This window comes from Martes martes, assembly GCF_963455335.1.
Source record: "Martes martes genome assembly, chromosome: 13".
Taxonomy (NCBI): domain Eukaryota; kingdom Metazoa; phylum Chordata; class Mammalia; order Carnivora; family Mustelidae; genus Martes; species Martes martes.
In genome coordinates this window covers 47,412,441-47,550,729 of record NC_137901.1, presented here as the reverse complement: position 1 = coordinate 47,550,729, position 138,289 = coordinate 47,412,441, and the positions used below count along the sequence as shown (strand labels likewise).

The window sequence follows — 138,289 nt, the reverse complement described above, 5'->3', positions numbered from 1 at the left end:
GAGCAGTGGCCTCTCCCTCCAGCCTCTGCCTCTGGCTGCCTCCATAAGATCAGAGCCTGAGGCTGCCTTGCCCCCCTTGCCATCTGCTGGAGAACATTTGAGCCCCACGGGTTTGTTACCTGTTAATCGGTCCATTGATAGGGAAAGTCCTTCAAAGAAAGGGGGTGGTGAGGGGGTGGCCTGAGTTCCTCTGGGTGGGAGGGAATCTCTGAGGACCGTGTGGTTAAGGATGGCACTGGCCAGGTTACAGCAGGGCCAGGCAGGAGAGTGCTGGCGGCCTGGGAGGGGAGAAAATGAAGACTATAAATCCTGAGTCACAAGTGAACACCGACATAGAAGACAGCTTCCAGAAGTGCAACGTTGAGGCACAACTGAGGTGAAAAGCTATAAAAGAAGAAAACAATTGGTGACAGGAATGGTCTTCTGCCTGCCAAAGGAGCTCCCAGCAGGATGTGAGGCCTTGCTTAGAGACCCCACCCCATAAAAGACCACTCAGACTTCCGAATAGATACTCCAGAGAGTCCGCAGACACAGGGCTGGCCACGGCATGGAGACACACCCAGCGAGTATGGTGCTGGCCTCGGCCATTCCTCACCACCATCCCGCTGTTCCGAGTGTGGTCGGAGCGACACTGGGGGCTTGCTATGAATGCAGGATCTGCATCCTAACATTGCATGAAGATTTGTGTACATCAACATCTTAGAGGCACTGTTCCTCTGAATAAGCACAAGAAATAAAGTTTTTGGCTAAAAAAAAATAAGCACCCAGAGTTGTCTAAAATAGAAATGCAGAGACCCTAGATGGTTTTTAATACAAAAAACCCCCCAAGAAACAAACAAACCGCCAGTCTCTCGCTGGAAGGTAGTTTTGACATCTGATTACATAGCCCCGCCACTAACAATTTCTGGACGCACATGGCCAGAAAGTTTTAAACCAGACAGAGCTACAGCTCACAGATTATTATAAATCTGAGCTGGCCCACGGGACATGGCCTCGTCCAGGGTTGACTAGGGATGCTGTTCAGAAGAGGCCTGCATCCCAGGCGTCGGGCCCGGGGTGGAGAATTGCAATAGTGGGGGGTCAGGGCTGTACACTCATGACCTCGGAGACCTCATGGATGAGCAGACCTCCCATTTTGTGTTTTCACTGGGGTCCAACTACTATTTTTAAATAGGTCTTACCTTGGGTTCTGTGGGTGACAACAGGGACCCCAAGGGCCTGTCCCTGAGGGAGGGGCTTCCAGAGCTTGAGGAGGGACCACTGGGGGTGGGTAGAAGGCACCTTTCCCAGGTACCATGATGCTGATCTCCAGAGGGAGCTCTAAAGGCAGAAGCTCGAAAGGGAAGCACCAGGGCAGACCAGATTCCCCAGATGGTCCTGGCGAGGAGGAGTCCAAGGCAGCTGGCTGGTAATTGGTGCTCGTGAGTCAGCCTGGCATGCGGATGACAAGGCAGGCCAAGTTAGAGCCATCTTTTGGTCCTAGAAGTGAAGACCAAAAAGATTGGCAGGTTGAAATCAGGGACGCCTTCCCAGGGCAGCCGGACGGCTTGATGAGAAGCCAGAGACATGAACTGTGATAGGCGGATAAGCCCTTGGACGTTGCTGGCTGGAGGGGCAGAGCGGGGATGATGTCACACGTGCCAAGTAGATACCACTCGCCACACCTGTGCAAGGCACGCCAAGCCCATGTCCTTATGTAACCCTTAAACCGTCAAATTACGGATTACGCTCTCATTTCACAGCAGAAGAAACAGGCTCTGAGAAGGTACTTTCCCAAGAGCTCGTAGTTACGAAGTGGGAAAGGCAGGATTCAAATCCAGGTCTGATTCCAAAGCCCAACCAGCCCTCTTGCCTCACTCTGGGTCACCACAGAGAAGCTAAGAAGCTAGGAACACGGAAGGCCAGAACTAGGCTGACCTCAGCTGTCCCCCTTGACTTGCTGTCCTGGATGGTCCCTCAGGTTCGCTGGGGCCCTCTCCCCACCCACACAGCAGCCACCGGCCCTTTCCAGGCAGGAGGGGGAAGGGACCTGGAGCTGTAAGGTTCAGAGCTTGGTCCTCTGGGATATGCGCAACCGTCACAGCAGTTGTAAGACACACCTCCCGGCCCTGGGAGAACATCGGCTTTTTGGAAGGCATGCTCCTGCCACAGGTAAGCTAAGGGGCTTTTGCAATTAAGTGAAAGATCACGTGGGAAACACACCAGCGTTGGTGGCCACCAATATCAACCCACCAGCTTCTCATCGCTCATGTATGGGTTTTCCACTGTGTTAGGAGGGTCACAAATTCCCTGTTATTCACGACTCGGCATGTTCCCTGGCTGCTGGCCCTCCATCAATATGCGACCAGCAAACACACTTTCCACTACGACGAGGCCAAGTACACGTCCGACAGGCAGTTGGCTGGCAGGAAGGGCCAGATCGCAGAGGAGTCCAGAGAAGGGCTTAGGGCATAGGAGCTGCTTGAGACTTCATGCCTCAGCCCCCTAATGTCACTTGAAGAACACAGGCCTTGTCAGGTGGGCCCAGAGACACTTTCACGGTCATTAACTACTACTCTCGACCTCTAAACTCAGGAGGGCAGGAACAGTCTGCACCCCCATATCCACAAGCACTCAGCAGCATATGGGGTGCACAGAATTCACAGATAAATGTGGGTCAAGTCTAATAAGCCATCATCACAGAGCAAACACCCCATCGGGCAAACGATCCATCAGGTCTCCGCTCGGGTCTTGCTCAGCTCTGACCCCACGGACCGCACCACCCCAGCTCCCTTACCCTCCAGCTGCCGCTTCGGCTCTGCCAAGGGTGAATAAGAGCAGGAAGACAAGGATGTCCAGCTCTGTGGTGCCACAGCTCAACCCCCGCCCCCCACCCAAGGGACCCTGAGGGCTCTTGGCCTCCTGGGTCCCTTAACCTGTCCACATGTCCAGAAATTATTTCCTCACCGAACTCAGCTTTAATTGCCCCCCCCCATTGCAAGTGCGAACCCCAGCCGGCTCCCCCAGCTGGCAGATGAGAACACAGGGTTTCATCAAGCTTGAGCAAGTGGGAAAACAAGCATTCTAGATTTCCAGATCATTCTGGAAACACTGGAAATTGTCCCATAAAACCATCAAGAATGAGTGAGAACAGTCAAGAAGATCACACACCATTAAAAAAAAAAAAAAGTGAATCTGACCCTAAAAACAGCCCTCCTCAAGGTGCTGGTGGTAATACCACATGGGCATTCCTTTGGAACGGTAAAGTTCTTGGTCATTCCCCACTGAGGAGCTTTGAACGATCCTAAAAGTTGACAAAAAAAAAAAAAAAAAAATTCCAGTGGGTCCTCGGGGGAGCCTGTTGGCATCTGCCAGAACCACTAGCTTTAAATCAATTTTTTTTTTTAAATCCTGTGTTCCAGGCCTTCCAGTCCCTAGTCCTACAGGGGTGCAGTGGGGTGAGTTGGGGAGCACTCTGTCCACCTCCCAAACGTACTCCTCGGGCCTGATGGGACATTGCTGCTGTTCAGGCCACAAGGGACTCCAGCCCAGGCAGGACACCCTAAGTTTTTAGAGTACAACTCCAGGAGCCCCAAGGGGCCAGGCAGTTGGTGAGAAGCTATGGCCCCGAGCCCTAGGACAGCTGGGATGATGAGCAGCGGGGGCTACATGGCTGACGATGAAGCAGCAGCCCCCATGTTCTCAGGGCTGAGGGGGTGCCTCAGCCATCTCACTCTGGAGGGGAGACACAGACCACAGCCCTGTGGGGGTGGTCTGAGCCGCAGCGCCCAGCCTGGGCACCTGCTCGCCTACCCAAGGCCTGCGGCTAAGCCCCCTCCTCCTGCCAGCCAGGCCAGACGGGTCCTCCGCTGGGACCACAGGCTCCCCCTGCCTCCACACACTCAGATACATGCACATAGACACATGGACAAAGTCACACTCACAGATATGGTTACACACACACACACACACACACACACGCAGCATTTGCTGTCATTTTCTCATGACCCAGAAACCCTCCACTGGCACAAGGCCACGTGAGGCAGGTGCCAGTGGCAGGGGAGGGGGTGGGGGGGGCACCGAGTCTGCCATCCTGTCTGCCCCACCTGGGTCACAGGGCACAGTCACACCTGCTGTCGGCCAGGAGCGAGCCCTGAGGGTGCCACCTTTCCAGCGGGAGGCAGTGGTATTGCACTTACTCACGTACCCACCCCCCAGGGACTCTCACCGCAGGGAGGCGACACTCCCTCCCATCCCCATGGCTGGTTACGCAGGGCTGCAGCTTGGAGACCCAATGATGGCCGCAGGGAGGAGGCAGCTCCTGCACCTGTGGGCCCGCGAATGGCCCTGGAGGCCTCGCTGCTGCCTTTACCCCAAAGGACCCCCAAGTAGTGACTGCAGGATCCCGGGGAGACCATGAGACCCTCCTGTCGGCTTCCCCCACACCCCCACCACCACGAGAGGGGAGTCCCACAGCTCCGGCCGAACTCACCTGGACCGGGGTCCTCACAGGGGTCACCCTGCCAGGCGGCTTCTCTCCCCCTACCGCCTCCCTCCCAGAGATTTCCCAGGTGCAGGACCAGGAAGCTTCGAGCAGCCAGTGTGGGCCCCGCTGCCCGGCCTGCCAGCCTGGACCCCTACTGAGCCCAGGCAACAGCCCCTGCTCTGGGGAAGGGCATTGTGACAAACAGCCTAGAGAGTGGGGACCTCCACCACCCAGCCCCCCAGCTGCATCCGCACAGAGCCTGACAAGTCAGAAAAGGGTGCACGCACCGCCAGCCCTCAGCCCCGAGTCTGCAGGAGAGCCCAGGTGCAAACACTGTGGGGCCGCACCTGAAGAACCCCGGTCCCACCTAGGGAACGGCTCGGCAGCCAGTGCTCCCGGCAGGAGGAGGGGCTGCGTTCTCAGACTTCGCTTTCTCCCCTATTCCTCCCTCTCTGCACAGCCCCCCACTGCCCAGCAGAACGCCCCAGGACACACCGAATGTCACAGGTGAACCCCAGCACAGCCCCAGCCCCCCAACCCTGCAACAACAGACACTCAGTTTCTCACAGTTCCGGAGGCCGGAAGCCCCCCTGGGGTCTCTCCTGCTGCCTCCTCTTCCGTTCCTTTGCGCATCCCTGAGCTCTCTCTGTGGGTGTGAATCCCCTCTTGTAAGGACTGCAGATGGATGCGTTCTCTCCCACGTGAGCCTCGTTGACCCTCCCTGCCTCTTTAAAGGCCCCGTCTCCAAACAGGGTCGCTTTCCAACCCCTGAGGGTTAGGGCTTCCACACAGGACTTTAGGGGGCACACAGTCCAGCCCATAACCCTCAGAGTGGACATGACATGCCCCCAAGCCAAGGCGGTTCACACGTCCACTCAGTTTCTACACACACATCAGATCCAAATCCAAACAGGCTCCGTGGAGGGCAGCTTTCCTGCCCTCTACCCAGCCCTGCTGCCAGCAACCAGGTGGGTCTCCTGAGGTCCTAGATTGTTCTGTGTTCCTTTTACCCCAGCTCACCTCCAGCCCCTAATCTTCTGTTCTCAGGAAGGGTTTGCTTTCTGGGCAGCCCATATACTGAAAAGACGGGCAGGGCAGAAACAGAAGGAGGGAGGAAGGGAGGAAGGGAAGGAAGGAGGAAAGGCGTTGCTTTCCTCTTCCCTTTGTCACAACCCCTCCAGGCTGTCCCACCCCCTGCAGTCAACCCACAGCCTGCATTTCCTCCTTCCTGTCTAGCTGCACCTCTGCTTCACATCTGGGATCTCCTGCCCCATCCGAGCCTCCAAACTGGTCCTTGGCTGCCTGCCTCCTGTCCTGGGCTGGCAAAGGGCCTCCTGCTTCCAGACCTGTCACAGGGCCCCCCTCTCCCTTTCCAGACACAGCCCCTGAACACAGAGAACCTCCCTAAGCACACTGAGCATCCCACAGTGTCAATTTCACCGAAACCTCTGGCCATCCCAAGTTTGGGAAGTCCCTTTAATTCCCAATCGCCCTTCGGCGATGGGGGTTTTCTGGAGCTATCTGGTCACTGGAGTCCCTGAGGTCTCACTTTTGAGAGAGCTTTTTCGCTCTGCAGGATTCCCAGTGCCCACGTGCCACAGCAACTTCGTCTCCCCGAGTGATCTAAAAACCATCCCGAAAGAGACAACTCAAGCTTTTTATTTTTGCAGAATAATCAAAACGACTCTCAGGAAGTCTCCACTCCGGTTCTAAATCAAAGCATGAGCCCCAGCTGCTGAGAACTGAATAGGAATCAGACACGAACGGAGAGGCAGAGGAGGAGGAGAACTGGGTATTTATTATGTAGACTTTCCCAAACTGAAACCGTTCTCTCAATTCCAATTAAGACAAGATCTAGACTTTTGCTGAGCCCAGTTACTCTTAAGGACACATTTTCTGCAGGAAAACTAGAGATCTGATGCGTGCTCGTCACAGTACGGTGTTCTAGTAGGACCAGATGGCTCAGAATCACCCGGCATGCCTTTTAGAAATGAAAAAGCCTGGGAATTCTGGACTCTCCGAGACTGAGACGCAGGAACCCATATTTGCGACAAGTTCCCCAGTGGTTTTTCTACATTCAGAAGTTTGAGAGTCGTAGCTGTGAGTGTGCAGGGTTGTCGCAAGTAACAGGTGAGGCCAGGCTAATGCTGGCAGGGCTGCTCGAGAGGCAACACGCATGGGAGCTTGCAAAAAAAAAAACAGATGCTGAGTCGCTAGGTCTTGGAGGGCACTCAAGATTCTAGGGAGCTGGTGTTGCTGGGCCACCAGTCACATTTCTAGTGTTCTTAGTAGCAAGGCTCTGGAAAGCATGTTTCCCTCCCTTTGTGCATGAGCACACACATGCATATATCACAGTAACAACACAGCTCTTTCACATGGCTTCTCTCCCCTAGTGAAATATAATGAGGCTATTGTTTCAGTAAAGATTCTAAACCTTATTTACACAACCACCGCCCTCACAAGCCGTCGCTTGGGTTGCAGCACCCAAGAGTGGTTCAAAGAAAGTCTCTGATGTCAGAGGGGCGAGTTCACACGGCAGGTGCTCTCTGTCCCTCCCCAGCGAGTGAGCCTGCCAGTGCAGGGACCTTCCCAAGCTTCAGACCTCAGCTGTGAAATGGGGTTGGCACCGCCTTTTTCTCTCTGGAGGTGGTGAGGGGCCCAGCAGACAATGAACGTAAAGTCTATAGGTGGAACTGGACCCGCAGTTGCTCTCACTCATGGGCCGGTAGCAGTAGGTCCTGGGAGAAGGCACGTGGGGGATTCCTCCTCTGGGTCTGGCAGTGAGGGCCAAGTCATATGCAGGATAAGAAATCAGTCTCAAGGGGCGCCTGGGTGGCTCAGTGGGTTAAGCCTCTGCCTTCGGCTCGGGTCATGATCCCAGGGTCCTGGGATTGAGGCCCGCATTGGGCTCTCTGCTCAGCAGGAAACCTGCCTCCCCCTCTCTCTCAGCCTGCCTCTCTGCCTACTTGTGATTTCTGGCAAATAAATAAATAAAATCTTAAGAAAAAAAAGAAATCGGTCTCCTGAAGACACCCCTTCACTTCCACTTTGACCTGAAACACTATTGTTTACTGAGCCATCAACTGTTCCAGTCGCTTTGGGCAGCAGATGCCTTCTGGCATTTTCAAGAATTAAAATCCAGATTTGTCTTAGTCTGCTTCAGCTGCTATAACAAAAACACCACAGACTGGACAGCTTAAACAACAGATGTGGCTTTCTCAGTTCTGGAGGCAGGGAAGTCCCAGATCAAGGCGCGTGCAGAGCTGGTGACTGGTGAGGGCCCTCTTTTCTGGTGTGCAGATGGCTGCCTTCTCATGGTACCTTCACATGGCAGAGGGCAAAGAGAGGGGCAAGTTCTCTCGTGGGCTTTTGTTTTTGTTTTTTTGAAAGAGAGAGAGACTGTGCAGGTGAGGGGAAGGTGGGAAGGGGCAAAGGAAGAGGGAGAACCTCAAGCAGGCTCCACTCTCAGGGCTCAGCATAGAGCCCGACATAGGACTCGATCTCATGACACTGAGACCATGACCTGAGCTGAAATCAAGAGTTGGATGCTTAACTGACTGAACCACCCAGGCGCCTCTCTTTTGTTTCTTCTTAAATGTTATTTATTTATTTGACAGACAGAGATCACAAGCAGGCAGAGAGGCAGGCAGAGAGAGAGGAAGGGAAGCAGTCTCCCTGCTGAGCAGAGAGCCCGATGCGGGGCTCGATCCCAGGACCCTGGGATCATGACCTGAGCCGAAGGCAGAGGCTTTAACCCACTGAGCCACCCAGGCACACCTCTTGTGTTTCTTCTTATAAGGACACTAATCCCCTCATGGGGGCTCCACGTTCATGACCCAGTTAGCCTCAAAGGCTCCAACTCCAACATTGTATTGCTGATTTAGGGTTTCAATATATGAATTTTGGGGGGACACAGCAATCTTGTCCATAGCAAGCCTTAAAGAGAGAAAATGAGTAATTCCAGAAGATTTGTTCTAGTGATGCTCTGAGGTCTATTAGTGTCCTTGGAGCAATTGTGTGACATCTGTCCTGACTTGCCCCTGGCCTCCCTTCTGCCTCCATTCTGACTGGCTGCCCTTGCCGTGGAGGTGACAGGTCCCCACAGAGAAACCCCTGCATGGAAGATACCTATTCTTCACCTGTCTCTTACCCCTTCCCCAAACCAGGACAGGGATAACTGTCTATCACTGCTCTGGCTCATTCCTGGCATGGGTTCCAAACAGACATTCCCCCAAAATGGCGACAAGAATCAATCCACACATTCCTTTGGCCAGGCACTGTGCTAGGTGCTGAGGCACAATAGTGAGGTATAGTTACTACAGACATGGTGACTATCTTGGTGAAGCTCACAGGCTATAGAGAAGACAGACAGTCAAATGGCTGCATAACTTTGACAAGTCCTACAGTGGAAGGGTTCATGATGTGTTAATTGGAATCTAGTTGAGTGCTCTGACTCAGTCGAGGAAATTAGAGAAGAAGCAATGCTTGATCCAAGATAGGAAAAATGAATAGCAGTAAAATGAGCAAGATGAGAGGAAGAGATTTTCTAGGAGGAGAGCACATGCAAAGCCCCATCATCAGGAGGGAGTGTGGTGTGTGGTTCTGGATGAGACCAGAGAGATAGATAGGGTCAGTGTATTAGTCAGGGTTCTCCAGAGGAACAGAACCAAGAGGAAGGAAAGAAGGGAGGATGGATGGATGGATGGATGGATAGATAGGCTTATATGACTGCGGAGGCTGAGATGTCCCCAGATCTGCAGTCAGCAAGCAGGAGACCCAGGAGAGTTAATGGTGTGTTCCCAGTCCAAGCCCAAAAACCTGAGAGCCAGGAGAGCCAAAGGTGTAAACTCCAGTCTGAAAGCCACCAGGCTCAAGACCCAAGAAGAATGGATCTTTCCATTTGAGTCTGTCCTAGCTCAGACTACCAGGCAGGAGGATTTCCCTCTTACTCAGCCTTTTTGTTCAATTCAGCTCTTCAATTGATTGGATGAGATCCAGCATCATTAGAAAGGGCAATCTGCCTTAGTCTACCAATTCAAATGAAACACCCTCACAGACACACCTAGAGCAACACCTGGCCAAATGTCTGGGCATCTTATGGCCCAGTCAACTTGACACATCAAATGAACCTTCAAAACCCGACTATGAAGGGCCTTATTGGCCATGAGAAATTTATCTTTATCCTCTGGACAATAGAACATCTTTAACTCATTTAAATAGGACGATGACATAAGCGGATTTGAGATTTGGAAACTGAATTCAGGCAGGAGTCTCAGGAGAAGGTCAACAAGAAATAAGCACGGGCAAGGACAAACCAGTCAGGAGGCTTCTGCTGTGATGAGGACATGGGGCATCAGCTTGGGGAGTGGGTGGTGATGGAGACAGAGAGAAGTGGTAGGCCCCGGAGATATTTAGGACCTGGCAATGGATATGGGAGGAGAGGAAGAAGAAGAGGTCATGCTCAAACCCAAGTTTCTAGCCTGCAAGGAGGGCAGTGTCTACACTAAGGTAAGAAACACCCAAAGAGGTCAAAGAGTGTGAGGGAAGAGGGTGAGTTCAGACTTCCATCTTGTGACAGAAACCCTTCAGTAGGATGGAGTTTTCACCAAAATGTGGGACTATGTTTCTTCTTGGAACCAGGTGTGGCCAAGTATATTGGTTTTCTGTGGCTGCTGTAACAAAGTACCACAAAGTGAATGACTTGACAGACATTTATTCTCTCATAGTTCTGGAGGCTGGAAGTCCAAAATGGAGGTGGTGGCTGGGTCAGGTCTTTCCAGAGGCTCTGAGAGAAAATCTGTTCCACAGCTTTCTCTCAGCTTCTGATGGTTGCAGGCAATCTTGGATGTGGCTTGATTTATAGGTGGATCATTCCAATCTCTGCCCCTGTCTTCAAGAACATTCTCTCCTGTGTCTTACAGTCTTCACTGGGTCACCTTCCTTCTGTATATATCTGCATGCCCAACTTTCTACCATCTTGTAAGGGTCATGTGATTAGGACCCATCCTAAGTCAGTGTGATCTCATTGGAACTGGATTACATCTACAAAGACTCTATTTCCAAATAAGGTCACATTCACAGGTACTTCTCATTAGGATTTGAACATACCTATTTGGGGGATGGTAGGCAACAATCCAACCCATAATACCATGTGACTGATGTTGTCTGTTTGCTTTGTCAATGGAACACAAGTTGAAGCAATATCATTTCCCAGGCCAAAGCTTTTAAAACTCAGGTGTAGCTTTTACACTCCCCTTTTCTCTCCTGAAGGAACTTAGGACACGCCACCCCAATATGGGCCACTTTGGTGTACTGGTTATTTTGAGCTGAAGGCACTAGAAGAACAGCAAATGCAGTGGAGGGCTTTTTCTGCACTCTCCTTACCTGCCTAAAGTCGGATCCTCCAAAAGGAGCTAGAGGTCGGTTGCCATAGACTCCCTTCCTGGGGAGTTTCATCAATGAGGAAGATTGACTCTCACCGCAGGAGAGGAGACTGGAAGCCAGCGTCACAGCCCGACAAATTTGTCACACACTGTCTGTCCCTCCTCGTCCTTCCTAAAAATCATTTCCTCTTTCCCGGGTTGTCTTTACCTCCCCTCCCCTTCCCCTATCAGACAGTATATAAGCTCTCAATTCTCACCATCTTGGCGGGGGGGCGGTATTCACTTTGTTTTTTCCCGTGATGCCCCCAGGCATGTAATAGTAAAAAATGAATGCATTTGTATCCTTTTCTCCTATTAATCTGCCTGTTGTCATTTTGTTTCCTAGACCCAGCTATTAAATCTAGGAGGGCAGAGGGAAAGCATTTCCCTCCCTTACACTACCCTCTGGATAAAGGCAGAGGACTCTGAGGCTACAGCAGGTGGCGGAGCCAGCCGATGGGAGGAACCGGGACCTTTGATTCATCGTGTGGGAGAAATAAGCCGCAGACCAGGAACTCTGCTCTGGACCGGCATATCGGAGAAGAGTCAGCTTTTACGATGCTGAACCCCTGAGATTCCGGGTTTGTCTGTCCCAGTGCTAACTTCACGTCTACGGAAATCTTGGCTCGCAAAGGCTTGGAGACGGGCAGAGGAGATGCCAGGTAGACGTGGAGCTCCAAAGGTGGGTGGGGCTGGAGCGGGGGCAATGGGAATGCCTGGGATCGCCACAGGAGCAGGCCCAGAGGGAGGAGGGAAGCCCCAGGCCCAGGCTTTGTGGGACTCCCATGTTTAATACCTGGGCAGACTAGAATGAGTCTGCCAAGAAGAGAAAGAGTGGTGAGAGAGAGGGAGCCGGACTCCCGGGGCGCGTGGTCTCACAGGCACCGAGGAGCAGGAGACCCCGGCCCTGAGAGGCCGTGTGTGATGAGGCTTGCAAAATACCAACCAGTTAGAAGACACGATGGCTGCTGAGGATGGGCACTGCTGTAGAAGGTGCCTGAGGTCAGGAGGGAGGGAGGAGGTGTGAGAAGGAGGGGAGAAGATGGCATCGGCAAGCAGAGAAAATTCTTGAAGGGTTGAGTCATGGAAGGAAGGAGCAAGAGCTGAAGCTCGAGGCTGAGAACCAAGACCTTCTAGCCCACAGTCAGGCCGGAGGCAGAGAAGGGAAACCCCCACTGACTGCCCAGTTGGCCGGTGGCTATTCCACTCTCTCCATTAGCCTTTCTTGGCTCTTTTGGGATTGTCCTCCCAAGCAAATACTGTGATTGTTCACTACAGAAACTTCCCCAAAGACCCTTCACCTCTTCAGAGAAAAGCATTTACTGCTTGTGCCTGAAGATGTTGTGAATACCTCCCCTGCTGTCCCTGTGGTATCGTGCTTGTGACCCAGTCCGAGATCCCCACATGCAAAGACTCACCTCAAAGCAAACTTCCAATTCCTGACGCATCCCGAGCTTGTCTTCCCAGCTCTGAAAACCATGCTTCACCGTGCTCCCGATGGCCGGTGGCATCAAGAGGCAGTAGCTCTGGCTTTTCGGCAGCCATGTTGGTGGTTCTGGGGAGCCAGCTCCTGACAACGGGATGAAGAAAGAAGCCAAGTTCGGCGTTTTCTTGTTTCTGTTTTGTTGTTGTTAAGGAAGACTTGAGGGTGTTTAAAGCCAGTTGAAAGAGAGGAGTCAAATAACCAAGTCAAATAACCAATAACCAAATAACCAAGGGATGTGGTCAGGTTCCTGAGGCGGCAGGAGGAGCTAGAATCAAAAGTGAACAGAGAAGGAGGGATGAATGCTACGCTGGAGAGGAGGCAGCCCTCAGCTGTAGAAGGAGGGGAGAGAGCTGCCAGTGCGAGCTGGTTTCTGTGGAAGAGATGGGAGGGTGAAGTTCTCATCTGACAGCTTCTATTTCCCCTTCAGTAAGAGCTGAGGCCCATCTACCTGGGAGAGGGGAGGCCAGACATGGAGAAAGGGTTTGGAGAGAGTGAAAGCATTTGAACCGTCGTGGAGATCCAGGAAAGTGAACCAACCTGAGAAAGGACCAGTTGCTTGAGTACAGAGTGCCATTTGAGACTGGTGCTTATGGGCATCTGGAGAACGTAATGTGTCCTGTCCTGTGACCCCTGAATGGGGACTTCCGGGGTGCCTGCGTGTTCCACGTGCACCTGGATATGCAAGTGCTAAGAGATGTCAAAGTCACTTTCTGGGGACACCTGGGTGGCTCAGTGGTTAAGCCTCTGCCTTCAGCTCGGGTCATGATCTCAGGGTTCTAGGATCGAGTCCCACATCGGGCTCTCTGCTCAGCAGGGAGCCTGCTTCCCCTGTCTCTCTGTCTACTTGTGATCTCTCTCTCTCTCTGTCAAATAAATAAATAAAATCTTTAAAAAAAAAAAGTCACTTTCCATTATTGCCACATTCCATTTATTCCCATCTCCTGCCACCTAAAGCCAACCACTGTGGAGAGCCATCGTGGATAAGGATAATAATAATAATAATAATAGGGGCGCCTGGGTGGCTCAGTGGTTAAAGCCGCTGCCTTCGGCTCAGGTCATGATCCCAGCGTCCTGGGATCGAGCCCCGCATCGGGCTCTCTGCTCAGCAGGGAGCCTGCTTCCTCCCTTCTCTCTCTGCCTGCCTCTCTGCCTACTTGTGATCTGTCTGTCAAATAAATAAATAAAATCTTTAAAAAAAAAAAAAAATAATAATAATAATAATAATAGTAGTAGTTACTGCTTATCATGTACTGGGTACTGTGCTGAGCACCCTGTGTACATACATACATACATATATATGGTATGTGTACCTAGACATATGTACATAGACATATGGTGAATAAACACACACATTCCATATATATATATATATATATATATGTATATATATATATACATATATACACACACATACCTTTTCCCTATTTAATTATTTCAACAAACCTATGAAGGATTACTGTCTATTTTATTTTTTAAAAAATATTTTATTTTTTAAAATATATTATTTATTTATTTGAGAGAGAGAGTGTGAGCATGAGCAGGAGGAGCAGAGGGAGAGGGGGAAGCAGACTCCCCACTGAGCAGGGAGCCCGATGTGGGGCTCAATCCCAGGACCCTGGGATCATGACCTGAGCCAAAGGCAGACGCTTAACCAACTGAGCCACCCAGGTGCCCCTATTGTCCATTTTAAAGACAGGAGGACAGGGGCTCAGGGGGTTCCCCGGCTCCTGCCCAGGATCACGTCCGCACGCTCTGCAGACCTCAACGCTGGCGGCAATCGACTTGCCTGACCCGGGGTCCAGGGGAAGATCATGGAGAAAAGGCATGTAGGGGATTCTTGATAATGAAGAATCCACTTTGCCATAGGATAAAAATAAATTCCATGCCTAGGACAGGGTGGAATTTTCTGTCTGGTGCCCAGTCTGTGGGCAAAGTTGATCAAAGACAACCTGAGAGCCTCCGGGGGAATCACACACAATAACAGGCTGACTGTCCTTCCCCTTCCCTGCCACTTCCCCTTTTCCCTCCCCAATTCCCCTGCCCCCTTGGGTATCCACAGTCTCTCAAGGCAACCTCCCCACCTCAAGTGCCACCAGTGTCCTGCCCACTGGCCCCCGGGTGCTGTCCCTAACTTGCCAAAGACCAGAACAGTGCTAAGTTCTCAAAAAAGGGAGAGAAAAAGACCCCCTCTCCCTGTCAGTTTCACCTTTGATCCCACTGCTGATGGCCCCCAGAGTCTTCTGGAAAATACTTCCTTTGACTTATGTCTGGAGCAGCCCTCACCTCTCGGGCTTGAAAAACATGAGTCCCTGAGGCGTGTGTGTGTGTGTGTATGTGTGAACAAGCGTGCGTGCGTGTGTGTGAGCATGTGTACGGTGGGGGTTGGCCTGCAGCGCTGGGGTGGGGGGCTTAGCAAGATTCTACATTTCCCTCATCATCCTATTTACCTCCTCCACCTGTGCAAACAGTCTGCCTGCAGACTTCGGTCTCCACCGGATTGGTCTGGCCCCTTAGGATCGGTCTGATCCCAACTTGCCTCAAGCCAGGGGCCTCTGCTCTTAAAGCAGTACTTATCTGTTAAGCTTTTGACCTAAAACTGGGTGGGGCACCTTGGGGCCACTCCAGGAATATGGACCTTGTCCTCTGGGGCTTGGTGAGACAAACCTGAGGCCCATAGTGCCCCCAGTGCACCTCGGCTTCCCCATCCCACTGGAGTGGGAGCAAACCTGCAGCTCAGAGTGCGTAGGGAGACCGGCTGGACTCACGAGGTGGAAAGGAAAATGCAGGGGGGGGGTGTCCTCATGGCCCCTATTCAGGAGCTTGGTCAGGAGGAGGGATTTGTTTTGTTTTGTGGGGAGATCTGATGAGGACAGGGACACCCATACCCCAAGGTCACGGTCATGCAGCCCAACCTTACAGGGGGCCATCGGAGGGGGAAATGGGTATTAAAGAAAGTGCAGATCCCTGATGGGATGCTTTTCAGAGGTCTAAAAACAAAACTTTTGGTGTTGATGGGTTCCTAGCTGGCTCAGCCAGAAGACTATCACTCTTAATCCTGGGGTCGGGAGTTCGAGCCCCACAGTGGGTGTAGAGATTACTTAAATGAATAAATGATAAAAACGTAAAGAAATGGCATATTCCTGGTGGGCTGCTTTTCAGATGTCTAACAACAGAAGCCTTGCTTTTACAATAAAGAGCTGAGAGACACAAACGAACAGATTTATGACCCCACTTCCATGAGGTATGGAGCATAGGCGAATTCATGCCACAGGAAGTAGAACCGAGGTTCCCGGGGGGTTGGGGGAGAGAAGGAATCGGGAGTTACTGTCTAATGGGAATGGAATTTCCGTCTGGGGTGATGAAAAGTTCCAGGAATGGCAGTGATCATCGTACGACACTGTGAATCCCCGAAACAGACACTGAAAAACAGTCAAAAGGGTACATTTATGTTGGACATATTTAACCACAATTTTTTTAAAGAGCTTATTTATTCATTTGACAGAGAAAGAGAGATCACAAGTAGGCAGAGAGGTAGGCAGAGAGAGAGAGGCGGGGGGAAGCAGGCTCCCCGCTGAGCAGAGAGCCCGATGTGGGGCTCGATCCCAGGACTCTAAGAATCATGAACTGAGCTGAAGGCAGAGGCCCAACCCACTGAGCCACCCAGGCGCCCACCACAATTTTTAAAGATACGAAAATAAAGAAATGGCTGAGGAGGCAAGAGACGCTGTGTGGGAGAACAGTAGACCAGGGTGGGGCCCAGACGAGGGAGGAGAATATTCCAGAAGGGACTCCAGCGTGCAGTGTGTTCTGTGCCGACATTTCAGAGTTCTTCAGCCTGTTATTCATAGCTCGGTCCCCCCTCCCTCACTCGAAGTGATGTGGAACACAGGACTTGGTTTTCCCCATTGTCCCCCAGTGGGCACAGACCGAGGCCACCCCAGCTCCAGCCAGTCCCTCCCTGCCCCCAAGGCTCTGTCCTACCCAGCCTCTGGGTTGTTGCCCGGTGACTGCAGGACACACACAGTCAGCAGCAGCCCCGTCCCCCCTCCCCTCCCCGGGTGTGGCAGCTGAAGAGAGAGAGCCGTCCCTCTGTAATGCCAGGGGAACCGTACAATAGGGCTCAGGGCGGCAGCTCTTTCCAAACATCCTTCTGCTCTGCCTCTCTTACCTTTTCCTTCTCCACTGTACCCATCGCCACCCGTGGTGACCACAATATCGCTGCAAATCAAACCCCCAATCGCAGCGGTATCAACTAACAGACATTCACGATTTCTCGTGCCCCTCGGGGTCAATTGGACAGTTCTGCTTGCCTGAGCCAGGCTCAGCGGATCTCCACCGGGCTCTTTTAGGGTGTCCACAGTCGGCTGGTCTTGGATGGCCCGGGCAGGGAGGACTTAGCCCTGCTCCACGCGGTCTCTCATCTTCCAGCAAGCAAGTCCGGGCTTGTTCTCAGGGTGGAAGCTGTCAAAGGAAACGCCCTGGACAGAGTTAAACAGGCAAGGAAAACTACTCAAGACCATTGCAAGAGATGTCAAGACCATTGTAACAGGGGACAGAGAGGGCGCTCAACTGGGAATCCAACAGAGAGCTGGGGACGTGTAGCCAGCGGGCAAGGGAAGGGAGCCCGTGGATGGAAAAATACCAGGACTCAGTTTGGTAAGGGGGAGGGGGGAGGGCTGTTTGCTAAACTGGCTGGGCAGGAATCTTGCTGAACTGAACTCTGCAGCCAAGGAAAGGGCCTGGTGGAGAAGAGGGCTCAGAGAGAGTCTGAGAGAGCAAGTAGAAGAGTATAAGTCTTCTTAAGGCCTTAGCTCAAAACTGGTGGTGTCACTTCCACTGCCTTTAAAAGCCCAGCAAGTCACAGGGCTGGCTCGGGTGCAGGCAGTGGTGAAACGGCTCCATCGCATGGCAGATGGGCATGAGGAACGGTGAACACTGGCGCCATCTTTGCCGCTAATTCCCTACTCTTCTCATGGGAAGACCCTTTTCACTCACCAAGACCCTTGGGCAGAACGTATAGCACCCAACGCTTCCTATTCTGACTTAGCTGGTAAGCTGGCTGAGCCTGAAGGCTTACCACGCCAGAATTGGAATGGAAGCAACCCAGGGACGCATGTACTAATAAGGTTCTCAAGACCCAAAGACAGCCAAGGGAATAAGGTGGGAACCTCATGAACAGAATGTGTGTAAATCGGAGACTTGATCTTAGGGAAAAGTAAACTCTGGTTGTCAGAAGATAAGTGGAGCCTCACACAGGGGCTAGAACAAGATTTTTTCTAGGAAATCATAATACTGATAATGGCCTCCCTTTCCTGGGCATCCAACGTGTGCTAGGCATTGTGCTAAATGCTACACGTTTAATTGTGCTTTGCTTTTTGAAACAGCCCTGGTATTATACCCTCCATTTTTATTGTTACACAAATTGAGACTGAGAGTCCAAGACCACAGAGTTGGCAAGTGTAGAGGATTTAAAGTCCATTCGGGCCAACACACCCAGAACACCTTCTGTGGGCAGACTCTGTGGGAGGCACTGAGGAAACAGTGATAAGCAGACGTGGACCTGTCTTCAAGGAGCTTACAACCTAGAGGGCAGGGCAGAGAACAGAGAGGTCATTTTTATGCTGCGAGGCAACTGTGTGTATGAAGAGATGAGAGGAGAGGCATTCACTCACTCCTGTATGTCTCACGCCCCAGTATCACCACATGCCTTTCCCGCACCACCCCACGGCTCCTTGGAGACTCTTCACGCTAGGGTTGCCTTTGGCAGCTAGTCACAGAGACTAGAATTAACAAAGGAGGACTTAAGTATTTTCTCCCACTTGACACAGTTGGAGGTGGTCAGCCCATGGGTGCCATGTTGGCTCCACTGTCTTGTCAGAAACCCAGCTCCTCCCAGCATCGGCTCCACTGTCCTTTGAACACAGCTTCCAACCTGAAGGTTGGAGAGACCCAAGATACATGCTAGAACCCCAGCTATCATGACCTCAGCCTAAGAAAAAACCTGGAAGAAGGCAGGAGGTCCACCTCTCGGAGCTCTTTGAAGGAACTGTCCCCAAGGGCCACCCACCAAATTCTGCTTACATATCCTAGGCCCGAACCCAAATAAGCAGCATGGGCTACACGGGGGGTGGAGGGTGGGGAGGGGGTGCATCTGTTAGCTGTATACACAGCCTCTCAAGTAAACTGCTCGCTGTTAACTGCTGTTACTAAGTGTCATGGGATGAACTGTGGCCCCCACATAAAGGCACGTTGGAGTCCTCACCCCCGGAACCTCAGAATGTGATCGTACTTGGAGACAGGGTCTCTGCAGAGCTAATCAAGTTACAGTGAGGTGGTTAGGGTGGGTCCTAATACAGCCTGTCTGGTGTTCTTATAAACAGAGGGAATTAGGACACAGACACATGCCTAGCGGGGAGACCATGTGAGGAGACACGGGGACAAGAGGCAGCCCAGAACGGACCGCTGCCTCTCAGCCGTCAGAAGGAGCCAAGCCCTCCAAAACCTCCATCTCTGACTCCCAGCCTCCTGTACCGTGAGGCAAGACATTTCCATTGTTTGAGCCACTCGGTCTGTGGTCTTGTTACCGCAGGCCCAGCAAACAAATACACTGAGGAAGAAGAGATGTAGGCTGGGGAAGCAATTAGACGTCTCCACACGGACTGCAGGGGCAGCAGCTGAGAGCTCCAGTGCTCCCCTGGGGGAGGCGGACCTCGGTGAGCTTGAGCAGGGGTGACAGACAGGGGTGGGGGTGCCGCAGAGGTAGAACCATCCCCAGCACAGGCCAACGGCTTTCCTAGCCCCTCCGTCCCCCAGGTCTGTTGCCCTCACCTGTGGTGAGGTTCCAAACAGGCCTCCATGGGGCCTCCGCCAAGGCTGTGGCTGGGAACCTGGAGACGGCCGCTCCCCATGATGCTCTCCATTCTCTACCTCAAGATCCGTGTCCTCACGTCACGTGCGTATGAATGGGCTGTGCCGGAGCACAAACTCCCCCAATGGCCATGTTTGTTTTTCCCTTTTGCCCAGGACAGAATGCTTGACTTAGAACAGACATGATAAACCATTGACAGAAACACAAACAGAAAGCACATGTTTGACTCAGTTGTACCATGAAGACCCTGTGAGAGGACTGACTGGAAGACGAAAGCTTCAAGGGCTGCCACCTGAGAGTGGTGACCAGTCCTCCTCTCCCCTGTCCAACTTCAGTGCATGCAGGAGACCCGGCCCCTGTATTCCCCAAAGCGCAGCCAACCCGGCCTGTTTTGCGATAACAGACTTGACTGAAGGCCTGGGGACCAAATGGGGCATCGCTGAGAAATAAACGGAGACCAGAGCTCTGGAAGAGTGTCGACCACGCCCCCTCCTGCTGCCTCTCTCCTGAGCTCCCTCACCCGCCTCCAGGTGCTGGGGGTCCCTTATTCCTACCCCTACACCCCAAGTTTTTCCACCGTCCGTGTTCAGGACTCCCACCCCGGGCAGAGATGTGGCTGTTAAGGAAAGCAGCCTTCGAAAGAATTTTATGAACTACTTAAAAACCCGAGTCTAACACAGAAGGCCACGTGCTGCATGATCTCCGTTCATATGAGATCTCCGGAACCCACAACCTATAGATGTAGAAGGTACATTGCCCAGGAGCAGCGGAGGGAGGAATGAATGGCCATGAGTGCGGGGTTTCTTCTTGGGGTGATGAAAATGCTCTCAAATTAGATAGTGGTGATGGTTGCGGAGTCCGGTAAACATACTAAAACCCACTGAATCGTACACTTTAAAAGGATACATTGTAGGGCATGTGAATTACATCTCAGTAAAGCTACATTTTTTAAACACAGCTGTGTCTGGGGGTCTTCTTGTAGGCTCAGGACCTCTGTGAGAACACGGAATGGATATAGGGACCCTTGAAGGACATGGGTTTGAACTGATCAGGTCCATTTACACACGGATTTTTTTCAAAAAATATACCTAAAGTACTATCAATGCATATTCTCTTCCTTATCATCTCAATAGAATTTTCTTTTCTCTAGTTTAAATTATAAGAATACAGTATATAACACATATACAAAATACATATAATCAACTGATTAGGTTATTAGTAAGGCTTCTGGTCAACAGTTGGCTCCTAGAAATTAAGTTTTCGGGAAGTCAGAAGGTCCGTTGATTTTCAGCTGTGCAGGGGGTCAGCACCCTTCTCCCCTGCTTTGTACCAGGGTCACTGTATTTGCTTTCTGTCTCTGATCACACAGAAAGTTCCATGGAGCTAATCCTGCTAGAACAAGGGCAAATCGGCCTTGGGGACAACCTCGCACACCTCGGTGGCAGGCAGGATCCGCCCACGGCCTCACCTATGTGAGGAGCCAGACACCCCCCACCCCCACCCCGATTCAGCAATGGAGCACCTGGAAGCATCTGTGACCAAGACCAATCCCCGGCATTCAAGGCGGGTGTGAAGAATGAAGGAGCCCTCGAGGACAAAGTGAAAGAATGATTGACATCACTTGCCAGGGCACAGAGAGAGCCTGGACAGACCCTGGGATTCTCCCTCTGACTTAGCGCCCTCGTCCCGAAGCACCTGGTAACTTCCAGGGGCCTCACAGACGCCCTGGTCCTGGGAACCGGGTCTGGATTAAGTCCCCGGGCTTCCAAGGCTCCACTGCTCTCCCTGAGGCTCCCTCGGAATGACGGTGTGAAGACAAATGGGCACAAGGGCCTGGCCTTGCCAGCCCTGCGGGCCCTTTCACACCGCAGGCAGGAAATAAATGACTCAAATGTTCCTTTTGGCTCAGGCAGTTGTTGAAATGGGATTCCACACTCAGCTGCCAAGGGCGGGGAGCTTGGGGGGTGAAGGGGGCGCGGTTCCTTCAGACCCCTCCCCAGTGGATCCTGGAGGGAACCACACAAAGCTTTATACACCAGTTTGTTTTACTAAGGGCAGGCCACCAAAAGTCAGCTCCTTGCCGGAGCAAAGAACCTCCATTTCACCAGGAGCTCGGGGTGTCTGCTGCCTCTGAAAGGTTCCAGAACAGAGGGAGCCTTGTGCAGGCTCCGGAATGGGCTCGGCCTTCCTGGTGGTTTGCGGCCCCATTCAGAGGACCCAGGGGCTGCCGGCAGGTGGCCAGCATCAGGGCCGGGGGTGGGGGGTGATGCTGGGTGGCAGTGCCTGGTCATGAACAGCATCCACCCTGCGGCCACCACTCCCCTGGTTTGCTCAGAACCCAGCCATCTGGGGAGGCGGCAGAGGGGGGGTGGGCAATGCCCATGGACAAGCCATAGCATGGGGAGGGGCCAGGGAGCCGGCCCTGAAACATTCTGGGCTGCGAAGCAGGGAGCCTGGGGGAGGCTTCCTGTCCTGTCAGAGTCTCCGAGGCCCCATCTGGAGGTAGGACCTTCAGAGCTGTAAGTGGTTGATGATACAATGAGCTGGGACCACCTGCAGCCAGTATAGAGGGACCAGGGTTCTCCGGCTCTCTCAAAAGCCTGAGCTCTCCCACCCCAGCACTCTGATCACAGCCAGGCTGACCCGACTCCCTCCCCAGGCCCTACCTGACTTGGGCTTTGCCACTGGCCGCCCCTCCCAGCCCATGGTCAGACTTCCCCCCTCCGACTCTGCTCCCTCTGTCCTTGGTCCCCAGGTCCGCTGTCCCCTGGCATGGGAAGGGCCCGCCAGCGGGGCCTCACGCCCCCTCTAACCAGCATCAGGGCCTCAGGGCCTCAGGGGAGTTACTCACCTTTTCTGTGTCTGCCTTCTCCTCCGCAAATGAGACCACTGGCAATCCCTCCTCCAGAGGCTCCTGGTGAGAGAGGGGACATGCCGCACAGGGGGCACACTTGGAGCAGCACTGCAGGGCAGGGTCAACTTCAGCACCAGGCCATGCAGCACACCAGCCCCTGGGGCATCGTGCTCAAGTGTGCGTGAGATCCCACCCATTTTAGAAGAGAAATTCCTTACTTTTCAGGAGATGCTCAGAAGAGTCTGAGTTTCCCCTCTGGGCTTTATTTTCTTAAAAGCCCTTAACTCTCTGAAATTCTGTTATTTACTCATTTGTCTTCTGTCTCCATCACGACTAGGAAGCAAGCTTCAGGAAGGCCAAACAGATCATGACATGGTATGTTTTAAATGAATGAGTGAGTGAAGGAGGTACGTTAACCCAGAGCACGGATCTGCCGGGTAGCAGGGCTATGGCAAGCTGGGACGGGCAGCTGGGGCCCTGCTCCCTGGGGCTGGAGGTCAGCTAGAGCAGGGACTGCTTCCCCTGGAGCAATGGTCTTTTCTGGGGAGGAGCTCAGAGCACTCAGATTGGAGCCACCTAAGAGGATCAGCATTCTAAGACCTCTGCTCTATTATCTAGGGCTGTGTGACAGACTTTCTGGAAAAGTACTGGCTTAAAACAATTTCACCCTATCTCCTAATTTGGTGGTCGGGAATTCACGCAGGTGCATCTGGGATGGGTGATTCTTCTGCTCCACGTGGCATCCCCTGAGGTCAATTGATAGCAGTCAGCTGGCAGATGGGCTGGTCTGGGGGGTGCAAGCCAGCTTCCCCTCACAGTCTGGTGGCCTGGTGGGGTTTTAAGAAGGGGGTGCTCAGCAGAGCCTGTCTACTGGAGCGCCTGCACCTGGTCTCTGCAGCACGGAAGCCTCGGGGGGCCAGACTTGTGCATGTCAGCCCAGGGCTCCCAGAGACTGTTCTAGAAGACTAAGGCAGATGCTGCAAGACTGCTTTTGACTTGGCCTTGGAAGCATCACTTCCACCACTTGCAGCAAGCAAGTCACAGAGCCAGCTCAGGTCTGAGAGAAAGGGCCGGAAACCACACAGGGGAGTGAATACCCTCGGGTGGGGGTGCAGACGTTCGTTCCTTCAGGGGAACAAGCCAGCACAGCCTCCCTCTGGGTGGGGCAGAGGGACAGAACCTGAAGCCAGGGCAGGGCCAGGAGAAGCTCAAGAGCCTCACTCCGTTGACTGGCCTTCCCCGGAACGAGAATCAAAGACCACAGACTCTCAACGAGTCCCAACGCCTTGAGCTTCCAGGGGGTTCCATATCCTATGTCAGTCCTTTCCCCAAGCCAACCTGTCAAGAAAGATACCATGTTCTAAGCGTTCCTAACCCCCTACTGCATTCATACGTGCTTACGTTTTCAGCCAGATCTGTAGCTGTACCCCCTTTTGTGGGCCTGCAGACCGAGTGCACTGCCACCCAGGCTCCTTCAACCTTCAGACCCCACAGCCACCAAAACATGCCAGCCCCCGAGAAACCGAGCCTGAGCATCCAACCGTGGCTGCTCATTCTGGAAACGGCGAGAGCTACAGTTCAGGTGGGAGGAGCGCCATTCCCGAAGGGCTATTGGTCGCTCCAACCCCACGCAGGGCGGATTTCAGACGCCACCCGAGGGAGGAGGCTGGTGGGATGGATGGGGACACTGGGAAGGCAGCTGGGACACGGGCCACAGACCCCACCTTTTGGCAAAGATGTGGTCTCCAGGGAGAAAGCCACGAGTGACCTCACTGATGTCAGACAAGCACATGGAAGCACTTAAGTGCAGAATGGACAACTCGCTGTAAAATGTGAGGGGCGTCCTTTCTACTTCGCAATATTAGTCTCTGCGGAGAAGGTGGACAGACTTCATCAGAGAGACCTCGGTTTAAGCTCTTGCTGGGTGGCCCTGGAAAAGTTACTGAACCTCTCTGAATCTCCTTGGTAAAACGGGGGAGAATGCTGCCTGCCCCACCATTGGTAAAACGAAATGACATGACACGTAGGAAGTGCCCAGCACACAGCAGCATTTGACAAGCATTTAATAACTCAGTGTCTTAGACATTGTGATGGGGTCAGTAACCCCAGCAGCTACTGCCAACACCCATCTCCTCAGCCACTTCCCTGGCTCAGGGTAGGTGAGCTGTTTCTTTTCTTTTCTTTTCTTTTTTTTTTTTTTTTAAGATTTTTTATTTATTGGACACAGAGAGAGAAATCACAAGTGGGCAGAGCAGCAGGCAGAGAGAGAGGGGGAAGCAGGCTCCCTGCTTAGCAGAGAGCCCGATGTGGGGCTCGATCCCAGGACCCTGAGATCATGACCTGAGCCTAAGGCAGAGGCTTAACCCACTGAGCCACCCAGGTGCCCCAGGTGAGCCATTTCAGATGAGTGCCGGCCAACAGAAATGTCACAGGAGCCAAACCTATAGACTGCAATTTTCTAGTGGGCCCATTAAAAAGGGTAAGAAGAAAGGAGAGATTCATTTTGATATTGCTTTATTTAATGTAACATAACAACATATTTCAATCCATAACCAGCATAAAAATTATTACAAAAATTTTACTTCCTTGTTTTATACTAAATCTTTGAAATCCACGTACATTTACACTGATTTATACCACATCTGAATTTGGACGCTTACCATTTCAGCGCTCAATGGTCACATGCGGCTATGCTGAGTCACCCTGCTGGACAGCACAACCTTCGCAAAAGGAGCTGGGTCAGCCTCCCTAGTCAAGAGCTAAGTAGCCTAGACGTTGGTAGAAGTCTGGGCCTGTGTTTAAGACGAAAGGACTTTCCCCACCCTGCCAGTCCCTACTCCCCAGGATAACAACTCTTTTTGCAATACTCTCCAGCTGAGTTTGAAGGGAAGAGAAGAAAGGCAAATTGCCATAAATACAAATGGTTTATTTTTCTTTCTATCCACAGCAAATTCGTAACCATACACAATCACACAGAACCTTGCCTCTCTTGATGGAAAGCACACTCTTTATTTGTACAAATGAAAAAAAGCAAGCACCTTGGCTTTGACTTGGGGCCAGCAAGGTCAGAGATCATGAGGACCCAGACAGGACATGGTGAAACAGATCATTTTTGATAGAAATGTTACCTGGGGATTCCCCTCTCAGACAGGAGCCCAGAGAGGGGCCCAGAGAGCCACAGATAATGAGAGCTCAAGAGGCTGCTGTAACCTGGGCTGGCCCCCAGGTCTACAGACAGACCTCTGGGCTCACCGGCATTCAGAGCTGAGCATGTGAACTTGGGCATAAAACACAGAAGTTAAGGCCTGGGGAGAGAAAAAGCCCTAGAAAAGATGGAAGCCCTAGAAAAAATGTCTACTGAAGAAACACCTTATCTGCTGCCTCCTGCTAATGTCAAGGTAAGAAAAGACCTGAGATTTTAAAACAATGAAACCGGACCGCTTTCTTACACTACACACAAAAATAAATCAAAACAGATTAAAGACCTAAATGTGAGACCTGAAACCATACAAATCCTAGAAGAGAGCACAGGCGGTCATCATTCTGACATCAGCTGAAGCAACATTGTTCTAGCTACGTCTCCTGAGGCAAGGGAATGAAAAACAAAAATAAACTAGTGGGACCACATCAAAACAGAAAGCTTTGCACAGCAACCATCAACAAAACAGAAAGACAACCTAGTGAACAGGAGAAGATATTTGCAAACGATATAGTCAATAGGGGTTAATATCCAAAATATATAAAGAGCTTACACAGCTCAACACCAAAAAAACAATCTGTTTAAAACAAACAATGGGCAGAGGACCTGAACAGACATTTCTCCAAAGACCTACAGATGGCCGACAGACATGAAAAGGGGCTCAACATCACTCATCATTGGGGAAATGCAAGTCAAAACCACAGTAAGATCTCACCTCACACCTGTCAGAATGGTTAAAACCAGGAAGACAAGAAACAACAGGTGTTGGCAAGGATGTGGAGAAATGGGAACTCTCGTGCACTGTTGGTGGGAACGCAAACTGGTGCAGCCACTGCGGAAAACAGTATGGAGGTTTCTCAAAAAGTTAAAAATAGAAATACCCTATGATCCAGAAATTCCACCATTGGGTATTTACCCAGGGAAAATGAAAACACTAACTTGAAAAGACATACACACCCCTATGGTTACTGCAGCATCGTTTACAACAGCCCAGACATGGAAGCAGCCTAAGTGTCCACTGATAGACTTACGGGTAGAGCAAATGTGGAAAACACAGACACACAGACACAGACACACACACACACACAGGAATATTAAACAGCCATAAAAAAGGGATGAGATCATGCCATGTGAGACAACGTGGATAGACCTAGAAGATATTACAGTAAGTGACATAAGTCAGAGAGGGACAAATACTATATGACTCCACTTATAAACAGAATCTTAAAAAATGAATAAACAAACAAAAAGTAGAATAAAAAATATAAATACAGAGAACAAACTGATGATTGCCAGAGAGGTTGGGGGTACAGGGTTTGGCAAAACAGGTGAAGGGGGGAAATAGCTCTGTTCCAGTTATGGAACGAGTGAGGCACAGGAATAAAAAGCACAGCATGGGGGACACAGTCAATAGTAAATAGTGATGTCTGGGGACAGAAGGTACACTTGTGGTGAGCAGGGTATACTGTATAAACTTGTCAAATCACTACGTCATACACTTGAAATCAATACAACATGTGTCAACTCTACTCCAACTAAAAAATTAAAAAATAAAAATAAAAAATAAAAACAGTGGGACCCTGGGGGCACCTGGGTGGCCCAGTGGGTTAAGCCTCTGCCTTCAGCTCAGGTCGTGATCTCAGGGTCCTGGGATGGAGCCCTGCATCGGGCTCTCTTCTCAGTGGGGAGCCTGCTTCTCCCTTTGCTACTTTCTCCTGCTCATGCTCCCTCTCTCTATCTCTCTTAAATAAATAAACAAAATCTTAAAAAAAAAAAAAAAGAAAAAAAGAATGGGTCTCCTGGAAACCAGAATTGGGCCTATTAACTGAGCACAATTCTTTCCAGACTTAGGAATCTCCATTTGCCTGAATGGCACTTGGAAAGACAGGCTCGTGATGACAATTGGTCAGATGCTACTTTCCACAAAAGGAGAAGGACTCAGTCGTATGGAGAGAGTTTTGTGGGGGCAAAAGAACAAGGGCAATTCTAAAGTCGGTTTTCTGCTTAATCCTCAGCCTCTATAAGGTTTAACTTGATGAAGAACTAAAAGCCAACTGAAACGGTCTCTGTGTCAAGGTCACTCTGAACATCTTTACCTTAAATGACACGCAGAGACCAGGAAAAAACCAGAAAAGAGATTTAAGGTACCCAAGTTCCAAAGAATACGAATTCATTCCCAGTTGTTTCATTTTCCATTTACTTTTTCAACAAGCCGGAGAGAATGTGCGGGAAGAATGGCCCCCGACTGAGCTAACGTCATTCTTCACAGAGCCGAGAACGGACAGGCTCACTTCCCAGATGCTGAAGACGATTCTCCATCGATGACGCGCCTGTCCACCACCGCAAGCCTGGCTTCCTGCCTGGGGAAGGCTCATGGCGACTCCACTACCTTCTACATCTCCAAGTGACCAAAACCAACACTCGGCAGAATAGCTAAGGGATCTGGTCCCCGTCATGAGCAGAAAGAATGAGTGAGACACTATTCTCCTAACCCTTCAGTGTGGGTTCAGGATCAAGTTACCATTTCATGCATATTCCTTCCTTTTGACTCCCAGAGAGGCAAGGTTTAGGATTTTAATCCAATTTTTAATCTGGCCTGAAAAATATACTTCAGCGTTCAATGATCTGAAATCTCCTCTGAGCAATCAGGGAATTAAATGGATTAAAAGCTTTAAGGAAGAGGATTATAAATGTGTGTGCCTGTGTGTACACGTATGTTCTAGGTTTGTTTCACTGTCTGGGGAGTATCGGGAGTTATAAACCCTATTCTCTCTGTTGATCATGGAGGAGAGAGTGAACCTAATACAGGCCAAAGAAAGTGTGTACAGAATTCAACACAACATACGGTCACCAAAAAACTTCAGCACTCAATCCAGAGTAATAGTGTCCTTGCTGGTATCTCACTTGGCTCAGAACTCCCGGTCGACCCTCATCGCGACTCCTGCCCCCGAGTGGAAACCCTCCTGGGGAATTCCGTTTGGGCTCGTAAGCGGATGAGGGCAGGCTCCAGGCAAGCCCATGAGAGCAAGGGAAGGACGTCCCCAGAAGAGTCTCCAAAGACGTAAAAATACAAAACAAAAAGTGCCATGGAATACCTTGAGCCCACCATCAAGTAGTCAAAGCAGTGTTTGGTGACAAGTGTTTGACAAGGAGTCCTGTGCATCAGTCCAAGGAAGCAGAGCCGGCCCCGTACGGGGGGACTCCCGGATCTGGGTCTGCCCCACTGGGCCATGCGGTCCGCAGGGCTCAAGGGAGCCTCTCAAAGCAGGAAGACACAACACAGTCCCTTCTCTGCAGCAGCCCACGGACCCCCAGACAGAGTTCTCCTTGATGCAGTGAGATGTGGCGGCCTCACTGTCCCTGCTTTCTTGCCTCGGACACACTCCACAGGGAGTTCCGATGCCTGGGGGCTGAGTACTCCAGCTGGCAGCCTTCGAGTTGACTCTTCGTGCCCTTAGGAGCCCTTCCGCTCGGAGAAAACCAGCAAGGCCTCTCCAAGGCCCCCGAGCAGGAGGCTGCAAGAGATGGCAAGAGGTTAGCTTCCCCGTCCTCTGAGCCTGGAGGCTGGGGGCCCATGGAGCTGCCTGGCGCCCACCTGTAGCACAGCAAGGGATCCCTCCCTTGCTTGGGGACTCTCACGTCCCCCGTCCAGCCTGCCCAGCCGCTGGGTTGACCCTGTAACTGCCCGCGTGTCCCAAGTAAACGTCAGCCGGGAGGCAGGAGGGGCGTGGGCTGCAAGGTGGGGTTTGCTCCTTCCCTCACCTCCCTGCCCCCGCGCGCGGGAAGGAGGTGGTAGGTCTTGCTCATCCTGACCCGGGGGGGTGACTGTGCTCCGGCAAACGCTCTGCCCCAGACACAGCACGGCGAGGACACCTCTCGCAGCCGCCGAGGGCTTTCAGCAGACAGGGGTTGACGACAGGACACCACGCAGGTATCCCTAGCCTTGTCACGATTGAGGGCACCGTCTTTGAACCCTGTTATTCCACGGAGGCTAGCAGAACATTTAGAGAGGAAAACACTAAAGTCGAGTCATGACTTTCCCATCAGCGCAGAAAGAAATACGGTCGCCGATCCTAAAACGGAAAGGTAGTGGGAAAACTGTGGACGGGGGAGGCCTGGAGGTCTGTACAGTCTCTATTTTCAGCTTCTCCGTAGACAATCTGCTGTCTCTCTGAACCCCCAAATTCTTCCCACAAAGCACTTCCGGGCACTGGGCTGGGCCATCCCTGCAGGATTATGACGGGAGGTCCATGGTGACGAAATGCCCTTGATCAGAGGTGCCAACACGTGCTTCCTGCCTTGTCCCACCTCCCCCACGTACCCGCCCACCACACATGCACATTTCGGCGACAGCGTCTTTTACGTTTCTGACGTACACCTGGGATGCCAACTCTGTGAAACACACAGGCTGTGCACACCACATTCCCAGGGAGAAATGTCACCCCTGTGAGTGACTCTGACATAAAGATAACTTGTCCCGTGTGCCCCACGTAGCACAGGAATGAACTAAGTGTGAGGCCACTGAAACAACCAACCGAGTCCCAACCGTGGCTCGGGCATTGCTTAGCTAGGTGACGCAGTGCCTGCTTGTCAGCTTTCGTCTTGTCTGTGCCACGGGAGCTGCTCACATGCAGCCGTCTGTCTGAGGCTGAGAGGGACATGCAAGAAGCCATCAGCCCCCACACTTGGCCTCTAACAAACGAGCAATAGAATATTACCGTACTGACTGGTTGACAGCCCGCCCAGAGCGGCAATGCCTTCCTCACTGGCCTCAGAGCTGGCTTGCCGACTCTGCTCCAAGACTTCACACGAGGGGCACGTCCCCCTGGTTGAGCAGCTCTGGCCATGGGATTCCAGTCAGCATGGACGGGCGTCTTATCATGGAAGGCCCCTGGGCATATGGTTTCTCCCTCCAGAGGGAAGCCCTTCCTCAGACTGACCCAACAGCTGCTTCTTACAACCTCACCTGTGAATCCAAGTTCTGCTTTCCAGAGCCACAGAGAACAAATCCTTTACCCTCGTTGACCCTAGAGAGCAGGGAGAATCCCCAAACCACCATCCTCTCCTCTCCCTGTGACAAAAGGGCTCCCGGTGAGAGCAGAGGCGCCCGCCAAGCAGCCGGTCACTGGGGGAGGGGACCGGGAGGGTGTCCCACCAGCCAGGGGAACAGCTGGGATGGAAAGGTCAGGGGCGTGAGGGGGAGGCGTGCCTGAGATCTGAAGCTCCGAGTTGGAATGAACTTTCTTTTTTGTACAGAAATATTATAAATAATGACAAGAAGCCCATAAATTCTGTTGGATACACATTTAACTCGTAATAACGTAACTGAAGGTTGTGTCTACGTTGTAAGTGAAGCAAATGTCTGAGGACCTTCCTAGATTTATACTCGTCGTTTACAGGATTGTTTCTGTGAGAAACTGAGGTCCAGCTTCCGAAAGACGGTATGTGGAAACAGGACGCATGTGTGCTGGTCCCTGGCCTAGTGCCAGGACGCGTGAGGGCCCCCGCCTCTTCTCTTGGATGAAGGGGAAGCCATTCTTCTGGTACAGAGGGCTCAGCCCTGAAGACCAGGCTGCTCCTTTTATGCGGATCTACTGTTCCTTTCAACATTCCTTAAGGAACACACACACACACACACACACACACACACACAGAGTCTTCTTAAACCCCCGGGGGCAAGTGCAAAGTCACGGTGACCTGGTACAAAGCCTGCACAGGCCTTTGGGCGGGGGAGGGGCTTATTTCTGCAACATAACCAGGGCCCCAGTCATTTCTACAGCTTCCAGTAATCCTCCTTAGTCACCAGGGAGAAGAATAGGCCACGGGCTGGCTCACTGCCCCTTCTCCCCCACAGCCTTAGAACAATGCCAAGCGTAATAACCTTGCATCTCAACCGTTGGGCTTAGCTACTGCCTGAAACACCAAAGCAGCTTAGAGAAGGCTCAGCAAGGAAACAAACCTTGGTTCCGTGTACTGGTAAGAGAGCCAGGGAGGTGAGCTTTGATGTTGTTTTCTAAACAGCAGGGGAAGCTGACACGGGGTGCAGGAATCTTAATAGCATTACAACCATTTAAGTCAGAGCCTCACTGAACTGTTTGCAAATCATGTAATCCCCATCATTCCTGAAGTGAACACACTTCATGCAACTAAGGCATACACACCAGACTGGACAGCGCGCCCGGCCAGAAATACTTAGCACCAGCTTCTCTTCCGAGGGGGGGGGGGGCGGATTTTCAGTTCCTCCCCAGTCTTTCTCTGTCCTCCCACCCGAAGAGGCCCCGGCTCCGTTTTACACTCATTACTGTGCTTATTCAAGCACTTACTGACCCCATGAGATGGGGGCCCCAGAGACTGTACCCTTTTCCAGCTGGAGCTCCCGTATTTTCCCAATGAAGGACGATGAATTCCTATCCTTGCTCCCCCTTCTATATTCCAAACGACTTTGGCTTTCTCTCTCTTCCTCACCAAAAGGTATCTGCCTAAGGTACCATTCCCTTGGAGACTTGCTGAAGGACAGTTCATAATCTGACCAATTACTCTGTGTTGAGAGGTAATGAGTGATAGTTACTTAGAAGGCCCTGCTTAGCATTTTGGAGTTTTTAACTCAAGTGGAAAACTGATAAATTTCAGTCACTGTGGGGGCACCTGGGTGGCTCAGTGGGTTGAAGCCTCTGCCTTCCACTCAGGTCATGATCCCAGGGTCCTGGGATCGAGCTCCGTGTCGGGCTCTCTGTTCAGCAGGGAGCCTGCTTTCCTCTCTCTCTCTCTGCCTGCCTCTCTGCCTGCTTGCGATCCCTGTCAAATGAATAAATAAAATCTTTAAAAAAAAATTTCAGTCACTGTGATCTTAGCTGCATTCTGGGGTGTGTTGGGGGGAGTACTTCCTTCACCCCTAAATTCACTCTCTCCATAAAGAGGCTTGGGCAGTCTCTGCACAGTGTCCTAAACTGAAAGGCATAAGACATCATTATTCAAAGACGGTATGAGAACACTTTCTAAAGCCTGCTGATGTTAGCGCGGCTTGTGCTAAGATCGAGCATGATGCTAATCCGTGATCAATGGCGGGCTCCGTGAATGACTGGCAAAGGCGAGAAGTGATCGCAGAGTCCTCAGGACAAAGAGGTTGTGTTTGGTTATTTGTTTTCTCTTTGTGTACCTAAACTCTAAGAGAGTGTCTCCTAGTCTAAAAAGAATTCAAAGAAGGGGCACCCGTAACTATTTCTACTCAACAGGGACACTGCTCACAGTTTAGAATTTTTTCTTTCGTATGTGTTCGATCCCCTCTGTTGAAATTTTGGACATATACACCATATACTATAAAACTCCATTAATTAAAAGTGAATAATAAAATATTAATCTGGATATTTAAATGCATGGCTTGCAATAGATTGTTTTTGTCATTAAAAACCAGATACTTTTCTGGACAAGAGCAGTTGCTTTTAAGAAAAGACTTTAAAAGTTGACCAGCATTGGTACTTCGGTTTATAATTTTTCTTTCGTACAGTAGTTGGAAGGCTGGCCACTCATTTATTCAGCTCTTGCAATGAGGCAGAGAGGCGCACAGGTGCCTGGCTACGGTTCCCTGCTGGAGGAGCTCACAGCCGCAGCCAGATGGGGCGTGCACACCCAGCTCTCACTCAGCACGGTGGAGCTGACCGGGCTGTGCGCAGAGAGTGTGGGAGGGGCTGCCGAGGACCTGACATAAGCCGACCAAGTCTCTAATTTATGAGATCAGCAGGTTTCTAAGATCTTGCTGAAATTCTGAATGGCATTTTCTCCACTAATCACCACAAACCTTTAGATCCATGATTCCAACTGGGGCAATTTTGCTCCCAAGGGGACACTGGGCGATGCCTGCAGAAACTGCTTGGCATCCCGTGGGAGTGGGGCTCAGGTTCACAGCCAAAACCCTACAAGGCACAAGACAACCCCCTATAGTGAATTATTTGACCCAAAATGTCAACAGTGCTGAGGTGAAAAACCCTACTTTATTTTATTTTAAAGATTTTTATATCTTTATTTGAGAGAGAGAGAGGGAGTGCGAGCACTAGCAGGGTGAGGAGCAGAAAGAGAAGCAGGCTCCCCACTGGGCAGGGAACCCGATGTGGGGCTCGAACCCAGGACCCTGGGATCATGACCTGAGCCGAAAGCAGACACTTAACGACTAAGCCCCCCAGGCGCCCTGAAAAACCCTACTTTAGATGATGAGCTGCTCTGTGCAGCTAAGCTGCTGCTGCCCCCCAGAAGGTAGATAATGACACATTGTGCACTCATTCCCTGGATGGTGACCTCGCTGGGGCCCCAGACCATGTCAGTAGCCTCGGAGCCCACCAAGCATTTTTTTGTGAAATGAATGAATATACGAGCAAATGGAGGTCAGGATGTAGCTGACACAGGGTCCCCAGGTCTCAGCCAGCCTAGGTGGGGGAGGCTGTGCTGACTTGCAGAGTCCATGCCCACAGAAGGGGACAGTCTCTACCTATTCCAGCAATGGGTGCCATGTGGAAGTACATGCCCAACGTAGTTGCTGGTCCCCATTTTCAGAAGAATCTGGAAATGCGGACCCTTATGGGGAAGTCACCTGATTTCTCACCTTGACTGATTTAAAAATTTGCAAACCAAAAAACAAGAAACGATGATACAGGCAAACACAGCGGGTCCCAACAAAACAGTTCTGCAGTCCCTGCTCTTTGGGACTTCTGATCAGCCTAAGCTCCCACAAGCCAGAGGGCAGCCCTGCCCAGGGCCCCAGCTCTGAGAGCTGGTCAGCCGGTCTCGGCGTGAGCATGCCGCTGTATGGCCAGCACAGACCAGCTCTGTACGAAAGACAGGAAGACAGGAAGTCTGAAATACGGTCTGACACTCCTCTTCTGGTGGTTCACTTTGTGGTTGGAAAATTCTTGGAGGGTGAAAACACACCATCCTTAAACACAAGAGTTCTCAAAAATCAGGAAATTCCAAAGTCAAGGTTCCTTTTGCAATAATCGCACATGCTGTTTCCTTGATTTGGGTACACACAGCCTTTCTTTCCGTTTTGTTCAGGGCATCCCATAAAGCTCACAGGATGTGAAAGAGCCTGGAGGCTTGGCCCCTTCCAGACTGCTGCTGTGATGCTCAGCCTGAGCATTTCCTCCCGGCTGGAGAGCCACCTCTCTCCGCTAGTTCTCACCCTCAGTTCCACACCTGGGTTTTTAAAGTTCATTCTGAAATTCTGTACAAAACAGAGTTGTTGGAGGCTCACTTGTGAGAAAGAAAACTGCCATCAAGAATCTAGAATTCCACCATGAAGGTGAAGATACAGACATTTGGGGAACAGTCTCAAGGGTATCTTGGCAGCTGGGTTTCTGGACATCCTGCCTACTGCGGGGCTCATGCCTTCCTGGAAGGACAGGTGTAGGGGAAGAAGGAGGGAGCAGAGGTTTAGCTTCCTGCCCCAGCTCTGGTTCCAAATCACTAACTCGCACCATGGGCCCCTCCTGTCTCTCTAGCCTTCTCTGTCTTCCTGGGGCCGGAGGGCCCAAATCTTCTTCCTCCCACAGCCTCCCACAGCCTCTCTGTTCTGCATAAGGTCCTACTCAAGCCAGTTCCATAGCCCTCCTGATGCCTATCCTCTCCTTCCTGCAGCCTTCACATTTGCTGTGCCTTCAGACCATGACTATCTAATCCCACAAATTATCTTTATGATTTCCCTGCCCCTTCCCCTCTTCGAGGGCTGAATGATGTCTTATTTTGCATGCAGCAGTCACTCAATAAATATTTTCAGCTAACTGACAGAATTATAGTTTATAGTATTAAAAAATCCAAGACAGTGAGATCCTTGTCCTATGATCATTTCCCTGGACATTCTTAGTTCACCATGTCAGCCCTTGAATAAGAAATAGAGCTGTCTTGTCCTGGGTAATGCTCCTTCTGTGTTGCTGTCAAATTATCTAGAAGCTCTTCATGGATGGTCATACTGGTGACAAGAGGATCATATAGGCTAGTTTCTTTAACACCTCCCTTATGACCACTTCTACCTAGATACTACCTACACTGCTGGTAAGTCCTTGGCATTTGCTAAGTCAGTCCTAAGGAGGTACACAAAGGTTATGGGACCCTGGACACACACAAGTCTGGTTTTGAATCCTTGTCAATCATAGCAGCTGTAAAATCTTGGAAAAATCACATAATATATATAAAGTTAGTGGATCACCAGTAGTGTTTATGCTTGTGTGGCTGAGTGGCCGAAAGGTCTGCGGGTGAAGCTCTGTTTCTTGATTCTGGATGCTGGTTCGGGATAATCAGTTTGTGAAAATTCCTCAAGTTGCATGTTCATGACATGGGTACTCCTCGGAGTGTGTATTTACAGGTCAATAAAATATAGACCTCGAACGCCCTTTCTTCAACATTGGAGAGAAAAAAAATTAATATCCTGATGAAACCCCAATAATGGGGTGCCTGAGTGGCTCAGTTGGTTAAGCGACTGTGTTCAGCTTGGGTCATGATCCTGGAGTCCCGGGATCGAGTCCCTCATCAGGCTCCCGGCTCCACGGGGAGTCTGCTTCTCCCCTCCCATGCTCTCTCTCACTGTCCCTCTCTCAAATAAATAAATAAAATCTTTAAAAAAGAAAGAAAGAAAGAAAGAAAGAAACCCAAACAATGAATTTGCTTTTCCTTTCTCTGTGCAGAAGACTTACCATCCCACTGTCGCACTGGTCAGGATCATATCAAACAGCAATACCGACAAGCCAGCTGTGAGGACCTGCGGGAATAATTTCAACGAAAGGCCATCAGAGCAGCAGGACTTGGGTAACCTTCTCCAGAGTCCTTGTTTCCAAGCTGAGTTCATGTTGGTTCAGATCCCAGACATCACCCGTTTCTACTTCACGTCTTTTCCCCCACACACTTGCTAGGTCACTGTATTTAGGGCTCCCTCTGAGCTAAGTGTTTGGTGGAGAAAATGCTAAGTCCTAGTCTATTTGGGAGGTGAGAATCTTCAAAGAAACATTTAACTTCCCAGCTCTTCAAAATGGAGGCACCCAGCCAACATCTCACCCATCTCTCTGCAGGGCAGGGGGTATAGTAAGAATATGCATTTCCATCTTGTCTCAGTGTACGGAAATAATGCCCACGTCCAGTTGTGCTCATCTGTCTGTTTCCACATCCTCCAGATAAGAACTTAGCCATCACCCTGCCTTTGCCCACAGCACCATCTCTCCCCTGTCCCAATGCCCCCATCTTTCTGGCCCATGATACAAGTTCTAAGAAACCAAGTGCTTCCTGGGGAGGAAAAATTAAATCATTAATTTGTTATTTGAAGGGACACCTGGCTGGCTCAGTTGGAGGAGTGTGTGACTCTTGATCTTGGGGTCATGAGTTCGAGTTCTGCATTGGGTGCAGAGAGTACTAAAAAAAAAAAAAAAAAAAACTTAAAAAAATTATTTGCAAATACCTAGAAGCCAAAAGAGAGAGTAGAGGTTACCCCCACATCTCTCAAAGCTGGAAATGACAGAAAAGTCTCTTAGGAATGGCAGTAATGGGACTCCCGCTCCCACAGTATCACTGAACAGTTGGCACAGAGAGTATGTGTGAACCAAAGACCCAACTCTAAGGTTACCACTTGGAATGCCTGCTCAGGAAAAGATGTTTTTTCCCCCAGAATTCTGTATTTTGAAGTGCAAGATGGCTTTCATTAGGAAGGTGAGCCCAAGGACCTGCTTTCTTGCAATGAGAAGCAGAAGCAGGTTGTCAGGGCGCCTGGGTGGCTCAGTCAGGTAAGCGTCTGCCTTCGGCTCAGGTCATGATCTCGGGGTCCTGGGATTAAGCCCCACTGCAGGCTCCTTGCTCAGCAGGGAACCTGCTTCTCCCCCTCCTTCTGCTGCTCCCCCTGCTCATGTGCTTGCTCACTCGCTCTCTCTCGAATAAATAAATAAAATCTTAAAAAAAAAAGAAGCAGGTTGTCGTGGGATGTGTCCCTCAGGCCAGACACCCTGAGAAATGTGAAAAGCCATCATGCTGTCCTAGAGGCCTCTTCTGGTCTCCAAACTGGGAACCAGGCAGCAAGCTGGTGGCCCTAAGGAAGGAGTATGGTTACATGAGTCTCATCCTCATTCACCTACCATCTCAAGAAGAAGTCTGGAAATTTAAACCAAGAACCTTTGGTACAGAAACTCTGAGAGGTTTTAGAACCTGTGTAATTTACCCACTTGAGGTCCCTCTCCGTTTGCTTCTTTTATTGATTTTCAGCAAAAACCCTGACAACGAAACAGACCCGTGTTGGCTTCAGGAACAAAAATGAAGTGGCGACCAGGTCAGCGAGACAGCCGCAAAGCAGAACCCGAAGAACAAGGGGAAAAAGGTTGGTCAAATTGCTGGGGGGAGGGGGACAGGTATGTTCAACAGCAGGGTGAACGGCAGCTGTTCTCCTACCCTCCCTTTGTTTCACTTAACATTATGCTTAGGACCTTTGCACCTCTGGTCCTAACTGAAGGGCGCCTAAAATTTTATTAGCTTGCCATGCAACTGTCTGGTTTTGGAAACAAGGTTATAACGACCACATAAATTAGTGCGCCGGCTTCCCTGCTTAGTTTCCTATAAAGGATGAAGGTGATCTTGACTTCGGATGTTAACTCTGACTTGAACACCTTGGACTTGGGCCTTCTAGTTGCGGCTGGCCTACAGTGGCCGCCGTCCTAACCAAATCTTCTCTTTCTCCCTGATTCAAGCTTGTCATTTTCCCTTTTTCCAAAAATGTGTTTCGTCTAGATTTTCCAACATTTTGCTATTTGGAAAAAAACACTATTTTTTCTCTTTTGTGCTTTTATTACCTTCCCTTTTAATCTTACTTTTACTGCCCTTTTCTCTTTCTTTTTTTTTCCCCCTTCCTTAGTCTTGACCAAAGCTCAGCTTGTTAATCCCACTTCACTTTTGCCACTTCTTGGATATTTCCTGGGACGGAGCCAATGGGATTTCTTAGAACCGCTGAAATAGGCTCCATCCTACTGACGGATGGCTGTGATGTTGGCAGCTTGGCGTTAACAGAACACCTCCCTACATTTGTAAAGGGTCCAAATGGCCTTTCCTCATTCTTCACCATTATCTTCAGGCCTCCGCCCCTTCCCACCAGCTCTTCACGGTCTTCTCCCATGGGCTCCGTCCCTTATTCTCGGAGTGTGTCTCTCACACGGCTTCCCGTCTGGCGTGCCAGGCCACCACCTCCCACAGGGCCTGGAGTCCTCACAGCCTGGGACCGCGCCCCCCTTCCTCCGCGTACCTCTCTAGCTCGGGAGGAATCCCATCTGCCGGGAGACAGACAACCAGCCTGCTTATTCCCATTCACTGCACCTTTTGCCAAGAAAAACACATCTTAAAACTTCCAAACCGGCTCTTACTTGAAATTCAGATTGGTTGGGTAGCCACACCAGAGCCTCTGCCATGGGCTGCTTCCTGGAAATGTTTGTTCAGTCTCCTGTCTTTCTCCCGGGGCACTTTTTCAGACTTCTCTAAGGTTTCATCTCTCAAGGAGCACATTTTCGGCTGGCTGAGACACCCACTAAAATGTCACAAACAGGTGTGTCTTATTTCTGTGACGACTGTACGGTGAAGTTGTCTACACTACGGAGCTACGGCAAAAGTTCGATGGACCCCTCTGAGATCTCTTCAGAAGAACCACTGGTTTCTGAGCCTTCTCTACTTTCTTTTGTTTCCACTGCCAGCCCTAGCAGTTACTATGGAAGGCATTTTCTCTGTCTCTCTCTCTCTCTCTCTCTCTCTCTCTCTCTCTCACACACACACACACACACACACACACACAGACTCACCAAAGTTCTACCACTTCACAAAAGTCACTGCTGAAGACGGGATGAGTAGCGGCCAATGACGCCTGACGGAGAAGCAGACACTGGGCAGTGGGCCAGCCCGACTTGCCCACTAAGTGACTTGCACCCACACACCAACCTCACCAGGTGTGAGGTTCAAATTCATGCCTCAGCAAAGAGGAAGAACACTCAAAATTCAGAATGATAACACCTGTTCGTGTCAAGGGTCTGGTCCACTTCCAGTTCCACTGTGGAACAAACAGAAGCCAGGAGTAGCTGAGGGGGCATGGATGGGTATCAAGTGTCCTACATGTGGTCACTTAGGGGCAGGACCTGAGAAGTGGAAGGGACTCCCCAAGATCACAGATGGGGGCCTGGGACCCTCACAGCAGTGAGGAGTAGAACCAAAGCTTTGTCTCCCAGGTCAGCCTTCCCTCACAGCCAGAAATTCAGGAAAAGGCCCCCACCAGCTCCATAAAGGTTTCGCTTTTTTTTTTTTTTTTTAAGACTTTGTCTTTCAAGTAATTGCTACACCCAACGTGGGGCTCAAACTTACAACCCTGAGATCAAGAGTCGCATGTTCTACTGACTGAGCCAGCCAGGCACCCCTCCATATGGCTTCTTTTGGGGGAAAAAAATCCACCAAAAGCAGGGATTCAAACAGATATTTGCAAACCCGTGTTCATAGCAGCATTATTCACATTAGCCCAAATCTGGAAGCAACCCAAGTATCCATCAATGGATGAATGGAGAAGCAAAATGTGTTGCATACATAATTACTCAGCCTTTGCAAGGAAGGCAAATCGGACCCATGTTGCAACACGGATGAACCTGAAAGACATGACAGTGGGTGAAATAAACCAGATACAGAAAGACAAATAGTGTAGGATTCTACTTTCATCAGGTACCTAGAGTCATCACATTCGTAGAGACAGAAAGTAGAATGGAAGTTGCCAGGGCTTGTGGGGAATTGGGAGTGGGGAGTCAGTGTGAACAGGGACAGAGTTTCAGCGTCAGATGATGAAAAAGTTCTGGTGACAAATATTAATAAATGCGTAAACTTTTTTTTAAAAAGCCGTTAAAATGGCTAAAATGTGCTCAAGAAATCGACTTCGAGTTCCTCTTGGAACTTGCCCTTCAAGAGACTTCAGTAGCAGCCCTGAGTAGCAACTGTTGTTCTTGCTTTCGGAAAGCATGTTTAAAAATACAAATTTTTCCCCCAGAAGAAAGAGTCCTGCGGTCTGAGGAATGTCTCCATCGCACACACAGATCTGAACAACAAACACCAGGACCAGCCTCGGGCTGAGGGAGGCCAACAACAGCAGAGCTCGATACGTCGTGCCGGGCAGCGGGCCTTTGAACTTCCTGGCTTTGTCAGCGGATGTCACAACCTCCGTGTTATTGAAGCAGATTTTGGTATTTAAAGCAGATCAGGCTTGTTTTTTAAACATTCATTCCGATCCTAAGACACATTTTCTGTTTGTCTGAGGGAAAGAGAAAGGGGACTGGTGGGTGGTGGGAACCAGACAGTCGTGCATTGGCGGGGGGTGGGGGTTTGCGGGGGGCGGGGGGGACGGTTGGAGAGTTGGGCTTGTTGTTTGTTACCGCTTTGTTGTTATTGTTGAGACACAGATGCCTGAAGAAGAAAGGGACTGACTACAGCACAGAGAAAAGACCCTGCACTGTCGCTATCTCAGCGACAGCCCATGTCCCTCACTTAAACGCACTGCAGTGTCTCTAACGCGGTTTCATACCATCACATTTGCTCAGCAAAGTCCCTCTGCCTGAAACTTCACACAAGTGGCCTCCCCTTACCATTCCTGCTCACTTTGTGAAAATCCCTTTTGAAAAAACTCGTACAGCTTTAAAATTTATTTATTTATCTATTTGTTTATTTATTTATTTATTTATTTTAGAGAGAGGGAGAGCACGCGCAAATGTGAGGGGGACAAGTTTCGAGGGAGAGGGAGAGAGAATCCTCAGGCAGACTCCCACTGAGTATGGAGCTGACACGGGGCTCGATCCCAGGACCCCGAGATCCTGATCTGAGATCAAGAGTCAGATGCTTAACTGACTGAGCCACCCAGGTGCCCCTAGAAAACTTTTATGAACCTGAGCCTGCCACCCCAGCCACACATCTGGGTGGATCAGGCACCTCTTCCAGAGGCAGTGCCAAACTACGGAAATGTGTGATCTCCCCAAGCAAGACGTCTACCGTCCCTCTTTGTATGTTCAGGATCTACCAACAGAGACCCACATGCAGTCAGTGGCTGATACGCTTTCTAGAACCACACTACTCATTGGAGCTGGCAAGTCACATTCTTGTTTCTTCTTAAACCCCTTTCCATATGTTAGGGGCAGTTGGAAGCCAGACTGGAGAACAACAGAGACCCTCTCTGCTCATCTCCTCCTTCCCTCCGCAGGGAGGATTCACAATTGGCTCACTCTGAGTTTCAAGTTTCAAGTCCAAAAATGTTTCAAGTCCAAAATGTGAGGAAAGATTCTGATTATCTCCTGGACCAACTGACCATGCTGCGAGGGGCAGGGGAGAGGGGGGAGGGGGCAGTGGCCAGAGTAATGGAAGAATGTGGACGTTCATCCTTGAACTTCATGGTTGGAATGAAGGAAGAGGCACATTTCCCTGGCGGAAGGAGGGAATGTGCTGGGCAGACAGAAGAACAGATGTCTTGCGTGCCTGTGCCATCAATACCACCATCAATATCGGGCCCCACCGCAGACCTATGGGACAACATCTACATTTGAACAGACAGCCAGGTGACTGCTTTCATATTCACAGGTGAGGAGCTCTGCTCTACCCCTCCAACTCTAGCACTATCTCAAGAACTACTCTGTCCAGCTGATATGGGAGGGATTGGCGGGTCCCATCCCCAAGGAAGGGCTGGCTGCAACTCCTTCCCAGGCCACAGAACAGGAGGCATATGTCAGAGTGTCTTGGAGTCGGTCTGTGTTGTAGACTCACCTATGGATGTTACTAATAGGCCTTTTTAGGGTAAAGAGTAAAACAATAAAAATTTATACACCGAAAGCAGATTATCTCTTTTTCACCCAGGACCCGAGGAACTATTCCAAGTCCACCAGACACAAACCACAGCTAAGGCTGAGAACTCTATTTGGCAATTTAAAAACATTCCATTTAACCCTTACCATCAATCCTCTGATTTCTTATCATGATCAGTGTAATTATTAGTGATAGACAACTCCAGCTAAATTCTGGGCATGGCTATTCATAGTTTGGTATGTCCTCGTTCAAGGACACAATGAGTCCTCACTCTGGCAGGTATCAGGAGACCAGCGTTTCCCCTAAGCACCACGGGACAGAGAACATAGATGAGGGACAATAGGAGATGAAGGGTATGTGAAGGAAGGATGAATTTTAAACCTAGAAAAACTCTGGTGACTTTGAACAAACTCCTACATTTTATAGAGGAAGAGCGGAGTTAGGAAAGATGCGACATGACCATCTAGTTTGGCGAAGGGAAGGGAAGAAAGTGACCACAATTTAAAGAGGACCAAAAATGTGCCAGACGTCCGCTCTGTAGTGTTACATGTATGAGCTCATGTGCTCCCCCAACATCCCTGCACAGGAGGGTGCTTGGTCCCATTTTACAGGTGAAAACACTGAAGCTCCTAGAAGTTACTTTGCTCAAAGCACATAGTCACAAAAGGGAAGAGCTGCGACTAACATCCTGGTCTCCCGCCTGTGCCAACCCTCACAGTCCACCCCAGTGGTAGCTAGTACCTCCGCGGTAGTTCTGCTGAACCCCAGGCGTGAACCTGACTCAGCAGCTCTCAACCCCCCCAGCTACACATCAGAGTCTCCTCTCAAAACACACAAAAGACAAAAACTAAAGTCCTGCCCAGTGTCAATCAAATGGAATATCTTGGGCACCTGACTGGCTCTGTCCGTTAAACATCTGCCTTTGGCTCAGATGATGATCTCGGGGTCCTGGGATCGAGCCCCACGCCGGGCTCCTGCTCAGCAGGGAGTCTGCTTCTCCCTCTCTCCCTCCACCACCCACCCGGCTCGTGCATGCTCTCTCTCTGAAATAAATAAGCAAAATCTGAAAAAACAGATCCCCTTGGGGTGCCTGGGTGGCTCAGTGGGTTAAAACCTCTGCCTTCAGCTCACGTTATGATCCCAGAGTTCTGGGATCAAGCCCCACCATCGGGCTCTCTGCTCAGCAGGGAGCCTGCTTCCTCCTCTCTCTGCCTGCCTCTCTGCCTACTTGTGATCTCTGTCCGTCAACTAAATAAATAAAATCTTAAAAAAAAAAAAAGATCCCCTAGAAATTTCACAGGAAGGTATGGTTGAATCCCCGGTCATTGACATATCATTAGGTTGAGTAAAAGTATCCACAAAACTGCCACCATTCACAGAACCGCTCTGTAACACTGATGAACAGGCCAGAACCTGATAACCAAGACATCATCACCCGGTCACCATTATCACCATCATCACTGTAACGATCATTTATTGCACCATTTTACATTCCCACCAGCAGATTGTGGGGATTCCCATTTCTTTGCAAGCTTGATCTTTTTTTGGGGGGGGGCAGCAGTAGCCAACTTTTATTTCATTTTTAAAAAGATTATTTATTTATTTATTTATTTGAGAGAAAGAGCAATGTGTGCATGTGAGCGAGTGAGTGGGCAGAGGGCAGGGGCAGAGGGAGAGAGAGAGAATCTCAAGGAGACTCCATGCTGAGTGGGAGCCTGACGTGAGGCTTGATCCCACAACCCATGAGATCATGACTTGAGTTGAAATCACGAGTCCAATCACATGCTTGATCTTATTTGTCTTTTTTTTTTTTAAGATTTTATTCGTTTATTTGACAGAGATCACAAGTATGCAGAGAGGCAGGCAGAGAGAGAGGAGGAAGCAGGCTCCCCGCTGAGCAGAGAGACCGATGCAGGGCTCGATCTCAGGACCCTGAGATCATGACCTGAGCTGAAGGCAGAGGCTTAACCCACTGAGCCACCCAGGCGCCCCTGTCTTTTTTTTTTTTAATAGCCATCCTAGTGGGTGTGAAGTGGTATCTCCTTGTGGTTTTATTTGCATTTCCCTGGGGGCTATTGATATTCGGTATCTTTCCATGGGGCTTATTCTGTGTCTTCTCTGAAGAATTGTCTATTGGGATCTTTTGCCCCCTTTTAAATTGAGTGATCTGTCTCTTTACTGTTGATTGATAAGAGTTCTTTCTATATTCTAGATACAAGCCCCTTATCAGATATGTAATTTACCATAGGTTGTTTTTCTTTTTTTTTTTTTTTAAGATTTTATTTATTTAGTTGACAGACAGAGATCTCAGGCTCGATCTCAGGACCCTCGGATCATGACCTGAGCCAAAGGTAGAGGCTTTAACCCACTGAGCCACCCAGGCACCCCTGTGGTTTCCTTCTTATAGACTCTTTTTATTTATTTTACCTTAAAATATTTATATTTTACTTTAGAACATGGTCTATCCGGGGCACCTGGGTGGCTCAGTGGGTTAAGCCTCTGCCTTCGGCTCAGGTCATGATCCCAGGGTCCTGGGATCGAGCCCCACATCGGGCTCTCTGCTCAGCAGGGAGCCTGCTTCTCCCTTCCTATCTGCCTGCCTCTCTGCCTACTTGTGATTTCTCTCTCTGTCAAATAAAAAAATAAATAATCTTAAAAAAAAAAAAAAAAGAACATGGTCTATCCAAATTATGTACTACTTTCCTTGATTCATAATGAGTTTCAAATGTGATTTTATGGGGCACCTGGGTGTTTTAGTTGGTAAATCATGCAACTTTTTTTTTAAGATTTTATTTATTTATTTGAGAGAGGGAGGCAGGGAGGGAGAAGCAGATTCCCTGCTGAACAGAGACCCTGACTTGGGGCTCGATCCCAGAACCCCAAGATCAGGACCCAAGCAGAACGCAGATGCTTAACTCTCTGAGCCACCCAGGTGCCCCAAGCATGCCACTCTCGATCTCAGGGTCGTTGAGTGCAGGCCCCATGCTGGGCACAGAGATTACTTAAAAATAAATAAATAAATGCGATTTTAGAAAAGTTTTGGAGATCAAATAAGCACATACATTTAGTAAGGGTCTAGAAAACTCCACACAGTAAATCCCCAAATACACTCAGTAATTTTGAACAGCTTGGTGATCAGTTCTTTAACAGGAATAGAGGAACAGGACTACTGAGATTACCTCGTCTCTCCTGTAAATTTTGGCACTTTAAAGATGTTATTCCATTGTCTGTTGGCATTCCTAGCATCAGGGGAAATGTCACTTATTTTAAGGTAATGTCTTTTTTCTCCGGTTGATTTTAAGATTTTCCCTTCACCTCTGGTTTTCAACAGTTTGCTTAGGATATGCCTAAGTATGGTTTTTCTTGTATTTTTTGTTTGGGGTTCGGTGAGCTTCTTGAGGCTGTGATTGATATCTTTCGGCAGTTATGGAAACTTCTCAGCCATTACCCCTTCAAATACTGTGTCTGCTCGATCTCTCTCTTCTAGAACTCCAGTGACACATACTTTGGATTTTTTTGACAATTTCCATGTCTCTCATGCTTTCTTCTGTTCTCTCCATTTTTTAAAAAAAGATTTTATTTATTTATTTGACAGAGAGCGAGATCACAAGTAGGAAGAGCAGCAAGCAAAGAGAGAGTGGGAAGCAGGCTCCCTGCTGAGCAGACAGCCTGATGCAGGGCTCAATCCCAAATCCCTGAAATAATGATCTGAGCCCAAGGCAGAAGCTTAACCCACTGGGCCACCCAGGTACCCTATTCTCTCCTTTCTTTCCCTCCTTTTATGCCTCACTAATCCTGCTACACTGTGTCCTGTCTGCTCTTCTTGGGCCAGCCAGATCCTTAGCCCCCACCCCAAATCAGCAAGTTCCTCCCACCCCCAACCACCTTGAAGAAAAGAACTTGTTTTACTTAGTATACCTAGGAAGGGTCCTTCCTTCTCTGGAAATTATTTATGTGGTTCTCATTGCTTTCACCAGTCTCTGATTTGTTTTTCTTTTTTAAAGTAGGCTCCACACCCGGCATGGAACTCAACACAGGACTTAAACTCATGACCCTGAGATCAAGACCTGAGCTGAGATCAAGAGTCAGACGCTTAACTGACTAAGCCACCTAGGCACCCCTCTGATTTCTTTAAAAATACAATTCTTGCAACTTATGTGCTTTTCCCCCTAATTGTTTCAGTTGAATGTTGGCCTGTCACAACGTACAACACTGTACTGTGAAGTAAAAGGTTTCCATTTATTATATAGATAATTACAGATTATTATATCGATTATAAAACTGAGATCCAGAGAAAGGTTAAGCTACTGTTTTCAAACCAGGTTTGGCTAACCACTATTTCCCTAGAACCTCCTTAGATGTCATGGTAAGGCAAGGTGGGGGTGCTTTACTTGATTTGTTCATCTTCCCAATCAGTGCCAATCTTATGAACTCAACATTATAATTTTAATTACCTTTTTTCTTTTATCATAGTCTAGGAATATGTATATTATATATATGTAATATATATTATATAATATGTATTTTATAAATATACATAAAATATATATTATATATGTATATATATAAATATTTTACCAGCCTGGGGCAACAGGACTTTCTCAAAGACATAATCTCTTTCTCTTTCTCTCAGTTTCAGGTATGATGCAACTGATGGGGATTGATAAGGCAGCTGGTGGTGAGAGCAACATTCAGGTTCTTCCTCATGATTCCCTCTGCCCATGGGAGAGGAAACTCATCTGCCTCTTGGCCTTTCACTGTCATCCAAGTTCACTCTGATGGAAAGACTTCCTCAGCTTGCTGTATGTTTACCAAGGCTCATTATACTAGTTAATGGGATTCTAGTGCTTTACAAACAAAACCTAAATGGTTTCTCTCTTCCCCTGAATCCACATAGGAAAGTTCCCTGGAGTCTCTGTCTCCACCTGTTGGGGATGGGAATGGAGGATGGGGAGGAAGCCATGATTCCTAGCAGGCGCAGAACGCCTTAGGTCTCTCAACTTTTCCGACATTTCAACTCTCTTGACATTTTCAGCTCAACTTTGTTTCCCACTTGCCTACTATTCCTTGTCGCTGTATTCTCTTAGTCTACACCCAAGAAGGGAAGAGGAGTGGGTAGTAGGGCTTAAGTATCAAAACTCTGAACCTTCCAACACATGCTGTGTACTGAAAAGACCTGTGTGTCTTGTCACACCGTCTAACACTGGTCCTTTACTTATAACTTCAAAAATCTGTGGCCCCTTGGACATTTTTTCTCTTGGAGTTGCAACTTCCTGGCACAGTTGTGCAGGTGTTAGCTTCTGGGTGGCTGGGTGTCAGGCTTTTCTCTTCAGTGTTCACATTTCTCCAGCAGCCATGTTGACATGGACACTGATAAGGTGTTGCCCGGTACCTCTGGAGGACTTCTTCCTTTTCTCTCTCTCTGTGGGCATTCCACTTCCGCTCATCCTAAAATACCCGATCTGTCTGATTTTCTATCATATACTTTGTTTTTTAAGGAAAGAAGCTATAAATATGCCAAGTACTGCTTCTTTGCCAAGCAGTATTAAAGAGCAAAATACTGTTGTCATCCTTAGAACATCCAGTTGTTGAGATAAACAGGGAATTTGGGATTATCCTAACTTTCTCTCAAACTCCATTCAAAGACCGCCTGCTGTGAAGCCAATAGAGTCTTCATTCTGGTACTGTTTCTCAACTTTCTCCATTCCATTGTATTCAGTAAATGTCCTCATCTACTGACAGGCTTACTTTTAAAAATGATTGGTTTCTGCCGAAGTGATTTTAAAAATTTTGTCCTGCTGCCTGAAAAGTTCTGAGTCTCCCAAGCTAAACAGGGCTCTGTGCTTCTGGAAAGGAAGGGCATGTGGCTAAGGTGTTTAATTTTCTGAGTTGTTTTGATTCACTCAAAGGATAGATCTAATCTCTGCAGTTTATTTTTAGAAATGAAATAAATTTCAGCTCAAAGGAGCTTTTAAATAAAAGCACCATAATTATATTTACTCCAAGGCCTGAAGATTTTTTTTCATCTCCTTTTTTTCTTTTTTAACTTTTTAAAAGACCTTTAATGCACTGGTGTTTTAACGAATTCCCATATTTGAGCATTGTCTCTAGGTCTAAGCTTTTTTCAGAAGAAAAACAAAGAAATGCATCCATAATATTTTAAGGTCACCCACCCAAATTTTCCAAGAAACCTGGGTACTTATTTATTTCAAAGGAGTCAATCCTGCTTCCAAATGAAGAAAGAAAAAGAACTGGATGTCTACCATGTCCAGTTGCCATTGTTTTGCTGTTACCACTTAATCTAATGAGTTTTTATTCATGGCTGTCCCCTTCACTGGTTAGGCAGAGTAAGACACTCATGACTTATTAAGTTATGGCTGTGTTTAGCTCACGTGCCTGAGCCTGGCCATTTCATCTCCTTTCGATAGAAGTTCAATTCATGCCATTGTTATCCTGAGTAATAATGGAGGGAAAAGAATAGCTTTGCCGAAAGATAATACATCCAGACCTCCTTGCAGTGTTCAAGGAAACATACTGCTCATTTGGTAAAAACCCCTTTGCTGCTTTAAACCTGCCTCTTTCCTTAATCCCAACAATTTCTGGAGAAATAACAGGTGGGAAAAGTGAGGCCATGACATCACGGGCTGTGCCTTCTCCAGGTCTGGTCACAGTGGGTTCTGCATGATCTGGGGGTGAGAACTCCTGAGCAAGCTTGCGCGAGCTTCACCCCGACCGCTCAATTCTACTTGAGGTGTTTACACAAACCACGAAGGCTTTCAGCTCTTGCTCTACAGTTCGGTGCACTCTGCAAAATGTCAGTGAGCTCTTCTGCTGTGGACACCCCCGTGCCCCTCCCACCCCCCCACCTCCGCCCCCAGTTCATATGTTGAAGCCCTAACGTCCAATGTGATGGTATATGGAGATGGCACCTTTGGAAGGCAACTGGGGTTAGATGGGGTCATGGGAGGGGGGGGGTCCTCACGATGGGCTTAGTGACCTTGTAAGAAGAGACCAAAGAGCGCGCGCGCTCTCTCTCTCTCTCTCTGCCATGTGAACAGCTAGAAGGCAGCCATCTGCCACCCAAGGAGAGAGCTCCCTCCAGACACCAGCCCTGCCGGCAGCTTCCCCACGGACTTGCAGCCTCCAGAACTGAGAGGAATAAATGTCTGTTGCTCCAGCCGCCCAGTCTGTGGTATTTTGTAATGGCAGCACAAGCTGAGACATTATTCCTTGCTCTTTTGGAGAGTTTTTAAAAAGTGAAAGTTAAAAAAAACAACAACAACGACTAACTGTTTCAGAAGAAGCTTTTAGCAAATTAGAAGTGAAAAGGGAAAAAGGGCTTTGAGCTATGGCTAGAATGAAGCAGAGGCCAAATGACGCGCACCTCGCACCTCACCAGGCACCAGAGAGGAGAACACGTCAGGCCAGCACCTGCCCTCACGGCGCCCTGTGCAGGCTCACTGCTTCGAGAGGCCACCAAGCAAGTCATTTCCATGGAACGTGTTACGTGCTGAGATTACAGGTATACTCCGGTTATTATGAGAATAAGCTCTCCATCGAGATGATGCCCATGTTAATCTTGAACAAATAAGAATTACCCAGTGAGGAAGCTGGGGAAGGGATTTCTAGGTACAAGGAACAATACCAACAAGTCAGCAAAGTCGAAGCCACTGGGTCTCAACTGGGGAGCACCATGTGCGAGGTGAGTGGCAGCCACCGTTAAAGCTGAGAGAAAACTGGGAGACGGAATACAAATAATAGCTGGGAACCCCTTTTTCCTAGCAAGATACTGAGAAAAGTCCCATAAGGATTCTATCTCTTAAGGATGGTGGGCAGCTGGTTCCAGGATGACTGGGCACATGGTGTGATCAGACGCCAGAGGTGGGCCTGCCCTCGGATTCACAAGAGCCCAGGCCAATCTCGTGAGCATCCGCTCTCATGCCCGTGTCTGTGGGAGAGCCGGGCCAGCAGCGTCCTGGGGGTCCTGGGGGTTCCAGACTCCCTGATGGACCTCAGGCGGGCCAGTTCCCCTCTCTGGATTTGAGCTTTCCCCTCCATAAGAAACAAAGAAATCATCTACAAAGTATTTCTCAGGGATTAAATTTTAGTCTCTCACTTAAAAAAATTTTTTTAAAGGGGATGGGAGATTTTATTCATTCCCTGACTTATTCCAGTGAGAATTTTCAAGAAGCTTAAAAGACAGTGGTTACAGACAAAACATAGGGATTACAAGGAGATGAGAGGAAGTGTACACGTGTGTATCTGCCTTCGTTTCCCTCGGGTACTTGCCCGGAGTGGGACCTCGTTTAGCTGTAGTGTTTTCTAAGCCAGAAATGCTATTCTTTGTCCTCACCAACACTCAGTATTGTCAGTCTCTACAATTTTGGCAGCTCTGGTGCGTGTGTAGTTCCACATCAGATTTGATACCACTTCTGTCTCAATGCCCCATTCCCTTACCACTAACCTAGTCCAGGCTGAAAGCCGCCATTTCCCTCTTGAACACCCAGTGAACAATCTTTATTTCATGCCATGGCTGATATCTTTCTTTCTTTCTCTTTTCTTTTCTTTTTTTCTTTCTTCTTTATATTTTTTAATCAACATCTGTGTAGAACTTCCGTGGTAACTTAGATTCTCTGAATTCTTTGAAAAACTGAAAAAAGCACTTTGAAACCTAGGGTGTCACGTGGATCTGGTCATTTTAGATCTCTCTTGACACTAGAATAGCAAAATGGAACAAACTGGAAGTGAAAGCTCTCAACCATATCAGCAGCTCTGAAATTGTAGCTGAACCCAAAATGCAAACAACACATCCAACAGTTCTCCATCTGCGAAGGAAAAGCTCATTCTTTTCAAGTAATACTATACTAGCCAATGTAAAATACTCAACACTCATTATTTCATACAATCCCTGCAACATCTACATGATTCCCATTTTACAGAGAAGAAAACTGATACATATGGAGGTGAAATAATCTTTCCAAGGTGACATTGCTAGAGGGGAATTCTGATCCATAGCTGGGCTACCTGTCTGTCCTCTCTACTGTCTCCTCACTCTATAAATCTCTGCTGAATGTAACATGTTCCAACGGAGCAACTTGAAAAAAATTGTCAGGAAAAACAAAAACCCCCTAAGAAGCATGAGTATGGAAACCCAGGTAGGCCTTACATAATCCGTAGAGCGAACAGTCAACAGCCCGACTACAAGTTGAGGAAAAGAAGAATAACCATTACTGACCTCAGAAGATACACCAGGACTTACGGAGATCCGAGTGTTCACATAGCTGTAGCTCAACTCCAATACCGGGTGAGGGGGGCAGGAAATACTTTCATGAAGAAGTATTTACTGATCACAGACTATGGCCTCAGCTGTGGGGGATACAAGAAGACACCTAGTCCCGCAGTTCCCTGGAGTGAAATCCTTTTCTAATTTCTCGAGCATTCGAGCCATCCGTGAAAGCTAAAACAGAGGGGCGTCTGGGTGGCTCAGTCGGTAAGGTGTCTGCCTTCGGCTTGGGTCATGATCTCAGGGTCCTGGGATTGAGCCCCGCATCAGGCTCCCTGCTCAGCGGGGAGTCTGCTTCTCTCTCTCCCACTCCCCCTGCTCATGCTCTGGCTCGTTCTCTCTCTCTCTCTCTCAAATAAATAAAATCTTAAAAAAAAAAAAAAGACAAAACTGATAAAGCCTACTCCAGTGAAAGGTGACACAGAATAACTGCCAACCCCCTCCCTCCCAAATCCTAACCTTTTAAGGGCATACAGAGAGACGAGGCTCTGAATGTCACAAACACTTGGCAATTTGGGACAGTAGTGTCAACGATGCTCACAGTACAATTTGTAAGGTGAGGGTTTGTAAGAACGCAGGGCCCAGTGTCATGAGAACACTCTTACTCTCACCTGAAGAAAAATATTTGTTTTCCCAGGTGAAAATCCTTTGGGGGTGGTGGGAGAGAGGGCAGTGCAGGGATAACAACCAGTGATTGGATCCTTGCAACCAAAGTGCTCTAACTCCAAGAAGACAAATCGAACAAACTGTGAAAAAAAGAGTAAAACTGTGTTTCTTATTTTGAGGGGATGGGGTAATCACCGTGCAGAAGACGAACTAGAGATCTGAAAACAGTGGCCCCTAATTTCATTTTCACTAAAAAAGGTAAGAGGCACTTTCCCAGTGACCAAATCCTTTACAGTATAACACCTGCGTCCGGGAACATGTTGACCCTTGAGCATCACTCAGGCCTGTTTATCAGGAGCTGGGCACTCCAGCAGGTGTTGGGACTATAACCTTGAGTAAGATGTCCCTGCCTCCCCTGGGCTTGCAGGCTGACACCCAGATGGCTGGCTGGGAAGGACAGACCGGATTATTATGATTTTTCTAATCAGCCTGATCCTTGCCCGTCTTTTTTCTTCTCCTGACATGGAGGTGAGAGAAAGTGGAGGGTATCTTATTTATCAACTCCTGACCAATCACCTACCACGTTCTGGGCCAAACATGGCACGTGCCTGGAAAATTGTGCAGGAAACACACAAAGCCCCAACAAGAGAATAATGAATGGCCTGAGGTGAGGCAGGAAAGAAACAAGATAGAACCTTTCTTGGAGACAGGGGTGGCTGGGGGGCTGCACCGGGAGCCTGTCCTCTAGTCCCCAGAAGTCACATGATGAGATGACAGCCGTGAGGTGTCACCAGGGAGATCCTGTTCTCCTCACCAGCTCCCCCCATCAACACCCCTCAGAAAGGTGCAGAAACGATAAAATGAACACACACAGTCTAACGTTCCTTGTGTTTATAAGGTACCAGGAGATTTCTTTGTTGACTGAAAAGAAACGTTCCTTGCCGTGTATTTCACTGGCTGGCTAGCTCTTCTAGAGTCGTCAAAACACACACAACCTGCTTGTACTTAGCTGCCTGGCCTGGCCGTACAGTTGGACACACTTGCTTGCATTGTAAGCAAAACATCACTAAATGTCTTTCACATCCACGGTTCATTCCTTTCCATCATGTGTCAAAACTCAGCGTCCCCATAATGAACGTCTGTTCCTTGGGATTTCCCAAGATCAGTTTCATTTGATCAGCTCTGACTATGGCCGCTCATTCTCCCACAACACAGGCCACTCACTTCTGCTCCCCGCCTGCCCTCTGGTTTGTTCTGGGCAAGGACCGGGTCTGGGGAGCTCTTTGCGGATGACCCTGGGCTTGGCCACACCTTGTGGAACCTGGTTTTAGTGATACAGAGAGAGGGTCTCTGGAGGGAAACAACAAAGACATATGTGCACCACAAGAGCATTACTGGGGGCGATGGGAGGTACTTGAGAGATACTTGGAGATTTCCATCATTCTCTATGTCTGATGGGGGTGCACAGACCTGCAAAGATGTGTACAAGATCAGCATACCGAGGCATTCGCTCAGCACTCATTTTCGCGTTTACTATCTTACAGTGAACTAAGCACACATCAGTGTATCCTCCGACAGGCGCCTTGTCAATGTCCCCAGCTAACTGGCCTTTGTGTTGCAAAAATCACTTTAATTTTAGTTATTTTAAATGACATGTAAGCCTTGGAGCCAGGAAATTTATAGAAATTCAGGGTATTTCCTTAGTAAATGAACTGCTGCAAATTCATTCAGGTCAAAAGTTGTGAAAGCCAGCATTGTTATCATATTTTTGCAGCAGAGAACATTGTGGTGGTCAATGGCACTAAAAATAGCCCAGAAAAGAATTAGGAGTGCTTAATTGGAAACAAGAAAAGAACAAACTTATCCAAAATAGCAAAATGTCCGTTAGCATCACTCCCTCCCATATGAATTATTTTGACAATGGGAAATGGAATTTAATTTTTTTTCTTTAATCCACAACTGTATTTCCCCTCCCCTGTGCCCTCTGGGAAAACCTTATTCATAAACGAAGAATTCCCAGATAACTAACTTCTTCGCTGACTATTTCCATACAGCTCAACAATAATAAGGCAGCTCCCGAACTTGCCACTTCAAGTTCCTGTCGCTTCGACAGTGATGTCATGGAAAGACATCCACAAGCTGTTTTTGTTGCCCGGCTAGAGACTGTAAAGGAAATCAGGCGCTGCCCCTAGGTTTTAATTTTCCATGAGAAGTTATTCTCATTGCCATAGCGGCTTAAACTGTGGAAAAGAAAAAGGATTTAATTAGGTCATAGCCGTAATTAGACTTTTGAGCGCACTCTTTCCACATACAAGTCACTTTAGAGCAGAGCTTCATTGGGTTTAATCGTTTATTTTTCATCGGACCATTCCTGAGGCGTTACGGTGCTGAATAACCACCGAAGGAGGACACAAGGAATACCGACAGCCACACGGAGAGTGAACCCTCCGCATGAGCTTTCCAAGGTTATGGGAAGACGGGGAGTCTTAGACTGAGAAGAGAGAAGAAATTCCAATGGTGAACTGAGGGGGTCATGGGGGAGCCTCCTCTCTCCCCGATTCCCTTTCCCCAAGCACAAGTGGGAGAAGACAGTGATGGGCTCTCCACGCCCAACAGACAGTGAGGATGACAAGAATGATGAGGATAATAAAGGCAAGGAAGTAACTGTGCCTACTTTGGCAGCATATACACTAAAATTAGAACAATACTGAGAAAATTAGCATGCCCCCCCCAAGGATGTCATGCAAATTCATGAGGCACTCCTTACTTGGCTGTAACTATGTGAGGTGGTGGATGTTCACTGAACTTAATAAAATGATCGTTTCACAATATATATAAATATCAAATCATTATGCGGTGAGCCTTAAGCTAATTCAATGTTATATGTCAATTATATCTCAATAAAACTGGGGTGGGGGGGGAGTAACTAGCAACAGAGTAGGAAGGAGAAGGAGGAAGAGAATTAACATCCTCTTCAGCACAGGCGACCTAGTGAGAGCAAAACGCGATGGGCAGAGTAACTCTACTCCCAGGACTTTCTCACAGTCTGTTCTGTATGTGTGTGTGTGGGTGTGTGGGGGTGCGTGTGTATACACATGCATACGGGACATAGAACCTAAGAAGTCTTGATTCCTGAACCTGAAAGATGTATTCACTTGTTACCTCCTCAGAAGTTCAAGACAGGATTCAGAGCAAGCCTTGAAACTTCTGTACAAACATATCTAAAAACTTAAAGTGAAGAGTAAAAAAAATTATGCTACTTAGAAGACATAAAATTTTCATGATTTCATTTTAAAAGACACTAAGGTGCTCCTTCTTCTTCAAAAAAAAAAAAAAAATTATACCAGAAACAGCAAGAGTTTCATCAACAGTCTTAGAGACGTTTTAAAATTCTAAACATCGAACCCTAACAGTATCTGTTGACAACGCTTTTACAAATTCATCCTCTATGTAAAACAGGCTTAATTTTATCTATTAAACTGACATAGCCAAGACTCCTTGGTTCAATATCTTGATCAAGAGAAATGCCGACATGTCATTGAAGAAAGAAAGACATTAGGCCGTGCTCCCAAGATCTGGCAAAACAGCCAGAAAGATAGGCAGTCAAGGGGCACCTGGGTGGCTCTGCTGGTTAAGTGTCTGCCTTCGGCTCGGGTCATGATCCCAGGGTCCTGGAATCGAGTTCCGCATCAGGCTCTCTGCTCAGTGGGTAGTCTGCTGCTCCCTCTCTCTCTGCTTCTCCCCCTGCTTGTGCTCTCTAATACTCTCTCTCAAATAAATAAAATCTTAAAAAAGAAAAAAAAAGATAGGCAGTCGGAAAACTTCTTACCCACTTAAAGAGACCTTTGCAAGGCTAAATCAACTGGAGACTGAAACTCACCAGCAGAATCTTCTCACCTCTTTTAAGAGCAGCTCCGATGTGGGAAACACAGTTCAGGATGGTGGTCGTGTTACTACACAAGGAGGTGTTGTTTCAGAGACAGCTGTGAAGGCTCCCTGGCAATCCCACTGTATAATTAAGGCGCCATCAGTGAACAGCCAGCAGGGTGGTCTCCATGGAAACCAACAAACACACATTTTCACAGGCCTAGCAACTGTTCTGAATCAATGACTCTTTATATAGGTTTAAAAACATTGTGAATGGTGCATCAATTGCTTCTTTTGTTAGACAATGTCTGATTAAACATGTGTGAGAGACCCTGTGGTCCTGCCCGCTGAATCCCCAGTAGCGTCTACAGTGGGCTGCCCACAGCTAAATTCACTTACCTAGAACTGCGGAATACAAACGACAGACTCAGGCTCCAGAAATCACTGGTTAAGTTGGGGGAAGAATTAAACTAGTAGTTGACAGTGCCAGGGAGGACCTGCCTATGGCCGGCACTCACTCTTTTAGGGCTGTGTCAATATTATTCAGTCCTCTCAGTACAGCACACGTTATTATTACATGTGCTTACAGATGAGAAAATGAAGCACTCGTCTAGAAGGTGGCGGACCTGTGCCTCAAAGCTACGTAAAAATGAAGTCTTGGTCCAGGTTCATATCACTCTATGTAATAATGCTCTGTGGTTGCAAAGCACATTGTCACTCCCCAGCTACCTTCACATACATTACCTCATATATTCTGCTTTTATCTCGAAATGCTGAGTCTAGTTCTAGAATTTTCTAACTTTGCAATATATTCTTCCTTGATCTTTGTCTGCCTGCCCCATTCTGTGCCCACTACACACTCTAGGCTTGAAGACTTACATGGGACCATGTCTAGGAAGGTTTCCCCATCCCTACCCGGCCTGGGAAAGAAGCATCTTCCTAAGCAGCAATGGGAAAGGAAACCCCATTGTATAAGCATGGATTTTGACTCAAAACTCTAAATAAAAATGGGGACAAACATTCCAATTAACCATCAGTAGCATTTACACATCATCTTCCATGAGAGAAGGCAGACTTTGCGATGGGGATGGAAGGTCTGATTGCTAAGTGGTTTCCTACTTTATTTCGAATGGGTTCTATTAAGGACTAGTAAATGCTTTATTAAGTAGGCATGGATAATCAATGATCTGGCTCCTGGCACATCATCATTATATATAACCGTACAACTGAATACACATGTCATCAGCATTTAGTCTTAAATATCAGATACACCAACACTGTCAGAACTCACTTGAGTCATAGCATTTCTGACCAACTTGACAAAGCCGAACAGTGAGTGCTCTTTCCTTGTTCCCCTGAAGTCCCCGTCCCCCACCACAAGTCTCTTGGGAAAGCCTCATTCCCATCTATCACAGCCCTTCTAACTGAGGCTCCGGGAAAAGGCTGTTTTCTCTGAAGCTAGTCCCCATCCCCGCTTCTATCTCCCACTGAAGCCTGTTCTCCCAACTTCCAATCATTCTTCAGCAATTCAGAAATTCTCCGAAGTCCTTGTTTCCCCAGAAAATAAGTTATTTTCACAAGATCTGGCTATCCCCCGGACCACCACCCGTCACAAGCTCCTTCCTGTGTCTTGTGTATTCCTGGATACTTATGATCCATCTTCCACCCCCTCTCACCCTGCCCTTCTACTAAAGGCTAGCAATGTCCTTGGTCTAGTCTTTTCTCAATCAGGATCTTTCTGATTTCTTGGTGGTGTTTTGTTTTACTCCTTTTACTCCTTTAAACTCCTTTAAACTCTTCCTGAGACTTCCCCCACATGGAACTTTGGGGGCTCCCCTTGACTATCACTTCTCTCTCCTGCACATTATTGATCTCTGGCATTGAAGTGTCTCCCTAGCAAAGTCCTAGCCCTTTGCTCTGCTCCCCCAAACCCTCTCACTCCCTCAGTGAGCTCAGCTACTTCTTCAAGCTCCTGATGCCAACTCCATTGCTCTAGGTGAAGCTCAAACAGACACAGGAAGCCCTGAGTTTTCCCCTGCATTTCACCTGTTTCCAATGCAAAACAGCTCCACTTAGATGTTTTCTTTCCATACACATCTAAAACATATTTCACCAGCTTTCCTCCCCAACGACGCCCCCCCCCCATTTCTGTCTGTGATGCCATGGATTTCTCATGTCCTGAGCCACAAACTTTGGAGCCGTTTGTAATCTTCCCTAGACCCAGACAATTGTCACACACCCCACACTGCTTTAACAGATCTGAGTCTTTGTTATCTAATTCCTTAACCACATCACACAACACTTATAGGATAGATTAAATAATTACAATTTATTTTGCTTCAGACGATCAGTCATCAGTCAAGTTGACCTTTCACCTTTATTGCCATCACTCACCACCTAGATTCGCCTCCCTTCTAAATGCTTGGAACTCATTTCCAATGTGATTTCCCTTTAGTCGTTCTCATTGAGAAATTCACAGTAGTCTCTGGGGCCTGGCTTTTAGGGCTCCCTAATCCGTCTCTTCTAGGCCCAATTCCCCCTCACACCTCTACACCTTCCTCCTCCTCTGGTCAAATGTATTTCCTCGCAGTTCCCCTCCTGCACATCCCACCTCGGGGCCCTGGCCACTCGACCTGGAGGGCCATCCCTCCATCTTCCCTTCTCCCAGGCAAGATGGGCTTATGGGGGCCCGTTTGATCTCTCCACTGCGTCAGTCTACACATGGCTTCCCTTTTCCCAGCTCCTGAAGTCATATCACCCTGTCAGCAATGTCCTCTAATAGTCTCACCCTTGTCACTCTTACCTCCTCCTCTGGATCATAAGATGCCTTTGGCAAGCACTACACATACACTAATGTACTTCTTCTACCCCAGGCTCCAAGGGTTTCTGTAATCAATGTTGACTGGTAGAATCATGTCCAGAAAGAAGGCCAAAGAGAGACCATGCACTTTGATATGAGGTACTCTTCATACCACCCAGAGGGAGATGGCTGGCTCGGTCAGTAGCACATGCAATTCTCAATCAAGTATCACCTGAGTTCAAGTTTGATGTTGAGTGCAGAGATTAATTTAAAAAAATTTAAAAAGTTTTCCATTTAGGGGCACCTGGCTGGCTCTGTCCATGGAGCATGTGACTCTTAATCTCAGGGTTGTGGATTTGAGCCCCATGTTAGGTGTAGAGATTGCTTAAAAATAAAATCTTAAAAAACAATACCACCTAAACTCTTAAGAATCTAGTGTACCTTAAAATCCCATGGAATTAACAGCTGTTTTAGGCAGGCAGTAAATCATGACACAGTGTCAGGGAAGGGACCAGGGGAGCAAGCAAGGCACCTAGGATGCAACAGGTAAGGAGGTATGGGTTATTCTCGGATGCTGACCCCACACTGCATGGCCCTGAGCGAGGGCTGCCCTCATCCCAGCCCTTGCACATGAAAGCTGGGACTCTATCAATCAGAAAACCAAACCAATTCAAGAGACACATCCTAGGCAAGCTATAGAAAAATCTTTCCCAGGGCCATTTGGAGAACAGACTAAGTAAGACTGGGCTTGCTGGTCTACCACTGACTCAGGACAAAATGGCAGCAGCAACTATGGCATTAGCTTAAAGGAAAAAAGCAGTCTTATGGAGGCAGCTTTGAACTGGGGAGTAAACACTGATTCTAAGGACCCTAGAGGGCCAGAGCTGCTATCTGGGAATGCCTCTCCTCTTCTGGCTCATCCTCAACATAAACTCACACTGGCCTCAATCGCTTCTTCCCAATGGTTGCTGACAACACCAGCCAGCTTGAAGTTAACAAGGGTGAGACAAGGCACTATTTGATCAAGAAAAAATTCTCACACAAGAACCCATTAGCATACCACACCTTCCTTACATATGTAAACATTTCATTGCTTTCCTCTTAAATTCACTTTTTCTTATACCAATGGCTCACAAGTGGGAAGGGATTCCAAGATTTTATGAAGATGAAGTTAGATTTCACACACCCAAATTTATCAAACTGAAGGGAGGAATATAAAAAGTTGCTAAATATTCTGTTATTTTTAGCTTTTTAGAATGTTTCTTAAATTCACAGATTTAAAAAAAAAACCAATAATAACAGTGGTAACAATATAAAGTGACTCAAGGGGCACTTTTTTCCCATGCTGAGCTTTCTCAGATTCAAAGAAGATACTAAGATAAGGACTGGAGAGAAGCATGGATGCCTTGGAAGTGATGGAAGTTCATGTGACAACTCCCAGGAAAATACCAGAGAATGGATCCATCTGGAGCAAAGAAGAAGGTACCCTTCTGAATGACCTCTCTTTCTGAATATCTTCGAGTTTTTCCACAGAATCCAAATTCTCCTCTGGGGCCAATGGAACATCCTTCTGAGTCACTTTCCGAATATGCTGGCACTCAGTAGAGTCACAACGACGTCATGGGGAAATGTATTGCTAAGTACAATTATGTTGTATTTCAAATGTCAGCATATTTTGATGTGTAGGTGGCCCAAGGAAGCGGTAAATATTCTGCCACTGAGGATAACAGAGCTTATTTTCAAACAGAAAAGAAAAAGGAGAAGGAGGGGAGGGAGAAAAAGAGAGAGAGTGTTGATACACTGGGGCTGGAAAAGACCTTGGTGGCTCATCTAATCCAATCTTCCACATTTAAGGAGGATTAGCATCAAACCACAGCAGCCAATTAAAAATCTTTCCACTTTTGAATCAACTACAGAGATGGAAATTATAAACCGCCTTCCGAGTGTAAGAGGAAAAGAAAAAATAAAATAAATAAAAAGGAGGCTCATGAAAGTAGTGGCCAAACAGGCAAAGCCATACACATAGGAGAAATATCCTCCCTACTCCTAAAAGACAAGATTTAAGCCCTATTCTTTGAGCACTTTGTAGCTTTGAGGGATGGTTCACATGCCATAAAATTCACCCACTGTAAACGTAAAATTCAATGATCTTTAATGAACACATTAAAGAAATTAATTTAAATGATGGTGCAACCATCACCACAACCCAGTTTTACAACCTTTCCATTACCTAAAAAAAACTTCCTTGAGCCTATTTTAGTCAATCTCTGCTCCAAGAAACCATCACTATGGTCTCTCTCTACATTTGCCTTTTTTGGAAATTTCACAGAACTGGTATCATACTATATGTATTTTTTTGCGACCTGCTTCTTTCACTGGCCATAACGTTCTTGAGATTCATCCGTGGCATATGAATGTATTAACAGCCCATTCCTCTTTATCACCAAATAGTATCCCATCACATGTATGCAGCAAATCCTCGGCACACATTCCCCAGCTGATGGACACTAAGATTGTGTCCAGTTTTGAGCTACTATGAACAACGCTACTCCGAGTGTTTGTGTTAAAGTCTCTTTGTTTTCATTTCTCTTGGGTAGATTTCTAGGAACAGAACTGCTGAGTTGTAGAGTTGGTTTATATTTAACATTGTAAGAAACTAGCAAGATGGTTTTCTAAAGTGGCTATACCATTTTACATCCTGACCAGTAATTTGTGAGGGTCCCAGTTTCCCCACATCCTTGTCAGCACTGGATGTCATCTATATTTTTTTATTATAGTCATCCGAGTGAGTGTGTCGTGGTATCTTGTCACGGTTTTAATCTGCATTTTCCTGATGACTAATGACACTGAGTTCCTTTTCATGGACTTGATGAACCGTTCATATATCTTCTTTGGTGAAATGTCTACTCACATCTTTTTTCCTTTTTTTTTTTTTAAATTAAAGCTCTTTTTTAGATTCCAATTAGTTACCGTAGAGTGTAATGTTAGTGTCAGGTATATAATATAGTGACTCAGCACTTCTGTACATCACCTGGTGCTTATCATAACACGTTCACTCCTTAATCCCCACCACCTAGTTCACCCAATCCCCTCTCACCTCACCCCTAGCAACCATCAGTTTGTTCTCTATAGGTAAGAGTCTGTTCCTTTGTTTGCCTTTCTCTTTATTTTCCCATTTTCTCATTTGTTTTCTTAAATTTCACGTACGTGTGAAATCATAAAGATTTCATAGATAATAATAATCATAGATAAATCATATTGTATCTGTCTTCCTCTTCAGCATCATACTCTCCAGCTCCAACCACATTGTTGCAAGTGGCAAGATATCATTTTTTATGCCTGAGTAATATCCCATTATATACATATATATATATATGTATGCAGATACATATATATATATATGTAGTCACCTCTTTTAACCATTTTTTTGTTTTTTATTTTTTAAAAAAGATTTATTTATTTGAGAGAGAGAGAAAGAGAGTGTGCAAGGAAGACGGGCAGTAGGAGAAAGGGAGTGAGTCTTAAGCAGACTCCAAGATGAGCGGGGAGCCTGATGAGGGGCTCGATCTCGTGACCCTGAGATCACAACCTGAGCCAAAACCAAGAATTGGACATCTAACCAAATGTGCCACCCAGGTGCCCCTGATCATTTTTTAAATTGGGTTTTATGTAGTCTCATTAAAGTGTAAGAATTCTTTAGACATTCCAGAAACAAGTCCTTAATCAGATATATAATTTATAAATCTTTTCTCCTAGGCTATGTCTTTTCATTTTCTTAACAGTGTCTTTTGACCATTAATTTGATTGCAAAATATTTTAATTTAAAAGAAGTCTAACTTATCCATTACTTTGCGGCTTATGCTTTTGGTGTCTTACCTAAGAACTCTTGGCTTAAACCAAGGTCAGTTAGATTTCTTCCTGTGTTTTCTTCTAAGAGTTTTCTAGTTTTAGTGCCTACATTTAGGTTCACGATCCATGGCTGAGTTGATGACGTGAGATGAGGGTCTAAGTACTTTTTTTTGGCATATAGATATTTGATTGTTCCAGCACCATTTGTTGTAAAGAAAATCCTTTCCCTGTTCAATTGCCTTGGCACCTATATTGAAAGTCAACAGACCGTAAATGCCTCTCCTTATGCCAATACCATAATGTCTGGATGATTCTAGCTTTACAGTGAGCTTTCCACCCCAACTTTTTCTTTTTCAAAACTGTTTTGGCCATTGCATCTCCAAATACACTTTAGGATCAGTTTGTGAATTCATGAAAAAGTGATTGCTGGGATTTTGACAGGGATTACATTGAATCTATTGATTGACTTGGGAAGAATTTCCATCTTACCAACATTGAGTCTCTCCATTTATTGAGATCTTCTTACATTTCTCTTAGATTTTACAGTTTTCAGTCTTGAACTTCTTTGTTAAGTCCCTACGTATTATTTGTAATGCTTTTATGAATGGACTTGTTTTCCTAATTTCATTTTTATGAACATGACTGTTCATCACTAATACATAAAACTACAATTGATTTTTGTACATTGATCTTGTATTCTGAGACCTTGATAAATTCTTTATTAGTTCAATTAATGTTTTTCTAGATTTCTTAGGATTTTCTAAATATAGGAGAATGTCATCTGTGAATATAATTTAATTTCTTTCTTTCTAACCTGGATGTCCCCCCCACCCCCTTTTTTTGGTCTTATTGCACTGCTTAATAGAAGTGGTGAGCACAAACATTCTTGTGCTGTTCCCAATCTTAGAGGGAAAGTCTTTCACCATTTGCTGTAATGTTAACTATAGGTTTTTCACACGTGCCTTTCATCAGGTTAAGAAGATTCCCTTCTATTACTAGTGTGTTCAAAGTTTTTATCATGAATGGACGTAGGGTTTTATTAAGTGATTTTTCTGCATCTATTGACGTGGCTGCATTTTTTAATCCTTATTCTATAAATATAATATATTATATTAATTTTCATTTGTTAAACCAACTTTGTATTCCTGATAAGTATCACTTGATCATGGTATAAAATTCTTTTTATATGTTGCCATATTTGGTTTGTTACTATTTTGCTCAAGATCTGTGTTCATGAAGAATATTGGTCTATAGTTTTCTTATTATTTTCTTTTGTCTGGCTTTAGTACCCAGGTAACTCACCTTATAGAATAAATTGGGTGATATTCTCTTTCCTCTGCTTTCTAAAAGAATTTGTAAAGAAAAAATATTTCATTTAAAAATATTTGATAGAATTCATCAGTAAAGCCTATTGGGTCTGAGCTTTTCTTTGTGGAAAGATTTTTAATTACTACTTACATTTATTTACTTGTTGGAGGAGTTTATTTGGATTTTCTATTTATTCTTGAGTCAATTTTCCTAGTTTGTACCTTTCTGGGAATTTGTCCATTTCTCTAAATTGTCTGATTTGCTGGCATAATATGAATGAAGAAAGTTACTCATAATAAATAATAAATAATAAATAATCAATTTTGTTGCTGTTTTCAGGGAACCAACACTGATCTTCCTTGTTTTTCTGTTTTGTATTTCATTAATTTCTACTTTTTAATTTTTTTTAAAGATTTTATTTATTTATTTGACAGAGATCACAAGTAGGCAGAGAGGCAGGCAGAGAGAGAGGAGGAAGCAGGCTCTCTGCTGAGCAGAGAACCCAATGAGGGGCTCGATCCCAGGACCTCGGGATCATGACCTGAGCTGAAGGCAGAGGCTTTAACCCAATGAGCCACCTGGGCACCCCTTTAATTTTTTTTTTTTAAGATTTTTATTTGTTTATTTGACACAGAGAGAGAGCTCACAAATAGGCAGAAAGGCAGGCAGAGAGAGGGGGAAGCAGGCTCCCTGCTGAGCAGAGAGCCCAATGTAGGGCTCGATCCCAGGACCCTGAGATCATGACCTGAGCCGAAGGCAGAGGCTTAACCCACTGAGCCACCCAGGTGTCCCTAATTTCTACTTTAAACTTTAACATATCCTTCCTACTGCTTGCTATGGGTTTAATTTGCTCTTTTTCTAGTTTCTTAAGGTAGAAGCTCAGATTACAATTTGAGACTTTTCTTTTTTCTGATAGGGGTGTTTAAAGCTATGAATTTCCCTCTGAGTACTACTTTATAATTGTAGCCCATAAATTTTGACATATTGTGTGGTTTTATTTTCATTTGGTTCAAAATACTTTTATTTTCTCTTATGACGTCATCTTTGCCCCATGAGCTATTTAGAGGTATGTTATTTAATTTCCAAATAAATGGGGTATTTTCCTAGATTTTTATTCTGTTGTAAATTTCTGATATAATTCTACTGTGGCCAAAGAACATAGTCTACATGATTTCAATCTTTTTAAATTTACTGAGGCTTGTTCTGTGACCCAGCATAACATCTATCCCAAAGAAAGTGTCACATGTGTTTGAGAAGAATGTGTTCTCTGCAGTCAATGGGTAGAGTAGCATATGTTCGTTATGACAAGCTGGTTGACAGTATTGTTCAAGTCATCTGTAGCTTCTATATCCTTGCTTTTCTACCAACTTTGAGAGTGCAGGATTGGCATCTCTATTATTGTTGAATAATTTATTTCTCCTTTCTATTTTGTCACTTTTTGCTTCATATATGTGGGTGTTCATATATGCTGTTGTTAGGTGCATACATTTATAACCATCATTTCTTTCTAGTGTACCAATGTTTTTATCATTAATAAATGTCTTTGTTTTTCCTTAGTAATATTTCTTATCATAAAGTCTATTTTGTCTGATTTTAATATAGTCACTCCAGCTAGCTTGCTAATAAGCTACTGTTTGCATGGTTACGTTTTCTATCCTTTTACTTTTATCCTATTTATGTCTTTGAATCTAAGGTGTGTCCTTTGCAGACAGCATACAGGTGCATCTTGCTTTTCTATCAAGTCTGACAATCTTTGCTTTTTGAGTGGGATATTTAGTCTGTTCACATTTAATATAACTACTGATACAGCAGCTAGCAATAAATCTCTTAGTCTTTACCTGGGAATGTCTTTATTTCTCATTCATATTTGAAGGACAGTTTTGCTGTATGTAGAATTCCTGGTTGACAGATTTTTCTTTCAGCGTGTTGGATATGTTATCCTATTGCCTTCGGATTTCCATAGTTTTTGATAAGTCATCCACTGATCATATTTTTTTTTCTACATCAGTTTTCTCTTCCTCTGGAACTCTCATAACACATATGTTGATATGCTTGATGTTGTCTCACAGGTCTCTGGGCCTCTGTTCGTAATTCTTAAATTATTAAAAAATCTTTGCTCTTTAGATTGAATAATTTATTTTGCTCCACCTTCCAGTTCATGTATTTTTCCTTCTGCCATTTAAATCTGTTATTGAGGGTGCCTGGGTGGCTCAGCTGGTTAAGCAACTGCCTTCAGCTTAGGTCATGATCCCAGAGTCCCAGGATGGAGTCCCCATCAGGCTCCCAGCTCCGCAGGGAGTCTGCTTCTCCCTCTGACCTTCTCCTGTCTCATGTTCACTGTCTCTCTCAAATAAATAAATAAAATCTTTAAAAATATATATATTTAAAAAATAAATAAATCTGTTATCTCCAGGGACTTTTCCATTTCATTTCATTTCAGTTATTGTATTTCTCAACTCCAGAACTTCTATTTGGGTCTTTTTTTTTTTTTTAATCATCTCTAGCTCTTTATTGAGAGCCTGTATTCATTGAGTCTTTCTTTTAATTCTTCAAACATGGTTTTCTTTAGATCTCTAAGTGTAAATATCTGCTTTGCAGTCTTTTTCTGCTAAGTCCTACATCGGAGGACACTTAGACATAGTTCCTATTAACTGCTTTTTTCCTGTGTATGGATCATGCTTTCTTGTTTCTTTGAATGCCCCTAACTTTTTTTGTTTTTGAATATTGGACATTTTAGATATTACAGGAGAGCAACTTTGGATTCTGACTTTTCTCAGTGCATTGTCATTGGTATTATTATTTTGCTTGTTTAGTAATTTCCCTGGACTAAGTCTATGAAATTAGTCTCCCATACAAGGTAGAGTTGCTAATGTCCTTTACTCAGTTTTTTTTTTCTTCTTTTTATTTTTACGCTTTTTCTGGCTTTCTAGAAGTCATCCCCGTGTCTGCATAGCTTAGTGTTCTAGCAAAGGCTAGTCGGAGGTTTTGTTCAAACACTTTCAGCCAGAAAGGCTTCTTCTCTCTGCTTCTGTGTGTGGGCTGGGGAGCACATTCAAACTTCAGGATGAAGTTTTTCATGTCTGCCCCAGCTTTTGCTGGCTCTCTCCCATCTCCTGCGTGTGCATGCAGGCTTTGCTGGCCAGGGACATGTGGGTGTTTTGGGCACACTCCATCTCTGCTGCTCGTGCACACAGACTACGGTCAATCTGGGACACATGGAGAGCTATCAAGCCCCTGCTGGTTGTCTCACCTTTCCCATGTACCTATTTAGTCCTCAGCTAGACCACTGGTCCATTGCTTGCCCCCAAGAGGACTGGAAACTCAAGATGGTGGAGTTACTGGCTCTTCTTACTGAGTTACTACGGACAATGGCGGCTTTAACTAAAAATACGCCAAATAGAGTATTCTGGAAGCAGCAGCAAGACTGCTGGTTTTCACAGCCTGCCCCATCTGGTTGAAATATCACAGTGACAGAGCTGGGGAGGAGCGAATGGGAGCGACCTGAGAGAAGACCGCCACAGGCTCATGTTGTTCCTACCCAAAGTTTTGCAGTTTTCATGAACAAATGCTTGCTTTCTCAGTTTGTTGTATGCCTTTCATCAATTTTTAGAGAGCTGAAATGGATATTTTTGACAATCTTTTTCCAGCTGTCCAGTTACTTTTGGAGAGGAGGATTTGTCAACCTCCTCATTCTGTCATGCTGGAAGTCAGTCTCTCAACCACTCTTTACATTTTACTGTAATTAGAATTATTACTGCAGCTAAAAAGCAGATCTATGGAGGTGAAAATATTACTGTGAAATGTTGTTTTTGAAGAAAAATGTTTGGTTTTGTTTCCTGAGGGGGAAAAAAAAATCAACCAACAAACATAGAGATGACTAAAGGTATGACCTTAAATGATTATTTCATTAGGTTAAATTAAGAAATCTCCTTTCTCGGGACACCTGGGTGGCTCAGTCAGTTAAGCATCTGCCTTTGGCTCAGGTCATGATCCCATGGTCCTGAGGTGGAGTTCTGCATCAGGCTCCCTGCTCAGCAGGGAGCCTGCTTCTCTCTTACCCTCTGCCTGCTGCTCCCCTGGCTTGTGTGTTCTCTCTCTCTCTCTCTCTGACAAATAAATAAATAAAAAATTTTTTTAAAAAAAGAAGAAATCTCATTTCTCAGAAGGAGCATGTAGGGCTTTGCAACTTGACTCCTTCACAGACACGAGAGAAATGAAATGCTCCGCTAGAAAAAAGTTAGTCCCAAAGCAGTTCAGTCACGATTGAGCATCCCACAGGTGCTTTTTCTGCTCCTTATTTTCCCACCTCTCTATCTTATGTCTCAGCCATAATCATCAGATATGCAGCGGACGTTCTTATAATAGTCTGTTGTCCAAAGGCTTTATCAAAATCCTCCTACCTGGCCATTTGTCTGTTTTCCTTTCTCTACCACCCCTGACAGACTGAGACCTATCAGGCAAACCACATGGGCTCTGGACACCCTCACGGCCCCGAGGAAGGAAGAGAAGACCTGCCTCACATCTCCAGGAATCCAGTTTTGTAAGAATTGGAGAAGCCTTAGAGATTTCTGGGGGCAAAACCTCTCATGTTCAGATGGGGGAAATTAAGGCTCAGGGAAGATAAGGGGATTATCCCTTCCAGGTGTGCAATAAAGATTATGCTGATATAATAGGCAGAGGACCTCGGAAATTGTCATCAGAATGACTGAAGGTTCAGGCTCAGGGCCCATGACTGGAAGTGACTTCACGAAGATCACACGTGATGTCACACATGCTCCAAGAACACTGGACATCAAGGCTCCTGAGATCAATTCCCCCCCCCTTCCCTCTTTCTTACCTTAGCAAAGAAAATCCAGGCTGCACACTGCCCTGGGGCCATAAGGCTTTTCAGTTTCACTGTGCTGAGCATGAGAAAGAATCCTAACAATCCACTGGAAGGAGAAAATATTCTTTTGTTAGTGAGACTTGTCTTCCTGTAGCCAACAGCTATTTTCTCTTACATTTTACCAGTCAGTTTCTAATTACTACAGAACCCGTATTTCATCTGGGTTTTCTAGTGATCTCTGCATTTAAAAACCCAGGAAGCTCTAATTTTTTAAGGAGCTATGATAAGAGAGTTCCACTGGGTAGTGGGCAGTGGGGGAGGGAGGGAGAGAATACAGAAACTTGGGAAGTCTCTGACTAAATCATGAAAGAAAAAAAGTGTGGCGGACGATACCTCCTGCTCCCTTCCATATTATTTCTGGAGCATAGTGCTTGCCAAGGTAGAGCTTCAACTTTTTTCAAGCAAAACAAACTGCCAGAAAAAGACTTCCAAAGCGAAACTCACCATATGGGGACAGAGGGTCTGGACCGACTCCTGGGTTCAAGGTAAGAATCTGAAGGGGAGGGCTGGCTCCAGGAGCAAATGTCCCCCAAACCAGGCTAAGCTATGTAGATGTAATCCTTTGGGAATGATGCCTAAGCCCACGTGTGTGACCTGAGAGACCATGCCCCATGGGGAGTTCTAGAGATCGGGAGCAGCAAGGCATTGGCACAGCAGTGGACCAGGAAGTGCTGGAACCACTTCTGAATGCATCACTGTGTGGTCAAGGACAAAGCGAAGGGTACTCTAACAGAATGGTCACTCTTCCTTGCATTTTGGAGGAAGAGAGTGCAATTGGGGAAGAGAGTGCAACAGAGAGATGCCATGATAGAGGTTGACTTCCTGTAAATATATGCACGCGGGGGCTTGAGTGTGACTTACTAGAAATCGGAAAGCAAGATATATGACTGCAGTTGTACCCCAAACCACAGAGGCAGGTCCTATTAGCTATAGCTCATTTATACCTCAGGGTCTCAAACGCCACCCTGTTATCTCACGTTTATTATAGACACAGCTGTGGGGCCCCACTCAGGTCATAAGCTCTGAGAGGGCAGGCCCCAATCTTGGGCTTCTTTGTGTTTTCCCCAACAGAGCCAAACATGGTGCCTTGGCCACAGATGTTTGACATGGTGCCTAGGACACAGATGTTTGACAGGTGTACTCAGAAGCAGGCTGGATGGAATTAAACACCTGTAAGATCAAATTTCATGGAAACGTGTGCCTTCTCTTCATTACATTAGATTAGTTCACAGCCACATTCCTGGGGCAGGACCAAGGGCAGGGATGAGGGCTCCCTTGTATATATTTCAGCCTGTTGGGCCCTGATGACCTGCAAAGTTGGTTCAGATTTGTGTCTACCATCATGGGAGGCTGGGCAGCTATGTGTGAAGATGGTTGGTCATTCACACCTGAAAGGCAAGGTCTAGTGGGTAAGCAGCAGGCTAAAAACGAAGTGACCTGGGCTGTGCCCACTGACCCTCATGACCTCGACTCATCCCTCGTTTGTCCCTTTTTTCTTGCCTCAGGTTCTGTGTTGAAGCAGGAATAAGCAAAGTGGTCCTCATCCTATCTGAAGGAAATCAGACTTTTCAGAACAGAAAACCTCCCTAGCCCCAAATCTCATTTTATTAACAAGCAAACGGAGGCCCACGCACTATCAGCATCCAGGTTTCCTGGCTCTTTCAAAGGTTCTCCACGGTGAGAAGGTTCAAACTTCACCGTGAAGATCCGTTCTTGACCCAAAGACAGAGAGCGATGCTGAAGGTGCCCACGGCCACTGTGAGGTTGGCAGTGGAAAATAAGGCGGCCAGCGCTCCAGGGCTCCTCCTGCTGGCGTCACCCCTGCCCCAAGGAAGGAAACAACTGCAGGAAAAGGGACGTGGAATCTTGCCAGAGGAAGGGCAAGATTCCACGTTCCTTTTCCCCTTAGCACAGACTCTGCTAGAACAGAGCCACTTCCGTGCCCAACACGCTTGGGAAAGTATCCACGACTCCTTCCCATCCCTTGACTGGTAGGTCTGTGAATCATTTCCAAATTACTCACGGGTCCCTCTCTGTCTCTTTCCACACTCAGCTCTTCTACACCTCACCACAGAGGCCGACCTTAAAAGCAATGGGAGGATCCCAGAAGTAAAAGATTGTGGGCTCCCCGTTAATGTGTCTCTGGGTCATGGCTACCACCATCCCCCCAGGCCTCCATGACTCCTTCTGAGTTCCTCTAGGGCCTCTGAAGGTGACAACACTTAGTCTGAGATATGGAAGTGGATGAATCATGAGATGACAGGAAAACGGATACACACTGCAACCGGGTGGGAGTGGGGAGAACATAATAGTTTCATATCAATTCAAGCAATGATTCCCAAATCTTTTAAGTAAAACCCTGATTGTTCATGCTGGGTTGTAAGAAAGATGCAGATTAAGAGGGGCAGAAATGGGGCCAGACTATCACCCCACAAAGCCAGCATCGACGGGCTAGGAACCGTGTTGCTGTTTCAACGAACCGCATGGCGGTTGCCCTCCCCTCCACACTGTGTTTGCTGGTGCTGCCAGAAGACCGGACCCAGAGAGAAACAAGTCCACGGACATGGGAGCAGCACGAACACTCACGCCACCTGATCCCAGCTAACAGGCAGCTGACAAGGTCTGACCAAACTGATAGGAACTGGGAAGATGCATTCTGTCAGTATTTTCCTGAAAGTTAGCTGAGGATGACAAATAAGTCATTCTGAGGCTCAAAGGCAAAAGCGAACTGTACAATATTGATTTTTGTTGTTGTTGTTCTAACACACCCCTATCAGAAACAGGACGTAGCCGCACACCAGCTCCTGGTCTCTGTAAGGAATCACTGCCTCACAAGGTACAACCTTTTACGAGTGAAGTGGTCCAGCTTAGCCATCGCTCATGCTCTGTGGACACTTGAGCTAATTATAGTCAAGCGGAGCAGGACAGTAACGGCCATCATCTCCCAGGCCAGGCAAGGTGCTCAGGGCTTACTCGCCTTATTTAGTATATACGACCACCTGGAGTGATACTATCTTTCCACCCTACAGATGAGGAAACTCAGCCAAGGCTTGGGAGAATGAGGACAGCTCGCCCAAAGAGCAAACACACCAGCCAGCAGCAAGGCTGGCATCCAACCCAACACTGGGCTTCCCACCCTAGCAGGACCCACACCGCGTGGCCATCCAGCCTTTCCATTTCTCAGCAGAAGAAAGTCAAGCAATGTGGGACTCATGGCAAGAAAGTAGGGAGAGGGCGGGTCTGCACTCCATCTATACGTACCCATCGCACTGGGATGGCCACGTAGTAAGGGTCACTTTGTCGTCTAGATGTCTCCTAGTCACTGGCTTCCAAAACCTGTTTCTCAGGGTCTTAGGATTCAGTCAAGGTTTTGGGGAGGCTGCCCTTTAGGGACAAGGCAAGGGCCACGGAGGAAGCTGAGCAGGTGTAATTCTGGCCCCAAATTCTCCCTTGAACTGAATCTGATGTATCATTTTATACACTGAAGTGCTGTTTAGGAATGGCTTGTGGAGAGAAAAACAGTGCAGGGTTCTCAGCTCTTCTGCAAGTTTGGAAAGCATTGCTTTGGGCAAGGAACTTCCACAGGACACAGGTCCTCCAGGCCCCAGTCCGGCCCTGAGCACCTAAGGACGTTGATGACAACTCGTGGATGACCGAGGGGGCTGCTTCCTGCCTGGCCACTGCTCTCTTCTGCCCCTCATCTGGATAACTGGCTGTGACCCTGGACTTGATGAAGATACCAGTAGTACAGCTCCAGACAAATTAATAGGGCCGGGGGTTATGCGTTAAGCTTACCTGGCACAGCAGCTGCCATGGAATCTGTAGGAATACAGGAACGGAAAGTCCGGGACGCTGAAGAGGTCACCTGAGGGTCACAGCAAGGGTGAGACAATGGCCCCCACACACCCTGCCCCCAGTTGCCCCGGGACACACAGGTGAGGTCTTTAGCACAGCAGCCATCGGAGTACTGAGCCGCCCGGCACTGAATTCCCTCTGCCATTCCCAGTGTTTCTGTGTTAATGGCTTAAATCGTCTTAAAATAAGAGCGTGATGATCCTAACACCCGTTTAGCATGAGTCTGCCCTGCGTGGGCCTGTATGCTAAAAGCTCTACGTATGACATCTCTTTCAGTCCTTGCAATAATTCTCTGGTGTTCCAGGCTCCCCATTCAGTTGGTGGTCTGAGAAGTTAAGGATGTGTCTAGGACTTCACAACTCTTGAACTGGGAAGCCAGAAGGTGCACCCAGTCACTCCAAACCCTAGTCTTTCCTCATCACCTGGTGGCCATCCCTGCCCAAGGCAGAGTGTAGGACGAAAAGAATCTTTTAAAAAAAAAACCAAAAAACATTGTTCTATTCTTTTCTGCCTATGTCTAAAAAAAGATTGGGAATGCATGCCTCTGACATCTTTTTCTCATTCTGTGCTTAATTACTGCACAGACGGCGGAGGGGCCAGACCAACCGTGCTTACTCATTCGGGTTTAAGGTCCAAAGGGTACATTTATTTCTAGTGAAGTAAGTTCATTCTTTTAGTTCCACTTGGTGCGAGAGGAAATAATCACACATATTGGCCGCTTCCCTCTCTGGAATGTGAACTTGGTCACAAACAAGAAGTCAGGAGATTAAAAAAGCAGAGAGCCTTCCAAAAATGTCCAGAGAAAAGGAATCAAGCCTTTCCACAGCAGAGAGCCTCATCCTCCCGAATCTGGAGTTTCTGAGACTCGGGAGGAGCCAAACCTTCAGACCCCCGGGCCTCGGTCTGTCGCTCAGATCTGGATGGAGCAGAGCAAGAAAGGCGATCTTCCTAAGGACACAGTGCGTTAGGTGCTCAGTCTAACAACTTAGAGACAGGCATTCATTCATTGCTGCACTTAAATCAAGAGTTTCAGAACAGGACACAAGGGGCTGCTACACTTCCTTGGAGACCAAACCGATTTCAAATAATTCAATCACCGCTTGGGAAGGAAAGTCCTGAATTCCGTTTCCCTAGAGGGTTGTTTTTGTTTTTGTTTTTGTTTTATCACGACTACGGTTTTGTTTTGTTTTGTTTTATTTTGTTTGTACATATGTGTGTGTGCTTAATGACAAAGGGGAGGGTCTCCTGGGATCTGGTTTTCGTGCAGCCCAACAAGAGGTTCAGAGCACTCGCTTTCTTCCTGCCACAACTCCCCTGAAGGCTTCCACGGTCCCCGTGGCCGGCGCTGGTGGAGGGGCTTTGCAAATGACATCATCAGGCTCAGGGCGTGAAGAGCATGATTTCTGTGGGGGTCTTTTTCCACGGAGAAGCGACAGTGATGCAATTGGGGGCACCCCAGCCCCAGAGGGCGGCCAGAGCATCCCTGTGCAGGCGGGCAAAGCGATAGTCCATGCAGGGCTTCTCTCTGTCTCTCTGGCAGCTGTGGTTCTTGGCCCCTTTCCAGCTTCCCTTTCAGCGTGAGGGAAATGGCAGTGCAGTCGTGTGGAGATGAGGAAGGGCAGAGGGGAGATAAGCTGAGTGCAGGGCCTCAAGACTCCTCGGGCGCTGCTCCCCTCGGCTCCTAGGCTCCCATCAGCACGGGGTTCGCGGCACACTGGCAGCCTGGCCAGCCCCTACTCCCCCCATACCCACGGTGCTAGGACCATCCCCGGCCTCCGCTGAGCGCTACTGAACCAGCGGCTCCTGAAAGCACCCAACTCCCCTTGCTTCCTCTGCAGAGAACGCTCCCCTTTCCAATTGGCTCTGCTGGTCCTTAATTTCAAATGCGCCCCAAATGCTTCCCCTCTGATGCCGTCAGCCTGGCTCCTCCTTTCCCCCAGTTCTTCAACAAGCAGGAGACATGCCACCTCCACCTGGCAGAGGTTAATGACCGTGCTACAGAGGGCCCTAACGATGAGGCAGTGTGGGGCTGGCCAGCCCAAACTCATGACAACGACCTCCAGGGACCTGGAAAATTGGTAAAGGTGCTCAAAAGACAACGCCCCTGCACCAGCTATCGTGGAAGGCACAATTTCAGCATAAATTACGTAGCATATTCGTTTCAGGTGGACAGATAGTGACCAAACACTTCCAGACACTGCCCGGTGCTCATCACGGCATGACCCTGTGCTTTTGTGGGCCACGGTTAAAATTCTGCTGACTTTGGACTGAGGGAGTGAATCCGATTTCTCTGACGATCAGAGCATGAAACAGCCACAGGGAAAAGTGTGGCCCCATCTTACCACATTCAAGACTAACAGATATTTGAACATCAACAGAACTTCCTCTCACCAGATTTTAGCCCTGGGAACCGGCAGGAAAATGGAAGGTCGGGTCCGAGAAGTAATCAGAGCTACTTGCTTTGTCTCACACATAAGCAGTAGGCATACCAGGCAACAAGGTCATTTCTGGGTCTGGTTCCTGTGGGTCTCTCTGCTCTCTGGGCCCTTGAAATCCTCCCTCTTGAACACACAACAGAGGGGGCCTGATACTAAGACAAAATGCAAACTTTCAAACAGAAGAAGAATTTCTCTTCTCCATTAGTGCTTAAAATGGTCCAAGGGGAAGCAAGGTTCTTGAAGCCTCTGCATGAATCATGAGGTTGAATGACAGGAGGGGAAGGTGGATTCCATTCACCAAGGAGCAGACGCAGTACCCGAAGGGGACAACGTGGCAGGGTCTGCACTCCAGATAAAGAAAACCATCTACCTGATCCCTATCACCATCTCCCAGTGCACTCGCAAGGTTGGGACCCAAAGGGCCATATCTGCAACTACAGAAGCACTTCTCTTTCCAGGCACTCGGGAATAAGTGAGAAGGGCAGCTCAGTCAAGGGCATTATCAAGACACCATGCAGACTAGCTAAAATAAGACTAAACACCAAATATTAGTGACAATGTGGAGGAACTGGAACTCTCCGACACTGCTGAGTAGGAGTGTAAAATGGTAGAAACACTTCAGAAAACTGGCACTCTCTTAAAAGTTAAATGTACATCTATTCTAAGACACAGAAATTCTATTCCTAGGTATTTATCCAAGGGACATGAAAACATGAGTCCACAAAAAAGTCTTGTATAAGAACATCCACGGGGTGGAAGGCACCTGGCTGGCTCAGTCGGGAGAGTGCGTGACTTGATCTCAGGGTTGTAGGTTCGAGTCCCACGTTGGGTGTACAGATTACTTAAAAATAAAATCTTTAAAAAGAAGTTGAAACAAGAATGTTCATGGAAGCTTTATTCATAATAGCCAAAAACTGGAAATCGTGGAAGCGAGCACCAGCAGGTGGATGGATAAACAAAAGGCATGATGTTCACACACCAGCGCCCTCTTCAGTAATAAAAGGGAATCAGTTAGTGAAACATACACAACCTAGATAAATCTCAGAATGCTACGCTGAAGAGCCAGACACAAAGGAACACTCTCTCTGTGTTTCCATTTATATGAGGCTCCAGGATAAACAGAAATCAGATCCGTGGTGGCTTGGGTGGTGGTAATAAGGAAGGGGCAGGAGGAAACTTTCTATAGTGACAGAAATGCTCTATATCTTCATGGGAGTGTAAGCGACACAGGTGTATACCTTTGTCAAAGTTGATCGACATAAGATAGGGGCATTTCATATACATAAATTATACCTCAATATTTTTTTGAGAGAGACAGTGTGCACATGCAAGCGGTGGGGGGGGGGGCGCACAGGAAGAGGTAGAAAGAGAATCTGAAGCTGACTCCATGCTCAGTGTGGAGCCTGACACGGAACTCAATCTCACGACCCTGAGATCATGACCTGAGCTGAAATCAAGAGTTGGACACTTAACCAGCTGAGCCACCCTGGCGCCCCTATACCTCAATTTTTTAATGCTTCAAAAGTACTACTAAATAATTAAGATACAAGTGAAAAAAAAAAGAAGAGGTGAAAAGAAATGGAAAGGAACAAAGCCCTGCTTTAAAATATTAGCAACTGTGGGGCACCTGGCTGGCTCAGAGCATGTAACTCCTGATCTCGGGGTTGTGAATTTGAACCCCCACACTGCATGTAGAGATTACTTAAATAAATAAAACTTTAAAAATTTTTAAAAAATAAAAGTGCCACCAACTGTTAACAGATCCTTCATCAAAACACTGCACCCATGAACACTGAGGACTTACTGTGTCTTAACTGGTGCAGGTGTGGGGACTCAGGGATATGCTTTCCCTGATACTCAGGCCCTGCTGGGGACATTCTAGATGGAAAGTGTAATAAGCAAGTGGGAAAGAATAAAGGATCACTCTAACTTAAAAACAGGCTAGACTACCCATGGGTCCAATGAGAAAGGTAACAAATTAGAAGGAACTAGAGCTGTCCCATCACAGCAGTCCTTGAATACTTCTGGAGGCAAGAGATTTTCCTCCAGTGTTTTATTTGCTTAAACTTTGTAATCAGTTGTATACTGTTATGAGAAAACATTATCAGGACCCATCAAAGAGTTGAGGGTAACTGACCAAGGTTTATAAAGCTGAGAAAATGGACTCCCCAGTACTCTTCTAGATTCTGAGCTCCCATCATCTCAAATTTCTACCTTAATTATCTATCTGCCTTAGTCATCCACTCTACCCAACAAATACAACCATTTTACTGTTCCTGAGTGCTTTTTGAAGCAAAAAGCCACTGCTTACAGTTGCTCAGGTTGTGCACTGCACAACCTCAAAGCAGAGCACTATTTAGCTAGACCATGATTGTTATATGGCAGCCCTGAGAGTTTCTAAAAGTTAAAGTTAATCAAAATCTAGACAGTCTCTTTTCATGTGGATTTCACAAGTAGCTTCCCTATTCTACTCAGAATTGTTTTGCTACTCAACATTCCTGATCCAAGCAAGCCCATAAGGACCAGCCTGTTGATAGTAAGGTTTCAAGTCAGTGGCACCCCACTGACCAGAGGCAAAAAGAAAAACACTGATATACATCTTTAAGGCCCCTTGGCATACAATTTCTAGAAGTTCTAAGAAAGCAACAAACGGGATCACAGTGACCACCACAGAGCACCTTCATACACAAAAGAAGTAGGTGAAATTTTACGTGTTTCCTGGGGATACTCGTGGGTTAGAAGCTGGACTTGGTGCTGGGATAGAAGGAAATCTTCAGCTTCTTCTGGAAGGCAGCCACCAGCTTGTACAGAACCCCACATCCACCTTCACCAGGGCCTCCATTGGACCCTGCTATTGAGGCCTGAAGGCCTCCTGAACCCTACAGCTTTGGGGCATCCTTTCACTGGGGAGCCTCAGCCATCTACAGCAAGAGGCCAAGACCACCTCGTCTGTTGCCACCAGAGTCACGGCCGGTCTTACAGGCCAGCAAGATCCTTCTCAGGAGCCCGGCTTTCTTTACCTGGCCTCTTCAGAGACATTACCCTCAGTCACCTGAAAACTGCAACACAGCAAACCTGCATCCAGGAGTCCCTCCAGAGAAGTGTGCCTGGTCTCTCTTATGAATCCCACAGGATTTACAATTCCCTGAGCTGCCCACCACAGACCCATCAATCATTCACCAGACAAGTGATCAAAGCCTGCAGAAGGAACGGGACTAAGCATCTGATGTCCATTGCTTTTTTTTTTTTTAATATAATCTGGAGGAAAATTAATCTTTGTAAATATCTTTTTCTGGTATAACTGAGTTTCAAACAGGTTCTCAAAATAAGAGTGATTTGTTTTTTAGTCCCTATACTTTTTTTTTTTTTTTTTTTTTTGAGAGAGAGAGAGAGAGAAAGAGTGAAGAGGGAGCAGAGAGAGAGAAGGAAAGAGAGAATGTTAAGCAGGCTCCACGTTCAGCTTGGAGGGCAATGCAGAACTCAATCTCACAACTCTGTGGTCATGACCTGAGCCAAAATCAAGAATCAGATCCCTAACCAACAAGCCACACAGGAGCCCCATAACCTCCATACATTTTTAAAATTCAGTGGTTTCGGGGCACCTGGGTGGCTCAGTTGTTGAGCAGCTGCCTTCGGCTCAGGTCATGATCTCAGGGTCCTAGGATCGAGCCCCCCATCAGGCTCCCTGCTCAGCGGGAAGCCTGCATCTCCCTCTCCCACCCTACTGCTTGTTCTTTCTCGCACTGTGTCTCTGTCAAATAAAGAAATAAAATCTTTTTAAAAAATTCAGTAGTTTTGGGGCACCTGAGTGGCTCAGTGGGTTGAGGCCTCTGCCTTCGGCTCAGGTCATGATCCCAGGGTTCTGGGATTGAGCCCCACATCGGGCTCTCTGCTCAGCAGGGAGCCTGCTTCCTCCTCTCTCTGCCTGCCTCTCTGCCTGCTTGCGATCTCTGTCTGTCAGATAAATAAATAAAATCTTTAAAAAAAAATTCAGTAGTTTTTAGCATATTATCCAAGTTGTACAACCATCACCACTACCGAATTCCAGAACATTTCATCACCTCAAAAGGAATCCAGGGCCTATCTTAAATTACTCTTCTGCCCAGGCCATTCTACGACCATAGGCTGTTGACCACTTTGTGTGCCCAGAGAGTATATCCTTGCACTAACCTAAAAGTTTAGCAGTAACTCAAGATGAAATGTGGGAATGCTGGCCAAACTGTATAAACTATTACTAGCATCCCTGTGCTCAGAAACTGGTAGACAAACGCCCCTCAAACCAAGAGAAGCCTGGGTGGCTCAGTCGGTTAAGTGTCTGATTCTTGCTTTCCGCTCAGGTCGTGATCTCAGGGTTGTGAGTTCAAGCCCCACATTGGGCTCTGCGCTGAGCCTGTAGCCTGCTTAAGATTCTCTCTCTCCTTCTCCCTCTGCTCCTTGGCCCCTCGCATGTGTGCATGCACAGACATTCTCTCTCTCTCTCTCAAAAACAGAACAAAGTAAAAACAAAATCCAAGAGAAGCTCTCACAGGAAATTTTAAAAAATCGTATTTAAGTATTCTCTCACTCAGGAGACTTTCTAATAAACCACAGGATCCCTGAAAAAAGAAGCATTTAAAAAGAAAAACCTGGGAGAAGGGTCAGGATCTAAATTCCAGTCTCTCTCGGCAACTCGCCTCCCCTGCTCCACCTTGGCCACATCCTTTAACTGCTCTGGTGCAAAAGGAGGAGGCAACGCGGATAATCACTAAGACTCCTTCCAGCTCTGAGAATCGTGAGTAACAAACGAACAAGCATCACCTCTTAGTCGAAAGGCAGAGTGATTTCTTTAGGTGAGAATTAGTCACCCAAGTCCACCACTAATTCCACAGGGAGCAAATGAGCATGCAGCTCAAGGAGAACCAGCGAACTTTCCAAAGGCTTTGACCAAAACCACTTTGCAAGGGGGAGGGTGCTTTGGGGGCTCGTGAGTATCTCTTGGATGGCAACCTCCTGACGGCATGAAAGAATGACAGGAGGCACGCGCCAAGGCATAGAAGCTGTGGCACAGGTGAGGGGAAACAGGTAGGGTTCACACCATGGGTTTCGTATGATTTTTGTTTTGCCCAGGATAGGTTTTCAACACGAGTGTGCCCAGGGCACTCAACAGCAAACCTCACAGCCAGGAGACAGCCCCAGGCTGTGGGAATGGGCAGAAAACAGCAGGTGTGCATCACAGTGGGAAAGTATGGAATAAGGCTCTGAGAAAAGAAATTCGAGGTATCCTCATGAGACATGGGTTCGGATGGGTCAGATATGACCAAGAAACACCACATCGCTACTGACAGTTTCCTTGGGAGACTAGTTCAAATAATCTGAAACAGCTAAAGGCACCAGCAGAAAGCTGTCATCATTTTGGGCACAACGGGAGCTAGAAAGGGTTTTAGAAATAAGCCAGTTCACCTTTCTCATTTTAACTGAGACTCTGAGGGCTTGGGAAATGCCTTAAGCCCAGCAAACGGCCAACAAACATGGGTTGAAGGAGCCTGACTGATGAAATGTGCATTTCCAGCCATACCGCACACGGATACTATTTTGTGACATTTGGCATCAACTTCAAAACCTTTCAGAGTAAAAAAAAAAAACCACAATGGAACAGAGTATTGCAGGCGATTCCTGAATCCGGGAAACAATTGTAAAATAACCAAGGCAGCCAACAGGGCAAAGGTAAGCTTTAAAATTTGACTTCCTTCATCTGCAATGATGAATATCGTATGATCGCGTATGATAAAAATGTACGAAAGGATGTCAGTCGGCAGTAGGGTGAATCTGAACTTTTCCACCAAATCCTTTCCCACTAGGACTGAGGCAATTCTGGACGTTTGAAGAAGGAACTTTAGAAAAAGAGAAGGTGAGCACTAGTTTATCCAGCAGATAACAAGCCTGTCTGGACAGCTGAGGCTGCACCAGATGAAAACACAGACGACAAAATTCAAGAAGGGGTAAGAATAAATTCATGGGCGATGGATCCACCAGGGGTCATTGAGACCAGTTTCCAGCACGTGGGCCATGCCTAACCCCGGGGCTCCCATCCTGGCAGGCAAACCACGCTCTCTCACAGAATGTCCCTCAGAGATACGACCGGGTCACAGTACTGGGTTGAATGGGCCACAGAAAACAAACTGACTTACCTGTGGGATGAGACGCAAGTCCCAGAAGCACCACGCTGAAAACGAAAGAGCAGAGCAGTAAGAAGTCTTCCCCCAGCACCGAGAAAACAGCAACACACATTTCTGCCCATTTTGCTCAGAAACAGTGAAATCTGCCTAAAAGCTGATTATCCGCAGAGAATGGTCTCACTCATCAGTGAGAGGGTGAGATCTCCTGAGATGCCTCGGTTTTGGGCAAGGGGGCTGACCGTACCCCGTGATGGGCCGAGGACCCACGCCCCACTCCGAGGCCAGCCGTGCGGCCGTTATCACCACACTCACCGAATCTGCCAAGGGTATGTTTAAGCTCAACAAAGCAGACTTTGAATTACAGATTGGTTGCATTAGAAAAACTAGCTGTTGAGCGTGAGGTATGTCTGTTTACCATAAAATTAGTTCTACAGAAGATAAGCTAGATTTCCCACAGAAGACAGCCCACAGAATGATCCATCCCACCCACCATGTGCCTAGAAACTACCTGGACTGATGGGCAATAGAAGCTGAAAAGGATGAAGAGGAGGAGGAGTGTTCCTCTGATGCTGGCCCTGTTGGTCCTTGGTATTCTCCCATCTTCCTCTCTGGAAGCTTCTCCCGTCTCCCAGGAAGCACCCACCCACCGCACCTTCACACTGTCCCGGGTCACCCCGGGGTCACCTTCTTCCATCACAATTCCATGCTGCCCGGCCGGCTATCTGGTTAGAGGTTAGGAATACAACTTTTTATCCAAGGACAGGAGGGAATTTTTAAAAATTTTAATGCCATGGGCGCCTGGGTGGCTCAGTCGGTTAAAGCCTCTGCCTTCAGCTCAGGTCATGATCCCAGAGTCCTGGATCAAGTCCCGCATCAGGCTCTCTGCTCAGCAGGGAGCCTGCTTCTCCGTCTCTCTCTGCCTGACTCTCTGCCTACTTGTGATCTCTGTCTGTCAAATAAATAGAAAATAATAATAAAAATCAAAAAAAATTTTAATGCCAGACAGCCTACTCTGGTCCTTATGCTGGCTGGACATCAGAATACCTCTCTAAGGGGAAGATCCACGCATCAGCTGTTTTCCTCTGTTACACCCCCCAGGTGCCCTCAAGGGCACCGGGATGGAGAACCACCAAAGTCTCTAATCGGTGACATTGTAGGCAGTGTGGAGGACAGTCTGAACAGGGAAGCCACTGTTAGTGTGACAGCGCTGCCCCCTCCCTACCCTGGGGTCAACTCCTTGCACCATTTTGGTTTTTCTTTATTTCTTCCTTTGCTCTGCCCCTAAAGGGCAGGTTCTCTGATGGCTCAGAGGAGGGGCGCCATGCAAAGAGGCAGGAGGAGAGGAAGGTCAGGAGAAAGGCACTGAGAATGTTGGGTCATTCAGAAGTTGTAGGTTTGTTAGTCAGGCCTTACACGTAGCTGCAAAAAACACACACACTACAAACAAGACTGGAGATGATGTCCTGTCCTTCGTTGGCCATCTCTTGTTTCTTTGGCAAACACAGACCCTGTACATACATACCCCATTATTTTATCTCACTGGATCCCCTTTTGGTTACAGCGCCTATGGCAGGATAGAGGAGGGCCCTTTTCTCCCCAAGTATCTCCCAGGGCTTGCTCTGGTATCCCAAATCCCATCACTGGCATCATCCCAAAGGGTGCCCCCAAAATAAAATATTAGGGGACGAAAGTAAGAAGAAATAATTAAATGAAAGAGTTGATCCTCTCATTCCTGTTGGAGTTTGGCAAATCTACTGGCATACCACTCCTAATTCCTACACTGTGACCTCCTATGGGAAAGAACCACATTTTATTCCTTCTGGATCCCAAGTGCCTAGCAGGACGAGACATACGGCAGGCACTGCGTATGTTTTTGAAATTGTAGTTAATCACCTTAGGAGTATTTATGGTGGGCATAGGTTTTACCTTGAAGCTCCCTATATTTCTAAGATTATATGTGACATGTAAACCCTAAGAAAAAATTATATGCCTATAAAAGGCATATCATGACAGACAGCAGACTTTTAAAATGCATTCAACAGCTGTTTAATGACTGTCCAGTCAGTGCCGGCTACTGTTCTAATTTGGGGATATGGCAATGAACAAAACAGAAAACCTTCCTCTCTTTCCTATATAGGAAATGTAATGGGGAAAGAGGAGAAAAATGTGTTCTCTACAAGTTGAAGTCCAATCAAAGTCATAACCTGACAGAACCCCTGTCTATTTCCCTGTGACACACACACACAGTTTCATCTGCAAAACGGTGGGGAGGGGGAGTAGCAGCAAGGAACATATGATAATTTTATATTTAACATTTAATAATGTCTGTGGAAATGGTGTTGGGCATGCATTCCATAATATTCATTCCTTATAAATTACCTAAATTTCTTAAAATTTCTAGACATTCTGTTTATTTTCAGCCCCAGATCCAACCTCCTCTTTTATGCTTTCCTTCATCCATATGCCATATTGCGGCATGGATAGCTCCAACCTCTGGCTTCTGGCTCCTGGTGAGCTCCCTTCTGTCTCCACCTCAGGTCCATTCCACACACTAGGACACGTACTCGTGTGTGGACAGGTGAGCCTGCAAGTCCACCCTCCACGCATACCCTGTCCCCCACTAATATCCTGTCTTTGGACACTTTTTGGGTCTAGGAATGAGCTGGGAAGATAGAAGGCCTGGGAATCAAGCCCAGGACCACTTGAGCAGGGAATTCTAGGTCCTAGGCTAGAAGGGAGAATGTGGGCCCTGGGAAGAAATGTCCCCTTAGCCTTACAGACTTCAGCACCCATGGGGAAAGGCATGCATGGCCTTCTGAACTCTGGAGCCAGAAAGGGTCCCTCTTGCCTGGTCTATGGATAGAACTACAATTTGGTTTTCTCAACTTCTAGTCATCTCACAAATTATTTAGCTTGCCTCTCTGGTAGGCACACTGGCTCAGAACTCTCTAATCAAAATATTATTGGGAACTAAAAATCCGTTAGCTCTAGAAAGATAGGAGTTGTTTCTTGAAAACGTAAGTTATATTTTACCTGAACATATAGTTTAAGTACTGCTGGTCAATGTCGCTAAGGAATTAGAAAAAAAAAAAAAAAAGAGATAAGACATGTAAAATAATAGAAGTGTTTTACATGCACAAAAGAGGCATTATATTCTAGTAAATTATATCTATGGTTAAGTTTCTACATTTAAAAATTGTCAATAAATTATATGAAGCATACTTTATATTCAAAACTTGTTCCTGGCTTGTTTTTAAAAAAACACTTCCTAGTTAATAGTTATCACAAACATTTTCACCTGTGACAGATTATCTCCTACATGTACATTTTCCACTGTGAAAGGAGAGTCAAGTCTCTCAGGCCATTGGACTGGCTCCCAGGGCCACCATATTTGACAGATAAAAATACAGGACACCCAAATAAATCCGAATCTCATAAAAAGAATCCTGCTCAAGTATATTCCAAATATTGCATGGGCCATAGTTACACTAAAAAAAGGGCTCACTACTTCCCTGAAATTCAAATTTAACTGGGCATTCTATATTTTATCTGGCAACTTCGCTGGCTTTTTGCTGCAGAAGCCCTTCACTAAAAGAACAAAAGGTGTTCTAAGGACTGAAAGTCACAGCCTCTGAGAGTATAATCTTCTCCCAGGGATCCTTCTAGTGGCCCCAAAAACCCAGAGGCCAGGGGCCAGTCCGGGGCCTCTGAATCTCCCAGCTGCAGGCCAACCCACACCAGGACTCCTCTCTCTTTAATTGACATTTGTCTGTTATCTGGTGTGTTGACTGCGCAACAGAGCTCTCATTCTACCCCAGCACAGAGCTCAGGACTGGGGGAACTTCTGGGTCTGAACGAAGTCAAGTTAGGAAGGAGCTGAGGAAACAAGAAAAAAGAGTTGGCCTCTGAGCTGGAAGAAGTAAACTGGGGCCCCAAAGCAGCGGGTCACGTAATTTTTATAAAAATGTCATCTGAATAGCTGCCCCTGCAGGAAGAGGCCAGGGGCTCCCCTGCTCCTCACTCACTGCTGAAGTCGGTAGGATCAGGTGCTGGTGGTGCCCGCATGCAAGGGCCCAACAGCAGGAGAAATGGCCCTGGGGGCCCCCGGCTGCCGTGCAGAGCCTCCAGCTGAACAGAACAAGCTCACGACACCGTGGGTCTCACCCCTTTGCTTGAACCGAATAACCCACCACACTGGAAAAGGTTTACCTTAGCGCGCTGGGTTTCCGGGCCTTCTGCAATATCTTATATGCCCCTGAAAACGAAGTGGCGTGTGTTACTGGCACAGGACATTCTGCGTAAGGGGCTGTCCGCACCTGCAGGGAAGCACGGAAGCCACAAGGGCGAGGGCTGCTCTTCCCGAGAGGGTCACTCCCACCCCACTGACAGGGGGCGGCACCACCGCTCTGGAGGGAGTCCAGGATGCCAGTACAGTAATCCCCTGTGATGACTGTTCAGTACAGAGAGGGCTGGGCCGGGAGGGCTCGTGATCAGCAGAAGGACACAGTTCACAGGCAGGTTTCAGCTTCCTTTGCAAGGTGCACGGGAGGAAGGGACACGCGGCATTTCTGAACCATGTGTAGCCAAAGCAGGGCCCTGCTCCCCCTAAGACTCCAGACGGGAAAAACTGAACAGATGACTGGAAATGAAGTCAGATGGCCCTCTTAGTTCCCCTGCTTCCCTCTCTTTGGGTATGCTGCTGAAGGACAGTGTTTCTGACACAAACTTCTGGATCTCTTCTCACCATTTTTAAAGACCAACCAGTGTTTCTCAAGTAGATGTGAGCAAGCAGGCCAGAGCCGTGGTGAGTTAATTAACGTTTGTCGAGAAAAAGAGGAGACTATATCAGAAATGGGAACATTTGAGGAAAACTCCCAAACAAGAAAATCAGATAAGAAAATGCCCATTTAAGTTTAACCTTGACGCCTTGTCTGTAATCTTCCTATCATTCAAGGTCTCCGAAAAGTGGATATATAAAAGGTCTTAAATCATTGAGGCTTTAAGTAAGCGTTGTTTTAAAACTTACCTACACAGAATAAGTGAATTACAGCCCAGAAATATCCACCAGGATCAAACTGTAACACAGGATTTAAAAAATAATAACAGTAAAATGGCTACAAGTAGGGACAAACGGGACCCAGACTGGCCATCAGAAACCCTAAATGTCAGTGAATGGTGCCAAGCCAGGGTACCATGACAGGACTCTGGGGCCTTTGGCCAGTCCATCCTCATTTCTCACCTCGATGCCTATGATATCTTCCTAATAGGGCTCTCTGCCTCCAGCACCCCTTTTCCTGTTCTCCACACTGCCTTCACACTGTGTCTCTACAAGGCTAATCAGATGGTGTCACCTACCGCTTAAAATCATTCAGTAGTCCCCCAGTGACTTCAGGATAAAATCCAAACTCATGGCACCCAAGGATCTCTAGGACAAGTCCCTTCAACCCCCCCCCCAGTCCCATCTACTGTACGTCCCCCAGAGGAAGAACGTGCACCTCCCCGAGCCCGAATGCTTCTCCTACCAACTCAGCTGAAGAGCACTGCCTCTTCTTCCCCTCCTTATTTTTCTCTGTAGAAGTTTATCTCATTTACTACACTCTGTTTGTTTCACATATCATCTGTCTCTTTCTCCACCATCCACTAGCCTATAAATTCCAGAAGGGCAGGAATTTACACAGGGGCATGCACATAGTGCTCACTGAAGCCTGAATCCCAGAAAGGCAGGACACCTCCACGACGGTGCCCACACCTGCTTTCTTCTTCTGGCCATCTGCTCCTCGCCCTCCAAGATTTAGGTCCAGAGAGCAGAGTCCGGCTCTTGCATCAGAAAGATCCCCACTTACTCACTAGCTGGTGACTTGGGGGCCTCGTTACTCTTTAGCTATGCAATGGAGACAATAAAAGTCCTTCTCCTTGGGCAACTGCGAGATTTTGAATAAAATAAAGCACATAAAGCATTGGCCCAGAGCCTGGCACATAGCTGGCTTCCTGTAATGATTAGTTCTTCCTACTTCCCCGGTCCCCCGAGTCTTCTTAGGTGCCGCATGGCATCCCTATCTCCCCACGACAGAGCCCTGGCCTCCCCATGCTATAATTATCTGTTTCTTGTCTGTCCTCCTCTCCTTTGCTCTGACTAGACTCTGACTTCTGCCTGGATGAGGACAATTCTTCTTTGTGTCCCCAGAGCCTGGCTCAGTGCCTGACACTTGATGGGGACTTAATAAATGCTGGGGGAGAAAAGAGAGACGCCAGACCCACCATAAGACGACTATGGGGGGGGGGTGAGGAGGCGGGTCCTCAGGGCCTAATAAGGAAAAACTCAGGGTAACAAAGTGAAAATCACTCTGCAGATGAGGCCCTCGGGATGAAAGGGAAAATCAACATCGCCTCAGTGCACAAGCCTAGGGCAATTTGGGCCGGGGCTTGTGGGTCCTCCAAGCACATACAGAGAGGGCTAATGGCACCCACCATGGCCCCTGGAGCGCAGAGCTCCGCCGAGCTGCCACAGCCCTGAAGAAAAGGCGAAGGCCTGCGGAAAAGGTGTTGACCTGGCCTAGAGGCACCTAGCCTTTGCAGAGGCTGGGGTTCTTCTGATTCCCGGAGGAAGGACTAGGAAGTTCTGCTCATACACAGAAGCTTCAGACCATAAGACACCTGGAAGGCAAAATGAGTGCCCTTGAACTTACCTGGGGGTCATTGAAGGGAAGGCATCCTGCGGCAGCCAGAAGGAAGAGGGCACTGTGCAAAGAGAGATGAAACAGGCAGCTTCACTTTTCAGTATCAAAGGGTTGCCCAGAGAGCATGGAGGCTGAAACACATGGAGTGGAGTGAGCCTGGGGCCGAGCCCCTGCGAGACTCTGCTCCGTGCCCTTCCCTCCTCTGAGAACCCCATTACCTATGCAGTTTTCCACTGCGTGCCCCACTGGGGACCAGACAGTTCCCTCCCTGGGGCTCAGCTGGCCTCATCCCCAGACACGGGCACTTACTTGCAGGACATTTGCAAAACCACAGCTGGCTCACTCGAGAAAAACAGGACGCCCGTGAAACAGGTAATAAGAAATTTTCTAAACTGCAGGTCCCCCCAAATACACAAAAACTAGGTAATCAGACTGCAGTTCTGCCACTTAGGAAAAAGGAAACGCCGTGGAATGCATGTTAAAATCTTTTGCACTTTACCTTCCCCACATGATCAACCTGAACATCTCCAGTGATGGGACAGGTGTGTGCCATATGCCTCCTGATAGGACATACCAAGACGGCCACATCACTCCCGTGGCATTCCTGCCAAATATGCAGAACCCACCTTGTGTGGCCGGTGGCCTGGGGCAGGGGAACCAGTACCGGGCATCCTCAGAGCTGGGACCTCACAGCCCTGGAAGGTCAGCACAACACAGGACACCCTGGGATAAAAGGAGGTCCTCCACTCTGGCCTGCCCTCCTTCTACAGCCTCGCTAGCTTTGATGGCACACACACAAAGGGCCTCTAGAAGACTCCAAGGCAGCAGATTGTCAAGGGACTCTGAGGCAAAGGGTGGGGTGAGTGGAGGGAGGCGGCTGGAAGGGTTTCTGGGACTTCACAGGATTAGGCAGGTTTTAGGCAGGGAGAGGAGAGAAGAACCGTAATAGGTTTGGTGTCTACCTACAGCAGAAGGCTTTATAGGCTACAGGACACTTCCCCATCCACAGGCAATGCATGTTAGAGGTCCTCTTTCACAGACAGCCCCTTGGGGCTGAGAGGAGATGGGGGACAACCAGGTGGGAGACACTGCTTGGTTTCCCACCAAACTTGGCCTCGAGCAACACCAGATTATATCAGGTATTAGTGGGTTTTAATGCCTCTCTTTAACACCTGCTAATCTTTTAAACAAGAGGATGAGTCCTGACAGTGTTGTGTTTTTCTTTTTCCAAGTAGCAGCCTGTAATAAAGGCAAAATAAGAGACTGGATGAAAGCCCAGAAATATTTGAAACAAAAAGTCTTAAATCCATGCGTCAAAGCATTTCTGTTGGTTTTCTATCCTCAGGACTGAGCTTTGGAGCTATAGCCGAGGAGGCCGGAAGCAGCTAGAGAACAGGGTTACAGGTTAGCACATAGCGGGGTGTGGGGACCGGCCTGAGAGTCCAGCCCAGCTCGCGTTTCAGCTGAGGGAATGAGGCACGAAGGGCCATGAAGCCTGCCCTTGGTCACCTTGCTGCAGCCCAAGACCACAACCCAGATCCCTGACCCTGCAGCCAGTGCTTGTTCCACCAAGGGAATCATAAAAACCCAATAAAGTGCAAACATGATTGTAAGCATTTTAAGTCATTTCTGTGTTTTCCATTTTCCTTCTCCCATCAGTATTGCACAACTCTTAGTGAAATTTTGGGCATCAGTGACTGAAATCAAGCATGGGTTATTTTCCCCTTAGGAACAGAATATTACCAAAAAAAAAAAAAAAAAAGAGAGAGAGAGAGAGAGAGAAAGAAAGAGAGTAAAATGTAGCATAAGACACAAAACAGGGGTATTTATCTGTTTATAATAAATTCTGTCAGCTCTCAAATAGGAATCGCTTATCATCATTTAAAATCAGGTTAAGTCTTCTATTTTAGAGGGCTGTGGGTTGTTGTTGTGTTAACTTACCTACAGATCTTTGCAGGAGAAATTTTCTGTATGAAAATAAAAGAAACTTAGAGTTAGTCTGTATAAATCCCCTTTTTCCCCTTAAAAGAAAACATTTAGATCAAGAGGCAAATAAATATTGAGTAAGCTTAATGGGGGCTTAAGAGCTGGCTGCACCTTGGTATTTCTGGAGGCTTTTTCTGCTTGGACCACACAAAGAATGACTCAGAGGTCCAGAGCTGAGTCACTTGGGCAAAGCACTCTGGGTGTGTGGTTTTTCTACCCTCACCCCTGGAACTGGGTTTACTCACAAAACCCCAAAACAAGGCCAGGGCCAAGCCTTCAGATATCTTACACACCAAGAAAGGGAGAGAGAGAAATCGACGGAGACCTGTGGAAGAAGAGAAATCAAGCTTTCGTTCAGTTTCTATTCCAATCTGCCTCCTCATGTTTGCTTTTCATTGATCCAGCCCTGACTCTGAGCAGTGTTGTAAGTTCTCTGGGATGATGCACAAAGGAAGAAACAGGAAAAAGGAGAAGGGACAGTTGACTCCACCCCTAGAGAGAGAGAAAGGGCAGATTGGGGAAATCTAAACTTGGCATTTAAAATGCACTGAAATGAAGAAATTCTAATGCAGGCCCTACCTTTATCCTCTCCTTTTTATTAGTCTTTTTAAAAAAATATATTTATTTATTTATTTAGAGAGTGAGAGGGTGAGCAGCTGGCAAGGGGAGTGGCAGGGGGAGAGGGAGAGAGAGAATCTCAGGTTGACTCCATGCCCTGCCCAGAGCCCGATGTGGGGCTCAATCTCATGACCCTGAGATCATGACCTGAGCTGAAACCGAGAGTTGGATCTTCAATCGACGGAATTACCCAGGCGGCCCATCGTTTTTATTAGTCATTTTATTGGAATTAGTTCTTTGCACTCAGGTATAAAGTTATAAACAAAGAAGCATAGATGTTTCTATATTTGGTAGAGGAAATAACATTAATTCTGGACATTTCAAAAGGATTACTTTGCTAGTTGGGGACAATCTACAGCTTTTTGACTTTAACTCTTGAAAGGGAAGTATGAATGGGGTGCCTGGGTGGCTCAGTCGTTAAGCGTCTGCCTTCAGCTCAGATCATGATCGCAGGGTCCTGGGATCGAGCCCTGCATCGGGCTCCCTGCTCCACCGGAAGCCTACTTCTCCCTCTCCCACTCCCCCTGCTTGTGTTCCCTCTCTCACTGTGTCTCTGTCAAGTAAATAAAATCTTTAAAAAAAAAAAAAAGTGAGGTATGAATATAGTGTTTAAAAACGAAGCACTCAAAGGACACCTGGGTGGCTCAGTTGATTAAGCATCTGCCTTCAGCTCAGGTCAGGATCCCAGAGTTCTGGGATCAAGTCCCATGTTGGGCTCCTTGCTCAGCAGGGAGCCTGCTTCTCCCTCGGCCTGCTACTTGCCCTGCTTGTGCTCTCACTCTCTAACAAATAAATAAAATAAAATCTTTTAAAAAAATAAAAATGAAGCACTCAAAAGGTAAAAACTTCCAGTTACAAAAGACATCCCCCAGTCTTGGGGATGTCATGTACAACATAGGGACTAGAGTTACTAATACCATACTGCAGATTCACAAGTCGCGAAGAGAGTAGATCTTGAAATTACTCACCAGAAGAAAACAATTTTTATAACTACATATGGTGATGGATGCTAACTAGACTTATGGTGATCACTTGCAAGATATATAAATATCAAGCCATTATGTTGACACCTGAAACAAATATGATGTTATAGGTCAATCGTACCTTCGTATTTTAAAAAATGCGGAGACTGACAAGGTAACATGGTTTGCTATGAAGCCCCTATTCAGTTTTCATGCATTACTAAATAATCCCGTTTGCACTGTTTTCATAAATAGATCCTGTTTGTGTGCAAAGCAGTGGCTTGCATCTCTAACTCCTTTCCTCTCATCGCTGTGGAACCTGCCTCAGCTGGCGGTGCCAACCTTGACTCCACTGCCACCTGGTGGGGGCCCATCCCTACAGTACAGAAAGGATGACCCAAAAGGGTGACCTGGCTCAGGGCACCTGGAGAAGTGCCCCATGGTGGAAAAATGTGTCACTAAAAGATTCTGGGCTAATTTGCGACAACGTGGATGGAACTAGAGGGTATTATGCTGAGAGAAATAAGTCAATCAGAGAAAGACAATTATCATATGATCTCCCTGATATGAGGAAGCTGAGAGGCAACGTGGGGGGTTTGGGGAGTAGGAAAGGAATAAATGAAACAAGATGGGATGGGGAGACAGACCATAAGAGACTCTTAATCTCACAAAACAAACTGAGGGTTACTGGGGGGAGGAGGGTAGGGAGAGAGAGGGTGGCTGGGTTATGGACATTGGGGAGGGTATGTGCTAAGGTGAGTGCTGTGAAGTGCGTAAACCTGGCGATTCACAGACCTGTACTCCTGGGCCTAATAATACATTATATGTTAATAAAAAAAATTTTAAAATTTAAAAAGGAATTAAAAAAAAAGATTCCGGGCTAAAGGCAATCAACATCTCCATAGCTGGGCGGGAAAGCAGGAACAGACAGGACAGAGCTAAAGAGCATGTTCCAGCTGGTCCGTGTGTAGTAACAGGTGCACCCAGAAACCGTCTGGGGGCTTCTGTCACTGGGCAGCAGATCAATACAGTGCCCAGAATAGTTCACCCATTCCACAGAGGAAGGCTGCTTTTTTATTGTAAACGCCTCCAGAACCTGAGATACGGAGATGAGAACAAGCATTAGATGCATTACTGAGCTCCGCTTCCTGGGGCTCTGAAAACAACTCAGGAGTTAACGTCAGGCATTCACCTTTTGAGGCTCCTCAGTCTGAAAGTCACCCAGGGGTAAGGCCTAGTGATATGTCAGTGACCTAAAGGGTCAGTGTAAGTTCTCAAGTCACATCAACAAAAATAACAATAAATAACTAACATTCCAGGGGGGTGAGCTAACTTCCTCTGAGGATGAAATACTCTGTGCCAGGGTTGTTCTAGGCCCCAACGTGTATTGACTTATTTCATTATGGGTTATTTACGTCTCAGGTTCTATCATACAGAGGCAGACACCAAGGTTGGGGAAGTCAGCGAAGTTGCCCAAGCTCCCAGGGTCTGAGCTTCAGTGATCTAGCCCCGGAGCCTGACCTTTTATGACACTATTCTGCCGCCACCAGCCCACCAGTCCTGCAGGGACACCCTGCCAGCCCTTTCAGATGCCTACCTTCACCGGCTGCATCCTCTGCTTGCCGAGTGCCCTCTCTCCCTGCACTTTGAAAATTCCTACCAGCCGCAGGACTGGGTTCAAATCCTGCCCCTGGCCCTTCTAAGCAGACTTACGTCAGTCCACCTACACCCCTGTTCCAACCCATATGGCATTCTACAGGCATACAGTGTGTGTTTACGTGTTGGCTCCTCCATTCAGCTGAGTCCCGTGAGGGTGATCAGTGTGTACTGTAGAGCTCCACAGCTACAGGCCTAGCCAGATGTTTGATGTTTAATAAATGGGGAACAAACGAACAAAAGGATGAACAGCAGCATTCTCATGTTCAGCTGTGACAAGTCTATTTGCAAGGTAGCGAGACTAATTCTATAAGCCCCTTATTACCTTAGAGTCAAATTACATGTGCGTGTGTTTGCGCGTGCAAGCACAGAGAGCCATGGATGGTGACCACGAACCACAGCCCCAGACAGAGCTTATCCTTATAACCTGGGAATGAGGTCCCGAGGAGGCCAACCTTCCTCTCTGGAGAGGAGCCTGGTGAAACTGACACACACTGGACAAAACAGGCCTGAAGGTGAGTCACAGGTGAAGTCTAAGAGATGTCACACAGCTGTGCTCCTGGTAACATCTAGTCACTTTGTTGAGGCTCCAGGCTAAATGATCAGGAACGTGAATCCTATGGGAACAGGTCACAGCCAATCTTCCATGTCATCGCAGAGCCAATTTTAATGCCAACCTACTAGAAACCACCTGCAAGTCTAGAAACAGGGATTGGCCAACACATCATGTTCCATGTGGAGTGGAATGAGGACACGAATAGAGATTCCTGACAAAGCGATCAGTGGAAAATGGGATATGTTATATCATTTGTGGCAGTATGTCTACACATGTACATTGGGAAAAAGTCTGACACAATAGAGTAGTATCCTGTGCGAAGTAAGATCACAGTTGATTTCTGGGACCTTCTTCCTCTGCATGTTCTACAAATTACTATAGTTTATTACATTCATAAAGGAAAGAAAGATTTTTTTTAAATGACTAAATAAGTACATAATTCAAGCAACTATTTCCTAATTTACCTTGACAAGAAATGATATTGTTTATAAAGGAAATAACTAACAAAACTAAAAGACAACCTACAGAATGGGAGAAGATATTTGCAAGTGACACATCTGACAAAGGGTTAGTATCCAAAATATATAAAGAACTTTTACAACTCAACACCCAAAAAACAAATAATCTGATTAAAAATGGGCAGAAGTCACGGACAGACATTTCTCAAAGAAGACACAGAGATGGCATGAAAAGATGCCCAATGTTCTCGATATCAGGGAAATGCAAATCAAAACCACATTAAGATACACCTCACACCTGTCAGAATGGCTAGAATCAAGAACACAAGAAACAAGTGCTCGCGAGGATGTGGAGAAAAAGGAGCCCTCATGCTTCTCTGGTGGGAATGCAAACTGGTGCAGCCACCGTGGAAAACAGTAGGGAGGTTCCTTAAAACATTAAAAATAGAATTACCGTATGATCCAGTAATTCTACTACTGAGTATTTACCCAAAGAATATGAAAACACCAACTTGAAAAATATATATTTGCACCCCCACGGTTATTGCAGCATTTTTTTACATTTACATTTACATTGGCATTTACAACAGCCAAATTATGGAAGCAGCCCAATATCCATCAACAGACGAATGGATAAAGAAGAAGTGGTGTAGGGGTGCTGGGTGGCTCAGTGGGTTAAAGCCTCTGCCTTCGGCTCAGGTCATGATCTCAGGGTCCTGGGATTGAGTCCCGCATCGGGCTCTCTGCTCAGAGGGGAGCCTGCTTCCTCCTCTCTCTCTGCCTGCCTCTGCCTACTTGTGATCTCTGTCTGCCAAATAAATAAATAAAATCTTTAAAAAAAAAGAAGAAGAAGAAGAAGAAGTGGTGTATATACTTACAACAGAATATTACTCAGCCAAAGAGAAGAATGAAATCTTGTCGTTTGTGACAGCGTGGATGGAGCTAGAGAGTGTAATTCTAAGTGAAATCCATCAGAGAAAGACAACTACCACAAGTATAACGTAAGAAATAGACAAACAAAAACATAGAAAAAAAGATAAAGCAAAAAACAGACTTTTAACTATAGAGAACAAACTGGTGGTTACCAGAGGGGGTGGAGGATGGGGGAAATAGGTGAAGGGGATTAAGGGTGCACTTATCATGATGAGCCCGGAGTAATGTATAGAATTGTTGAATCACTGTATTGTACACCTGAAACTAATATAACACTGTATGTTAACTGTACTGGAATTAAAACTAAAAAAAAAAAAGAAGTGATGTTGTTTAGTGTTAGGGATGAAATGGAGATGAAGATTCAAAATATTCTGGTTTATCCAATTTCTTCCAAGGACAGGTCCTCTCAGCCTGGAAGACTGGCCCCTGGTCTCTGCCTGATGGAAATACCCCCGAGGATGCTCTGACCTGTCTCCTACACTCAACCTCGCCTATGTGATCCGACTGGTCCATCAGGAAGCGACATCCTGCAGAGATGCCTGGATCTCTTCCCCAGACCAGGTAAATCTTCATTTTCAATTCACAACAAAAGTATTCACTTTGTAGACAGGAAGCATGAGTCCCTCTCCCAGAAGCTGAGCATCTTGGGGAGTTTCTGACATTCAGTGACTAGTTCGTGAATGTTCAGCTCGGCAGCGGTCCTGGGGCTGGACTCAAGGGCTACAAAGACAACAACCATGTGGTCCCTGCAGAGGAGGGGACTCAGAGGCAGCAGGGAGAGACCCAGGGAAACTCCAACCTCATTGCACTGAACCGCAGATGCCCCAAGTATAAAATTCCCCATTCTTTTATATATTATTAAGAAAGAAAGCATTTGACCTGGGCACACCACTGATTGTAGAAGCATCCCGACTGCAGACAGTGAATATTTTTTTAACGTGAGGAAAAGGAGCACATGTTAGAATTAATGAAATACGGAAATCACAAGGTGGTGTGATAAGTCAACTGTTTGAGAGAGGTGCTTATGCTCCTTAAGGTGTCCAAGGTGTCAGGCTCCAACTGCACACACACCAACCTCAAATACCGAGGGCCTCCCTCGTGAGAACTCGAGAGTTGCCACCACGCCCCCTCTCACCTCCTGCAGTCCTGTCTCCCCCACCATAAATCTGATCTGTCCGTCTGGCCTTTTACACCCAAACCCGTCTCCCACTGCACGCAGCATACACCCCAAATTCCTTGCTCGGCATCGAAGGCTCGTCTTAAGTCTCCAGCCTCATCCTCAGCCCTCCTCTCTCTCTTATCAAACGCCAGCTGCACTGACCCAGAGTGACCTCTGCAGAGTCCCTTCCGACATCTGGTCCTCTGCATCTGCTGCTTCCTCTTCCTGGGAGCCCTCCCCTGCACCCCACCTGCTGAACTCCTGCTCAGCTTTTGTCTGTGTTTGAATGTCACTTCCCCATAGGGGACTCTGTGGCCATACAATCCGGCAGGTGGGTGTCACAATGTGCTCAGCTGACATTCCCAAAGAACAGCCCAGAGCAGCAAGACCATGCCCTTTGCTCACTACAGGAGACCCAGAGCCTGGCACGGTGGGTGTATACACAGGTACGTAAATATAGTCACAATGAATGAGTGGGTGCTTGAAGAGGTTCTCTGACTGATCACAGAAAAGAACACATCACGACATGGTCTAGGAAAAACGACGAGTTTTGTTGTGGCTGGATTTTCTAAAACCTGAGAGGTGTATGGAATCTTTGCATGCCTCCACACAGGTCAGGGGCAGCTCCCACGTACATGGGAGGACAAGATCAGATCTGTTTCAGAAGGTCACCTGGGTGCAGTGTGGAGGAAGGGGAGCATGGGGAGAGGCAAGGAAACCGGCCAGGCACACAGCACATCCGGCAGGCGAAGGCAGGTGATGGCGTGCACAGAACACAATTAGATAACCATCTAAGCCAGGACTGATCACCCCGGGCCCTACTTGGCTGCTCGAGGGCCCAGGGGAGCAAGATCTCATTTGGCCCCTAGCCAGGTAGCCCTAAAAAACAGATGAGGGCCTGACCCAAGGTGGGAGCAGAGTGGGAATGGAGATGAGGGGACAGATTCAGAAATAGAGTGTAGGGGGAAGGATGACGAGACCAGGACTCAAAGAGGACCCCTATGCTTCTGACTTGGGTGGTGATGACCAGGATCAAGATCACTAAGAAGCAGGTCGAGGAAACAGAGCAGTTCTAGTTTGGTCCCTTTGCTCTGCCTATGCCCGGGAGACAGCTGCAGGGAGAGCCAAAGGCAGCAGCCATGGGGGTCTGAGCTCAAGAGAGAGGTCTGGGCTGGACATGGGACACAGGAGTCACCAATGAACTGAGAGGGAGGCTGCCGTGGGTGTGGATGAGGCTGTCCAGAACAGGTGTGCGTGGGAACAAAGGGCTCCTGACCAACAGCCCTGGGAGACCCTGTAGGGCAGATGAAGGAAGGAGGAGGAGAAGCCATAGACTAGGGGAGAGAACCAGCAGGTCACGGGGGCCAAGAGACTCAAGGGAAGGCAGTGGTGAACCTGGTGATGAACAGTGTAAAAGGCCAACAGAGTCGCAGCAATGCAGGCATCAGAGATGTCGGCCAGAGCACTTCAGGGTAATGAAGTGCGGGCAGAATCAGGAGCAGGCTGGAGGCGAGAGGGACACAAGGCCACGGACAGCTCTGAACCCAACCCTCCCTCGGGCACTGTGCTGGGGTGGGCAAGGAGGCGGTGGGGCAGAGGTAGAGGGGTGTGCAGGCAAGGAAGCCCACTGGTACGGTTCTAGAAACAGCCTTCCAGAGCTGGGCTACTGTGAGCAGGTCTCCCAGGGCCTGTTCTGTCCTTGGGGGCCTGAGAACACGGAGTGTCTGGGGGCTGAGGGAAGAAAGGCAGCAGAGAGAGAGAGAGAGAGAGAGAGAGAGGTTAGCTCTCTGGGACAAAAGGGGTAGTCCGTCCATGGAGCTGCCTGCAAGGAGCAGGCAGGGGTGACAGGGTGCACGGGGGTGCGGAGGGGCCTCAGCCATGGGAAGGACACCTCTCTACCCCGAACACCTGTAAGAAGTGAGCTGCTTGAATGGCCAACTAGCCTCTCTAGTTGAAAAGTTCCAGATCTGTAGGCAAAACCATTTCGAAAGGGCAGATGTTACAAAGAAAGAACTCCCAAAAGAGAAACCAAATTAAAACCACTACTAATAATGTTAATAAATACAGCAAATATGTACAGAGCAGCTACCGTGGGCCAGAAACTGTTGGACACACTTAATACGGGTGCCTGGCTCTGTCCTCCCAACAACCCTGGGAGCTGGGTGTCACTTGGGAAGCAAAGGGGACTCCCCCGGGGTGGGCCGATACCCCCAGCACCCTTTGCGAGGCTCTGCCATGTATTTCCTGGCAGCCCTGGGATGCACTGTGGGCAGGAAGGCTGCCCTCCACCCCCACTCCTCCTCTGCCCACAGTAAACTCCTCCTTGTATCCCAGGGCGCTTGCTCTGCCCTGCCCCGAAGCTGAGTGCCACTCAGATCCATAAGCTCCCTACGTACGTCTGATGAACCAAAGGGATGTCAAAAACATGATCCTTGAAATGAGGGACAACTTCCCAGCAGACTTGACCACCAACAGGAAACAGATGGCAGGAAAAGGTAGACACTAATTTGGGCCATAAGAAAAGGTGCACCTTTGAAAGTTAAAGCAAAGGAAGCGAAACTAGCATTCTGTGTTACCATTTACCTCTTTCCGAAAACACTTCTGGTGCCCACAGAGGATAACTTCAGCTACATTATGCAAAGTGAGAAACACAGGAATGGCCTGAAAGAAAACAGAATGTAATAAGCATGAAAATGTTTTCTTTGATCCCATAATTACATAATACTTGATTTCTGCTTAAAAATAACGATCCGTGGGAACTTTTGGCATTTGCATACACAATCCTCCCCAGCGAAAACTCTCTGGCGTGGATTAGCGTTCTCCGTTATAGTATTACTCTTGGCAAGGTAAGAGGCTCAACGCCTATTTATTAAGCACCTACTGTGTGTCAGGCACTGTACCAGGTGCAGGAAACACCCAGGGTGCATATGTGGTCAGGAGACTGTCCCTATCAAGGTCAGAGTTCTCATGGGATGCACAAAAGGCGCACCCACCCCGCTTGGGGAGAGGAAGCGAAGTCCATTGGCGAAATGAGAATGGAATGTCAAACTGGAGTAAGCCAAACGACAAGAGGCAGAGAGAGGGGCCACCCAGGTGGGAGTGAACCCGCTCCTCCAGGAACACACATGGGGGTGGGGCTGTGTGGTGGGACGTGAAGGGGGAAGCAGGGGAGAAGAACCTGGAGAGGTCGTCAGGCTGTCAAGAGCCAAGGAGCTGCTGAGAGTTTCAAGGCAGTCACAGGATTAGATCTGCATGTTTAAAGGAACTTGGGCTCCCAGCAGAGGACAAAAGGGAGAGGTGGTTGGGAAGTCTAGAGGTGTGGCAGACTGGAAAATAGACACCCCCCCCCCCACAAGATAGTCACACTCTAATCCCTGGGACCACCTGAATGTGAATGTGAATATCACCTGACATGATAAAAAGGAGTCTTTGCAATTGTGATTAAGTTCAGAACTTTGAGATGGTGAGTTCGCCCTTGGTTATCTGGGGAGGCCTTAAATGCAAACTCATGTACTTGTAAGAGAAAGAGATTTGACGCACACAGAGGAAGAGGCGCCGTGACCACAGAGCCAGGGACTGGAGTGATGCAGTCCCAAGCCAAGAAATGCCAGCGTCTGCTAAAAGCTGCAGGAGCCAAGGCATGGATTCTCCCCCAGAGCCTCTGGAGCGCACAGCAGCCCTGCTCCCACACCTTGATTTGGGCACAACAGCACTGATTTCGGATGTCTGGCCTCCACAACTGGAAAGAATAAGTTTCTGCTGTTTTAAGCCACCTGGTATGTGGTCATTTGTTACAGGCGCCATGAGAAACTAATATAAGGAATGACAAGATGGCGGCCTGAACTTGGTAGTGGCAATGACAATGAAGAGTGTCCACCTTAAGGAAATATTTAGGAGACTGAGCTGAGGTAAATATTTGAATAACCAGGATCAACTCTGCACCAAAAAAAAAAAAAAAAAAAAGGAAGGGAAGGGAAGGGAAGGGAAAACGATACTAAAAAAACCTAAGACTCCAGAGGGTTATTAAGGTACACAGAGCACCCACTACGCATTTACAATCGCTGGGCTGTTCGCTAAGAATGGCTGTCTCTCCTAATTTGGTGGCTAATCTTGACCCAGTGAGCAGGAAGAATTAAAGGGCATGGGATTTTGTTATTGTCTCTGTTGTTGATGATGACAGCAATATTTCCTGAAAGGCAGAAAAAGACCGAGCATAGGTGAAACTGAGCCTAGGCTAACCTCAGTTTGCTCCTCTGTTTGGGGAGAACAATACCTACAACCCAGAGCACCTGGGAGGAATGATAGAAGTAGGTAAACAACCTAGATGAGTGGCTCGGGAGCACTGAGTGAAAGGTGGTCAGTATTAACAGGTAGCCTGCCCTCAGCAGTCTCGACAGAGAACCCTGAGCAGGGAAATCGTTCCAGCTTGGAAAACCCACTTAAGATCATGCCGCTCGCCTACTTCCAGATGGATCTAGTCTTTATCTTTTCGGAGGATATATTTTTACCTTGTTTTTAAAACTCTTATAACTTTGTAGTTCTGCCCTATTTTAGTATTTTGTTCTAACTTGCACTATTTTATTTCTTTTGGAGTTCTGGCCTTCTATTTCCTGCCTTTGTAACATTTCTACTCTTAATTTATCTTTCATTAAAAGTGCAACTCAATCTAGTTTTTTTCCTTTTAAAAAACTTTTTTACACTTTATAAAATTAAATAACTAATGAAGTCATACTTTAACAATTAAACAATCCAATTAAAAATGGGCATAAGACATGAACAGACATTTCTCTAAAGAAGATCTACAGATGGCCAACAGACACATGAAAAGACGCTCGACATCACTCATCATCAGGGAAATGCAAATCAAAACTACAATGAGATCTCACCTCACACCTGTCAGGATGGCTAAACTCAAGAAGACAAGAAACAACAGGTGTTGGCAAGGAAGTGGAGAAAAAGGAACCCTCGTGCACCATTGGTGGGAATGCAGACTGGTGTAACCACCCTGGTAAACAGTATAGAGGTTCCTCAAAAAGTTAAAAATAGAATTACTCTATGATCCAGCAATCACACTAATGGGTATTTACCCAAAAAATACTAAAACACTAATTCAAAGAGACACGTGCACCCCGAATTACAATATCTAAATTATGGAAGCAGTTCAAGTGCCCATCAACAGATGAACAGATAAAGAAGAGATGGTATACAAACACACACACACACACACACACACACACACACACACACACAGGAATATTACTTGGCCATCAAAAAGAATGATATCTTGTCATTTGCAACAACATGGATGGAGCTAGAGAGTATAATGCTAAGGGAGGTTAAGTCAGTCAGAGAAACAAATACCATATGATTTTTCTCACATGCAGAATTTAAGAAACAAAAAAAATGAAAAAAAGTGAGACAAATGTAGAAACAGACGCTTAAGTACAGAGAACAAACTGACCAGAGGGCACGTGGGGATGGGGGAGGGGGTGAGGGAAATAGGTGATGGGGATTAAGGAGCGCACCTGTGAGGAGCACCAGGTGATGTAGGAGACTGCTGAATCACTATATTGTCCACCAGAAACTAATACAACACAGTATGTTGACCACACTGGAATTAAATTTTTTTTTTTAAAGTGAAGTTAAAAAAATCATACTTTATTTTTATTATTTCCTAATTTTTCATTTGTCTTTGTGCTTCTTTTTATTCCTCTTAAGTTTTTATATTCTGAATTAACTTTTATGTGTTTTAAGATGGTAAAAGATTTTTTTTTAACTGCCTCAATGCATTAGTCCTACGTTTGGCAAACTTAGGGCCTGGCCTTCCAGTTCTTGGCTTTAGAAGGTAGAAAAGAAAATCTTGGACAGGTTAACTATGTGTACATGTGTACAAAAATACAAAAGGGCGACCTGGATGCTATTTATTTAAAATTAAGACCTTTTTAAAAATGCTTTTGGGGGCGCCTGGGTAGCTCAGTGGGTTAAGCCTCTGCCTTCGGCTCAGGTCATGATTTCAAGGTTCTGGGATCGAGCCCCTCATCGGGCTCTCTGCTCAGCAGGGAGCCTGCTTCCCCCCCTTGCTCAGAGAGCGTACCTACTTGTGACCTCTGTCAAATAAATACAATCTTTTAAAGAAATGCTTTTGCCTCCTTGACTATAAAACCAGGAAGAAGACGAGATTTAGGAACTCTAGACCCTAACTCTAGACCTCAAGGAGGCGAATTTTCTCAATTTTAATAAACTGTGACTAGGTTTTTCAATCTCCCCAGGCCCTGCTCTGATCACATTCTGGAAAAGGATCTATTGCTACACACAGAATTGATTTTCAAGTACACTAATGAGAGCTACCAACAATGTGTTGGACACAGTGCTAATTATTTTAATTGCATTCTGCTATTTAAATCTCCTTCCAACAACGCAGTTACTGGGTGCTGGTACCTTGATTTATAGACAAGGAACCAAACACCGTGAAGACGAGGCAACTTGCTGAACCCTCACGGCCGGTTTAGGGCTCCCGCGCAGGCTTCTCTAACCGCAGACCCCATGCTCCTAACCTCAGTGCTATGATACCCCAATTACGGCAATCCCACCAAGGCAACCTTCTAGCCTTACAACTGTCCACCAAGTCCAGGAGGACTGGTGGGTTCCAAATCCCACCAGTCTGCTTCCCCCAGTAAGAATCCTGGTATGATCTAAAATTGGTGAACTCAGAGTAAACTCTGTGACAGGTTTTAAAGGATAGCTTCCATTTCTACTTTAACAAATTTAAATCTGGATTTCTTAAGCCATTTTTCTACTGAGAAGCTAGCAGGCTTTAGAAACTCATTCTTCAACTGACCATCTCAGCCTCCATAAAGGTCTATGAAAAACGATTAACGTAGTTCGCAAACTTTAATTACTGATTTTCCTTGGCCTCTAACTCTGTACAAGTCCCTGTCTGTAAACTGTGCCATCCATTCAGGACACCCCAGAGTGAGTGATTCTTTTAGGAAACCTGCCCTTAAAAAAAAACAAAGAAAGAATGGGGCACCTGGGTGGCTCCGTGGGTTGAGGCCTCTGCCTTCGGCTTGGGTCGTGATCCTAGGGTCCTGGGATTGAACCCCACATCGGGCTCTCTGCTCAGGAAGGAGCCTGCTTCCCCCTCTCTCTCTGCCTGCCTCTCTGCCTACTTGTGATCTCTCTGTCAAATAAATAAATAAAATCTTAAAAAAAAAAAAAAAGAAAACCTGCCCTTTATTATCTTACGAAGTGAGGTTCAGCAGAACTTCTGTTAAATCAGACCAAAGTTCTGAGAAATTATGATAGCTATAATAATAGCTAAGATATACTGAGTGCTTATTATGTGCTAGCTGCTATTCTAACTGCTTTTGCATACTTAGTTGTCATAATAACTCTACAAGGTAGATACTATTAACATTCCCATTATACAGATGAGAAAATGGAGGAATACACTTCGGTTCTCTTTTTTAACCTGCCTCTTAATGATCTAAAAACCAGGGGCGCCTGGGTGGCTCAGTGGGTTAGAGCCTCTGCCTTCGGCTCAGGTCATGATCCCAGGGTCCTGGGATCGAGCCCCGCATCAGGCTCTCTGCTCGCAGGGAGTCTGCTTCCCTTCCTCTCTCTCTCTCTCTCTGTGCCTCTCTGCCTACTTGTGATCTCTATCAAATAAATAAATAAAATCTTTTAAAAAAATCTGAAAATCACTTTTAGAAAATCTATATACTTGTTTGCTACTAAAGAGAACAGAAACCTAAGTATGTTCTTCCATGTTGTATAGCCTAAACCACAAAAGGTCCTACCATCTTTCATCAGGAAAAATGGCCAAGATCAACTACTGTAAAGCCCATATCATCATTACAAAACGTAATTAATCAAATTCAACTACACTGCAGGCCAATCATTTAGTTACTTAGGGGCACAGTTTGCAACTAATTTTAGACTCCATTAGCTTAAAATTCAACATCTTATCCATGTCCCATTGGACATTTTTCTCTGGCTGGGAAGAGAAATTGGCTTCTATTACTTACAATTTTTCATTATTCCCATGCTTTCCAGAATGGAAAATTCTGAGGCCTTGATTATTATTTGTTCAGGTGTTCGGCCTGAGTTAGAACAGTTTTCTATGGAAAATCCTGACCCTGTGCACAGGCACAGCCATGGGTCACTGCAGACGCCGACGCCCACCCCCCCCCCCCCTTTTCCAAGCAGAGTCTTGGGACTGGCTTCTTAATTTTTGTAAAAGAATGTCAATCCTATCTTCTCTTTGGGTGATTTTTAGATATGTAGGTGTGGGCTTAATCTACAAGACAGAATAACTGCACTCCAGGCGGGGAGTCGTTGGCTACCCAATTTTTATCAGAAGCGTGCACCGGAAACGATGTTCTCGGAGGGTTGCCTGAGGGCAGTCTGCGAAGGGAGCCAGATAAGCAGGGTATCTGTTTTAGCCCCAGACAACTGCTCCTACTGAACTTTTCTATTTCATCATGCACCCAGAAATGCTCTAAGAAACCAGGTGGTCACTGTGTTTTCTTATAAGGGTGTTATCAGAGACCCTGCCTCACTAAGTGGCCCAGCCCACCTTTTTTGAGGACTCAGAACCTGAGAGCAAGGAAGCTTTGATCTTCTTCAGCAATGACCTCAGTCTTGTTTTTCTTGAAACTTTTTAAATCTGAAGATTTTTTGACACACAATGTTACATTAGTTTTGGGTGTACAACACAGTGAGTCAACACCGCTGTATGTTACACTCTGCATGGCTGGTGTAGCAATGACCTCCGCTCTTACAAGCACTGATGAGAGTCTTGGAACTTTTTTATTTTTTATTTTTAAAAAGATTTCATTTATTTATTTGAGAGAGACAGAGAACATGACAAGGGGGAGGGGCAGAGGGAGAAGCAGGCTCCTCCAGTCTTGTAACTTTATGATTTGGCTAGAGAATGCTGAAAATTGAATTCAGGCCCCATCTGCATTTATTTTGTAGGATATTACACCATAAATTTCTATGTGCTAAGTCTCTCCGTGGCCTCATTTAGTTCTTCTATTATTCTGTACCCAGATTTCTTGTAAAATTCTGTTCTTAAAAAATGTCTATTTTGGAGACGTCTGGGTGGCTCAGTCGTTGGGCATCTGCCTTCAGCTTGGGATCAAGCCCCACATCCGGCTCCCTGCTTGGCGGAGAGTTCTCCCTCTCCTGCTCCCCTTGCTTTGTTCCCTCTCTCACTGTGTCTCTCTCTGTCAAATAAATAAAAAATATTAAAAAAGATCTATTGTGGGGTACCTGGGTGGCTCAGTCAGTCAAGCATCGGCCTCTTGATCTCAGTTCAGGTCTTATCTCGGGGGTGGGGGTCAGTTCAGGCCCTATGTTGGGCTCCATGGTGGGTGTGGGGTCTACTTAAAAAATGTCTATCTTATTTTAATTATTCAAGTCACCACCCACCCTTTTTGGAGGATGGTGAGGTATTCAAATAAGTACATCTACGTATCCATGAATATATTCTAAGTTGACTTGTGTGAGTTAAATTTAACTGTTTATTTACATTAATCTTAGGACTCTGTCTTTAAAGGCAAAGCCCCCTGAGCACAGAGGACCAGCCTCCCCTCCTGCCAGTGTGTCTCCAGTATAAGTTTGGAGGCCATCTCTGTCATTCATTTGTTCCTCACCTCAAGTAGCTGGTCTGTGTCTGATGGGCCTTACTGTGCAAGAAATTTACATCACGGGGCACCTGGGTGGCTCAGTGGGTTAAAGCCTCTGCCTTCTGCTCAGGTCATGATCCCAGGGTCCTGGGATCAAGCCCAGCATCGGGCTCTCTGCTGAGCAGGTAGCCTGCTTCCTCCTCTCTCTGTGCCTGTCTCTCTGCCTACTTGTGATCTCTGTCAAATAAATAAATAAAATCTTAAAAAAAAAAAAAAAGAAATGACATCGTAAATTACCAAAGATTCTTCCACCTTGGTGAGCTGCCTGGGGGTAAGAAAAGGCTCAAGGGATGGCAGCGTGTTCCAGCTCATTCACTTGGGGGCATAAACATACAGGCCAGAACAGAGGGCAGACTGGCCTGCTCTCGGTGAATTGTTATTTTTCTCATACTTTTTACCCGAGTGCATAGAACTGAACGAGTTAAGCCAAATGTGCACATCCTATGGCACCCACAGGAATTCTGAGTGAAGCAAGTGAGAACCTGTTATCATCCCCTCCTCTTCATATAACCCTTTAAGCTGAGGTAAAATTTACACATAAAATGTACCATTTTAAGCATTTTTAGGTATACGGTTCAGTGGTATTAAGTACATTCACAGTGCTGTGCAATCATCTCCACCCTCTAGCTCCAGAACTCTTTCAACTTGCAAAATTCAAACTCTGTCCCCATTAAATAGTAACTCCTCATTCTCTCCTCCCTCCCGGGCAAGCAGCATTCTACTTTCGGTCTCTACGACTTGACCACTCTAAGCACCTCAGAAGAGGAATCATTTAGCATTTGTCCTGTCTTGACTGGCTCGTTTCACTTCACATAATGTCCTCAAAGTTCATCTGCAGTGTTACATGGGTCAGAATCACCTTCCTTCTTAAGGTTAAATAGTATTCCATGGCCTGCATCATTCCCCCATCCGCAGACACTTGGGTTGCTTCCAGCTTTTGGCTATTGTAAATAATGCTGCCATTAACACGGGGGTACAAATACCTGTTCAACTCCCTGCTTTCAATTTTTTGGAGTATGAACCCCGAAGTGAAATTGCTGGATCATAGAATGAGTCCATTTTTAATTTTTTGAGGACCATCCTAGTGTTTTCCAGAGCAGCTGTGCCAGTGTACATTCCCAGCAGTGCCCAAGGGTTCCACTTTCTCCACATCCTTCCCAACACCGGTTATTTTCTGGGTTTTTGACGATAGCCATCCTAATGGGTGTGAAGTAGTACCTCATTATCGTTTTGGTTTGCATTTCCCTAATGATTAACGACACTGAGCATCTTTTCCTGGGCTTATTAGCCATCTGTACATCTTCTTTGGGAAAATGTCTATTTAAGTCTTTTGGCCATTTTTTTTTTAAAGATTCTATTTATTTATTTGACAGACAGAGGTCACAAGTAGGCAGAGAGGCAGGCACGGGGGGGGGGGGGGAAGCAGGCTCCCTGCTGAGCAGAGAGCCCGATGTGGGGCTCGATCCCAGGACCCTGAGATCATGACCTGAGTCGAAGGCAGAGGCTTAACCCACTGAGCCACCCAGGTGCCCCTCTTTTGGCCATTTTTGAATTGGGTTGGTTTTCGTTGTTGAGTTGAGGACTTCTCTATATTCTGGATAGTAATCCCTGTCGAATGACAAAACTAAAACAATTTAGTAACGCGTCTGATGTCCCTCATTCAAGGGAAAACAATCCTTGGATTAGGGGAGTATGGCACCTCAGAAGAAGTGGAGCCCTCTTCCCAAGGGGGGCTGGGAAAGAATGAGCTCTATGAAGCATGAGAAGTGGCAACGGGGAAATGCCATGATTGGCCGGGATGGCGTATGTACTTTATTTAGGACGATCAGGGAACAAGGAGGTATAGAACCCAGAGCTGCCTTGGCGTTTTGGGACTGGTTGTTTGGATGTATTGTGTTTCTGGTCAAGCAGAGCATTTCAAGGAATGATGAAGTCTGCTTTGCTGACTTAGCACCCCAGAAAGGAGGAGCTCCATCTTCGGCCTAAAATTTTATTTCCACATCCCTTAGCAGATGATTTGCAAATACTTTCTTCCATTCGGTGGGTTGCCTTTTTAACTCCGCTGACAGTGGCCTTTGATGCACCAAAGTTTTTAATTTTGATGAAGTCCAATGTGTCTATTTTTTCTTTTGTTGCCTGCATCTTTGGTGCTGTACCTGAGAAATCATTGTCAAATCTAACGTCATAAAGTTTCCCCCTCGGAGCCCTGTCTTAGTACGTTATTGAATATAGGTTACGGAAAACACCATCTTCAAAATTTTATTTATTTATGTATTATTTTAGAGAAAGAGAGAGAGCGGGGGGGTTGGGAGGGGCTGAGGGAGAGAATCCCAAGCGAACTCTCCACTGAGGGGCCTCAGTCTCACGACCCTGAGATCATGACCTGAGCCGAAATCAAGAGTCAGATACTTCACTGACTAAACCACCCGGGCACCCTGAGACCATCTCCTTTAGATGGAGCAAGAAGATATCTGAAATCCAGATGGAGCATTTACAATTTTGCCACTGAGCCTACACCTTAAAAAGTAATCCTTGCAAACGGACTCTGGTGAGCTCTGGGAAGAAAACAGGAAAGAGAAGGAGAGCTGCCTCAAATGAGCAGTACCAGCGAACGTTAGCAGAAGACTCTCCATTTTACAGCAACAGTGACATTCTTTTTCTTTGCAGATCCAAGTTCCTTCATGTAATATTCGAGCCAGACAAAGAGGAGGGGACTCACGGGCTCCAGTTTGCTTAACTAATTTGCTCCATCTGGGTCTAATTATCCGTGTGTGTGTGTTTCCTCACCAACACCCCAGCCAATCTCCATCACAATGCGTGGAGTGAGCATCATGCTCATGGAAGGCAAACCTTGACAACAGTTAGGGAAGGACCAAGATCAAAGGGCTGGGTGAGAACCAAGAGCAGTCCTGTCAAGATGCCTTAACTCAGATTTGCAGTCCTGCACTACGGACCCTGGCTTCCCCGAAGCAAGAAAATGACAAGGTTCAAGCAGCCGGATCACCACCACCAGGATGGCCTCCCACTGGCAACCTCACTAATGTCTGACTTTGCACATCTGTTCTAAAAACACTCACCAGCACAGGCTTTGGGGCAATCCTGTCTAGCTGACCTGGCTTTGGCTGGGAAATTACAACAAGAGTGTTAATGACTGGTCGAGGTCGAACTGACCCTCCGAAGACCGACACTCGTGTCATCAGAGCCATCACCACTGGGACCTTATTCAGCATAGGATAGCTGGAGAAGCTGACCCAAATGAGCCCAAGTAGAAGGGACAGCAAATACACGGTTCCTCTTCACTCCCCCCAGCCCAGTCCTCATGGGCTGACCTCCCCCGGTGGATATGATTTGGAGGGGGAAGAGGGTAACTTTTGGAAATGAACTGTTGCAGTTGGACAGGCTTGGGTTGGCACCTCCATTTTAACATTTATGTGCTGTTGACCTTTGCCAAATAATTTGGATCTCAGTTTTCTCATCTGTAAGGGGGAGTAACTAAGTCTGACTTCATACATCATGAAGAGGGGCGATGGAAAGTGCCCGGGACATACTAACACCTCAAGAGCAGGAACCATCTCTTATTTGTCGTTAAGCACCTGGCACACAGTAGATCCCTGATAAATATCTCCTGAATGGATAGCCCCAAGACTAGCCCCCTTCCCTTAACTCTGTACGCCATTCGGTTGTGAGATGGAAAAATCAGTAAAGAACTTTTCCTGCTGTGCCTTTCCAGAGTTAAACCTGCTTCCTCTTAGGAGTTGCACATCAGAAGAGAGCTTCAAAATCTTGTCAGATAAAGGAGGGCTTTATGGAGCAGAACTCCCGAGAAAGTGTTCTGCATAACAATACACCCACGGCTTTTAACGGAGCACTTTCCTCCAATTCCTTGTAGATTCATTAAACTGACAGCTTGCCACCGGCATATTGATGCCTGTTTTCTATCTAACACAAGCTGTATGAGTGCCTTGTGTTTAACCCACTCTATAAATTTGTAAGCAACTATATAAAAACAAAAAACTCAGAAAACAAAGGAAAGATGCTGGGCTGTTATTTCACTCAAAAACAATAATGACTACCTCTTTTCTGTACTCCTCCCACTCTAATTGGGTATATTGGGGTTTGGTTTGTTTTCCCTTTGCTCAAAGAGTTTTAATTGCAGCAGCTTCTTCTCACCCTTTAAAGAGGGCTGTGCCTTAGGCCAGGGCCACTGATGATACCAGTCCTCCCCCAAAATAAGGAGCTCGAGCCAAAAGGTAAATCAGTGCACTGCTTCCTTCTTCAAAAAGTCTGGCTATGAAGAAAAAAAATGCCAGCTCAACTAAACAGTGTGTTTAGTGCCAAAGCTGATGTACATTCTGGCACGATCTCCTTATGGACAGCTAACAGAGCTCCCAGACTGACACCACGAGTGGATCACACTTCAAGAAGCATAGTTCTTGGTTACAGAACATCCCATCTGCCTGACAATGTACTGGACCGACCTTTACAATGGACTTCTGAGGGATTTTAGGCCACCTAGTATCCTAATCCCTTCTTTTGGTGAAGCATCCTGATATCAAGGATCTGCCAGCCCCACTCTCAGTCTATGGGATCCAAGCAGGACCCTGTCGAGCAGGGCTGGCCAAACAGTGCTGTGAGTCTCTGCAGCCACAGTGAGTGGTCCAGGAACACCAGGATCCAGAGCCGACCAATCAGCATAATTCTATCTTCTGGTGAGCTTTCAGACCTGGGAGGGGCAGTGGTCCTACTGATGTGTTCAGAGTGAATCCTGAGATTCCTGCAGGAGCTACGAGGAGGAGTCTCCTGCCGTCAGACTTCACGTTGTGAGGATGTGAGCCTAGAGTCAACAACACCCATGAGGGGAGAGCCTGGCTGTGGAATGGAGCAAAGATAACGCAGAACTGAAAGAAAGAGAGACAAAACTGGGTTCTGAGAACGTCACTGGACCCTCTGGATCAAGCCTTGCCTGATCTACAGCTTTTCAATTCTAGGAACCAGTTCATTTCCTTTTTGGTTAGAATAGTTTATGAGCTTTCTATAACTTGTAACTAAAAGAGTCTAAAGTTACGCCTGACTGCTCTACCGTGGGCTATTCTAAAATCTACATACCCTGGCCCTAAAGAGACAAATCTGAAAAGGCGAAAGGTCTGGAGTCAGGGGAGCTGTCACGAGCTGGGGCTAGAGGCAGGTTACCAAGACTTTCCACACCTGAGTTCCTTCCTCTGTCAGGTGATTAACGTCTGCCTCTTCCGCTGCCTGTCAGGTGACTGAGAATCACATAAAAAGATACAGAGGAAATCACTATGGAAACATACAAAAAAGCACTGTACAAACAAAAAATACTGTTATTATTAGCACAACAATAGTTATTCAAACTTCAAAATTCTGGCATCTGTAACTCTCAGATCCCATAAGAACTTTTCAAAGCCTTTGAATAAGAACACATTGTTTTTCAAGTGAACGAACATAGCAGGTGAAGAGAGGCAAACCAAGAAACACTCTTCACTGTAGAGAACACACTGCTGGTTACCGGAGGGGAGGAGCCTGGGGGGACGGGTTATATCGGTGATGGGGATTAAGTGGCGCACCTGGTGTGACAAGCACCAGGCTGTTGTATGAAGTGTTGAATCACTAAATTCTTCACCTGAAATTACTATTACTCTGGATGTTAACTAAGTGGGATTTAAATTAAAACTTTGGAAAAACTCATTGTTTTTATCACCACCCGTGTTCTGCTCTACGAGGGGGAGCTCCTTCTGCAGGCCAGCGGGTGTAAAGCGAAGCCGCGGACAGGAAAGTGGACAGAAAAGAAGGGGCAGCCCAAGCCAGTGCAGGTCTCCAGTTCTGGGCTGAGCACAGTTATGTGCCATGGGTCATTTCTGGGGCCCACCCAGGACGTTTCTCTCCCATGGGATACATCATCCGATGACTCAAGCTTATGAATCACAAAAGAAAAATTATGATTTAATCACCACTAGTAACTCTTAACCACTATTTTGCAAACTTCAGGATTGTCCTAACAATAATACTGTTGTGCAGGTAGGCGGATTTGGTGTTTGTTTCAATGTTTCCATATATGAGAATAGGTCCAACATATGGGTCCAACATAACAACAGACTTTGCATAAAAAGACTAAACTGGCACAAATTTTGCATTTTTCCAAAAGTCAGAACCCAATCATTTTCTGATAAAGACAGTATGAGCAGGGGCGCCTGGGTGGCTCAGTGGGTTAAGCCTCTGCCTTCGGCTCAGGTCATGATCTCCGGGTCCTGGGATCGAGTCCCGCATCAGGCTCTCTGCTTGGCAGGGAGCCTGCTTCCTCCTCTCTCTCTCTGCCTGCCTCTCTGCCTGCTTGTGGTCTCTGTCAAATAAATAAATAAAAAATCTTAAAAAAAAAAAAAAGGACAGTATGAGCAGTCAGGGTACAAGATAGAAAGAGGCATTACTGGCTTAAAAACCTCATTCTGAGTCTCTGGTCAATGGCAGTATCAATGGATTCTCTTTTGATAGAAAAAATAACTCAATTTTTGTATTTTCATATAAGGTAACTGGAAGGAGTTTATTCTTTTTTTTTTTTTTAATATTTTATTTATTTATTTGACACAGAGAGATCACAAGTAGGCAGAGAGGCAGGCAGAGAGAAAGGGGTAAGCAGGCTCCCCGCTGAGCAGAGAGCCCGATGCCGGGCTTGATCCCTGGACCCTGAGATCATGACCTGAGCCGAAGGCAGAGGCTTAATCCACTGAGCCACCCAGGCACCCCGGAAGAAGTTTATTCTTTACAGTTCCCTCCTTTGAGGAGCTCAAACCAGGGCAGCTGAGGTGGGAGAACAGGGGGACAGTTGTTTTAATAGTGTCCCCACGGACTGGGTACCAACGCCGTGCCAGGCAGGTACAGGGCTACTGAACCCAGCACTCCCCAGTCCACGTCACCAGTGGGCAGGGTTACAGTTCCTCAGAAGCAAGGAGCAGGCTGAGCCTGCTCTCCCTGCTCCCCAGGACAGCCTGCATCAAGGCAGAGAAGGCTGGCCCTGTCTGTGTCAGGCTCCATCAAAATCACCTTCTCTCTCTCTGTGTCTCCATCTGCGCCTCTTTGTCTTATAAAACAAGTTGGCCCAAGCCTGTTATCTGGTCATCCTCAATTCAGGGAAAGGGGTAAAAGGCCCCACACTGTTCTCCAATCTAGATGTACAATTATGAAAGCTGTTTTGTCCCCTATTGATCCAAGCTGCAAAAAGTTAAAAAGCAAAGGGGAGGAGGAAAGAGAAACTGTCTCTCTAAAAAGTCTCTAACACTTACCAGTTTGGATAGTGCCCTGGAACCAGCATAGATTATACCCACAAACAGCACGGAAGCAGGAAGCCATGTCCAAACATCAGATCTGGGAAGAGGGAAAGAGGCCATCAGATTTCTGTCACTTCCTGTCCGAAAGACCTAGTTGCAAGGCATGACCCTTCCGATGCACCAAATATGACAACGGTCCCTTGTCTTACCATCTCCGGGCAACCCGGGAAGTGTGACCCGTCTGTGTCCCCTGCGAGTGAAGGAGGCTGACAGAGCTATCCAGCTACCCCATCTGCTTCCCAGCCCACAACAGGGCACAGACAAGCTGGAGATAGAAGACAGCTTCCGGCAGTTTGGGAGAGAGAAAAGATCTGATTTTTTTTTTTTTTTAAGGGACAATGAACATTATTCTTTGGATTTTAAGAAGCCAGAGGCTTTGAACTCATGCCAAAGTATTAAGAATGTAAAAAGACTATTTACCTAGGCAATATATCAAACAGCTCCATGGAACCACAACAAAAGGAAGAAAGCGTCAAAAGGACAGAATTCTAAAAAAAGAATGCTAGGCCTCGAGCTGGGTGCCCACGTGCTGACACTTTCCACCATTAACCTGGAATCTCTAAGGACTTCTGAAGGGTGCATTTCTTTGATTCATTTGTGGCCACACCCAAAACTGTACAGTTTAGAATCATGCGTTCTTCCAGAAAAGCAAAATCCCGGTTTTTGCATAAAGCACCAATCGCTTGCTGCCCCCATCCGTCACCAACACATTCAGTCCGCTAACGCCAGTTCCGTAGAGTTATTCTAATAATAGACAGAAATAAATGAGACCGATCCAGCAGAATTTAACATAATAACCCCAGCTAACTCAATGACCTGCTCTCGTGGGATGGTCCCTGCTCAAGAAATGTTCTTTGTTAGCTTTATTAGCACGGACAGGCACTCTATCTGTGATCAGACCTGCTTTTGTACGCTTCCCAGTCAACCTGGTGCTCAAATGTCTCTAGTCTCTAGTGGGGCTTCTGAACCCTACTTCCTGAATATATTCATTCAGCAAATATTTACAACAACTTGCAAGGTGCTGACAGCACCAGAATTACTGTGAACAGCAGGATCACAGGTAACATTTTTGATCACTTGTTACAAACGAGGCACTAGGCTGAATGTTTTCTATGCTGTGTCTTTAAAAAATCAGTGTCTTTTAAAAAATCACCCCTTTAAAAAAGGGGTGCCTGGGTGGCTCAGCCAGTTAAGCATCCAACTCTTGATCTCAGCTCAGGTCTTGATCTTAGGGTTGTAAGTTCAAGCCCCGTGTTGGGCTTCACAATGGGCGTGGAGCCTACATAAATAAATAAATAAATAAATAAATAAATAAATAAAATCTGCACAACCACCTTAGGAAGAAAATATTATTATTATCCCCTTTGTGCAAATGAGAAAACTGAGGCATAAAGAATTTAAATAATGTGCCTGTGGTCAGAAGAGCTGGTAATGGCAAAGACAGAATTTGAATTCAGGTCACTTGACTCTAAAGCCCTAGCTTTAAGCCACCCTTTCATACTCTGCCCTCAAGGAGCTCATAATCTCATGGGAGACACTGACCTATAAATAAATAAGCTGCAAACACAGCATGATTTTGCAGACTGAGCAGCTAATTCCCAAGGAATATTCTCTGTTCTTCCTGGTCCTGTTGCAATAAGAGAGGTCTGCACTTGCACCCAAAAGGGGAACAGAGAAAGGGAGATGCCATTCTCCATCCTCATGTGTCAAGGAGAACATCAAACCAATTGCTATTCTTCTAGGAAATGGCTTTCCCATTAGATATTAAGATCACAAGGGTCAAGGGAGACAGGTTCCAGGTCCCTGGCCTGCAGTGCACCAGAAGGCAGCCCACAGTACACGCCGCAGGGAGCACGGGGGAGGTGGGGAAGGGAGTAGTGTGTGACACAGTGGGGTGCCCAGCAGCCGCAGGCCTGGTACTCTGGGACCTGAGCTCAGTGAGGCCCCAGGCAGTGCTCTGTTCCCTCTTAAACAAAGAAAATGCCTCCCCAGTCATATGCTCCAAGAGACATCAGGGCATCTGAGTGACCATGAATGTGAAAAAGAAAACACAGCTAGGAGACATCTTATATTTTAACACTCTACCCTAAAAACAAAGAAATGACTTTAACTGGGGCCCATCGGTGGTTCAGTCCGTTAAGAGTCTGCCTCCAGCTCAGGTCATGATCTTAGGGTCCTGGGATCAAGTCCCACATCGGGCTCTTTGCTCAGTGGGGAGCTTCTCCCTCTGCCTGCCGCTCCCTCTGCTTGTGGTCTCTCTCTCTCTCTCTTGCTCTCTCACAAATAAATAAATAAAATATTAAAAAGAAAGAAATGACTTTAACTATAAAAAATAAACACAGATCTAGTTGGACCAAAGAGACTTCTGGGAAGTGTTACAGAGCAGCTGTGTGAGCATTTGGATGGAAGCATGGCACTGTGACCCAGGCGCGGGGGCTTGTGTTCTCCACAGTCCTCTCACTCGGGGCCCACCTCCTAGGTGGACAGAGCCAAACAACGTGCACTGATGGCGGAAATTTGGAGACCTGCAGAAGCAGCTGGTTGCCTGACCCTGTCTTGGCCCCCATGAGCTCTTTTCAGAGACAGCTGCCTCCCTCCTCCGCACACCAACAAAAAAGCATAGCTGCTGAAGAGAAGAATGAATACGAATCACTCGGGATGGTGCTGCCAAAACAGACACGGGCAAAACCAGTGTGAAAGGATGGGTGGTGGGAGAAAAAGAATTAAAAATCGAGAAGAATTCTGCATTCACATTGTTCCAAAGTATCAAAGATCTCATTCCACTGAAAATCACAGGGTATACATTAAGGACAGTTTATATAAGAAAACACTCAAGGGAACCCATCAGACAATCCCATATACCAAGCAAAAGCCTTCCCATGAGATTAGCAAATGAATGAACATTTATACATTTTAAGTCAAAATAGATTGTTTCAACCAAAAATGCTTTCTTGACTTATCTTTCAATTAACCCATTAATGATCAGAGTCAGATAATATATAACATATATATTATTAACATGTCTCTCACCTCTCAAACAAACTGCAAGTTTCACAAAGGTGGGAGCCATGCATGTTTTGCTCATGCAAATAAATGTCAAATATTACACAGATGAAGGTTTTACGGAAACTAAAGGACTAAGCTGCACCATAAGGGCACCTGATTGAGTGTCAGTGAGGACAGGGAATCCTTTCTCTACTAAGTGACATTTGAGGTAAAACTCAGAGTTAAAGTGGGTGCAGGGGGTGGGGCAGAGAAGCAGAAGGGACCCAACATTCCCCCCGTGGTCCATTACTCACAGCAATAAAAGTCTCTTAAGGTTTCAGTAAGGCTTTGTCACAAGTTTGTTCTTTCCTAATTCTTCATTCCCAAATTCTTTGCAACACTGATCTCACTTAATTTATACACTGGCAGGAGAACCAGACAGACTGGCAGTCAAAGACGTGCACATTGCCTCCCTCCCAGCGAGAACATGCCGCAAGGAGTCTAGGCCACTGACAGGTGAACATCACTTGAAGAACTGTTTGCACTTGCTGCTTCAGAAATCAGACCTGGGCTCTCTGGCTTACAGGGTTCTCCACGACTATCCACTACTGTGCTATGCTAAGATGGACAGGTCAGAGCTTTCAACTGTTACCTGGGGCAAATAAAGGGCAAGACAACTGAGTTTTCCATGCTTTTCCAGATTGTGCGGAAACAAGGTGGGAACAAGGACTACAAGGGTGGTGCTTTTTTGTGCTTTTGCCATCTCTTGAAATATTTTTTTTTAAAGATTTTATTTATTCATTTGACAGAGATCACAAGTAGGCAGAGAGGTAGGCGCAGAGAGAGAGGGAAGCAGGCTCCCTGCTGAGCAGAGAGCCCAATGTGGGGCTCGATCTCAGGACCCTGGGATCATGACCTGAGCTGAAGGCAGAGGCTTTAACTCACTAAGCCACCCAGGTGCCCCGAAATATTTGTTTTTAAAGACTTATTTGACAGAGAGCGAGCGTGAGTGCAAGCACAAGTGGGGGGAGGGGCAGACGGAGAAAAGAATCCCAAGCAGACTCCCAGTGGAGCCCAATGTGGGGTGGGATCCCAGGACCCTGAGATCATGACCTGAGCCGAAATGAAGAGTTGGTCACTCAACTGACTGAGCCACCCACGGGCCCCTTGAAATATTTTTTTTTTAAATATTTCTTCAGGACAAAATTACACTATAATTTAAAAATCCTAGTTAATGCTGCTAAAATGGAAGACTATTTTCCAGGGAAATAAAGCAGTAAGGATGGAAATCATACCTGGTTCTGGGCACTGAAGAGTATAACGTTGTAACATACACATGGTTACCCAAATCTTTGGGAATTATAATCAGCTCTCTTCACTGCCAAGGAATGTTCCAGCAGTTAGCTGACTAACGTTACTACGCATGTTTTTAAAGCTTTTGATAAGTGTAGCCAAGTAATGTGTATGTGTATATATGTGTAACTTTTCATATGCTTATTAGCTATTTGTATTTCTTATGTGTAACACACACACACACACACACACACATGCTCACACATTAAGGGAGGGACAAACTTCACACATTTCCCTGGGCTGTGCCCTTTCTTCTAGGTGAGGTCCTCTAGGGCTGGATGTATCTCCGGCTTACCAGGTCACTAGACGTGGGGGCAGAGGAAGGGTGCACAAGTCCTGAGCAGTGCATGGCACAACAACACTCAATAAACGTTCTGGTTCTTTCTACACATAACCCCAAAGACAGAAACCACTAGGGAAGACTGACAGATCCACCTGCATAAAATGCACTGGTCAAAAATGAATGACCTAGGAAAAACTCCTGGCAGCATATAAAACAGGCTGGAATTTCATATTCTTAATGTATAATGAGTGTCCACAATTCAACAACAACAAAAAAATCACAAGAGAAAAATAGTGAGCAAAACCAGGTGTTTGGGTGTGTGTGAGTATGTGTGTGTGCGTGTGTGTGTTACACATAAGAAATACAAATAGCTAATAAACATATGAAAAGTTACACATATATACACATACACATTACTTGGCTACACTTATCAAAAGCTTTAAAAACATGCGTACTCTATACAATAATTAAAGGTAGTTAAAGTTACCCACAATGACCTTTTCATTTACAAGGAATATAAAGCTGCATTCTGGCCTCCTTGTTGGTTGTCAAGTGTGCCAAGCACCTCACGGCTGACTACTGCCTCCCGGCCGGGAACCCTCTCCCTCCAGACCCCTGCATGGCTCACTCTCTCACATACTCAGATCTATGCTCACAAGTCATCTTATCCATGAGTCAAAGAACAACCCCCACTCCCGCCCACCAGAACACACTGAGGCACACACATCCATGCCTACTCCCCCGCCTGGCCTGCCGTCTGACACATCATATACTTCTATTTTCCTTCGTTCCTCGTCCATCTATCTCAACGAGAAGGTAAGCTCTATGAGGGCAAAGATTTTTGTCTGTTTTGTTCATTGGGCACCTACCCCCCTACCAAGAACAATGTCTGATATATATGCTAGACATTCAAATATTTGCTGAAGGAATCATCATGTATTACTTTGTAACTTAAAGAAAAAAAGATTTTCCCTCCTTTCTCTAGATGGGTACAAGGCGAAAAACAACAGCCACAAAACAAACCAGGAAACCCCAGACATGACCCTAACTCACATTTCTTCCCATGTTTTTGTGAAGCCCTTCAAAGACTTTGCTCTGAACAGGATTGCTGGTGCTTACAGCTACTAGGTTTTTAAGGACAGGGATGAAAGTGAAAAATACCTATATCCTGCCATTTGCCTCTTTGAAACGGCTCTAATGGGAACTTCTAACAATAAACAGTAAACACTTCTAATAAGCAGTTGTAATCTCAAACTGGGACAACGGAAAACTAACTGCAGTGAAAAACAAACATGTTTTCTTCAAAAGACATGAACTCCGAGACTTGGCATGGAGGCAGTCATTTTGTTTCCTATAATAATTTATCTTGTTTTCTTATTAAAAAGTCGTACTGGGGGGCGCCTGGGTGGCTCAGTGGGTTAAGCCTCTGCCTTTGGCTCAGGTCATGGTCTCAGGGACCTGTGATAGAGCCCCGCATCAGGCTCTCTGCTCAGCAGGGAGCCTGCTTCCTCCTCTCTCTCTGCCTGCTGCTCTGCCTACTTGCAATCTCTCTCTCTCTGTCAAAAAAAAAAAAAAAAAGTCGTACTGGGGCACCTGGGTGGCTCAGTCGTTAAGCGTCTGCCTTCGGCTCAGGTCATGATCCCAGGGTCCTGGGATCGAGCCTGCATTGGGCTCTCTACTCAGCAGGAAGCCTGCTTCTCCTTCTCCCACTCCCCCTGCTTGTTTTTCCTTTCTTGCTGTCTCTCTCTGTCAAATAAATAAATAAAATCTTTAAAAAAAAAAAAAAAGTCACACCTATCCATGCTAGAAAATTTTCAAAATACAGATAATCAAGAAAAACATTACAATGACCATCCCACTACCCAAAGATAACCCATGTTACTACCTCGCTAGGTCTCCCTCCGAACAGTGCCCCTATGCATGTTTATGAACACTGCAGTGAAGATGGGATCCTCCTATCCGAGTTGTTCCATCACCTGCCTAACATCTTTCCAAAAAATGATCACTGATTGAGTAATATCACTAACTGAATGATAGGCCATTGCTGGACGTAAAAGTTAATCTTCTTTTTACTATTCTAATGCTGTAATAATTATCCTTGAGTACACTCCCTTTTCATATTTATCTTTTTGCAGTATCAGGATAAATTTCCTGAAGTGGAATTGCTGTTCAAAGATCCATGCACCCAGGTGCAGGACTGGTTACAAAATTATCTGCCAGAGAACTTACCCTGGCTCTACCCTCTGCTATGGGCTACATGCTCGTGTCCCCCTGCCCCCAAAGTCAGAGTTGACATCCTAACCCCAGTGTGATGTATTTATAGGTGGGGCCTCTGGGAGGTAATAAGGTCATGAAGGTGGAACCCTCATGATGGGATTAGTGCCCTTTAAGAGACAGACCTTGCTTTCTCTCTCTCTCTCTTTCTCCCTTCCTTCCTCCCTCTTCCTCTCCACTGTGAAGGATACAACAAGATAGACAAGAAGAGGTCCTCACCAGAACCTAACCATGCTGGCAACCTGATCTCGGACCTCCCAGCTTCTAGAACTGTGAAAAATCAATGTTTGCTGTTTAAGCCATCCAATCTTCGGTATTTTTGTTATAGCAGCTAAGATTATAAATTTTTTATATTTATACTTATATAAATATATTATATATTTATATTTATGTTTATAAATATAGTATACATTTATACTTATATATCTATATATAATATGTATTTAATATATTTACATATCTATATTTATATATTTATTGATATATGACATATATAATCTCCCACTACAACTCTAAGATTCTACAATAGCCAAATACCTGCACATTAGGAACAAACCAGGCACATTTTCTCCATCTACAATTTATAAGGTGGCATCCTCTGGGCCTCCCATGCTGGCTTATTCTTTCCTTATCCTATGTGCCAACAAAAGAGGCAAGATGGAATTAAATCTTGAGGTGGTGCTGAAAGAAGCCCAGGTCTCTGTGGTACGGGGACCACTGCTGAGCCAGTGAGCGTGTGTATCTGTGTGCCTAAGGAGGAATCTCAGAACAACTCCTAGGGGGACAGGGCTATTTGCCATGGGGTCTGGTTTGAAAACTGTGGTGCTAACATAGTTTTTCTTACATGATTTGTAAGCACAAGTATCGCATCTTGTTTGAGTCTTGGGCTTGTTTGTTTTTTTTTTTTTTGCTTGTGCACACTCTCTTGTCCCTAAGAACCCTGATGAATAAAGCATTTTACAAGAAGCTAACAATAGTCTGTTGCCATGAATTATAAAACTGCTGTTACCGAGATGAAGGCTAATTAAATTAAATCACTTGTTTTTCAAATAGAGCATGCATTATGGAAGGAACATCTGCTCCCTCAAAACACTCAGAAGTTTATCTGTTCATGGGTAACTGAAGGGCTCCTTGAGCCAAGTTCTTGAAAATTCTCTGCATTATGCTGACACCTAGTGGAACTAAAGACAGTTTCCAAACGTAAAGCCACCCAGGTAGCAACAGGGTTCATGAATTGCCTTAAACCTAGTAATACCTCACAACTATAGTCAATATTTGCTTCATAGTTTACAAGGACTTCTGCATATATTCTACTGCTCCTCTTCTTTTTTCTTCTTCCTCCTCCTCCTCTTCTTCCTCTTCTTCTTCTTTTGACTTCTACATATACTAACTCCCTACTTAGAGCAGATGCCTAGATTTCCATTTTGGGGGTCCATTATTGGTGAATATGGTCATCCAAGAATCTTATTCACTATTCTTCCTCTTTCCTACTATTCTTAGACCTTTCCTCCTTCATTCTTATTCTTTCTCTAACTCACAGAGGGTCAACTCCCTTGACAAAGTTCAGCCCTAACATTACTTGAACTCAGGAACTCCACGATGATACTGTTTTCCACAAAGCATAACTCAGAACAGGAGTCCACGAACTATGGCCCACAGGCCAAATCCCACGTGTACCATATTACCATAATGTATGCTTTAAACATCGTACAATTTTATTTGACAACTATACCTCAATAAAGCTGAAAAAAAAATTCCTGTCATTCTACCATCTCTAACCTCGTGGACGCTTCCTGAGAACTACCATAATTACCACACCAACACCAATCAGATTTTATTCAATATTATGTCCCTTCAGTAGTTCTCCACATGTTTCCTGAGAACCCTTTGAAAGCTGGTTTTGTGATTCCCATAAAGTAATTCCTACATATATATCTAAAGCATTCCCTAGACAACAGGGGAAAAATATCAAAAATACAAAAATTTGAGTGTTAACTTTCTTCGGAGAGCAAAGCCAACTGTTCATAAAACTATGAGTCCCTCAAAATGAAATGCAAACACATTAAAACATATTTGAGAAATTCCAACCACAAGGCAACCAAGATAGCTTGCCTTGATGAAGGCACTTAAAAACAATCAAAAATTTAAAATTTTAAAAAAATTTTAAAAATAAAAATAAAAACATAAAATCAATCATAAAAAGAACTATATCCTAAGTGGTTCATAACTGTTCATTTCTTTAGGGACAGGACTGAGTTAATTTGGAGGGGTTTTGGGTTTTTTTCTTTTGTTTTTTAGTTTTTCTTTTTAATGTATTTATTTGTCAGAGAGAGAGAAAGAGCGAGTGAGCACAAGCAGGGAGAGCAGCAGACAGAAGGGAGGGAGAAGCAGGCTCCCTGCCAAGCAGGGAGCCCAATGTGGGGCTCGATCCCAGGACCCTGGGATTATGACCTGAGCTGAAGGCAGCCGCTTTAACCAACTGAGCCACCCAGGCGTCTCTAATTTGGAGGTTTTTTTTTTTGTTGTTTTTTTTTTTAGATTTTTTTTTATTTATTTGATAGACGGAAATCACAAGTAGGCAGAGAGGCAGGCAGAGAGAGAGGGGGAAGCAGGCTCCCCGCAGAGCAGAAAGCCCGATGTGGGGCTTGATCCCAGGACCCTGGGATCATGACCTGAGCCGAAGGCAGAGGCTTTAACCCACTGAGCCACCCAGGCGCCCCTAATTTGGAGGTTTTATCAAAAAATTTTTTATGGTTCTCCAGCGAACATTCTCAATATAAAATTAAGGAGCGAGGCTTTCTTCTTCATCTGTTAGAAACTTCTGGTCAGGGTCACCTGGGTGGCTCAGTTGGTTAAGTACCTGCTTTTGGCTCAAGTCATGATCCCAGGGGTTCTGGGATTGAGCCCCACATCAGGCTCCCTGCTCATCATGGAACCTGCTTCTCCTCCCTCTCTGCCTCTTCCCTCTGCTTGTGCTTTCTGTCTCTCTCTCTCTCTCTCTCTCTCTCGTGCACACTCTCTCTCAAATAAATAAATCTTTTTTAAAAAAAAACTTTAAAAATTAAAAAAAAAAGAAACCTCTGGTCACAAAAGGTATTGTGACATAGAATTATTAACTTAGAACTTCTCAAACTTGGAAACTTAGGAGTTAAAAATTTGCTGTCTTAGGTACAGTGAACAAAAAGTATTAAGTACATTAAAAAGTACTTTCCAAATGTCTCTTTTTAAACGTGTAGTCTGGTAATTAAGGAACCAGAGGATGGTGTGTAAAGTCTCCAATGAAATCATACCTGATTCTAGAAGCAATGGTTCCAGAATCTAGTAAAGAATGCCCTGGTCTCACTACCAGATGTCCGGTCACAGTGTTCTGGATCACATTTTGGAAACAAACAGCCTACAGCACAGGACTTCAACAGCTGCTAGAAAAATCACTTCGACATTCTGCGATGGTTTGGCAGTGACAGTAGCTACCATAAAAGGACAGGCTAATGTCTAAAACCGGTGCTATCTTCCCCAAGACAGAAGTCCTCAGAGCATCGTCCAACACTTCGTGATAACTCGTTGCTGAGTAAAACTCCTGGAGAAGACAGATCCCATCAGGTCACTCAATGGAGTCAATATATGAGGTGGCCGGGGACTGATCAACACAGCAAATATGGCATCTCTGCCAAGTAGGAAATGTGGTGCCAGTTTCTGTGACTTGTTTTAAGAGGCCATCTGGGAGTCTGCCATGCTCCAGGCTATAAGGAGGCTAAACGAGCTCTCATGGCATAAGTTATTAAATACCAATTTGGGGAGCACCCACCAGCCCCACTGGTACATTCCCCACTCCACAATGATCTCGGGATCTCCAAGCTGTCTGCCTGCTGCTGTTTTCATCTTTAATAGAGTCCAACCTCTGCTATCCCCACCCAAGTGCACAGTCATACAGCAAAGCTGGGCTTCGGTTCTCTATGGATACAATCAGAAAGCCAAGCCCAGTAGGAAACAGCAACCACGGCAAACACAAACCTAGTCCAGGTTTGTGGGCTGAGACCATGACCTGAGCAGAAGGCAGAGGCTTAACCCACTGAGCCACCCAGGCACCCTCCACAGAAATTTTTTGAAGTATGAACCAACAACACAGCTTTTAAGAAAACACAGCTAAAGTAATGTATCGGGGCGGGGGGGGTTGTTGTTGTTGTTGTTTTAGAGAAACTATTATTAATTTCAGAGGCAGAGTTCAGCAATCATCAGTCTTATATAACACCCAGTACTCATCACATCATGTGCCCTCCTTAATGTCCCTCTCTCAGTTACCCCAGTCCCCCAGCTCCTTCCCCTCCAGCAACCCTCAGTTTGTTTCCTATGATTAAGAGTCTCTTATGACTTGTTTCCCTCTGTGATTTCATCTTGTTTTATTTTTTCCCTCCCTTCCCCTATGATCCTCTGTTTTGTTTCTTAAATTCCACATATCAGGAAGATCATATGACAATTATCTTTCTCTGACTGACTGACTTCACTTAGCATAATACCATCTAGTTCCATCCATGTCGTCGCAAATGGCAAGATTTCATTTTTTGATGGCTGCACAGTATTCCATTGAATATATATTCCACATCTTCTTTATCCATTCATCTGTTTAAAGACATCTGGATTCTTTCCATAGTTTGGCTATTGTGGACGTTGCTGCTATAAACATTGGGGTGCATATGCCCCTTCAGATCACTACATTTTTATTAAAGTAATGTTTAAAGTACTATTTTAGGGGCGCCTGGGTGGCTCAGTGGGTTAAGCCTCTGCCTTCGGCTCAGGTCATGATCCCATGGTCCTGGGATCAAGCCCTGCATCAAGCTCTCTGCTCAGCGGGGAGCCTGCTTCCCCCTCTCTCTGCCTGCCTCTCTGCTTACTTGTGATCTTTCTCTCTCTGTCAAATAAATAAATAAAATCTTTAAAAAAAAATTGAAGACTATTTTATGAAGTAAATAATTCACATCAGAAATTATAAGAAAATTATCAGGAATACTGTAAACAGAATAGAGGACCCATGCTGATGAGCACCAGTGGACCTCAGTCCCCAATCTGACCGTTCCTTCATTCTAGTCCAGTCTCTTGCCTCTGTGAAGGAATAAATGGAACCATCTGGAATCAGGATGCTTCATTATTTAACTAAATACTAGCACAATTACAGGCCTTGTGAAATCAGGGTACTGTTTGTTTAAATGAAGACCCAGCTCCCATTAAACCATTGACCATAACAATGGAGTATAAAGTAAGCCCTCTGCTTAAAAGTATCTTTATTTTATGAAGGTGAGGCTGTTATATAGGTGAAGGTGACTGACCTGATCACTCAGTAGGGCTGTTTGCCTTGTCCATATAAACCTTGACTTTATTTGCTTTTCATTTTGCACATCATTTCAGGGGAGGCATAACGTTCTGGAAGAATTCTGAGAATTTATCTAGGTGAGGCACAAGTGCATAGCCAATTCAGATTTTAATTTTGGCTGAAAAATGATGTCATGGTCTTTGAGATTTCTTTTAAATTCATTCAACAAGTTGTCTTAATAGATTCATAACAACTAATTCAATGTGTGATGTGAACTGGACCCTAGATCAGAATAGCGGGGGAGGGACATAATAAAGGACATTATTATTTTTTTTTAAAGATTTTATTTATTTATTTGACAGAGAGAGATCACAGTAGACGGAGAGGCAGGCAGAGAGAGAGAGAGGGAAGCAGGCTCCCTGCTGAGCAGAGAGCCCGATGCGGGACTCTATCCCAGGACCCTGAGATCATGACCTGAGCCGAAGGCAGCGGCTTAACTCACTGAGCCACCCAGGTGCCCTGATAAAGGACATTACTGAGAAAACGGGAAAAATACAAATTTGGTCTGCGGATGAGATAACAGTATGGCATCGATATTAATTTTCCCCTTTTGATTACTAAGCTGAAGTTGTGTAAGAAAACGTCCTTGCTCTTAGAAAATACACACGAAAGGGGCGCCTGGTGGGGGGCGCAGTTGTTTGGGTGACTGACTCCTGGTTTTGACTCAGGTGGTGATCTTGGGGTGATGAAATCAAGTCCCGCATTGGGCTTTGCGCTCAGCATGAGTCTGCTTGAGACTCTCCATCTCCCTCTGCCCCTCCCCCTTGTGTGCTCACGTGCATGCGCGTGCCCGCTCTCTCTCTCAAATAAACAAATCTTTTTTTTTTTTTTTTTAAAGAAAATACAGGGGCGCCTGGGTGACTCGGTTAAGCAACTGCCTTCAGCTCAGGTCATGATCCCAGAGTCTCGGGATCGAGTCCCACATCGGACTCCCAGCTCCATGGGGAGTCTGCCTCTCTCTGACCTTCTCCCCGCTTCATGTTCTCTCTCACACTCTCTCAAATAAATAAATAAAATCTTTTAAAAAATAAATAAAAGAAAAAAAGAAAAACACTGAAGAATTTAGAAGAAAAGAGGCATTTTACTCTCAAATCTGCAATTTACTCATATAGTTCAGAAAAAAAAAATATATATATACATATTTCTCTCAAGAGCAAATGGTGGGAGAGGTGAGGTAAAATAATAATTGAGAGACATGAGTAAAGGATATGGAAGTTCTCTGCAGTATTTCTAACTGTATAAAGTAGTAAATAATTTCAAAATTAAAAATTTACCAAAAAAATTTTAAGTTGATTTAGAAACTCATTTCCTTGCTCTCATGATCTACAATAAAGCCCAATTAATACAGTGTTATAAATTGTGTCTCTTGATTAATTTTAGTATTATTTAAGTAACTGACCAGGAAAACACTCCTTGATTTCTGTATGATTATAAAAGCACTAAAATCTCAAGGTTAGATGGGAACTAAGAGATCAAGCAGCTCAAATAAACATCCCTGTTTCCCAATGTAACACCAGAAGAAATTAAATAATGTGAAAAGAAGGCAGGGTATGAATCATGCATCAAGAAAGAAAAGGTTGTTCTACCTTGAGCTGCTGTTGATCTCGGCCCAGCCCAGCTTCCATGACACATGAAGCAAAAGTCCACCAACTAAGGTCTGCCACCTGAAAAGGATATGAACCCATGTGAATTTGAGAGAGTGCTACGGCCTCAAACACAATCCAGCCTCAGCAGATCCATTGGTTCACACAAATATACACACCAAGCCTCCCTCCAACTCTGTTCTCCCACTCTCTCCTAACTGGCATCCCAGTTCCCAGACCCCTCCTTCTCAACCTGTTCTATTCTCGAGTCCAGCTGTACCGTTCTGTGCTGACACTGATATTCTTCTTTCTTATTCTAGACTAGTCCCTGAACGATCTCACCCACAGTCTCTGCTTCCCCCATTGCCCTGCACTGATGATTCCCAAGTCCCTGTGCTCCCCCGAAGACCACCACCCTGACACCCCACAAACTCCCAATGATAACCTGCCTATAACATTACCTTGAACTTCCCTCCCCCATCCTGGTCTACCGCCCCTATCCCTAATCAGCCACACCAAAGCCCAGCTGTCATCTGAGCTCTTCCTCCTCAGTCACCTCCCTCATCTGCTCACGAAATCCTGTTGCACGTAATCCCCATCACAGCTCTCAAGGGCCACGCCTTCCCCTCCCCATCCCTTCTGCCTCTGCCTAATGCAGACTCCCATCATGGCACACCCGAACCTAGCATCAGTCCACTAACAGTGTCCCCATATCCCCAGGAATGTCCCGCAATACCCATTCTGCCTTGCAGCCACAAGGCTTGTTCTAGAATGCAAATTTAATGTTGCCACTCGCTCATTTTAAAAATGGTTGATTCTTCCCAGGTGGCTGGCAGCAACTCCCAATCTCTTTTCTGACACAACACACAGGGGCCCACGGAGCTCATGGGAGACGCACTTTCTCAGCATGCAGAGCCCAGGGGGAGCCCAGGCTGTAAATGACACACCCCTGCCCCTCCCATGGCACAAAGCACAGCAAAGTTCAAAATGAGCAAGAGGGTACTAGTGGCGTAACTTCCCCTTGTTTCACTCTAATTGCTTTATTTTAGGTGAGTCATTCATAGACCTCAAAACCTCATTTATGACTCGAGACACCTCACCTCGGAAGTGATTACAACACACCCGTGTCTTGTGACGTAACTTGGGAGAATGGCTGGCCTCTAAGATAAAGTTAATTGTGCGTGATACACAAGACTTCCCAGACTTGCAGTCCCCCCTTTCCAGGACCAGCTTGTCCTCCTGCTACGGGCAGTGACATTCCAGCCATAGGCAAGAGCCCACAGCCTCGGAAATGTGCCAGGCCTTGCCATACTTCTAAGAGTTTCCATGTGCTGTCCTCTTGACCCATCAAAGGCTCCCATCTCCTTGTGTGTTGGCGAACACCTGTTCATCCTGTAAGATCCCATTTTTACGCCTCCTTTGTGAAACCTTCACTGACCCAGCGAAGCAGGGCAGACAGATGTGGGTCATGCCCTCCAACATCGTTATCTAGAGCAGTGGCACTCAACCATATGGTTCTCCCTCCAGGGGACACTCAGCAGTATCTAGAGACATTTTTGGTTGTCACAATTGGGGGTGGGGGAAGGGATGGGTTGCTACTGGGATCTGGTGAGTCATAGCCAGCGATGCTGCCAAAACTCCTGCAGCATGTGGGACAGCCCCATAACAAAGGATTACCCAGTTCAAAATGTCAAGAGTAATCTGAGAGATGACAGTGGCCCGGGAAGGGGCAATTTGGATGAAGGCAGACAGATTCTGAAGATGTTTAGGAGATCCTGGTGGTTAATTAGATGTTGGGGATGAAGAAGACAAGGGAATCGACTCCCAGGTTTCTGGAAGTTCTTCAGTCAGGCAACTCGATGGAAGGAACCATCCACTGCAGTAAACTTAAGGGACAGGCAGGGGAGAAAAGAAAGCTGCACGAAGGAAGGGATCTTTGCTTTCCCCACTGATGTACCTCCCATGTCTAAAACAGTGCCGGGCACATAGTATGTATCCAATAAGGATTTGTAGAATGAGTTAGTCCACCCTACCGTGCACCTCCTACATGCCAGGCATTGTTGTGAGCACTGGGGATACTCCGGTGACAAAAGAGATATAAAAAAATTCTTCCATTTGTAGACCTTGCAATCTGTCAGAGGAGGACATTCAGTCTGACCCATCCAGGGATACGCAGGGGAAAAGGCAATCCAGCGGCAGAGATCCTCCCTTCCCACCTAAGTTCCCTAAGTTTCTCTTCATGGGGAGAACTGTCAGACAGGCAGGACCAGAAAATGATTCCTGTTTACTAAAAGAGAAAACAACATCCCAGCTTTATTGACTGAAATACAGGGGCTCCCCTCCCCCCTTACTAGTGGGGGATGCATTTTAAGATCCCCAGGGGATGCCTGAAACTGCAGATAGAGCTGAACCAAATATGTACTGTGTTTTTCCTACACATACGTGCCTACGATAAAGTTTAACTTATAAATTAGGCCCCGTAGGAGATTAACAATAACCAATAATAAACTAGGACAATTATAACAATATGCTGTAATAAAAGATATGTGAATGTGGTTTCTCTCTCAAAATCTCTGTACTCACACTTCTTCTCGCAATGTTGCAAGAGGATAAATGACTAGATGGTGAGGTGACATGAGGTGAATGATGTAGCATTCTGATGTACCCGTAGGCTACCATTCACCTCTGACAGCAAGTCAGGGGAGAATCATCTACTTACAGACAGAACTGACCGCGGGTGACTGAAACCGCAGAAAGAGGAACCGCGGATAAGGGGGCTACTGTGTATGTAATCATAAATAATACTTTTTAAAGTTTCGTTATGAAATATTTGGGAGAAACCTGACAAAATCATTCTGAAGTTTACCCAAAATAATGTATTGGTGATACCATAAAGAACAAAAATCCAAAAGTATACAAAAAGAAGTGTTTGAAAGTCTTCCCTTGCCTGTCCGCTCTCTGCACAGTTTCCACCTTTTCCTATGTAACTGCCCTGGGTAGTTTCTTCACCTATTTTTAAATAAGGAAAACATACACACACATTTCTACACGATACTATTGTGCTACCCTGTTACAGACTTGCTTCTGACCCCCATTAAATCTATTTCGAAAATCTTTTCAGTACCCGAGTTTCATTATTTTTATCATTTGAATAGTATTCCATTAATGATATAATACATTTAATGGGTTCTGTAGAGATGGAAATCGGGTTGTTCAAAAAATGCTTGCAGTCACAGAGCTGCATATTTCATTTCATACATATTTCATTTACAGAAGTGCAAGCAAACCTCTCAGATAAATTCCTGGAAGTGGAACCGTGTAATTGAAGGATTCAGACTGTTGGCAACAGTGTTACATGGTGCCAGAGTGTCACTCACAGATACTGTACCAATTTGCTGCCCCAGATTCATGAAGTAGAGCACCTGTTTTCTACATCTTCATCAGTGCTGTGTTACCAAATTTTGAAATTTTATTTTGCAAATCTTATAGGCAAAATACAATTTTTCAATAGTGTTTTAATTATGTCTTTCTTATGAGTGAAGAATCATTTGTAAATAGAGATTTTTGGTTTTGATATTAAATTCTAGCTTTAGGGGCCCCGCTCAGTCAGCTAAAGGTCTGCCTTCAGCTTAGGTCATGATCTTGGGGTCCTGGGATCGAGCCCTGCCTCGGGTTCCCTGCTCAGCGGGGAGTCTGTTTCCCCCACTCCCTCTACCCCTCCACACCACTTGTGCTCTCTCTCTCGTTCACTCTCTGTCAAATAAATAAATAAAATCTTTTTTAAAAAATTTATTTATTTATTTATGTGACAGACAAAGATCACAAGTAGGCAGAGAGGCAGGCAGAGAGAGAGAGAGAGAAAAGAGAAAGCAGGCTCCCCACTGAGCAGAGAGCCTGATGTGGGGCTCGATCCCAAGACCCTGAGATCATGACCTGAGCCGAAGGCAGAGGCTTTAACCCACTGAGCCACCCAGGCACCCCAATAAATAAAATCTTTAAAAAGATAAAACAAAATAAAATCTAGCTTTATGGCACTAAGATTGTATAATTGTTACTTTGGGCAAGTTATTGCTTGTTTTATTCATAGTGAATATTCCCTGGGCATTTGAGAAGAGGGTATAGTCTCTATTTTAAAGATACAGTCTTTGATATTTACCTACTAATTGTATATTTAGCTTATATGTATACATACATACATACATATACATGAACACTCGTTTTTTGTTTTTTCAATTGAGTTGTCATGGGAAAATAGTGGCAAATTTCCTTCCTATGACTTACATGTTTCTATGTATTCCTGATATTCCTGCCCCATTGTCTGGCTCATAGATATTTATCACTGTTTTATTTTTGTTTTGAACCGCACACTCCAACATGTCTTTTCATGACATTTACAACATGTCTTTTCATTCTGAACAGCATGCTTTAGCATCCCAACACATCTTTCTTCATATGCTTAGTGCTTTTTGTCCTGAACCTTGTCTGGCAAAGATCATGACCCCGTTTTCTTGTTCACATTTGTATAATTTTTTTTTCTAAAAGAATGAGGGATGCTCTGCTCTATGACATATCTAAATGCTATAATAATTAAAACAATTTAGCACTAGCCCCTTTTCGTAAAAATTGATAAATACTCAAAGACAGACCCCAGAAAAATAACTTTATATATATTAACAACCCACAGGCAAAAGGAAGAATTATATAACAAAATATAAAATATAGGGCCAGTATATGGGGCACCTGGCTGGTTCAGTCAGTGGAGCGTGCAACTCTTGATCCTGGGGTTGTGAGTTCAAGCCCTACATCGGGCTCCAGGCTGAGCACAGAGTCTGCTTGAGATTCTCCCTCCCTCACCCTCTGCTCCTCCCACTCATGCGCTCTCTCTCTCTCTCAAATAAATAAATAAACCTTTTTTAAAAAATATTTTATTTATTTACCTGACAGAGAGAGAGACAGCTATACAGGGAACACAAGCCAGGGAAGATGGGGAAGGAGAAGCAGGCTTCCCTCCAAGCAGGGAGCCCGATGCGGGGCTTGATCTCAGGTCCCTGGGATCATGGGCTGAGCTGAAGGCAGCCGAGTAATGACTGAGCTACCCAGGCACCCTAAGACAATTTTTTTTAAAAAAAAGCTTGAGTGGAGGGGTGCCTAGGAGCATGATCAGTTGAGCTTCCAACTCTTGGTTTCAGCTTATTTCGTGAATCAGGTTTGCCCTCGGCACACAGTCAGCTTGAGTTTCTCTCTTCTTTTCTCTCCCTCAGCCTCTCTCCTAAGCTCACGCTTTCCTGCTCTCTCTAAAATAAATAAATCTTAACTAACTAATTAAATTAATTACTTAAAAAGCTTGAGTGGGGATGAGGTGAGGAAGGGAAATTTGAGTATCAGAGCACTCCATGCTGCTTCTACCACATCTCCACGGTTGACCTACCTCCACACCCCTTTTTCCTTCTATCTTTTTTCTAAGAATGGCATTCTTCAATCATAAGACCACATGCTAGACTTATCTGTAGTTCTCTGTTGCTTCCTTCTTATGTCTTAGCAATAAATTTTCTATGATGGCACTAAAAATATATTCGAATAATCAAAATAAATACGAACAAAATGAAAAGCCAAAAGACAAACTGCAAAAAATGAAATTTGTAATAAACACAATGGACAAGTGGTTGGCATTCTTAAAATAAGAAGTCATTAAATTAATAAGAAAAATACTTAAAACCCCAGTAAAAGCAAGAGGGCAAAAGCACAAATAGACAATTCAGTGATAAAAATGGTACAAGTGGGTAACACACATAAGAAAATGGTCCAACTTCTGGGGCACCTAGGTGGCTCAGTGGGTTAAGCCTCTGCCTTCAGCTCAGGTCATGATCTCAGAGTCCTGGGATCAGGCCCTGAATCAGGCTCTCTGCTCAGCAGGGAATCTGCTTCCCCCTCTCACCGCTCCGCTCTCTCTGCCTGCCTCTCTGCCTACTTGTGATCTCTGTCTGTCAAATACATAAATAAAATCTTAAAAGAAAAGAAAATGGTCCAACTTCATGAAAAATGATAAGACAAAACAATGTGATACCATTTACGGTTCACAAAATCATCAGAGAGGAAAAAAACAGTCATGGTTTGGATACAATATTATAGAAACTCCCACAGACAATGTAAATTGGTAACACATTTCTGGAAAAGAATTTAATATTCAGGAGGGATACTAATGAAGTTCATATTCTTTAATCCAAATTTCTTATATAGGAATCTATCCCAAAGAAATAGCTAGAAATTTGGCAGACTGGAATATAAAAATCTCTGATAACATTGTTGTTTTTATTCCCCCTCAAATAGGACACAATTTAAATGCCCATTAATAGAATGGCTAAACAAATTACGGTATGTCTATTTCATTAAAAAAATCTATGTACTCATTAAAAATATTTTTTAAAAGATTTATTTCTTTATTTGAGAAAGAGAGAGCATAGGAGCAGGGGGAGGGGGAGAGGGAGAGAAAGAATCTCAAGCAGACTCCCTGCTGAGCATGAAGCCCGTAGTGGGGCTCAATCTCACAATCCTGAGATAATGACCTGAGCAGAAATCAAGAGTCAGAAGTTTAATCTACTGAGCCACAAGGCACTCCTAAAAATATTTTAAAGAACAGCTAATGATGCTGGTTGGATATGTCCCACAAATGTGTATAAAGAGCATAAAAGAGGGATGCCTAGGTGGCTCAGTTGGTTAAGCAGCTGCCTTCGGCTCAGGTCATGATCCCAGCGTCCTGAGATCGAGTCCCACATCGGGCTCCTTGCTCAGCAGGGAGCCTGCTTTTCCCTCTGCCTCTGTCTGCCAGTGCTTACTCTCTCTCACTCTCTCTCTCTCTCTCTCTGACAAATAAATAAATAAAATCTTAAAAAAAAAAGAGCATAAAAGATACTCACCCTTGGAATAATGTAGGGTAGGTAAATTTCAAGACAGACAGGACATACTGAAAAACAAATACCAGATTAATGGACATTTTCAAATTATCGAGAGTTGATTGTATAACCAAAGAAATCCCTATTGAAGAAACATAAATACACTCAAGTTTCAAAAAGGCTTTTATCTCCCCCCAAACCCCCAAAATCACACATTGGGCAAAAATTTTTAAAAAGAAAGACCTTCCAAGTTATAGTAAAAAGACTGGGTCTGTTTTTCCCCAGTATTGTCAGAAACCTGACCACCTCTTGGTGGAGAAATGGAACTGGGACCATCAGCAAATTGGGATGAACAGCAGCTGGATCTCTGTTGTGGATGCCCAACCACACAGCCTCTTTCCAGACCTCAGAAGTGCCATATTGGAATTGCACCAACTGGAGAACCCTGGCCGTAGTCTCTTTCCTTGGAATCCACGTTATCTACTGTCCAATTTATCTAAAAATCCAAACCCCTTCTCTGTTTCTCTTCAAGCAAGAACTGCATCTTAGTAGTCTTTATTTCCTTCATTTTTCTTTCATTTGGGGCAATTGGCTTTTGCATTCTAAAGATCTTTTTTTTTTTTTAACTAATTCTGCATCATAATTTTTTCTGCACTTTCGCATGTTAAGGATTTTGTAAAACCAACCCGACTAAGGTCAACATGTATTTCAATTATGTCTTTTACAATATTTCATGAATGAGGGGGCTGTGTTTTGTTTTCTGGGTATCTCTTCCTATTTTTTCCTACTATTGAACACTAAGAATTTTTGCAAAGTTTAAAAGCCATTAAAGGCTGTAGGCAGAGACTACTGATTTTTCACACGATCTAGAAAACAGAATGGACTGGTATTGGGCAAATTTACATACTTATTTTTTCCCATGAATTAACCTACACATAGGCCTCCTCATATGAGCTCCTAAATGTCACAATCACAGCTAACTGCTGAGCTCTGATCTATATTCACTAGATACAGACCTTCTTCTTCTCTGAAATCAATTTACTCACAAAATTCCACATGCTCTGCCTCACCTTTCCCTGATATTTTCATTCCAAAACAGAGACAGAGAAAGGATAAAGTGACTGTCTAGGCTCTGGGCTCCATCACCCTTAACACCCTTCAGGAAGATAGTAAATATCTATTTAGTTTATCATCTGCTGAGCTTTGTTGTAGATACTGGGGAGTAGACGGGAAAATGCTGAAGCTCTAACCTCACCTGGCTAAAGAGGAGTGAAGAAAGAAATCTCTGACAAATGGAATCTAAGTCCTAGTATTTATTCATTCAGCAATTCTTCATGTCACTGAAAAGTGTTGCTCAGAAAAAAATGCTTTTTGGTGGAACAGCACTGAGCACATCTCCAGGAAAAAGGAGCAATTTGGGAGCCTTTGAAAGGAGAACAGACATGCACTTTGTTTCCAGGCTGAAGGCTTAATAGCTGTAAGGGGAAGAAGGACCAGCGGCTGTCTGGGCCCTGAGCCCGGTTATTGCCAGAACCTCCCAGAGGCCAGAACAACAGGCCACTCAGACTAGGTCAACACTTGCTGTTCAAACTAAAATCAACCATTCGTTTAACACTAGAAGCGATAAGACTAAAATTGACAAGATTTTTTTGAATGAATTTTCTTTTTACAGACACAGAGGGAAATAGTTTGAGAAGGAAACTATACTGAGAAATAGAAAACCAAAAAACCCAACTAGCATAGACTCTTCTAAAAACTGGAAGAGAGGATCTACACTAATTCAAAAGAAAATTCATTTGGCAGAGGCTATAGGCTGGGGGGGGTCCACAGCAGAGCTCTTTTCTCATTTGGCCCCGACTTGGTCCAAGCCAACCTGCGATGGAGGCCAGAAAGAAGCATGACTGTCCTGGTTGAGACAATGGCATTATCTTAAGAGTTACAAACTCCCTACCCGAGTCCCATTATGAAGGACTATCTCTCCACCCCTACCTGGGCCTCACATCAGCTTTCTGCTACTCTGACTCCACTTCCCTTTTCCCCTTTATACAACCTTACCTCCCCTTCTCTCTGCCTTCTGCCATTATTCTTCTGCTTTCCATCTACTTGGACATTCCCAAGAGCCCTGAACCAAAGCATTCCAAACCATCGTGGAAAATGGAAAAGGGTTTACTGTTTAAATTCTGAGGGTCCTTGGGAATCTACGATTTCTATTACTCAGATTAGATATTCCTAGAGACATGACAATTTGGTTTCTTCTTATCGGGCACCTTGAGGCATGATGCACATGGAAGGTACTATCTTTATTACATTGATTAGAAAATGGTGAGGGACCCCAGTAAATATAAAAATAATGCCACAGATGCAAATGTGAGAGGGTAAACATTTCAGTGAACTAAATCTTATCTGCCTGTTTGGATACTTTGTTTGTTTGTTAACCAATAATCCCACTGCTCATGGATTTTCATGGAAGACCTGTCACTCTTCCCCTTTTGATGATTATAGAGAGATAAAAGAAAGGTCATTCTGCTTTTAAGTGAAACATTACCAATATATTCATAAGGTTTACTAGACAAATTAGATTAGTTAAATGAAAAGGCCAGGATTTCACAAACTCACTTATTCCAGAAAAGGTGCTACAATAAATATTTTAGTCCAATGAGGAAAAGACAAATCTGTTAAAAGCTAGTAATTATTGTGTCATACTATAAGCAAAAGATTGTCTCTCCTTCCTTCCGTTTCTCCTAGACTAATTACCACTTACCTTATTTACCATGATTTGGGGCACTTGTCCAACTACCTAACATCATTTCGATTAATCCTCAGAACAACTCTTTGAAGAGGATTTGCTAATCCCATCTTAAAGTTAAAAACTTAGGTTTAGAGAAATTAAAGCCCCAAAGATCAGGTTAAGTGAAGCCAGGATGCAAACCCATCACTCCCTCCCAGGAAGGTACTATGTATGGATCTTCAAAGGCCCATCACCAGAACTAAAAATCAACTGGACATGGGGAAAAAGGGTTCTGGCGCATCCTCTGAGTATATGGAAGACAGCTGTTCACATTAAGAGAGAAGGTATTAGGAAATGCTATTTGTTAAGTTTTGGGGGGTTTTTGGTTTTTTTCCCAGAGAGCAAGAGGGGTTTGGTGTTTGGGAGGTGGTGGAGAGCCCACAGTGGGAGAAGGTAGTCCTGGGCCTGGTTATTACCACTTTGTCTTGGTTTCGATCCCAGTGTCCAGGACAGGAGGGGATGCCCCACTCTAGCTCACAGGGGTCCAACATTTCCCTGCATGGTACCAAATCCAAGGCCAGTTTGCCCCTCCTAACAAAATAAAAAACATGGTACCGCTGCTTTTCTGCCTTTTCATAAAAAGGGTTTCATAACATTACTTTAAATAAAATTAGCTTTATATTTTACTTTCAAAAATAATTCCACAAAATACTCTTGAATATACTGGAAATGTCTGAGAGGTACTGGAAACGTCATTTTAAAAAAGGGGTTGGGAATTAGTGGTGTAAGGGAAAGATGGAGATGTAAATGGACTGATCTATTCTATGTAAAAGCTTCCGGAATCTTGTGGGTTTCTGGGGCATGGGTGTGTTTCAGAAAAGAAAACAGGGTTTGTCAGATTTCCTCTACTCTTCCCTCCCCCAGAGAACAAGAGCCAGTTGCTCTCTTTCCCTTAAAAGTAGTATGCACTACCCAAAATTAAGTTTCTGGGAATTTGCCAATCAAAAAATTCGGTGTCCCAGGAAATGTAAGGAATGCTTTATAGTGCGGGAAACGGGGCCAGTATAGTCCAACGAATCCTATTTCTGAACAAGGATTCCATACAGAGTGAGCTTCCTCTCCACCACCATCAGGAAAAATCAGATTAACAGCTGGAGCCTGCATCTGTTCCTCGTCCCACGTGCACTCATCGCCACCCCCCGCCCCCCGCCCGCCCCCCTCACCTTGTTCGTGAGGTAAGAAGCCAGGTAGCAGGTGCAAAAGGTGAGGCCCACCAGGCACCTCCTCACGGACATCGGTCAGCCCGCGCCCCTTCTCGGGGACCCGGGGGAAGCTCCGCTACAGCCTCCGGGAGCCGGGCCACCGCCTCTGCTGCCAAGAGAGCCACGTGGCTCCAAGCTCGGCCAATCCGCGCGGGGACCGCCCCCCCGCCCCGCGCGCCTGCCTCTTAAAGGGACCCGGCCTGCGCTGCCCCTCTGCTGTCCTGGGCTGGGCGGAGGAGGTCGGAGGAGAGCTAAGGTCGGTCAGCGGCGGCTGCGACTTCCTGTGGAGAAAGGACGGACAGTAGACACCGTAAAAAAAAAAAGTCGAAAATGGTAAACGAGGAAAAATTGCCGTTTACAAAACAGTTCACGAC

General features: G+C 46.3%; 1 protein-coding gene across 1 annotated transcript; it reads right to left on the bottom strand.

Annotated features, from left to right (window-relative positions):
* Nucleotides 1-24,606: 24,606 nt before the first annotated feature.
* TMEM241 (transmembrane protein 241) lies at nucleotides 24,607-137,993 on the bottom strand. The gene is made up of 15 exons (XM_080821296.1): nucleotides 137,877-137,993; nucleotides 133,950-133,996; nucleotides 127,039-127,116; nucleotides 113,148-113,229; nucleotides 98,744-98,821; nucleotides 89,774-89,799; nucleotides 87,842-87,893; nucleotides 86,182-86,230; nucleotides 85,365-85,410; nucleotides 84,189-84,224; nucleotides 81,168-81,202; nucleotides 72,503-72,572; nucleotides 68,660-68,753; nucleotides 35,971-36,035; nucleotides 24,607-28,809 (listed from the first exon to the last, which is right to left on the bottom strand). The coding sequence occupies exons 1-15, from the start codon at nucleotides 137,946-137,948 to the stop codon at nucleotides 28,749-28,751; spliced, it is 891 nt and encodes a 296-aa protein (XP_080677422.1). The 5' UTR covers nucleotides 137,949-137,993; the 3' UTR covers nucleotides 24,607-28,748.
* Nucleotides 137,994-138,289: the final 296 nt, after the last annotated feature.

What these genes read in the sequence shown, in the direction of transcription:
- TMEM241 (XM_080821296.1), bottom strand. Translation starts at nt 137,948, where the DNA reads ATGTCCGTGAGGAGGTGCCTGGTGGGCCTCACCTTTTGCACCTGCTAC. An exon ending in CTTCTTACCTCACGAACAAG is followed by an intron (nt 133,997 to 137,876) that starts GTGAGGGGGGCG and finishes TTTGTTTTTCAG; the next exon opens with TATGTCCTGTCTGTCTTGAA. An exon ending in CATGGCAGCTGCTGTGCCAG is followed by an intron (nt 68,754 to 72,502) that starts GTAAGCTTAACG and finishes TTCTCCTTCCAG; the next exon opens with TGGATTGTTAGGATTCTTTC.